At 44.6% G+C, this 141,612-nt stretch overlaps 7 protein-coding genes across 13 annotated transcripts in view; 4 read left to right on the plus strand and 3 right to left on the minus strand.

Annotated features, from left to right (window-relative positions):
* Positions 1-11,758: 11,758 nt before the first annotated feature.
* SARAF (store-operated calcium entry associated regulatory factor) lies at positions 11,759-22,477 on the minus strand. The gene is made up of 6 exons (XM_082205152.1): positions 22,233-22,477; positions 20,120-20,298; positions 18,303-18,717; positions 16,960-17,065; positions 14,402-14,526; positions 11,759-13,355 (listed from the first exon to the last, which is right to left on the minus strand). The coding sequence occupies exons 1-6, from the start codon at positions 22,318-22,320 to the stop codon at positions 13,330-13,332; spliced, it is 939 nt and encodes a 312-aa protein (XP_082061278.1). The 5' UTR covers positions 22,321-22,477; the 3' UTR covers positions 11,759-13,329.
* Positions 22,478-22,608: 131 nt separating this feature from the next.
* Positions 22,609-32,625, plus strand: LEPROTL1 (leptin receptor overlapping transcript like 1). Of its 3 annotated transcripts, none has more exons than XM_082205281.1 (4): positions 22,609-22,705; positions 27,939-28,014; positions 29,210-29,396; positions 29,818-32,625. In XM_082205281.1, the coding sequence occupies exons 1-4, from the start codon at positions 22,624-22,626 to the stop codon at positions 29,932-29,934; spliced, it is 462 nt and encodes a 153-aa protein (XP_082061407.1). In that variant the 5' UTR covers positions 22,609-22,623; the 3' UTR covers positions 29,935-32,625. The 3 variants fall into 3 exon arrangements, with proteins under 3 accessions (XP_082061407.1, XP_082061409.1, XP_082061408.1); XM_082205283.1 differs by lacking the exon at positions 22,609-22,705 and adding an exon at positions 24,908-25,055; XM_082205282.1 differs by lacking the exon at positions 22,609-22,705 and adding an exon at positions 25,226-25,555.
* A 1,644-nt stretch (positions 32,626-34,269) lies between these two features.
* On the plus strand, positions 34,270-55,443 carry SRP72 (signal recognition particle 72). The gene is made up of 19 exons (XM_082204846.1): positions 34,270-34,435; positions 36,720-36,840; positions 38,069-38,192; positions 38,785-38,928; positions 40,644-40,755; positions 41,823-41,854; positions 42,627-42,751; positions 42,851-42,908; positions 43,057-43,188; positions 43,341-43,469; positions 44,085-44,157; positions 44,811-44,875; positions 47,414-47,509; positions 48,696-48,799; positions 49,829-49,906; positions 50,927-51,064; positions 51,294-51,331; positions 53,171-53,330; positions 55,159-55,443. Exons 1-19 carry the CDS (start codon positions 34,303-34,305, stop codon positions 55,337-55,339), a joined length of 2,043 nt encoding a protein of 680 aa, XP_082060972.1. The 5' UTR covers positions 34,270-34,302; the 3' UTR covers positions 55,340-55,443.
* A 3,559-nt stretch (positions 55,444-59,002) lies between these two features.
* On the plus strand, positions 59,003-65,779 carry ARL9 (ARF like GTPase 9). The gene is made up of 4 exons (XM_082205624.1): positions 59,003-59,294; positions 62,588-62,756; positions 64,249-64,424; positions 65,598-65,779. The coding sequence occupies exons 1-4, from the start codon at positions 59,106-59,108 to the stop codon at positions 65,775-65,777; spliced, it is 714 nt and encodes a 237-aa protein (XP_082061750.1). The 5' UTR covers positions 59,003-59,105; the 3' UTR covers positions 65,778-65,779.
* A 7,887-nt stretch (positions 65,780-73,666) lies between these two features.
* SPMAP2L (sperm microtubule associated protein 2 like) lies at positions 73,667-100,716 on the plus strand. 3 transcript variants are annotated; one of them, XM_082205082.1, is made up of 10 exons: positions 73,794-73,906; positions 76,074-76,104; positions 77,724-77,788; positions 79,909-79,968; positions 81,993-82,118; positions 85,650-85,787; positions 92,862-92,982; positions 98,664-98,795; positions 99,484-99,659; positions 100,526-100,716. In XM_082205082.1, exons 3-10 carry the CDS (start codon positions 77,742-77,744, stop codon positions 100,638-100,640), a joined length of 915 nt encoding a protein of 304 aa, XP_082061208.1. In that variant the 5' UTR covers positions 73,794-73,906; positions 76,074-76,104; positions 77,724-77,741; the 3' UTR covers positions 100,641-100,716. The 3 variants fall into 3 exon arrangements, with proteins under 3 accessions (XP_082061210.1, XP_082061208.1, XP_082061209.1); XM_082205083.1 differs by lacking the exon at positions 73,794-73,906 and adding an exon at positions 73,951-74,052; XM_082205084.1 differs by lacking the exon at positions 76,074-76,104 and having other exon boundaries at positions 73,667-73,906.
* A 1,404-nt stretch (positions 100,717-102,120) lies between these two features.
* On the minus strand, positions 102,121-119,629 carry HOPX (HOP homeobox). Of its 3 annotated transcripts, none has more exons than XM_082205310.1 (4): positions 118,951-119,629; positions 112,199-112,238; positions 106,654-106,831; positions 102,121-103,191 (listed from the first exon to the last, which is right to left on the minus strand). In XM_082205310.1, exons 3-4 carry the CDS (start codon positions 106,795-106,797, stop codon positions 103,114-103,116), a joined length of 222 nt encoding a protein of 73 aa, XP_082061436.1. In that variant the 5' UTR covers positions 106,798-106,831; positions 112,199-112,238; positions 118,951-119,629; the 3' UTR covers positions 102,121-103,113. The 3 variants fall into 3 exon arrangements, with proteins under 3 accessions (XP_082061436.1, XP_082061435.1, XP_082061434.1); XM_082205309.1 differs by having other exon boundaries at positions 112,191-112,238; positions 118,951-119,627; XM_082205308.1 differs by lacking the exon at positions 112,199-112,238 and having other exon boundaries at positions 118,951-119,613.
* A 20,238-nt stretch (positions 119,630-139,867) lies between these two features.
* Positions 139,868-141,612, minus strand: part of SPINK2 (serine peptidase inhibitor Kazal type 2) — a 7,346-nt gene continuing 5,601 nt past the window's right edge. Inside the window, exon 4 of the mRNA XM_082205304.1 lies at positions 139,868-140,123. Coding sequence (XP_082061430.1) covers positions 140,075-140,123 — 49 coding nt within the window. The 3' untranslated portion in view covers positions 139,868-140,074. The remainder of the gene's footprint in view (positions 140,124-141,612) is intronic.

Here is a 141,612-nt window from a genome sequence, read left to right on the forward strand (position 1 = left end):
TGACTGTTCATGGACTTAGGGGACTCAGAGTCCCTTGGGAAGTTGGGCAGCAAAAGCCAACCCCCAATTTTTCTACAACAGTACTGTATACTTGCTTGTGCAAAATGCAACATTTTACAGAGATTAAAGTTACATGTTCGTAGAAGGTATTTTGGTGGAAAGACGTTCAGAGACAGCATACAAACAGCATAATTCCTGGTAGGGAACACAAAAGACATTGTACACAATCCTGCACAAGTTAACTGTGACTAAGGCCTAAGACAAATATAATGTTCTCCAACGTATCTCTTACCTGTGTTTAGAAGATTGGGAATGACCTGCAGGATTTCACAATGTTTTATCCCTTCCTTTTTTTGGAGGTCGTCATGGCACAGCAAAAACTGTGATAGTTTGGGCACTTGTATGGGGTAATTGGCCAGGGACAGGAGAAGGTGTATATGCCGTTGTATAGGCAAATGACCCACCAACCACAGCTCTATGTAAATAAATAAATATGCTTACTTTTGCTGAGGGAACCAACTCAGACTGTTAGGCCTTATTCTGTGTGTCAGTGGCTAAAGGGTCCCATGAGGATTTTTCAGTGGAGGAGGCACAAGCGTTCCAAGACCCAACACAAAACACACAGAGTTCAGGCCCCCTGGGCCAGTCCCATATCACATCCCTCCCTGCCTTCTCCTATCCACAAATGTTCTCCTTAATATACCCTCAGCCTGGTGTTCCTCTAGGTCCCCCCCCCCCGACCCCCGCCAAGGTCTGAATCAGATGTAAATCTAGAGGATTGGCCTGGGGTGGTTTTTCCAGGACATAATCAACAGGCATAGGAAGGTTTAAGATCCTTTTCCACCATAGCTAGTGTAGTAAACTGTGGTAAACTTAAAATACCTTGGCAAACACAGCTTTGGGAAATAAAGCATATAATTATGTTACAACTTTTAGCACAACTTTTTTGTAACATGACTTGGTAATGCAAAATATATTTTGATTAAAGTATTTTGATTAAATTAAATTAGTATAATTTTGTTTTGCTTGGTAAGTAAAATGTGTAAAATTGCATAAGAGTAATTTAAAAATTTGCCAAATACTTGCAGTTATATATTAACATTATTTTTATGTATTTATGTATTATTTAGCATTATCTGACATTTTCAGAAAGTAAAATTTAAATTCTTTGGTTTTCCGAGAGCAGTTTACATGCTTCTTCATCAAATGCATAATTACTAAGTGAAGTGCTGCCATTCACAAAAAATAAAATTTCTCACACCCAAAAATATATATTTCACTGAAGAAATTTGCAAAAATTAAGTTCCACCTCCAGAAATGACACACCCTGCTCTGACCTGCTAATCAGCAGAAAAACTGTTCTATCTTGATTCAAACAGTGGTTATATCCTTCTTTGAAAAACTCATAAATAGATCTGTGCTGGTAAATTATGCTTAAGAGTTTTCCAATAGACAGACAGGTCAAAATTTACATAACAGAAGAATTACTTGGCAACATTTGATCATTTCAAAACATGGGAGAATGTCCAGTGTTGTTTCTTTGTCCCAGCAGCTTCCTCCTGAAATCATTTTGCACTGAACAGCAACTAATCTAATTAACAACAAAGAGTCTTGTGGCACCTTAAAAGACAAACAAATTATTATGACATAAGTTCAAGTTCCATTCTTCAGATGCATGAAGCATTATCAGTTTGCAGGGTTATTCATTCACTTCTACACATGGTGAGCAGTTGTAAGCCGTGAACTCAGAGGGAGATGAAATGCAACAAGTGCAAGCAGTGGCAATTCATTCGGGGCTTGGAATATATGTAAAACAAGCATAATGTCCTTTCACAAACGATAACACAAATGATGTTAGAAACTCAGCAATGCTGAGTTAGTTAACTTCCGTAGTGGGACAGGAAACCATTGCCTGTATTCAGACTCAAATGAACAGAATAAAACTTATGACTATCCAGGATTTCCCCTTTGAGATTCCGTTGTTTTAGGACCAGTAGCAGATCAGCAACAGAATATCCTGGTAGAGAGAAATGGTCTCAGACTGTTTTCAAAATAGTGCCATCTGAAAGTACAATAGTAGGTGAATACTTCAACCAAGTAGGACATTGGTAAGGTAAGCTTGGAAGGCCCTAAAGAAATACGTCTTCCTTTTTTTTTTCAGATAAATTTTTATTAGTTTTCCAATAGAAAAGAATAGAATAGAAGATATACTTGACAAACAAAAAATAAGGAAAAAAACAATAATAACAAAGCAACCAACAAACACACCGTATATACAATAAAATATTATCACCTATCAGATTAACATTGTCGTCTCTTTCTGGACTTCCTTCAGCCCGCCCGTAAATCTTCCGCAATAAGTCTCTAAAATACACATTGCCTAGTTTGTATTGCCGTTGAACATTCTTCTACCTCTATTTTCCTTGAGCAATACCTCTTGGACTTTCACAGTGCTTCTCTAAGTCCCCTTAACGATATTTGACCTTTACTAATATATTCCAAGTAATCCACATACTTCCCCCAGTCCTTGATAAACTTTTGGTCTCTTAAATGTCTAATCTTTCCCGTTAATCTGTCCAAATCCGCGTAGTCTAGTACCTTCGCTCTCCACTCCTCTATTGTTGGCATTTCCTTTTTTTTCCACTTCTGAGCAAGGATTATCCTTGCTGCTGTAACTGCGTAGTAAACAAATTTATGGTCTTTCTTTTTTATTTCATTCCCTAACATCCCCAGCAAGAAAATTTCGGGTTTTTTAGCAAACGTATATTTTAACACCTTCTTTAATTCAATATATACTTCTTCCCAAAATTTTTTCACTCTCCCACACTCCCACCACATGTGGAAGAAAACACCCTCCTTCTCTTCGCATTTCCAACATTTACTGTCTACTTTGTACATTTTAGATAGTTTCACAGGTGTTATGTACCACCTGTAGAACATCTTCATGACGTTCTCTTTCACAGTCGTACACGCAGTGAAGTCCAGACCTTCTTTCCATAAGTTCTCCCACTCTTCAAACTGTATAGCATGACCCACATCACTAGCCCATCGAATCATCACTGTCTTAACTTCTTCATCTGCCAGGTTCCAATCCAGCAGCATCCTATACATTCTAGATATTATTTTCACCTCGTTATTTATAATTTCTGTCTGGAATTTTGATTCTTTGTCTGCATACCCTCTATCTTTGGTCTCTTTTCTAAACATCTCATTAACTTGGAAGTGGTGTAACCAGTCATAGACATACTCCTTAATCTGCTCATACGGTTTTAGTTTCCATTTACCATCCTCTTTCATTAACAGTTGTTCATAGGTTGCCCAATCACCTTCCATATTAATTTTCTTAATACTCATCACTTCGAGGGGTGAGAGCCAATGGGGAATTTTACGTTCTAGTATGTTCTTATATCTTTCCCATATTTCAATAAGTGGGCCTCTGAAGATATGATCTTCAAACCCCTTATGCGCTTTCCTCTTGCCGCACCAAAGATAGGCATGCCAACCAAACCTGTTGTTGAAGCCCTCTAAGTCAAGTAGTTCCTTATTCTCTAACTTAACCCAGTCTTTTATCCAGCAGAGGCTTACTGCCTCGTAGTAGAGTCCCAAATCCGGTAGGGCAAAGCCTCCCCTTTCCCTTCTATCTGTCAGCAATTTATATTTTATGCGGGGTTTTTTGCCCTGCCAGATGAATCTTGATAATACTCTCTGCCATTCTTTAAACGTTCGGTTCCCTTTAATTATGGGAATTGACTGAAATAAGAATAGTACCCTCGGCAATACATTCATCTTAATAGTATTAATCCTTCCCCAAAGGGATAGTTTCAATCCTCCCCATACTTCCAGGTCTTTTCTTATTTCTCTCCACACTGGCTCATAATTATTTTTAAATAAATCTATATTTTTAGGTGTGAGCCAGATACCCAAATACTTCACTTTCTTAACCACCTGTATCTGTGACTGATTTTGGATTGTTTCTATTGCATTTTGTTCCATATTCTTTGCCATCAACTTTGTTTTTCCTTTATTTAATTTAAAGCCTGCTATTTCTCCGAATTGGTCTATTTCCTTTAAAATTTCTTCTATTGTAGTTATTGGGTCTTCCGTCATTATGACTAGGTCGTCTGCAAATGCTTTGGTCTTGTAGGCATGTTGTCCAATTGTTATTCCTTTGATTTTCCCATTTTGTCTAATAGAATTCAACAGTACTTCCAATACTATTATGAACAGCAGCGGGGAGAGTGGGCATCCCTGTCTCGTGCCCTTCTGTATCTTTATTTCTTCTGTCGCGATATTATTTATGATAAGTTTAGCCTTTTGTTCTCTATATATTGCATTCACCCCGTTAAAGAAATGTCTACCCACTTCCAGATGTTCTAAATTCTTCATCATAAAGTCCCACGCCACATTATCAAACGCTTTTTCCGCGTCTACAAACATCATTATCGCCTGCTTGTCAATCTTGACCGATAGGAATTCTAGCATGTTGATTATATTTCTTATATTGTCCCTCATGTTCCTGCCTGGGAGAAACCCGGCTTGATCTTTATGAATAGTTTCTACCAATAGGGACTTCAGTCTTCTTGCCAGAACTCCCGCAAAGATTTTGTAGTCCGTGTTTAGCAACGAGATTGGCCTGTAATTTTTAACCTGGGTTAGATCTACGTCCTGTTTCGGGATTAGAGTAATAAACGCCTCTTTCCAGGTCTCCGGGATTTCCCCTTTTCTTAGAACATTATTCATTACTTCCTTCAGAGGGTTCAGAAGTACTGATTTCATCTCTTTATAATAGCTTGCTGTGAACCCATCAGGTCCCGGGGCCTTCCCTCTTTTTAGATCTTTAATTACCTCCTCAATCTCTTCTGTTTCAATTGACTTGTTTAGTTGTTGCTTCTTGTCGATTGGGATTTTCTGTACCATTTTATCTTTCAGATATCTCTCTATCTTCCTTAAGTTATTTCTGTCTTTCTTTTTATAAAGGCTTCGGTAATAATCTAAGAACTCTTTCCTGATTTCTTTTGGATCAGTGACCTCTTCTCCTTCTTTTATGATTCTATTTATTGTATTTTGTTCTTTTCTCTTCTTAATTTGCCACGCGAGCCACTTTCCGGATTTATTTGAAAACTCGAAGCTCTTTTGTCTTAACTTTTTGATATTCCATTCTATTTCTCTATTTAGTATTGCGGCAAATTGGGCTTGCAAAATTTTTATATTTTCTTTTGTTTTCTGACAATTAGGTTTCCGAATTAATTTTTGTTCACTGTCCATAATCTGCCTTAATATTTCCTCTTTTCCTTTTTCTCTGTTCTTATTCTTAATCGAATTCTGTTGGATAAAGTATCCTCTTATTACAGCTTTACTGGCATCCCATACTGTATTGATGTTTGTACCTTTGTCTCTATTATCCATGAAATATTCTGATAATTTTTTATGCGCATTTTCAACAATTCTCTGATCATTTAAGAGATAATCTTTTAATCTCCATCTAAAGGTTCTTCTCTCATAACTCTCCATTTCCCATTCTATCGAACTGTGATCGGAGATTATTCTCGGTTTTATTTCAACTTGTTTTACCCTAGGACAAAGTTCGCTTGATATCCAGACCTGTATTCAGACTCAAATGAACAGAATAAAACTTATGACTATCCAGGATTTCCCCTTTGAGATTCCGTTGTTTTAGGACCAGTAGCAGATCAGCAACAGAATATCCTGGTAGAGAGAAATGGTCTCAGACTGTTTTCAAAATAGTGCCATCTGAAAGTACAATAGTAGGTGAATACTTCAACCAAGTAGGACATTGGTAAGGTAAGCTTGGAAGGCCCTAAAGAAATACGTCTTCCAACCGGCTTATTTGTAAATCGTTACTGATATTTCATGGCCTGAATTGTGGTTTATTACTGTGAGAAGTGTTTTTCTTGGCCTGTTGAGTATTGCCTGTTTTCTCAAGGGGAAGGGGGCTTTCTAGTTCTTGTATTGCTGATACTTTGACATTTCTATTATAAAGGTAGAAAAAATAAAGGTAAAGAACTCCTGGATAGTTAAGTCCAGTCAAACTTGACTATGGGGTGCGGCACTCATCTCCGCTTGCAGGCCAAGGGAGCCAGCATTTGTCTGCAGACAGCTTCCACAGGTCATGTGGCCAGCATGATTAAACTGCTTCTGGCGCACTGAGCACCATGATGAGTGCCAGAGTGCATGGAAATGCCGTTTACCTTCCTGCAGCAGCACCCACTATACTCTCTCAAAATTAAACATGTGCCCACTGGTCCATTCCCTGCTTTTCAGCCTTGGTTCTTTCCTATCTTTCTTACTTTGCACATTTCCCAACTCTGAAATCCTTTCAAGGCGAGCCAAGCAGAATCAGCCAGCCAGCCAGTCGACAGATCCTATCCTGCCTTTCCACCCTGTAGATCTGCAAGGTGGCTTACAAGCAGCTTTGCATACGTTTGTTTTGCACATGTAGATCTTCCGCCTTAGTGCAAGCCAACAGAATTCCTCACTTGGCATGTGATGTCTGCTGCGGAGGGCCAGTACCCTCAGGCGCTGCCTGTAGGAAGATAAACAGCTAGTCCTCCCCCAAAGCACCTGCCAATCTGAGAGTAGATAATAGTGTTAAGGTCAGGGCCTCCTCGCAAGCAGAAACTTGAAACAACTGTAATTGCTATTCCAGATGTGTCAGTATAATCAGTTTCTGCAAAGGGAAAGGCGTTAAGATAATGGCTGTTTTATTTTCAATCCTCTTCCTAACAATCCCAAATATTACATTTGTCTTTTTCACCATCACTGAGTTGAGGCTCTCATTGTGCTAACCCCAAGACAAGCACGTAGCCCTGCTACTAGATCAAATGAAAGGTGGCCTGCCAGAAGCTTCTGGAAACCCCACATGGCAACAGCCCTTACCCCAGGCTTCCTCAACCTCAGCCCTCCAGATATTTTTGGCCTACACTCCCTTGATCCCTAGCTAGCAGGACCAGTGGTCAGGGATGCTGGGAATTGTAGTCTCAAAACATCTGGAGGGCTGAGGTTGAGGAAGCCTGCCTTACCCCATATTTGCTCCCCAGGTCTTGGAGTGACCGGGAAACAATACGCATATGAAAGCATCAAAACATACAGTTCCCCACTTCAGCCTTCAAAAAGGGACAGGAAGGGCACTGCTCCTACCTATGTTTTCCCATCAAAAGGGATGACAGGTTTTCCTCCTGCCAGAGAAAATAGGAAGGAAGAGAACCATACATACCACCTTGGGAATCTTGGAAAGCAAGTGGAACATAACTGTCAGAAATAAATGATAATAAATAAACTCCCTACCCTAGAATGTGACAGAATGCTGTGACTTATTTATATAGATTATATAGAATAGGGTAGACCTAGGGATCTGTTGGAATTTGCATGATTTCATACCTGACAATTTGGAAGTGTTTGCTGATTTTCAAAATCTGGTTGATTGAATCCTGGTTTGACTGGTTTGGCTTCACTTTAAGTGGAGTAAGTAAGGAATGACTCAGAAAAGATTAGCATTTCAAAGCCCTGCTGGGGGAAAAGAAAGAAAATTCTTTGTGGTAATGTTTAAATTTTACAAGGTGGGTGTTTCACATTGCACATGCCCGAAGAGTGTGTGTGATATCTTCAGTGGCAACAGGGAAACAGGTGCTGGAGCTGCTAGAATGTTATAGCAGTGGTTAGTTTTGGTCTTGGAGCAGGCAGATCCAGATTCCCCTCTCAGGTATGGATGATACTAGATGGCCTTGGGCTAATCATTGTCTCTTAGCCTAAACTGTGTTGCAAGGTTGTTGTGAAGCTAAAATAGAGGGGGAGGGGAGAGCCATGTGTCTTGTCCCCAGTTCCTTGGTAGGATGTATAATAATTTCATTTTAAGCCTATTAGAGTGCTAGGACTTACACAGTGTATGTTGATTCTGATATTAAGTGTCTCACTGTATGGAACTTGTCACCTCATGTGAGAGATTTGATGAGTTTTGATAATCAGGTGCTCAGATTATTTGCTTCTGGCATTTTACGAATTTAAAATTGCGACACACACTTCACTTTTACACTCCCAAGCTACTCCTTGCATACTGACAGCAAATACTAGAAATGTACATTGCAAATTTATTATTTTGTTTAAAAAAATTGTCAAAGAGCTTCATATATGTTACTAGTGAGGAATGCCCAATGCTGCCTGGGTATTTTTTGAAACAAAAAAAAATGTGATTTTAAAATGAATAGTGCAATTTGAGAATTTGGACCCATCAAACCCAATATTGGGTAAAATCAATCCAAAGTCATGTTTTGGTATGCCGTATTGATTGATTGATTATTGGGACGCGGGTGGCGCTGTGGGCTAAAGCCTCAACGCCTAGGGCTTGCCGATCGAAAGGTCGGCGGTTCGAATCCCCGCGGCGGGGTGCGCTCCCGCTGTTCGGTCCCAGCGCCTGCCAACCTAGCAGTTCGAAAGCACCCCCCGGGGGCAAGTAGATAAATAGGTACTGCTTACCAGCGGGAAGGTAAACGGCGTTCCGTGTGCGGCTCTGGCTCGCCAGAGCAGCGATGTCACGCTGGCCACGTGACCCGGAAGTGTCCCCGGACAGCGCTGGCCCCCGGCCAATAAATGTGAGATGGGCGCACAAACCCCACAGTCTGTCAAGACTGGCCCGTTCGGGCAGGGGTACCTTTACCTTTACCTTTATTGATTGAAAATTGTACCTGGCATCCAAACATGGATGAAAACCACTTCTCCCATCTGGGGAACCCTTATGCCAAGTTTGACCTCTCAAGAGATCATCTCCAAACTTGTTCCTGAGGTGGAAGTGGTGGGGCAGAAAACATCCACTTTCAAAAATATAGATTTCAGTATTCCTTACTGCCCTTGAAACTTGTCTAATACCATGAGCCTCATATTGTGGATGAGGGGCAGCTGCTGGGAGAAAATTGGCTCTCCCAAGGCCACCTAGTAGTGAGTTCATGGCAAGAAGAGGATTTGAACCAGGGACAATAGCACATGAAAGCAACCCTTAGGCTATTGCCTCAGGAAGGCAGGAGATCCTGTCAGGCAAGTTCCCAACTGAGCTGTACTTGCTTGAAGGAAGCAACTGATTTGCATCAGTGTGTGTGCTATATGGATGGCAATTACCATTTCGATGATGCATGCGAAGACAGGCTCCAGTGGATTGAGCAGGCAAAACCAATATTGTGTCCAATGGTCAGTAAGACAGTTTCTGCATGTGCTGTACCGAGAAGTGAGTAACAGATGGGGCTCATCAACCTAGGAAAGTAGCCTATCTAGAAGGAAAACTCTTATCCTAACCCTTCACTGACTTGCGGGATGTCTTCAGAAGAAAAGGCTAAGGAGTAAACCCTACACAAATCCAACATGGAGTCCCTAAGATGATTGGATGGTGCCTTGTATGCCTCCTTCTGGTAACTCCTGCAGCCAAGCTGGTGCTCTGCTTTCCTCTGGACCACATCAGTGAGGTATTGCAGCTTGGGCAGCCTGGGACCTCCGTACACACTGCCCCAGAGAGGTCACTTTATGCTGCTAACGCAGCAATTTGGCTTCACCCCTGGAGGCACACTCTGTAATTTCCTGGGACTTTGATTGTGCAACAGGTAGGGCTGGTTGGCAATACACTGGTGCCCTAGGCACAGATTCAACATAGTACAGTGGTGCCTCGCAAGACGAAATTAATTCGTTCTGCGAGTTTTTTCGTCTTGCAAATTTTTCGTCTTGCGAAGCACGGTCAAGTCGCAACTGCACCTCTTCAAGCGGTTTTAAGAAAAAGGAAACAAACTTGCAAGATGTTTCCGTCTTGCGAAGCAAGCCCATAGGGAAATTCGTCTTGCGAAGCAACTCAAAAAAACGAAAAACTCTTTCGTCTTGCGAGTTTTTCGTCTTCCGAGGCATTCGTCTTGCGAGGTACCACTGTATCCCATATATGAATTAACACAAGACCCAATTCACAAGAAGGTTCTCTTGCACAATCCCTATTTAAATAAATAGCTCGAATTGGGGACAATTCCACAGACTTTAGATGTGTGGGTGACTCCAGGAACAAGAAACTTTCCCCCAATGAACTTCCTTCCATTCAAGTATCTTAGGATCTAAACCATTGTATGTTTCAGCTAGACTGGTTTACCAGAATAGGGCTTAAATGTAGACCAGACCAAGGAAGAAGTGGAGAAAGAAGGCAGTCCTTGCATTCTCTTCCTCTTTTCTATATGTTAGAAATAAAGGATCTCAAATGCTAACTGTAGAACGATGCAGCTACTTTGGTACTAAGGTAAATCATAGCCACTGCAAAGAGAAACTTGAGAGTGGCCTCATCATGGTAAATACGAAAATATCTGTGAAGTTGCCTTTCATGGAGACAGACCAGAACTGTAAAAGGTAATTCGAGTATGGTCTCATAGAATTGTGTTTGGCTGGCATCCATCTGTCTCATGAGATAATGAAAGAGTGCACCTTCTGGGGAGAAGTCAAACCGTTGGAGAGTTACAGCGCCTGCTGTAGAGACTGATAGGGGAAAGACATGATTTCTTGCAGCTGAGGCATTAGAATAGTGCTAGTTTTCAATCCCTTTCCTAATGAACCCTAGCTTGGAATTCACCTTTTGCACATCTGCCACACCCTGGGTCAACATCTTAACAGAGGTATCTGCTAAAACCCCAATGTCTCATTCCATGTCAGTAACCACCAGTCTGGGCCCCATGAGTATGTGAAGATACACAGGACAGAAGCAAAAGGAGAGCCTGTGAGGGCCTGACTTCCTCAATAAAGCTCCAGGCCCTCTCCCCACATGTTCAAAATTCTGTAGTGAAAAAGTAATTATTTCCTTTACTCAGTTTTCGCTTTGCACATATTAACATTAGTTCTGCATTTTATTTCAACGTTTGCTGCTTATTATTTGTCAACTGTGCTTATTTACTGAGTTAAACATACAGCAAAAAGAGAGCATGGAAACTGCTGAATAAAAGGCAACAATACAGACGCAGAGTTCCAAACCCATTCTTTTTACTGTTACATGTTAGATGTCTGATCAATGGAAAAAATGCAGAGTGGATTAGATTATCAGTAATGCTAAACCCAACCATGGCTCAGTTCTGGGTAGTACAGCAACAGCAGGACCAGGGGAGAAGCAAATCGGCTGCATTTTTTTGCTGTGTACCTGCATGTTTGCTCATTCACACTAAGCCAACCTTTGACTTAACATTATGTGCAAAACAACCCAGTTCCACTATCTCCATTCAATACATTATTCTTTTCCATATAGGAAAGGAGTTTATAAACAACCATCCAGAAGATCACAACTATCAAATCTATACAGAAAGAATGGCTGTCAACTTAATGCAGGACACTGGATTTTTCAGTTAAATTAATCCACTTCTTATGATTTCATATACCTATTCCATTACCCATTGTCTCCAGTGTTAAAGGAGTTACTAAATGAAGAAATCAGTTACTTTGACACAGTCTTAAATCCAAAGTATGAAGATTTTTACAATGCAAACATTTGGGGTTTTTCTCCCCCTCACAGGAGAGGAGGGAGAACCAAGACAACAGTCACAACTGTACTCTCAATAAGTATAAAAGGTTGTGTACAAGGAACTAGTAACATATAACATTCAGCAGAATGAAGGGCATGAAGATATCAATGAACACATGTACAAAGTCTATTATGGCACCCAAATTCTACCATATGAAAAGATAGCCCTCTGATGCAGCAAGGGAGATAACGTAAAGGGAAGTTCTATTCTGCACAAGGACCTGATTTTTTAAAACTAGTTTTTATTAAAGTTTTTTTTTTTTTTTGGTTACAAAACAAACGGAAAAACAGGGAAAGGTACACCTATTGTCTCCACTTTGCATTCATAAGTCTTTTTCACAGTTCATTTGCCTTTAGTGAAATACATTTTTGTCATAGACATCTTGCGGTTGAGGGGAAAAGGGAGTGGGGGAGAGATTGTTCTTTCGTTCTGTTGTCTAGTCCTAGTGTAGGGCTTTGTGTCAGCATCGTGTGGGTAGGACAAGGACCTGATGTTGATGAAATCCACATTATGGTGCTCATTTTCGTGAATTGGCTGGATATGTCATTTGATGATATATTACTGTGTACAACTAATGAGATTCTTGCATTGCAGGGGGTTGGGCTAGATGACCCTTGGGACCTCTTCCAACTCTACAGTTCTGTGATTCTATGTACTAGTGGCCTATGACCAGAACTGGTTAGGGTCAAGGTCTGCAATTATATTTATACCCGGAAACAAGCTCCTGAACTCAATGGGTTGTAGCCAATTGAATCCACTGATTTCAATGGGTCTACTCAAACTATGACTAAGTTGAATGCAAACCAAATAAGACTGACTTACTTTTAAAACCCCATGCATGTCTATTCTTGTGTTTTCACCCCAAAATCAAATAAAAACAAGTTAAAGCAGTTTTTTCAAAGATGTAGATATGCCATTTCCTAGTTATTATCCCCATTGTTATTTCCATGTTATTATCCCCAGAAAGCAAACTCGAATTCTCAAACTTTCACTTCTGTTTTTTACTTATCAGGTATAAAGGTAACTATCCAGAAAGGTGCTTCTCTCTCTCACCCACCCTTCTCTATCCTCCCCCCCCCTACAGTGGGGGCTACTTTGAAATCTGTCCCTTGTTTCAAGGTTGACTGATGGGGGGTTCTGTTACAAGCTCGTCAAGAAATTCAGATGCTTCTGCAACTAAGAACTTTTGGTCCCACTAAAGTACATTTTTATTTGGAAGGAACGAATCTAAAAGATGTTTTTCCGTAAAATGATATAATTATAACAGCTAAAAATTGGGGAGGGGGAAAAGCATATCTCTTACTATATCTGAATGGATAGAGAAAATTTGGTACAATAGTTACTATGATTATGGTTTACGGGGAAATGGGTATTTTTTGTAACATTTTGGAACAAGTTTATTGAGAAGAGTCATCTTCATGCTGCTTTCAACCTGCTGTAATAGTATTTCTTCATGCTCTTTATTTTTATTTTTTGTTGTTTTTTTTTAAAAAATGTTGCCCATTGTAAATTATGGTTTACTCAGAAATGTACCATTGTTTTCCCGGGGACTTAATTCAGAAAGAATTTGTGTCCGCTTCTTGTTTTTCTATTCTAAGCAATTATCCAAAACAACTCCTGAAATCTAAAACTATATATTAAAGTTCAAACTTGAATACACATATGTGTAACTGAATCCAAAGATGAACTTTTACAAAGCCAAGCCTAAAACAGGTTTCAAAATTATTGGAAAGAATTTTAAAGAATTGCTGGAAAGTTGTTTTTATTCACACACTCAAGCAGATCAGGAACTTTATCTCCTTTTTGTGCCTCCAAAACCTAAGAGAGAAAGAGAAAGATGATCAGTCAATGGGAAATACTTTTGAGAATCGATTGAAGAAATAATTTTGTATTATATACATAAATTCTATTAATGTTTACTTGTTTTTAAATTATTCCCCACCACCACCCTTTGTTTTAACTGTTCTTATTTTATCTGTAAGTGGCCTTAAGTCACTGTCAGAGGAAAAAGGCAAGGAAAATATACACACACACACACACACACACACCAACCACCACCAATAAACAATTAAACATTACTACAAATGTGTTGTGTGGTGTGTGGGTGTATCCTCTCTCATTATTACAATGTTTAATAGAACTCCATTTGAGTAAATATTGTACACATAAGACAAGACCTTTTGAAAACAGGTGGAAAGCTGTTCTACTCGCATATTTTAATATACAAATTTTCTATATGCCTGATGCGAGGCAGTAATATGGGAGAGTATTAAATTATGTGTGCCTTCTCCTACATTATGTTGTACAGTCCATACAGGTTTATCAGCTTGGTGAAAACTAAGCCTAAATCCTATGAAAAGTGAGGCAGATGACTTGTCACTTATCTACCCCCAAAGATTTAAACAGGAATTATATTACAGAATGGGAATGTGTGGAAGAATATATGACAAAACATTGTTCCAAAACAAATTTATCGATATGCATTGACTAACTTTTGTAAAGCTAAAATATTGACAGACGTCTTATGGGGGAAACAGAAGCAATATACACAATACAAAAAGAAACAAAAACAAAAGAAGCTGTAAAGTGGTGGAGGGAAGTCACGGATAGGAATAAGGAAAATATATAAACATAGAGATTTACACATATAGTATTGAAAACAATAATTTGGAATGTATTGCTAAGAATGTTAAAATGTGTAACTGAATTTATAATGCAAATAAAATAAAAATATCATGAAAAAACAAAATTAAAATTAAACAGGAATTAAATGCAATCAATTTCTCTGGAGTGCAGTGAAGTGATTAAAGTCACCGCCCCTGAGGTGCACCAGGAAAATAAAGATAACATGGCTTATAACTTACCTGAGGTGGACTTTGTCCCTGAATAAGACGTTGAAGAGCTGTTTGAAGCACCAAATGTAGGAGGTGGAGCAGTTGGACCAGCCCACGTATTATGGTAAGGTGAATATCGGTTATACGTAGATGACCTGTGGTGGGGAGAAATCGATTAAACTATTTTAGTAAAAAATGTCATTTCCCCACCACATGCAATAGCAGTAGTAATATAAATGCTTGAAGAAACAGATAAGCTAGTATAGAAGTGTGAAGGTAAAATATTTTCACCCTATAGATTTTATTAAAGTTTGAAAGAAAATTATAAGGAGTCTGGTTTTTTTAAAAGTGGAAGGTCATATAATGTGAAACTCCTCACCAGCAACAAAGGCACTGTGAACCCAGAAACCACCCCTTTCTTTTAAAAAGGTCACTATAGGAAAAACACATTCATATATGCAAGTGGATATTCAGTAATTTTGGAAAGAGCCATAGCACAGTGGCAGATTCTATATCCAGCACCCCGAGGTAGGGCTGGGAGAGAACCCTGCCTCAAACCCTAGAGATATGCTACTTTTCAGTGTTGAGAATACAGAGGTAGGTCTGACATATAAAGCAGCTTTCTAGTTCCTAACAGCAACAGATTACAAGTAAACTTTCCTATGGTTCCATTAAAATAATACACTTCAATTTAACAAAGAACAAGATTGCCAAGGATGGTACTGAGCAATTTATTGTTAATTTTCAAACACAGGAAGTTGATGAACACCCCTAAATCCACCAATGTAACTCTTAATAAAAACTGTCCAAAGAAACAAACTTAGCTTCAGCTTAGAGGAACCTGTTGCCTGCACAGAACAGGGTTAATCTTGCCAGAAGACAGTAATTCCCATGAGTAGCTTTGGGATTTTATCTAGTCTCTTAACATGTTAATCAAGGCAGAACCACCACAATAGGTTGCAGAGATATAAACAACAGCATCAAATACTCAGAAGTCTTTTAGATTCAGTGCAAAACCAAGGTCACACAGCCAGTGTAAATAATAGTATTACCTAAGAGCCTAAGAAATAAAGTGTCTATACAAAAGCAGACTAGAAGGCTGTGCTCAGTGAGTTCTTGGCAAATACTAAAAATAACTAAACACTGCAGGAAAATGCCAAAACAAATTGTTGCAAACTCACTTAAGTAAGAATCTTAAGCCTTTTTTTTTTTTAAAGAAAGTCTTAACATGGTTACTGAGTTGTCATCAACTTCCTTTTTCCTCTGATTTACATGGGCTGGGATCTTGGCTGTGTTTTGCATTGATAACTGAACACTGATAAGCTGTTACTCTGGAATGTAAGATGAGCTAAGAGGAGCTGGAGATCAAATAAGTAATTAATAGAATTATACCTGGATCTGGTAATGGAAAGTAGCTAGTTCATAACAAACGAAGCCCAGTTCATAACAAACGAAACTGGAGAAACATTACTGTACAGTAGTTGTATATTGGAATAGGCAGGCCACAGGAATGCAAGACAAATATGTTAGAAAGAAGGAAGACCAGCTTAAATACGATTTATAGTAACTTGACCTTTGGATTATTTTATATTTATTTTAAAATCTCAGTCAGTCAGTTTTATTGCACATAGCCAAAGGCTCCCGCAATGTACACAGAATTTATTTTCAAATGTACACCTCTCCTTTTTGTTTTTTAGAACTCCCCAAAACAAAAGATAATATGCAAAAAACAATTTAAGAATTTTTAATATTTGAAATATTCTGTTATTTGAAAGCAAAGACCACCATTTAACACCTCAGTTCTCTTGAAGCGGCTGCTTTACTATAAACAGGCTAGCAGGAATTTCTTCACTGAATGACGCAATGTTATGCAACTGCAAAGCAAGGAGCCTAATTAAAAGAGCACTGTATGAAGGATAGCCGATTTCTGCATTCTCTGGTGGCCAATCTAGTTTCCAGGCTGTGGCCCTGAAGAATACTTTGCACACAACTTAACTCCTTCATGGCTACTATAATAAAGTCTCCAAGTGACTACAGGCTGGATCACTATGTACAGAGATGCAGCACTTCAAGTACGAGATAAATATTTCTCAGAACTTTAAAGCATTTTTCCCTTTTGAAGGTGTAGCATGCTTAATAAAATATTACAAACATTACAAATCGTATCATATCAAATGCTGGAAATGCAATATAAATACTGCAGATTTTATGCATCTCTGGAAAATATATATTCCAAATTGAATAAAAACAGATTCTGGAAGTTTTTAGCCTTACGTTAGGGATTAATTTTACTATAGATGTTAGGGCTCGTGATTGATTTTGAATATACTGATTGCAGCTATGATTGTTTTAGCTATACATCAGAAAGTTCCAGTTATTCCCCTAATTAAAGGATGGTTAATCAAAACTTTAAAAATTGAATGGATAAATTATTGGATGTTGCATGTAGAAGACAATCTCTCACTTTGGTTTCTTGTCCTTGGGAAAGCCAATTCCTTTCACCTCTCACACATTTTATGTAAATATATCACCCACCAGGCCTAGAAAGTATTGTTGCCAAGAGAAAACAAGGTAGTCTTAGAGCTTACCTTTGGTTGCCTGCCAGGTATCCCAGTAGCCCTCCAGCACCTAACCCAGTCCAAAATCCTGGCCCGGAGTTCGAATTTGAACCAGAATACGAGCCACCAGCATCACCTTAATCCAAATAAAATTATATGGATTTAGATTAAACAATCTTTGAAACAGAAGCAGTGCTGTTATGTTGAAGAAAAGATACCAGAGGGCTATTTGCTTTGGAAAGTCACTCAAGATCAAGGCATGCTCTTGAATGATTTCAGACGTTGAATCAAGGCCTGCTTAAAAACTCTGAAGGAATGAAGGGGAACTACACTAACAGTTCACACATGCACACTCAAATACTGTTACGTAATGCTTCCAGATTCACAATGGGTAATATGAAGGCAATTCATCTGATGTTAATTCATACATGCAAATCATTATGATGCTACAGTTAATAAGAGACTCCAAATAAAGAAAGAAAGCGCTGCTATGTCAGCCAACACTGGGTCCCCATTGCTAGAAACTGAAGGGTCTTTTAAAATTTCTAACAGCCTGATCTCAAATATGTTTATTTAAAAGTAGATCCGGAGATGCCACTGGGGGTTACTTCCTAATAAGCTGCTTTTAATGTTTGATGTTTTGGGGCAGCCCAGCCAGGTGGACAGGGTATTATTACTACTACTACTACTACTGTAGTACAATGGAACCTGCAATATTAGCAGAATAGGTACTACCAACAAGCTTCCCAGTTTGTTTAATGCCTTCTTTTTATTGATTCAGGATCTGCTAATAAAACCTTGTGTTTATTATTTCCAAGATGCAATGTAGTCATTCTTAATCATTCTTTGACCTTCTGAGGTTACTCTACTCCATTTCATTGACTTGAGATTTGAAAGACAGTACAGTGAAAACATAATATACCTGCATCACTACCAGCATTACATCTTGCCACAAATAGTTATAAATATAGAGGTAGTAACTAAGAGGGTATAGAAAAGTTTATCTACAGAAAGCAAACCACACCTACAAGCAATGAAGCATCCATGCTGATCTCCTTCTGCACTGCAGACTGGTAGAAGATGAGAGCTCAGGCCCACATGGGTGGCATACTCTATTTCATATCCTCTTACCCTCTCATGGGATTACTGTTTCCCACCCTTTTGGTTTAGAATAAAATGTCAAATCAAGAGTAGAAGGAACTGTCATAAGAATGAAGTTCTACAGAATATAATAATGTCTTTTACAGACCTTAGTGAGGACTGAGAACAAGAAATGAACAAAATTCTACAATGCAGTACTATTTACTGTCCAGCTTTGGACAAGATCTCTCAATGCCTGTGTTCCTATTGTCATATACAAGAGAGAACTTTACCTGTGAATTGGGATTTAAATCCTGGAGGAGGTGTAAAGTCCGATTTAAATCCTGGTGCAGGGGGAGTTTGATTATCCTGCCCATAGGTTCCTGGATAACCATCACCATGAGAGAAACCATGTTGTGGCCGGTTGTCACAGAGGAATAGCTTGTAGACGCCGTAAACAAGGCCAACAAATAATATTAAGAGGATCACTCCAGCACCTGAGCCTAATGAATCATGAGATGTTGTGGAATAGTAACTCCCACCAAAGGAATTTGCTTTCTGCTGTCCTTCCTTGGTTAATTCTAATGTGTACTCCAAGCCACATGATCCTTTTAATATGTAAGGGTCATCCGGGTAATCGTAGCCTTCACAGCTTACTTCGATTTTTCCAAAGCGATATGAAATATCCATGTGTGCTTTACACTCCCACTGAAAAAGGAAAAATCATTTGTTATTTTTGCTTCCTTTTAAGTAGAATAAAATAAACTACAGATACCAAATTGTGTCTGTCCACAAGTGGACTAGATATCCATGGACTCCCCCTCCCTGCCCCTTAAATGTATGCTAGATGACCTTATGGAGATCTGACTGAGCATACAGGGAGAGAAGGAGAAGTCCTGTCATATGAGAGGACTTCTGGTCACATGACCGTGGATCTCACCAATAATGTTATTTAAAAACAGTGTAACATACACAGCATTTCTGTTTCCTGCAGATTGGGAGCAAGTTCTCAAAAGGAATTTCACAAGAAAGTAACACTAAATAATTAATAAATTTGGACCACATTCCTTGTAATAAGACTTTAAACATGTATTCTCTGAGTTCTGTAGCTGTCAATGCCAACTGTTTGACTGCATATATATATAGTACTTTTTGTTTATCCCTAGGGATTTTAAAATTTAATAGGATGCATATATCCTCAAAAGATTAAAACAGCATGTCATTTTTATTATTTTTAATCTTTAAAGTTTTAAACAAAAGTTGGCAGAGGGAGTGTCAGAGTGAAGTAGCATGGATCTCAAACATTCTGTGTCAGCTTCTTCCCTGTCTGAGATAAAAAAAAGTGAGCCAGAAATGAATATGCCCTTTAGAAGTCACATCCCTTTGGTAAGGAACTACAATACGTCTCTATTTCCTAATGACTTGGCACAATGCATTGTCCAATTACAAAAAAAGAAAACAAAAACAGTAATTGACTTTATTATATGCAGTAACTACTGTATTTTTGGCCTAATGAGTTCAATCTTCCAGGATTAAAAATATAATTACTTTAAAGAATGCAATGCAATAAAGAATTATCCTTATGGAGTTTACTCATAAAACATTCAGATCAGAATCGTCAGTCTACTTGTTGTTGAAGACCGCAAAATATTCTACTAATTCATTCTTGTGACTGAGGAAGCAGGTTGGTCAACAATCTTGTTCAGGGAATTTTTATTACAATTCAGCTTTTCTAAAAGCTGGTATTTTCAGAGTCCCATTAATGAGGGAAACATGTCTTTACCCACTTAACAGGATTCACAAAGTGGCTTGGGGAAGACTGTCAAACAGAAGTACTCTTTAATAGCACCGGAACACTGACTGGGTCTCCAAATTTCTCTTGAAAGTAATATGGACCCACTTTGTAGAGGAGCTAGCTTCTCTCAATCTGTTTTTTACCTCCTACATCTGGCTGCAAATGGAAGCATCAATGGCTCATCCTCCCTAAGTCCTGTCCATTTTGCCCTATCAAGGGAATATTCCTTTGTATGCCTTATCAAGGGAACATACAGCATTTTCTCACCCCAACACCAGGATTAATTAATTTATACAGATTCCCAAGTAACTATACCTGTACATCGTAGCCATCCCAGCCTTTGTTGTAACACTGGACGACCTCTGGTGTGTACGCTGCACATCCAGCTGAGCCGCCAGTACAATGCAACTGGGGAACTGGAGATGTCCGTCGATAATTTGTAAACCTGCCTGGGTAGAGTGTCAGGGCTTGGATTTCTCGCAACAAAACTTTATCTGGAAGAATGTGTGAGTACAAAAATAGATTGAGAAACACTAGACAAAAATAGGAATGCACACTTTTCTGTTTTTTTTAAAAAAATCCAGGATAATCACTAAAAGCCAACAGATAACTTCTCAGTAGAATAATTCCTGTTACCATTTCCCCAATATTTTCCAGCTGTCTCTGACAATCCCAAATACTGAGTTAACAAATAATATTACAAAGCTCTCTAGTGTCTGAAAACTAAGCACAGAAAAAAGGATTTTCTTTTCTTATGCTCTACGTATATGCTGATGCATAATTACTGGAGGACAGGAAAGCACTGCCTTGTTGGATCAGGCCAATACCCCATATCTGCCTTTCCTCAAACTTGGGTCCCCAATTGTTGTCGGACTACCAACACCCATCATCCTGGACCACTTGTCCTGGTAACTAGGGGTGATGGGAGTTGTAGTCCAACAACATCTGGGGAACCAAGTTTGAGAAAGGTTCAACAACATCTGGGGAACCAAGTTTGAGAAAGGTTGTTCCATATTGTCAAGTATTTTGTTTCCAATATCCTTCAGCCAGGTGCTTCTGAAATCTCAGTAAGCAAGATACTGTATGTCTCTTATTTTCTATTTGCCCAGCATAATAATAATCAAATATATATAGTGTTTGGACATGGAGGTCCCATTTAATTTACAGTCCTATCTACAATTACATGCAAATAAAGCCCACCGAACTGCAGCACATTGGATCTGAAGTCCAAAGTCCATGAAATTCACAGCATTGGGCTGTTACATTGAGGTTCAATTAGCCCACTACCTTATTCATAAGATGCCTTTGAAGGCTACAGCTTCCCCCTGGCCTGACTAGTGATTAGTATGCGGAGAGATACTGCTGCTGAACAGAAGGTTTCCATGTTGTCACCACGATTACTGAGAATATGAAAAGACACTTGTTGGATCACACCAAATATTCACTTAGTGACCAGTCAGATGATTCTGGAACTCTTACAAAAAGACAACTGCTCTCCTGTTTATTTCTCTCTCCCACCCACACCCCAAAAACCCCAGTCATATTCAGAGACAAACTGCCTTGGAGCCTGCATCTTTCATTTATTAATTCATTAATTTATAGAATCACAGTACTGTTGAGTTGAAGGGGTTCTGTGGGCCATTTATTATTACTACTAAATTTGTATACTGCCCCATACCTACAGGACCCAAATATTTCACAAGATAAAACTGCAATATAAAAACATAAAATACATCATAAAAATAAAACGCAAACAACCCAATAACCCCCTAATTCAAAATAAAAAAATTCCTTCCAGTAGCACCTTAAAGACCAACTAAGTTAGTTCTTGGTATGAGCTTTCGTGTGCATGCACACTTCTTCAGATATGCATGCACACGGAAGCTCATACCAAGAACTAACTTAGTTGGTCTTTAAGGTGCTACTGGAAGGAATTTTTTTATTTTGCCTATGGCAGACCAACACGGCTACCTATCTGTAACTGGAACCCCTAATTCAACACATTGTAAAACGGCATCTGGTCCCAGCTCTCTGCAATCCAATGCATTTCTCAACAAAAGCAACACAGCCCATGCCTCAGGCTTACAACCACACCCTCCGCCAGTCACAGGAGGGAAAAGGGGATGGAGAGGCAAGCTCAGGCATCAAATTCAAATTATAAACGCCCGCTTAGGCGGAAAGGGGTGTCACCTTTGGACGCCCCGACATGCCAAGAAGAGACACCTTCGGCTGGCCGGCCCCACTTCTGCCTGCCAAGCAAGCAGGGCGCCGAGAGAGCCGCCCTCCCGCACCGAAAGCGTTTCTGAGGTAAACTGCTCCTGCACCTGGAGGCCCCATTTCCCTGTCAAGACCGACGACAGTAGCCTCTGACAGGATACTGTGGCCCTTCCCCCTTCCCCGCCTGCCCGCCGCTCCGGCCTGGCCTTACCCTGCTGGGCCCAGCCCCACGCCAGCCCGCTCCCCGTCAGCACCACCAACAGCGGCAGGAGCAGCGGCAGCCTCAGCGGCGCCACCATCGCGGCGCCTCCGCCGACGAGCCTTCTCTCTCAGCGGCTGTGGCGTCGGCGCTCTCCGCGTCTCTGATTGGTTCCCTCGCCGGCTGACGACTCCTGCCTTCTTCAAGGATCGAACCTTCTCGACGGCGCAACGGCGTTTTAACCGCCTCGCAGTCGGAGGAGGGGGCGGGGTTTTGTCGCCCGCCTTTCGCGACTGGAGGGTCGTCCGACAAGGCGATGGGATGATTGGCCATTCCGATCGTCGCCCGGCAATCCTATTCGCTGGATGGAGAAGCTCATCTCCTCTCATTGGCTCTGCTGGCTATGGGAGGCGGGTCAAAGCAAGCAGCAGCCGGGAACCAATGGGCTTGTGCTGGGTGTACATTAGAGTGTATCGTCTCTTCCGGTGAGTCAGTGTCAACAAAGGCCGCTTACAGGGTCCCCAACTGTTTTTGGACTACAACTCCCATGATCCCTTTCTAGCAGGACCAATCGTCACGAGTGATGGGTGTTGTAGTCCATCGACAGCCGGCGACCCAAGTTTGAGGAACAGGGGACCGGACACGGGAAAAGTTCCCCAGTAATAGTAGATTATTATTGTGGTTATTTGCTGGCAAGCAAGCTGGAGTCTTGTGGCACCTTACACACATTCAAGCACAATGTGTCTTGAGCTGTTGTAGGCAGGGCTATACTTGCACAAATCCATGAAGGAAGCACAACAGACATATATGATGCAATCTATTACTCAGCTGTGCAATGCACTATATGATTCAGTTAAGGTTGTGAACAGTGGAGGTTTTTTAAAAAGAACCTGACCTTTTAGCAGCAGCTTGATCTATGGGTAGTGTAACCCCTGGATGGTTAAGTCCAGTCAAAGGTGACTATGGGGTGTGGCACTCATCTCACTTCAGGCCAACGTTTCTCCACCTACCGCTTTCCGGGTCATGTGCCCAGCATGACTAAACTGCTTCTGGCACAATGGGACACCATGACGGAAATCAGAGCGCACGGAAACGCCGTTTACCTTCCTGCTACAGCGGTACATATTTATCTACTTCCACTGCTGTGCTTTTGAACTGCTAGGTTGGCAGGAGCAGGGACCGTCACCCCATCATGCGGATTTGAACCGCTGACCTTCTGATCAGCAAGTCCAAAAGGTTCAGTGTTTTATTAGCACAGCACCACCCTCTCCCTTCGACATTTACTTGACATTATAGTAAAAGTTGTTGGCTCCTTTATATTAAGTAATTGCAACAAAATGATTTTTCCAGTGCCATGGATATTTGACCTTTTATTCCCCACTCCCACACACATTCAATTGTATTAATCTGTGCAGATTTACAACACGCTATGCCTTCCATTTGCTTTATAGAGCATACACAGCGCCACCTTAAAAAAACCCCCACAATAATTATACACATATATTTGTTGAGAGCTGTTGTGAATGTCCTAGGCCAGGGAATCTCTGTATGCTTTCTGGACTTGGTGGATTGATCATTTACCTTGAATCATGGTGCGGTTTCCAAAAATAAGCTCAGACACTGGTACAATTTAAATGATTTTATCATTTGCATCTTGTTGCACACGCAACTATGAAATTGCAAAGTTAAGTGTTATACAAACAGTTTTAACGTGGTCTCACAGAAACCTGCGTAAACTATCAAATTAGTAAGAAGAACCAGCCTATGAGCATGTTGAATGGTGATGAAGGGAAGTAATGAGGTTGGAGGGAAAAGGTATAAAAAATAGGCAGGACAAAAGGTTGCATAAATTCCATTCCCTTTTGGTGTCTCTGTAGCAGGACTGCATCATTCCCTGCTCTTAAGAGATCCCTCCGTATCATCTTTACCTTTCAAATCATAAAGTTGTAGAGTTGGAAGGGACCCCAGGGGTCATCTAGTCCAACCCCCTGCAATGCAGGGATCTCAACTAAATCATACATGACAGAACAGTATTTCCCATGAGGTTCAAGGGTTGCCCACCTCCAAATACATTCAATCAAAGAAATAAGAATATAAGCAGGTGGGTAACATATTTTATTATCGGCGGGGGGGGAGGGGGGCGGGACTTCCAGGTTCATGGTCGAAGCCATTCAAAAAAACACATTACCCCAAGTGAAAGCTGCCTACGCAATAGACGAATCTAGAATATTCAAGTGTAATAGGTATTATTGGGCACAAACACCACCACCAACAATTGTAATAGGTATTATTGGGCACAAACACCACCTGTCAGGAGTTCACGCTGTTTCTAGCTCAGTTCTTATTTTACGTGAAAATTAACGCTACTTCAATTCTCTTATCTCTATATTACAAGGTGGATGGAGCTGCATTTGGGAGAGAGTGACTGTCCTCCGTTAATATTTTAAGAAGGAGACTGAGCTGAAGCCGGTTTAGATTTGCAATCAAAAGTCCCTTCTCCTCCTCTCTTTCATTCTCGCTTTCGTTGGATGAGCCGAAGTGCCACCCGATCCCATCTTGCCCTAAAATCCCTGTTCCTATAGACGTGTCTTATTTCCGCCCTGGAGGAAGCAGCAGGTCAAACGCCCTACAGAACCTGCAAGTTGCGCCCTGCGTGTCCATCTACCCATTTCAAAGTCTACGGTGCCATCCCGGCTTCTGCCCTCCCGAAGTCCTCCTCTGCTCTGAAAGAGCGGTCACTTCCGGGTTCCGTCTGGCCGTCTTCCTCCCGCTCTGTGGTTGGCTGGGAGCGGCCTGTGCGCGACAATAACAGCAGCATCATGGCCGGCATCAAAGGTAGCGCCGCTGTGGCGGTTCTGAGGGGTGGCATGGAAAGGGCCTGGGAGCAAGGCGGGGCGGGGGGGGGGGTCTTCCGTGCCAGGCCCGGGAAAGGACGTCGCCCCTCTGCCCTGGCGGTGACGTCTTCTGGCGAGGGGGGGGGGAGAAGAGGGACCGCGTTGTTTCCATGGCAACGTGCGCCTTCCCCGCCTGTGAGGATGCGCCGCTTGGCTAGAAAAGCGCGCAAACGGAGAGAGTGTCTCGTTTGTCTCTTTCTCTGCTGCCCCCAATCCCTGGACCCACATTTGGAGGCCTGTGTGGGGTTGGCGCTCCCCACCCGTCACGTCCGTTTCCGACATCCCTAGGCATGGGCCGGGTCGCAAGGCGAGCCCAGGGTTGTTGCCGGAAGCAAGGCCCGTCTCACAGGAGTTTTAACTTTTCGAGTTAGCGGGTGTAGGAGATGCAGCTCCAGAGCATGTGCAGAGATAGTATCCCCCCCCCACTTCCCCCAGAGCCAGGTACTGGGGAAGAACAGGGAAGGGATGACATCTTAATGTTACTGTTAATTGTTAAATTTGTATACTGCCCTTCTCATGCGTATGTTCACAACATAAAAGTGCAATATAAAAAAAACACAAAATTATTATTATTGTTACAGTGGTACCTCGGGTTACATACGCTTCAGGTTACAGACTCTGCTAACCCAGAAATAGTGCTTCAGGTTAAGAACTTTGCTTCATGATAAGAACAGAAATCGGGCTCCGGCGGCGCGGCAGCAACAGGAGGCCCCATTAGCTAAAGTGGTGCTTCAGGTTAAGAACGGACCTCCAGAACGAATTAAGTACTTAACCCGAGGTACCACTGTATTGCCCTTCTTGTCAGCTCTCCGAAGGTATCCCAGTTGCCATGCAAAATGAAATCCTGGGCTCTGCAAACCTTTGGACCGCAACCCGATGCACACTCGTGGGAATGGGCATGGCTAAACTCTTATCAGCCAAGCTTTGTGGTACCTTAAAATGCAATAAACATTGTGATCCTGTGCCTTTCCAGGCAGATGCAATGCCCCGCTGAGTGCAGTGGGGCTGCCAAATAAGTGCATGTAAGATTGCAGCTACACATTTATTGCAGCATAAACGATGAACCTGGTCTCTCCCACTAAAGATCCTGTCACAATGAATTGGTTAGTCTGAGGAGGGAAATGACTTTTTGATGGTTTTGTTGCATTAGACTATGCAGCTTCTTCTGGAATTCAGTACCATTTAGCTTGGAAGAATTTTCTGATTAAGTAACACACATAGGTTTGCCAATGTTTCTCAGACTCCTAGCTGTGGTTGGGCTACAACTCCCATCATCCCGGACCTGCAAGCTAGAGGTGATAGCTAGGGATGATAGGAGTTGTATACAACAACAGCTGGTTTGAGAAGCACTGAATCCATTCCAGTAAACTTGATCTTGCAACCTATTGAGTCTACAGTAAAAGTTACCAGATGCAAAGGAAGAAGATGAAGCTTCTGTGCATCGAAATAACTGTTTATTTGACACATTTCTTATTTGTCTCTCATCTTGAAGTGGTTCACAATGTTAATCTTACACCTTTAAATAGCAATATGCATACATACTTGGAAGGAGGCTGGGCTAAGTTTGGTAAATAGGAAGGAGATTTGGTACATTGCAAGCAAGAATAAAAGAAAGTGGAGTGGCTTTAAGAGAAATGTCACTGATTTGGTCAGTGATACTGGGGCAGAAGGGACGCGGGTGGCGCTGTGGGAAGAGGTAGACGCCACCGTGGGAGCAGGGCCGGGGCAGGAGAGTGCTAGAGTCCTGTCTAGTCAAATTGCGTGGGATCAATTCCAATCTGTTACCTCCGAGGATGTGGACAGGCTGCTTGGACGAGTGAAACCAGCCACCTATCTCCTTGATCCTTGCCCATCCTGGCTTATAAAAGCTAGCCGGGAAGGGCTGGGCGATGGCCACATGACCCGTACGCTGGCTCCCTCGGCCAATAAAGCGAGATGAGCGCCGCAACCCCAGAATCAGTCACGACTGGACCTAATGGTCAGGGGTCCCTTTACCTTTACCTTTACTGGGCCAGACAACAGGGAAGTGCTGATACCTTAATACACAAACTTATATAAATTAACACAAAAGTAAGCCTTTTTGAGTTCAAAAATGAGACTTCATCTTATGTAAGTACATAGGATTTTGCTTTTGTCTTGAACTTGCTGGGTATACTTAGGTAAGCTACTTTGTCTCCGTGTCAGTCCCAGTCTGAAGTATGGAGAAAATAATATTCATCTACCTTAAAGAGATGTTGTAGGAATGACAGATGTAATTTTTGCGAAGTGCTATGAACAGTCATAAAAGGCTATATAAATGCTAACACTTTTGCAGTCTTAACAGTTAAGTCAATATCATTTAGTAATTTATTTACTGATGTCCTTCCTTTCCGTGAAATCAGCAGCAACCCAGCATAAAATTGGGTTCTCACCAGCAGTACTTAAATACAACAGAACAGTCATGAGATCCCCAATTATCAGCATCAAATTTATAAAGTGTAAATATAACTGTTTTTCATCTCACATAATGCATTACTTGTATTATTTTCATAAAGAACGTTCTACCAGGAGCTGTCAAAGCAGTTCACAGCTTATATAGATGTAATTTTTGGAAAGGGGGCCGTCTACACTATTTTGTATTGCCCCCCTCTTACTTTTTTCCCAAGCTGGAGTTGCATCTTTGCTATTGTATGGTATATTCAAAGTGACTGAATGAGAAGGCTATTGATGAGAGGAATAGAAGCAGTACTCTGGTCTCCCTTCTGCCCGCAGTTCTTGTTAGTAGAGGGGAAAAACTGATCAAATATTTTGGAGGACTGATACAGTTTTATGTCTGTCTTTACAGCTTTGATTAGCCTGTCCTTTGGGGGAGCTGTTGGACTAATGTTCCTGATGCTTGGTTGTGCCCTTCCGCAGTACAAGTAATGCATTTTCAAAAGCATATTCTTGTTTGCTGTTGTCTTAGTTTCCTTTTTAATTTCTAACTCTCTTTTCTTACTTCATAGCTATTGGGTTTAAATAAGCAAACAAAACCAACACCAATTCTGGCAAATCACTAGCACCCCTGTTGATACTTTTGAGCAAGAAAAAGAAACAAGCTATGGTCTTATGTCAAATCAGACAATTAGTCTACAAAGTCAGTAACATCAGCATTAACTGCAGACTCTTTAGCGTTTCAGACTGTCTTCCAGACCTGTCTGTCAATGCCAGAGATTGAAACCAGGGTCTTCTGCCATAGCCCTTCCCAACATCTGCCAACTAAGCATAGACTCTAGCTATGTGATGAAATTCTAGTTGTAATTTGCAGCTACAAAGGTGCTCTGTTCATTGTAATCCATATTGGATAGTTCAGGGTTAGCCAATTTGACCTCCCGGCGCTGCCGGACTATCCCATTATTTCTGCCTTTTTGCCGTACTGGCTGGAGTTTATGGGAGTTGGAGTCCAGCAATATCTGAGGAGCACCACATTGACTTATCTCGGAATCGTGAATAGACTTGGAGATAGAAAGCCTCTCAGGTTGTAATCCAAAAAGTTTATTCTTCTGAAGAGTCCTAAAGCAATAAACAGAGTGACTTCACATCTTCAATCTGCCCTACAATATAGCTTTGGGTAACAGCCTGAACTATAAATTGAAACAAATGATATGACTTTCTATTCCACTCTCTTCAATGCATCAATTTTGTTACTTCAGTTGAATAGTTGCTTATATTCTTAATAAATTTGTTCTCCTTAAGGTGGAGATACCAATGTTAAGAGATTATTTCAAAAACTGTCATATTAGGTCTAAGCATCAAACACACCTGGGCTGATGTAAATCGGTAGTGCCTAAGCTTTCTTACCATGTATCTCATCTGGCCCTAAAAAAATGGTCCCTCCTATCCCAAAGGGCACCAAGCCTTCAATTAGATGTTTAGCTGGACTTGTATTTTCCCCAGCTGTCTTTGAACATGACTTTTATTTGCATTATCATGAATTATTACATTGCTTATATATGGGTGTGGCTGTTTTATTGTGTTTTGCTGTGTATTGTAAAGGCAGACTTACTTTATCTAAAGATACTCTGAGGACAAGAGGAAGAATACCTGTAAAATGTTATTTGCTTTCTTTTCTTGTAGCGAATATTGGCCACTCTTTGTCCTGTTCTTCTACACCCTTTCTCCAATTCCATACTGCATAGCAAGAAGAGTCGTCGAAGACACAGATGCTACAAGTAATGCCTGCAAGGAACTTGCCATATTTCTTACGACGGGCATTGTTGTCTCAGCATTTGGGCTCCCAATTGTGTTTGCCAGAGCACTACTGGTTAGTAATTCCTTCTTTTGAACATGTGTTTCACTGTGGTGTTCTGTTTGTTTAAAAAGTGAGAAGCATAGAACAGGTCAAAAGATTATTTGTAAGAGCATCTGGCAGATATAGAGCCCAGATTATGGTATCAGGCACATAAAACTGTTGAAACAAATAGGATTTGGCCCTAAACAGGATCTATTTGGGAAGCCACCTGGGAACCCTCTGGGCTCCTAGGAACAATGGGTTCCACATATAAGCAAATATTATAAATGTAAGAAGCGGCTTGCATCCAATGTAATCACTCTGTGAACGGAAGGAGCTTCTTCCATTCACAGAGTGATTACGTTGGTTGCAGCTCTATAGGTAGCATAATGTGTATGTGTTTGTTTGCTTCTTTGTATATGCCATGTAACACTCCTTTCCCCCTCGACCATAGATTCGCTGGGGAGCCTGTGCGCTTGTCCTCACAGGAAACACAGTCATCTTTGCTACCATCCTAGGGTTTTTCTTGGTATTTGGCAGCAACGACGACTTCAGCTGGCAACAGTGGTGAAAAGAGCTGGAAAGAGAACTATCGGCATCTTGTGTCATTCAGTGGCCATCCATCCAACAGCAAGAACGGGCAATAAAGCGAATGTACTCTTTCCACAGAGGGACTCTAGGTGTAGGATACTCTGTAGTCACTTTTCCTCTCCTTTCACGTTCAACTTCTAACGTCTTGCTTGATTTAAATGTTATTAATTGTTGATGCTGTTTTAGTTTAATGCTTTACTTTAATGTGGGGATCAGAATGCTTAAATGTGACGTTTAAATCTGTGTTTTTCTTTTTTTCTGTTTTTTTGAAGAACATAACTGCGTTTAAATATGAAATCGATCTTTTGACCATGAATTATTTTTAAGCTACAATGTACAATCGTGTAACCAAACTGGCAGCAAATGGAGGTCACAGTCCAGTCATATGGAAGTGTTTTTGAAGCCCTATCGTGCACAGGTATTTTTTGAAGTAAGTCCCACTGAGTTCAATAGGGCTTACTCCCGAGCAAGTGCGCATAGGATTGTTCACATGTCCTATTGAACTCAGTAGGAGTGAAGCATGTGCTCAACACTCACCCCCTTTTGAAATAAATAGAAAGTGCTTAGATATAGCTGGCATGTGCTGTTTATTAGCAAATGTGTACATGGATATGGGATTTTGGAAGTGAAGTATAAAGAGCTGAAGGGAGAAGCACTTAGCAGCTGATTAATGGGTTGCTTGTTTCCATAGACAGCTGAAAATGTGATAATGCCAATAGTATTGGGATAGCTTTTAATAAGGGGAACTTTTTTATTATTTTGGAAGTTTATGCTCATTGTACAAATATTTTGCAAGTTTTTATTGTTGACACTCCAAATGAGGAGGGGGAAACTTAATTTCTCAATGGGAAGTGGAAGACGTCTGACATTTAAAATCCACTTTTAAAAAAAATCCCATTTTGAAATCTTTCTGTTTATATGTATTATACACTTTGAAAAACTATGAAGTCAACTCTTTATATGTTTTACCAAAGGGGAGGTAAAAGGGACACCCATGTAACTACTGATTATGGGCACAACTCGGCCAGAAGATCTCCTGCACAGGCCACATAGAAATGAATGGTAGTGCTCTTGTCCAGCTCCCTTTCATTGTCACCGTGACAGGTACAGGAGAACTACTCAGTGGATTGCACCCACTATGTTTGCAAAGTATAAAAGGAGAATTTCTGCTTCCCTTTTTAATTTATTTTATACATGGTATAAAAAGGCTTTTCAAATGTAGATTGAAACTTTTCACTGTAGGTAATAACTTACCTAACAGATCAATTATTGTATTGATATACAGTCAAAGCTTGGCTACCTTGCAGATCTTTGACTATGAAGGTTTTATAGTGGTCCTGTCAATGTTCCGGTTTATGCATTAATAAATGTTAATCATAATTGTAGTTCTGTTAGAGTATATTACACGTACCATACAATATTTATATTTGTTGCATACCTCTTAATTGTCTTTTCCATTAACCATAAATAACCGTATTTTGTAGACCCAATTCTTTTGGAGTGGTGCTTTGCTGGTGACTCGTTAGTACGATACTCAGATGTCTCTGTCTGTGCTCTCACACTGTGCAGTCATGCAAACTAGCCAAGTCTAGCCAAGTGATATAGTCACCTGAACACCTTCATTCCACTCTTAATATAGCTTTCTGCTGGCACAACTCAGTGGAGCTTTCTTCTTTCCTTCCCTGACTGGTTCATAGACATGCATGCTCCACAGTGAACCCCTGCGTACGCATCTAGACATCACTCACCTCCCCAGCATCTTGGGAGGGTGAGGGGCATCTGGATAGAGATAAAGGCAGTGAGTATGTATTGGTCTCCCGCTGCAAGTAAGAGAGTTGAATGGAAGCTCTTTGCTGCATCTTTCTACTGAGAGAACTCTGGCCATTGGTAGGGAAGCTGCATCATGTCCTCCTTCATGTGCTGGCATCATAAAACAAAGGAGTTGACGAACAGATTGTAGTTATCAGGGCATCAGACTACAGAAGCATAGGCGATGAATGGGTTCTGTTTCTTAAAAATAATGTGATACCGACTTAAAATTTAAAACTAAGCCCGAGGGTGATCTTGACGGTTACATCCCTATTGTAACTTCAAAAGCATTTTTGTCCTGAGATTCAAGAGGAGAAGAGGGACATGTACAAAGTGATTGTGAAGTACTTGTGCCCAGTTATTTGAATCCTGGTCCAAGTTTTAAATGTCTGAACGTTTTTCCAGGTCTTTCAAGGATGTTGAAGCACGACTTCTGCATGACACAGATATTTATGCTCTCAAATCCCTGAAATTCCTTTGGAAATTCTTTACATTGACAGTGGAACAGTTGTAGCTGTCAAATAGATGACTCATTTAGTGATCCTTCCAATCATGTATTATAGCAAATGAGTTCTCTTCTCCCCTGTTGTACTGTTATTTTTCATTGTGAAATTACTGGCTACTCTTCAGTTGGGCGCCAACTCTGTTATATTTAATAGTAGTGTATTTTCTGTGTATTAATTGTGTGGACAGCATTGTGGTGGTGATCTTGCTTATTTTTAGACATAGTGCTGTCTCCTATTATCAGGTTAGACATTTGAGAGGTATGTCTTTCTTCATGTAATATGCACTGAGCAGCATTGCCATCCTTCTACAAAGAGAAATTTTGATGAGAAAACAATAAAAAATTTAAATATCAGAATGTTTTGGCTTTTTAATGAGCATCTTCTCTTAATAACCGGATAGAAAACCAGCTTCACTATAATGTGTGAAGTAGTTTTTCATGCTTGGAGAGCAGCAAGCCAATTATCTAATCCTGATATATAGACGTTAGTTGGTCTGATGAAATTGGCTCAGACAGTCAAATAGATCTATGGCTTGGCTCTCTTTAAGACTTGTGCCATCAGCTGAACATATAGACAGAGCTGTGTGTACTCCCCATCTAGAAAATAAAAAATCACTCCAAATTCTGTCTCCTCCACAAATTCACAAGTTGCAGGAACCCAGTTTAGCAAAAGTAAAAGTGATATTGATGTAAACGTTTACAAAATAGCCCAATGAACTACATATAATACAATAAGCTAAAAATAATACAATCCAAGGTCACTGAGTGTATACAAGCTAGTGCCACTATGTAAACCAAAGCTAGAGGAACAAGATTTTCCATTCATAGAAAAGGGGTAAAAATGGTTTACATCAATGGCACTTTTATTTTTGTTCCTGTGACTTGGTATCTCGTTACCTGCCATTGGGGACCCCTCCTGTGTTTTTCATCATGAATTCACAAGACGGTATTACTTACCTGCAGATTGTTGGGAGGCTGTGGAGCATTACAGGAAAAACTAGATTGGAGGGCAGCAATGCCGCAGGCGAAAGGATCTTGGCCTTTCTTGCTTATTGCTATATAACAACAAAAGAAGCATGTGGACCAAGGGAAAAATGCAGCAGTTTAGGGCCAAGATTAGCCCAGCTTTGAAGTTTCAGTTTGAGAGAGGAAAAGGGGATGAGGCTGGAGTTTTCTTGACCCTTTGCAGTGTTTTTCAAACTTTACAGACCCTCCATGTGTCCCAGGGACAATCCCGGATTTACAAAGGCCACCCTGGTTTCTGATTTGATTTCCTTAGGACGTCCTTATTTTAATCAGAGGGTATGGAGTTGTCTGACCCTGGAGCCGTCTGAAAGTAGCCCTGTATAGGGAAGGGGTTTTTTATTTATTTATAAAAAGTGTAATGTTTTATTATGTTTTTATATATGTTGGAACCTGCCCAGAATGGCTGGGGCATCTCAGTCAGATGGGCAGGGTATAATAAAATTAATGATAATGGAATAGGATGTCCCTATTTTCATCGGAGAAATGTTGGAGGGTATGAACTTAGGTCCCCAGCCGTTGTTGGACTACAACTCCCATCATCCCTGAGCTCTGGCCTTGCTAGCTAGGGGTGATGGGAGTTGTAGTTCAACAACATCTGGGGGCCCACAGGCTGAGAAAGGCTGGTTGAGGTAAAGGAATTCTGCCTGTGTCCAGAGGCTCCCAGATTTAGGTGGCAGGAAACGAGTAGGGAATAAGTGGGCTGGACTAGATGACCCTTGGGACACCCGCCAACTCTATGATTCTGAGCCAAACCAGTCTCAACGACTCACGCATGCGCCTTCGCTGCACGCCTGCTTGGGAGGCCCGAGCGCGTGGGCCCTGGAGACGCATGCGCATTTGGGCTCGCCGTTTTCCTAGAGAGGCGCGCTTTTTCTTTTGGTACACGACCAAGGCTTATAGTGCTACGTGGATGCACTTCCGGGTCGAAAGGCCATTGTCGGCGCCCCGCTTTCCCTGGCCTACCTATCCTGCTCCTCCGCCCTCCGCTGCTTCTCTCCCTCTGCCAAGATGGCGGCGGGCGCGGGTGGCGGAAGTGGTGCCGGCGCGGCCGGGGCTGCCTCGGTGGCCTCGCTGTGGAGCGAAGTGAACCGCTGCGGCCAGAACGGCGACTTCGGGCGCGCCCTCAAGTCGGTCAATAAAAGTGAGTGGAGGGCGACGGAAGTTGCACAGGGCGAGGGACGGGGCTTTGCGCCTGGCGTCGCCTCCTTTATTCTCTCTCTCCGGGGTGGGGGGCAGCCTGCAACTTTTTCTTAGTTAACCCCCCTTCTCTTTGCGCGGGAGGGAGCTTCGAAACACGTCCCCAAGCGCTTCGCGTGCATTAGCTTCGCTGGAACCTTCACAACAACCCTGCAGAGCGGGAAGAACGGCTTGCCTCAGATTTGATCGTGGCTGAGGGGTGGCTCATTCGCTCAGCCACCCCAGTAACACTCAGCGGTGACCCGGCGGCAGGCGGTGCTCCCGATATACGATATCTTTATTGTCATTGTCCCATGCAGAACAATTAAATTGAAAAAACTACATAAAACATTCAAAAACCCCTAAAAACTCTGAAACCCAGTTTTAAAATACACTACAGTGGTATCTCGGGTTACATACGCTCAGGTTACATACGCTTCAGGTTACATACTCCACTAACCTAGAAATAGTGCTTCAGGTTAAGAACTTTGCTTCAGGATAAGAACAGAAATCGGGCTCTGGCGGCGCAGCGGCAGCAGGTTAAGTGGTGCTTCAGGTTAAGAACAGTTTCAGGTTAAGTACAGACCTCCGGAACGAATTAAGTACTTAACCCGAGGTACCACTGTATACTATAGAGACCCCTTATGCTGCGTTTAGAACCAGAATTGCATTTGCGTACAAACTTTCTCAGGCGGCTAGTCCTGGCCTTTATAACCCTATACCTTCTTCCAGAAGGCAGAAGCTGAAGGAGATAATTTCCGGGGTGCATACTATCCTGCGCTATCTCTGCTGCTTTCTTATGGCACCTGACAGCATAGATTTGATCTAAGGTGGGAAGAGTGCACCCAATTATTCTCTTTGCAGTCTGTACAACCCTGGACAGCATTGTTTTTCCCCTGGCCATGCAGCTCCCAAACCACACACAGAGACCAAAAGTTAATACACTCTCCACAGTGCAATGGTAAAATGCCATCAACAGGTCCTTTGAGAGATTGTTTTTCCGGAGGATTCTCAGAAAATATAACCTCTCCCGTGCCCCTTTCGTGCTGATCCCTCATTAAGAAGGTCTCTCTTCTTGTTTGGATCTTCATGAGTGACAAGGCTTGGTTCACTCTTTTTTGTGGGTGATGCCAGGCAAGCCCCTAGTCCTTCAACTTTAGCACTTTTGCCCCGCTCCAGTAGGGGAATGATGATGATAATTTTATTATTTATACTGCGTCCATCCGGCTGGGTTTCCCCAGCTACTTTGGGCGACTTCCATCACATGTTAAAAACATAATAAAATGTCAAACGTTAAAAATGGTTAACGACAATATCGGCCTGGTTTCTAGGGTGTTTGTAAAGACCGCAGTGAGGTAACACAGGTGAAGTGTTTTGAATATTTTAAAGCATGCTGTAACTTGAGTATTAGTAACAGTGCAGTTCAATTCAGTGGATGTATGCCCAGGTAAGTGATGTAAGTGGCGTGCTCTGGTCCATGGGATCACAAAGAGTCGGACACGACTAAACGATAACAAGTGAGGTTAGGATTGCAGCCACTTATTCCTCGAAGTGCTCTGTGGCTTTAACAGTTGTGTGACAGGCAGAAATACACGATGTGGTCATTCATGTCACTGTACTTGCATGCTTGGGAAAGTCTTGGTTGCTGAATTGTTACTTGATTGTACAGGGGATGTGCTAGAGAAAAACCTGCCACGTATGTAAAGAGGAAGTGGGTTGTGCAGTTGTGCATCTGTAAAAGAAGTGAATTGCTATATTGAATTGAGTTAGGATGCTAATCTATGAAACTGTCACTTTGAAATAAGTCCTGCTATGTTCAGTGGGACTTAATGCCTAGAATGTGTCTTTAGGCTTGCAGCAAAGTAGTCCCTCCTGCAGCTACACATTGCCCTCTCACTGTTGATCTTCCCTAGCAATCTGTCTTTCTACCATTGTATCACAGACTTGTAGAGTTGGAAAGGAGCCCAAGGGTAATCTATTCCAACTGCAGGGCAGGGATCTCAGCTAAAGCATCCATGACAGTTGGTCATCCACGCTCTGCTTAAAAACCTCCCAAGGAAGGAAGAATATAATAAGTTTGCCTACCAAACTTCTCACTAAGGAGCCTTTAATAAGCTTCCAACTGGTATAATTTGGTTCCCTGGACCACAGTTGGAAAAGTGCTGTGATAATCTAAATTGGTTGTTTTCAAGATACAAATAACAGTGCCTGGGTTCTCATTGTTTAATTCCTTGCTTTGCTTTTCCTAGTACTGCAGATCAGCAAGGATGATGCAACTGCTCTTCACTGCAAAGTGGTATGCCTTATCCAAAACGGAAGTTTTAAGGAAGCTCTCAGTGTGATTAACACCCATACCAAAGTATTAACCAGGTGAGTGTTGAATATTAGCTGCTTATCAAACAACATGGCTTTCAGACGGTGCAAGAGTTCTTTCAGTTTTTCAAAATATGCAAACGGAAGCATTTACAAAATAAAGAAAAATACAGTTTCAAGAAAATTTTATTTCTTCTTAGTCAGTTAATTCTCAAAGTTTAGGCTAAAAAAGTTTACATTTTGAGTGTGGGGTGGTAAAAATTCTTGGTTGTTACAGGAGTTATCCAGTTGGGTTTCTATGTACATTACTGTAATGAGCATTCTTCCTAATTGGAAGGTCGGTAATTCCCCAACAAATTCACGTTGCAGCCTCTGCTAACGTCTCTAGAGTATTAGAGTAACCATATCACACCCATACAGAGAGACAACAGAATTAGCTTCCGCCAGTGAAAGCTAATTGGGAGCAGCCAAGACCATGCAGAGGTGCAACAGGCAGCCTCCAGTGTAAATGTGTGCTTTTTGGTGCACTAGAGCATTTTATTGAATGAGTTTCTTGGTACACTAGAAGTTCTTTTGCAGCACACTAATATGTCCCAGCATGCAGCTGCATAATTGCTGACCTAAATCCTGTGTGTCTGTATGTATCAAAAAAGGTTTCCTAGTTGCATTGTGGGAAAAGAAGCTACAAGACAAGTCATAGAATCATAGAAGTGTAGAGCTGGAAGGGAACCCAAGGGCCCTCTGGTCCAACCCCTGCAATGCAAGAATGTTAATATAGTGTTAATAAAAAAGCAGTTTATGGGATATCAAGAAAAATATCAATCCAGTAAGGATTGTATCAGTCAGTAAGCCAGCACTTTCAAAAGCAGTGTGGCGTGCAAAAGGAATGTGTATTCAATGCACAAAATACAGACACACTTCTTTGTCTTGTTAAGCAAATAAAAATTACTATTGTGAAGCCATTCTATCTTTGCTTTTTCTGTGTTGCAATATATGTTTCCTTAGAATATTGTTGCCATATTGGTCTGAGACAATGAGAAATTCATGAATATTAGCTCCTTTCTTGAAGCTTATCATATTATTTTACATAATTACAAACTTGACACATGTCAAAAAATATGTCTTTATGATTTCTAAAATATTAGTTCCCTTTTCTTGTGTTGTTTGGTTCAATATAATGTCAGTGTAGGATTCACTCTTCAGTAATGAGTCTTAGCAAACACAACTGTTTTTTGAAGAGTTGATAATGAGAAATCACATCCCACTTCTGGCTTATATGTTACAGTGATGTGATAGCCTTTGAGAAGGCTTACTGTGAATACAGGCTGAACAGGATTGAAAATGCTCTGAAGACCATTCAAGGAGCCAGTCAGCAGACAGACAAGCTAAAGGAGCTGTATGGACAAGTGGTAACTACTGCTTTGCAAACTCGTACTGCTTTTAATAACTGTATATAAGGCTTCAGGTGCTGTGGTGGAGGAGTTTTCTCAATCTAAATGTGTGCTCTTTTACAGCAGGTTAGCAATCTCCTAAATAGGTCAGCCACAGTACAGTCCTGCAGCAATGGATGCAGACAGTCTTATCAAGACTGTGTTGAATAATGAAAATAAAAAAATTCCTTCCAGTAGCACCTTAAAGACCAACTAAGTTAGTTCTTGGTATGAGCTTTCGTGTGCATGCACACTTCTTCAGATACACTGAAACAGAAGTTGCCAGATCCTTCTATATAGTGAGAAGGTGGGGAGGGGTATTACTCAGAAGGGTGGTGGGAATGGGAGATTGGCAGATAGCTGAGATACCATGCACACGAAAGCTCATACCAAGAACTAACTTAGTTGGTCTTTAAGGTGCTACTGGAAGGAATTTTTTTATTTTGACTATGGCAGACCAACACGGCTACCTATCTGTAACTGAGATATTATGGTTGCTATTTTATTTTGCAGACCTAGTTTTGACTGTTTTCTGGTCTGTTGAGCTGCTAATCCAGATTTTTCCTTCCAGCTGTACAGATTAGAACGTTATGACGACTGTTTAGCTGTGTACCGGGACCTCATACGCAACTCACAAGATGATTATGAAGAGGAACGGAAAACAAACCTCTCTGCAGTTATTGCTGCACAGAGCACATGGGAGAAAGTCGTGCCAGTAAGTAAGTTTGTGGCAGTGTGTATGTGTACATGCGAGAGAGAGAGAGACTTCCTCCTTCATCTATTCTTGCTGTAAGTGAACTGCAGGTGAACTGCATAAACGCCATAAAATACAGGGAAGTGTCTTATTGGAACATTGACGTATGAAGCTGAAATCTCTGTTATTCCCAAGTCTGGTAAAGACCAAACTATTCCAAGTTATAGGCCTATCACCTTAATTACTGTAGTCAGCAAGATAATAATAGGAACTAGACTGTGATGGCTATAATAGTACATTAATATTATTTGCCAAAGAGGGGGAGCAGATAATTTAAGGTTGGTAGGAAAAGGGGATGCTTCAAACAGTAAAAGAACTGATGTGGCTGCAGTTATTTCTCTAGATGCTGAAAAGGCTTTTGTCAGAGTACATTGACAGTTTATTTCTGTTACTTTGGGGGGGGGAGGAAAGGATTTCCTCAGGAAGTTATGGATTGGATTAGGATCTTATGCCTTTTCTCCCAATCACAGGTGAGGACAATTGGAATTTGGCACTTGAGGACATTCGTACACTTTTAAATTCCTGTAATGTGGGGACTGATAGACAAAAGTGGATTCTGCAGTATTTTAGAAGACACCTGACTTTTAGAAGACATTCCCTGTTTAGGGAAGCTTTTAATGTTTAATAGACTATTGTATTTTAATATTCTGTTGGAAGCCGGCCATAGTGGCTGGGGAAACCCAGCCAGATGGGCAGGGTATAAATAATAAATTATTATTATTATTTCAAGGCTGGAAGGATAAACACCCAGCTACTGCTCACTTGACTCCAGGCTGGTTGTACCACTGCTGCTTCCTGGGAGGTAGAGGGCAAGGTGCAAGGTCAGCACAGTGCAAATGCACCAGCAGGAGTACCAGATTAGCTCTGGCAGTGCATTTGCACTGTATTGACTTCACTGCTGCTTCTGCCTCTCGCATTCCCTAGCAAGCAGTAACACGACTGATCAGAGGTCAGATGCATGCCACAGCCCCATCGTGCCATCAGAGACTGGCCCTGCTACACACACACACCATGAGAAGATGGTGTGGAAGGTGGAAACACAGGATGGCCTCATCTGTGGTAGCTTTAAGACCATGGAGTGTCCCACCCAAGGAAGCTTTCTTGTATCCAGGGTTGCATATATTTAAGTGGGCAGTTCAAAAAAAACACCTTGCATTTTCCTACAATCTTCTTTAAATACAGTTTTTTAAATTCCCATTGCCTTTTTATATTGATATACCGGTTGAGTGTAAATGGTTACTTTTGCGTTTTTAATGTGGTTATTGTTTGTTGCCGTAAATGTATGCACAATCCTTTGTTTAGTAATTTACTTAACATCTGTTTATATGCAAAAGAATCTTTATGCTGCTACAACATATTGCCGCCAATGTGTGCTAAGGAATGAAAGAAACGCTTGATGAAAGGAGCCTGGGCTTCTAGAATCGTGCGATGATTTGCTTGCATATTGTTCTTTTGTGCCTCGTATATAATTAGAAAGAAGGGTGTTCATACAGCTTCCTGTTAGTATGTATCACCTGCTTATGGCTTTTGAATTTACTGCATGTTAATTTAAGAACCTTTCATGCTTTGGAAGAATTGTTTTGATCTGCGTCTAGCTGTCTGACCCAAAGTGTTCATTCAAACTGGTTCAGAACGAGGTATCCCTTCATTTACTTAGTTATTTTTGCTCTGTCCAGGAGGATCTTGGCCTTCAAGAAGCCACATATGAGCTGAGTTACAATGCTGCTTGTTCTTTAGTTGGGCAGGCCAAGTTGAACGAGGCAATGAAAAGCCTACAAAGAGCAGAAGGTAATGAATGATAAGATTAATTTGTCCTTTCCTTGTAACCCGTTGTGCTGCTTTTGTGGAAAAACGTCACAAGATCTAAATCCTTTCATAAATGAAATTGAGAAAATAGACATGGGGATTATTGTGTCCCTAAATTTATTCTCTGCATCTGCCAATGTATTCCAAGAATGCCTTTACAGCCACCAGTAACCGGTCGTTCGTATAGACTGCACAGGATTTCCTCCCTGCACTAATTTGCATTCATTTTGGTAAGCAAAATCAAGTTTTGAATAGCTAGATCCCAATCCTCCCACCCCCTGCCGCCCCGGCAGCAACTTGGAAAAACAAGCAAAGACCAAGCAAAATCGAACTGAAGAGAGATGTGGGGAGAACTCAAGATGGTTAAATTGATAGTACTACTAAGAAATCCATAATTGTATCATGTATCGACACGCAGTTGGAAACTTAGGATCTAGTATATTAAGGGCAGATTAGGAATTAAGAATGATTATAGGATGCTGTCAAATACAGTCATACCTCGTGTTACGTTTGCTTCACGTTGCGGCTTTCCAGGTTACGAACACGGCAAACCTGGAAGTGTTTACTTCCGGGCTTGCTGCATGCACAGAAGTAATCTGTGCGGTTTGCACAAGTGCAGAAGTGCTCTTTCGCACACTTGCAATAGCGGCACTCTACTTAGGGACTTTTCAGGGTGCGAACGGCACCCTGAAACGGATCGCGTTTGTAAATAGAGATACCACCGTATAGAGAAATATCAGCATCTTTGCACTTCTGTGATGCAAATGAAGTTTCTATAGGCAAGTGTTAATCAGTGGTGGAACCTTGATTGGTGGCTCATATCGATGGCAAAATGTGTGCTACCTCCACTGTCAGAGGCAATACGACTCTGAATGCCAGTTTTTGGGCAGCACAAGTGGGAAGAGTGCTGCTGCACTCCTGCCTATAGGCTTCCTGTATGCATCTGGTTCACCACTGTGAGAACAAGGGGCTGGAATGGATAGGCCTTCGGTCTGATCCAGCAGGGCTGCTCTTATGTCCAAAATTAATTTGTCACACTTTCCTTGTAGATCTGTGTCGCCAGTCTCTCTCAGAAGATTCGGTGAGTCACTATTGTCACACCGAGAATACTTTTTCCGCTCGGCAGGTTTTAATATTCTCAGTATGTGTGCATGTAAGCTAATTGCATAAATCTGCTTGGTTATGTGTTATCTGCCTGCTTTCCTTCATCACACTGGATTTAAAGTATTCTCCATCAGCACTTTTCTTTTTACTTCTGTGCCTTTAAATAGCAGTGTGCCTCTTTCACATGAATAGCTTCACTGAGAAGCGTTAACAGTGTAGAATTAAACTTTGTGAATTCTGTAGCAAGGGCCATTGCTGATAGTAACAATTTAAATATCCAGAGCTTCCATTATCCGCTGAAGCCATTAAAAAAAGTATTCTTAGTGAACACAATCATGGCAAAGTGAGGCAGTTTTATCTCCTGGTGATATCAGTGGATGAGATTTGCATGCTTGCGTGACTCACCCAATGAGAGAAATGGCACCAGGAGTGCAATCCAATGCATATTTTCTCTATTCAATGGGGCTTGCTCTCTAGCTGTGTTACTAGCAAGTTTGCTAGTTACCAATAGATATATTTGCAGGTTTGGGTGATACTAAATTCCAGCTTGCATAAATTGGATTTACCCTTTCTCTCCCCTTCCCCTCCCTGGCAACCCCATGAATACCTCCCCCCCAAAATCTGCTCTGGGGGATTGGGGTCCACTGACTTGACATTGTATTCCATCCATTGATCTGTGGATATTACATAACCGGTGCAAGGTTTCAAGGTTGTGTGTTAACTTTTTTTTTTTTACTGTTTCCTTTTAGGATGTTACCGAAGAAGACATTGAGGCTGAACTGGCTATTATTCACGGTCAGATGGCTTATATCTTGCAGCTGCAAGGTCACACAGAGGAAGCCCTGCAACTTTACAATCAGATAATCAAACTGAAGTAAGTGACTTCTGTAAAATGGTGGCATTGGTGGTCTTGGCATCTTTTTAAGAAATATTACATATTTACAAGTGCACATGTATGCTCTGTTCTCTGCAGGCCAACAGATGTCGGGTTGCTTGCTGTCATCGCCAACAACATCATCACCATTAACAAGGTATGGCATTATCCTAGTAATTCCTCAAGCATGTTTTGCAGAAGAAATCACACAAAAGGAGCGTGATGTGTCTTAATTGCAGCAAGCAACCTGGGAAACATCATGTTCCTGTTGACTGTTATGCATCTTGGGATGCTGTCTTTCACAGGACCAAAACGTCTTTGACTCAAAGAAAAAGGTGAAACTGACCAACGCTGAGGGTGTTGAGCATAAACTCTCGAAGAAACAGCTCCAAGCAATAGAATTCAATAAAGCTCTGCTGGCCATGTACACCAACCAGGTAATGTTATGCCACTTCAATTGCTTTGATGCATGGTCTGTTACCTAGGAGGGCAGGGAGCAGCTTTTTTGTTGTCTTACACTTCTAAATCCTGCCTTCTCTCTGTAGAATCCGCATTCCTAACCAGCCACTCTTTTCCTCTTGTTCCTTAGGCAGATCAGTGTCGCAAACTGGCATCAAGTTTACAGTCACAGAGTCCCGAACATCTCCTCCCTGTGCTAATCCAGGCAGCACAGTTGTGTCGAGAGAAACAGCATACCAAGGCAATAGAGCTGCTACAGGTAGGCTGTGGTTTGCTGCTTGAGGAAATATGTAGGAGATGACAAAGCTCTGAATCATTGTTCATCTAGATGAGGTTGAGGAGGAAGGGAATTCATGCTGGGCACTGGGAGTCATAGTTAGATTCGACAGCATTATTTTTGCACCAGCCCAAGCATTCAGTGAAACTATGGATTAGCTTGTTGAGCTAAGCCTTTTCCCAAGAAGTTAGGTATGGGAATACACTAGTGAGATCTGCTTGTCTGAGATCTGCAAGCAGTGAGAGATTTAGAGAGACAAGAGAACTGCCTTAAGTGTGGCTTGGTATAGGTGCAGTACATAAACGTGCCTGGTTGAAAACTATAGTTCTAAGGTGCACTGCAAATCATGGTTTTGACTTAAGCATATTTTAGGTAATGGCATAGCAAATGGGACCCTTTATTAACATATTGCTGTGTATCCCTGTCCCCTAATAGAAGAGCTTCTGTTCAAGGGACTCGGAGTTTGTTACAGGAGAGTCAAGAGACATAAGACTCCACAGTGCAAAACCTATTCATTGCAAGGTCCCTGTTCTGGAAATTCTGAAGCTGATTCTGTTTGAAAGCCTCCTGATTTGTGTTTCCATTTCTGACCTGTAGGAGTTTGCCGATCAGCACCCAGAGAAAGCAGCAGAGATTAAGCTGACGATGGCACAGTTGAAAGTTGCTCAAGGTACTGTAGCCTCACTTCCTTTGGAAAGAAGCTTCCTGAGCATTCAGCTACAGTTTCATACTGTTTCCACATACTACAATGAGCACTCTCATTCTTAACTCATTTTTCTCTCAAAGGGAGGCTGCTTTCTGGGGGAGCTTAGGTTAAAGGCAGGAAGGGGCAATACCTGAAGTCTTCACCATCTAGAAAGCTTGCAAGTTGAACAAATTTGTATGATTTTCTTACAGAGCAGTGATGATGATGATGATAGCATTTTTGCATAATTCAAGTTTTACTAATTAGGAAAAATATGGAGCCCTGAACCCTCTCAGCTGTGACCAGTGAAATTCTTATTTAAACATTGCTTTAGCTGTTGATACTTCAGTTATTTCCCACATGTTTTCATGCATATTTTTTGCAGTCATAAGGGCTAGCACCTTTCGCTCTTTAAATAAAAGGCTGAGTTTCTCATAAGCTGGCTTCTGCAGAATCGTGGCAAGCATGCAGCCCTGATTGATGGTTTCTATAATCGCTCCTTTTTATCTGTCTAATAAAAAGAGAGTTGCTTGATGGTAGAACAGATGTCCTAGCGCAGAGGACTGGAGCCAGTTGCCAATAACCACACTTTTTGTTCTCCTTCCCTTCCCCTTCCCCTTTCTCTCTCTCTCTCAAAGGCAGTGTCACGAAAGCATGTATCATCCTGAGGTCTATAGAAGAGTTAAGGCACAAACCAGGCATGGTAGGTTGCAGCTAAATCTAAACACATGCAGAGCTTTATGCATCCTATTGATACCCCCCATGTCATATTATTCTCCTAGCATGCCATTCTGACCTTAGCTTGGGTGGTTAGACTACTTCTTCTTTTTGACATCTGTCTGTCTCAAGAGACAATGGAGCATTTGTGGGTGGGGAGTCAAACCACTGTGTTAGCAGCACCGAAGTGACCTCCCCAGGGCACAAGCCAGGGCAGTGTTTTTGGAGGTCCTGGGCTGCCCAGATGACAAGACACCACTCTCGGCCTCGCTGATATGGTTCAAAGGAAAGCAGAGCAATGTGTTTGGCACCATCTTGGCTACAGGAGTTGCTGGAAGGAGGTATACAAGGCACCATCCAACCATTTTAGGGACTCCACGCTGGATTTGTGTAGGGTTTACTCCTTGGCCTTTTCTTCTCCTGAAGACATCCCACAAGGCAGTGGAGGTTTAGGATTAGAGCTTTCATTCTCCTGGATGGGCTGCCTTCCCAGGTTGACAAGTCCCATCATGGCTGGACTACAAGTTGCTCATTTGCCTCTTTATTTTGTATGCGTAAGTTCTGTTTGGACTCTTGATCAGTAATGTGTTTGGTCCACAGGACTTAGCAATTACAGACATCTTGATCTCTTCTGCCTCCTGTTGCTAGAGGTGTGTAACTCAACAACATGAATCTTTGGCTACTAATCTAGCAGCGATTGTGAACTTGGCCCTGAAGCAAGCTTGTAAATGTCCAAAATTTTGCGCCAAGATATCACATATGTTATGGTCTTATATAAATAGTTTCCATGACTTGCTTAATTTCTAAGTTGTGTGCTCTTCCAATATGGGAATGACAATATTTAAATCCTGCTTTCTGCTAAAAGAAGCATACAACACAAAACTACTCAATACAATTGAGCAAAAGTACAACTAATAGCCAATTTCTAAAAGCAGTAACAAATAGTAAATTAGGGTGTTACACATTAAAATCCTGCCAGAATAAAAGTTCATTCAGTTTTGGGTGAAATAATTTCATTTGGGAGAGTATTTCAAAGCTGCAGCACTACCACCAAAAAGGCCCTGTCTCTTGTTTGCTCACTAAATTTTCTAAGATGGCACTGCAAAACAATGCCTCCAACATGCATCTTAATCAAGGTTCTCCCAATATGGGAGCAAGCAGTGCAGAAAGTTTTGATATAGCTTACCTTAAAGGTAAAGGGACCCCTGACCATTAGGTCCAGTCGTGGCCGACTCTGGGCTTGCGGCGCTTATCTCGCTTTACTGGCCGAGGTAGCCGGCGTACAGCTTCCCTCTGAAAGGCAACACACACACACATTGTCATTGATATGACAACACTAGTGCTATATGCACACATTCAGTTGTAGCTGATATTTCTTGCCCCAAACAGGAATCTAGGGGGCAAGTCAAAGGCATGGAATATGCACTATATAAAGGTAAAGGGACCCCTGACCATTAGGTCCAGTCGTGGCCGACTCTGGGCTTGCGGCGCTTATCTCGCTTTACTGGCCGAGGTAGCCGGCGTACAGCTTCCCTCTGAAAGGCAACACACACACACACACATTGTCATTGATATGACAACACTAGTGCTATATGCACACATTCACTTGTAGCTGATATTTCTTGCCCCAAACAGGAATCTAGGGGGCAAGTCAAAGGCATGGAATATGCACTATATAAAGGTAAAGGGACCCCTGACCATTAGGTCCAGTCGTGGCCGACTCTGGGCTTGCGGCGCTTATCTCGCTTTACTGGCCGAGGTAGCCGGCGTACAGCTTCCCTCTGAAAGGCAACACACACACACATTGTCATTGATATGACAACACTAGTGCTATATGCACACATTCACTTGTAGCTGATATTTCTTGCCCCAAACAGGAATCTAGGGGGCAAGTCAAAGGCATGGAATATGCACTATATAAAGGTAAAGGGACCCCTGACCATTAGGTCCAGTCGTGGCCGACTCTGGGGTTGCAGCGCTCATCTCGCTTTACTAGCCGAGGGAGCCGGCGTACAGCTTCTGGGTCATGTGGCCAGCATGACTAAGCCGCTTCTGGCGAACCAGAGCAGCGCACGGAAATGCCGTTTACCTTCCACCTGAGCGGTACCTATTTATCTACTTGCACTTTGACGTGCTTTTGAACTGCATGGTGGCTATAAGGAATATTAACAAAATGTAAGTGAAATGCTGTGTAGATGCCATGTGTTGGAGAGAGCAAAGCACATAACAGCAAGGTTGATTCTTATTTAAGAAAACTTGCACTCTTTCTTGTCATATTAAGCCAAGGCTGCTTTATCCCTTGAGTGCTGTCACTTGACTCCACTACTTTTGAAGAAATGTAGTAAAAGAGAAGTAAATATTGCTTCAGTGTGTGTGCGCTTTCATGTGGTGACAGTATTCTACTTAATGAAATAATAAAGTTACATTTATAATTTTTAAAAAATGTGGCCCTGGCATACATTCCAGTACTTATTGCTCGCTAAAAATATTTCTGACTTTAATGTTGTGTTCTAAACTGTTACAGGTATCTGCATTAGTGACAATGTATAGCCATGAAGAAGATATTGATAGTGCTATAGAGGTTTTGGCTCAAGCAATTGAATGGTATCAAGAATTTCAGGCAAGTATTAGCCAGATGAGATGCCAACAGATAAGCTGCTCGGTATTTTGTGTTCAACTTGCATTACATCCCTGATAATGTAAAAAGACATTTATTATCTGAATTTGCTAGCCAGTTTTATTCGTAAGTGGTTTGTAACTGCTACTGTGCTGCAAGAAATAAATTAAATAATTCAAGTTTCCCATGAGCCCCAAATCTCAACTGCAGTGGAGAGGCTGCCTGTTGCCTCTCTGCATGATTGCCTGTTCTGTTCTTGTCTCCTTCACTGGAGCAGTTCTCCAGTTTATCTGTCAGTAGATGTCATTTGGATCATCCCAAAACTTCTGATGCAGAGTGCATGGAATTAACTGACCTGAAAGAGATGGATGCAAAAATTCAGGAGAGATCCCCTAGTGTGGGGTAGCTCTCACATTCACAAGTCAAGATTTGCTTAAGTCAAGCAGTGGCCTTCCCTGGCCCCTGTAGTGCCCACCCCTCCTCTGAAATCAGAATTGAAAGAGGAATTCTGTTGCAGCCATTAGAACAGATGCATTGTACATATGGTGCCTGTGACAGCTTCTCGGTTTGAAAATATGCTCAAGGCTCCAAAAGGTTAGCAGCTCCTGCTCTAAGTATAGACTTCTTTGTGTGCACAAGGTGAAATGCGCCCTCAGGTTTAATTGAGGGGAAGTGTGCTGTGCCTCAGCTGTTTCGAAGTCTGCAAAAAAATTGTTCTGTAGAATTTTCCTGATTTCATCCGTATTTTGTGGGAAGACTCGGTTACACATTGGAGTAGTTATAATTCCACAGCTGTTGAAAGTCAGTATTCTGAGCTTGATAGTGTGATTGCAGTCTTTCAGCTCATAACAGACAAATACACCATTGCAGTTGTATCCCATCAAAGTTGTCCTGTTCACACAAGGACTTCCAATGGCTCAGTGGAACTTCTTGCCCTTCTGTGTGTCCTCATCTGATATGGAGGGTGGAGGAGGAACCCAGAACAGATTCGAGGGTGCACAGGGGGAATTTCTTGTACGAATGATACACCTTTGTTACCTACAACCGCTGCTCTTAGGAGTCCCCTAAACTCTCATGGCTCCAAGCGTGAATCGGTCTCTTCAGTGGGTTAAAAAAGAGAGTGATCACTCATGTCATTGTTTTAGCTGTTTTCAAACTTAACTTTAAGCAAACATTTTTTCACCCCCAGCCAAAGTCTCCAGTTCATTTGTCGTTAATTAGGGAAGCTGTCAACTTCAAGCTAAAACACGGACGGAAGAAGGAAGCCATCAGCGATCTAGAGGAGCTGTGGAAGTAAGTCCCTTCCTGAGAGCTAGTAAGTGAGTTTTACTGCAAAAGACTCAGTGGCCCCACTAACTTTTGAAACAGAAGTTGACAGTTACTTCAGTAGTGTTAAAAATGTATTTATGCAGCAAATGAGATAAGGCATATTAAAAATGGGTTGTGCCCAGTGTTACATGAACAGCATCCCACTTGTGCAGTGGGACTTACCTTTCCAGTATACCTGAAGGAGCATCTCCACCCCCATCGTTCAGCCCGGACACTGAGGTCCAGTGCCGAGGGCCTTCTGGCATTTCCCTCACTGCGAGAAGCAAAGTTACAGGGAACCAGGCAGAAGGCCTTCTCGGTAGTGGCTGCCACCCTGTGGTATGCCCTCCCATCAGTTGTCAAAGGAATAAATAACTATCTGACGTTAAGAAGGCATCTGAAGGCAGCCCTGTTTCGGGAAGTTTTTAAATGACTGGTGTTTTAATGTATTTTTAATCTGTTGGAAGCCGCCTAGAGTGGCTGGGGAAACCCAGCCAGATGGGCGGGGTATAAGTAATAAATTATTATTATTATTATTCCTCTCCTCTCCCCACGTGCCCCCAAAATCTGCTTCAGTGGGTCCCTTTGGAGACTGTGCAGTGGGGGCTGCGTGAGAGAAGAGGGGAAAGTTGTGGTGTCTCTACCTGTGCTTTGGACACACTTTTTTCACCTTGCAATCACCTATATATGTGGGCACACCTGGTTTTTGGCAAGCTATTGAAGCGAATGGGTGTTGCCCCAATGAGCTGCTGGAACATCCACAGAGTGAGCAACCTCTTCAATCATTAGATTCTCTTTTGGTCCCTTTCCCTACTCCTGCCACCCATCTCTAAGATGCAGCTTTACCTGAGTCAGCGTGCACCTTGAAAATATTGTTTGTGGCTCCTATGGAAGGTGGAGGCAGGGTGCTTCATTTGCCTGCTTATATGAGGTGTCCTTCCTGTGGTGTGCAACACTGGGCTGACTGCTCTCTTTAGAACAGGCTAAAACTCTCGCACTTCTTTACTTTTGTAGGCAAAATCCAGATGATGTCCATACCCTGGCCCAGCTCATTTCTGCATACTCCCTGGTTGATGGTGAGAAAGCTAAAGTGTATCCTTCCTTGTGTGGCTGAGGGAGGTGAGACAAGGAGGCATTCTTTGACCACTTCCTCATATAAGAGTAATTGCTGCACTGATGCTTTTCAAAGTTTCCAGCTTTTGGAGTATGGTGCCATGTTCTCTGCCAAAGAAATCCTGTGTCTTCTGGAATTCCCCTGTGCGTGTTCTAAGACTTTCACATCTCACTGGCCTTTGAACCTCACTGTTGTCTCAGAGTGCATACAACACACACGTCCAACTAGGAAGTTCAGGTACAGCTGGGTTGGTGGTGGTGTTGTTTAGTCGTGTCCGACTCTTCATGACTCCATGGACCAGAGCACACCAGGCACTCCTGTCTTCCACTGCCTCCCGCAGTTTGGTCAAACTCATGCTGGTAGCTTCAAGAACACTGTCCCACCATCTCGTCCTCTGTCGTCCCCTTCTCCTTGTGCCCTCCATCTTTCCCAACATCAGGTTCTATTCCAGGGAGTCTTCTCTTCTCATGAGGTGGCCAAAGTCTTGGAGCCTCAGCTTCAGGATCTGTCCTTCCAGTGAGCACTCAGGGCTGATTTCCTTAAGAACGGATCGGTTGGATCTTTTTGCAGTCCATGGGACTCTCAAGAGTCTCCTCCAGCACCAGAATTCAAAAGCATCAATTCTTCAGCGATCAGCCTTCTTTATGGACCAGGCTGGGTTGGTAGTCTTTCCTTTTAACTCCAGGTTTTCATCAAGCAGAAGTACAAAAACACTATTCTACTGTTTTGATCCCCAAATGCCAAGCACCTCTGTTTCTTTTAGAAGCTCAGCCTCTCATGGTCACTCTGCCCATCCAGAAAGTAAAAAAGAAATTTGTTACCCCCATTATATAATGTTCCCTTCCTATGCAACAGAGAATTCTTCCCAGTCTCCTAGCTTAGTTTCTCTCTGTCGTTATTGTACCCACTAAACTGCCTTTGAGATCCTGAGAATGATTTTCTCTCTTACTTGCTTAATGTGTTCATATTGATATTCCTTAACCCCTCCTTCACAATAGACTTAGCAAACACTTGCCTTCTTCGGACACCATGTCTCTGAAAGTAGATGTGGATGCTCTTGAAAACTCGCATGGGGCTACATACATTCGGAAGAAAGGAGGGAAACCCGCGGTTGAGAACCAGCAGAAAGAACAAGGGTAAAGAAGCTTTTTAAGTAATCCTTGACATCCTGAGTCAGTGTTAATATGAAGAAGTCCAGCTCAGCGACCAAAATAAGTTTTCTGTCTTCCAGCTACAAGCTTGCCCTATTTCTTTCTCCTGTACAAAGCCATTAGATACGCTCCCCTTGGCATCCATTAGCTCTGTTCTTTCTGCTGCATCTCAAGCATGCTCATGTGTGTTCATGTGCTGTTGTTGTTTTTCCAGCCAAGGCGACGTCAAGAAGAAGAAGAAGAAAAAGAAGGGTGAGTGTTGTTAGCAATGGCTGTATAGCTGTTTGGAGTTCAAAAGTGCTTCTGGAGAAGTTGGCTAAAACTATCTAAGTCAGGAGTCGAGAACCTATGACCTTCCAGATGTTGTTGGACTTCGTCTCCCAGAAGGTTCAATCCCCAGTGTCTCCAAGTAGGTCTGGGAAGGACTTCTTTTGGAGACCTTAAAAGCAGCTGCTAATCAGTGTAGACAGTAATGAACTACATGGACCAATTGTTCTGAACCCCAGGCCCAAAGGAGGACTTGTGGGAGTGAGTGTTTGGGTGCAGGGATACCAAAAAAGGATGTCAAAACACCAGAGCGATCATTTCTAGTGCTTTATTAAAAGAAAGGTGTAGACTTACAGCAAATCAGCCTGCTGGATCTCCCAGCCTTTAGAGACGAGGAATGAGCACTGCAGCAAGAAGATATCTTGTCCGCGCCCAAGCAAACATTCATTCATTCTTTATACACAAAACAGCATATGGCACTTTGGCCAGGACTTTCCATCGCTCCACCTGACCAGATAAGGGCATAGGTGGCAAATACCCAAATCTCTCAGATAAGATTCCCCTTTTTGGGCTTAGAGCCCAGCACCCCACCCCACAGATAAGGATAGCATCAAAGCAAACCAACTAGCCTATGTCAAAGCAAGTGAATATATGTACTCATTGCTACAACAACTACCAATTAATTTTGGCGTTACCTTGACTACCAAGATGGCATTAGCAGAGCTTCTGGAACAGTCCACCTTTGGTTCAACACACCAAGGGACTAGCTCAGTGTAAGTCAGTTTCTTATGCGCCTGTTATTTATTAAAATATTTTAAATACATACTTTATTTATTAAAGTTAAATATTTATCAATTGTTAGGTATCTCTGCCCATTAGCAGTGCTGCCTAGGGCAGATTGGAGTTGGGAGTGCAACAGTATCTGCAGAGCTAAATGTTCCTCATCTAAACACCACTGTACTAGGGTGGAATTTTTAAAAAACGACTCAAGAAGCTAACTTCAAATTAAGTTGACTTTCAGCCAAAGTCAGGAAATTGCAGCAATTGTGCGACATTAATGGTAGCGTCCTGGACTTCTTGTTTCAAGACACCATACTTCTCAATACCAGTTGCAGGGATTAAAAGCAGGGATGGGCTGTTGCCATCATTTTCTGCACACAAACTTCCCTAAAGCATTTTGCAGGCCACTGTCAGAGACAAAAATAGATGGATATTTTGGGGACTGATCTAGGAGTGCTTTTCTAACATGAGCGTTTTGAGTACTGTAGATTCCGGCGTATTAGACGACCCTTCCAAATTAGCAGCTGCAATTTGGGGGTTTGTCTTATAAGCCCAGTCGCCTAATACGCTGGGCAGCTCCGTGCCAGGAGAAAGCCGCCGTAGCGGAGCCCGCCGCCGCTGCTGTTTCGGAGCCACTGTAGCGGGGGGCGCTACATACCCGGTGTGTAAGACGACCCCCGACTTATTAACCTCTTTTCCGGGGTTAAAAAGTCATCTTATACACTGAAATCTACGGTAGGTCTCCATGCTCTTACGTGAAGTCGGTTCTCCACAGTATTTAAAGTCTAGGTATGGCCTGCTAATTGCAACAACCCAATTTTTGTTGTTGCAATGAAAAGCTAAAACATGTCAGCATAAAGGTATTTGTGGTTTGCGCACAGTGAGAGCGTTGTCTGTCTCCGACCATGGAAGTGCTGTACAGCTTTGGCTGATAAGGCGTTTACCTGCAGTGCGGCTGTTTTTAAATCATGATGAGTCTCCCATGCTGAATACTCCTTAGTATTCAGAAAAGGAATATTCTTTTTTTTTTAACCTACTCCTTAGGAAAACTGCCAAAGAACTATGACCCTAAAGTTGCTCCTGACCCTGAGCGCTGGCTTCCAATGCGGGAGCGCTCCTACTATCGCGGGCGGAAGAAAGGCAAGAAGAAGGACCAGATTGGGAAAGGAACCCAAGGAGCAACAACAGCAGCTTCTTCTGAATTGTGAGTAACGGGACCCAGCCTTGCGAGCCTTGATTCTAGAGTCCTCTCAGTGTCCCAGGGCAAGGTGATCAGGTAATCAAAGAGAGCTACTCCCCTTGAAAGGAAGATCACTATTGCACACAATCTCCAAGAGTAGGTAGAGAATGAGAGTCACAGTAAGGGAGCGGAGAAGGGGACATCCCTGCCCTCTTTCTGCAGTTGCCATTCAGAAAAGGCTTAAAGAACTGGCTTTTTGGAACTGGCACTGATACTCAATGCGTGGGGGGGGGGGAGGTTAAAATTATTATTTTTGAATTTTGTAGATCTCATGGTAGTTCACAGCATAAAACCACAAGATAAAACCACAAAATTCATAATAAAAACAAGAACGAAACAAAGCAATAACCCCCCAACACATTTAAAAGGATATAGGCAGCCAAAGGCCTGGTTGAAGAGGAACGTTTTCGCCTGGTGCCTAAATGTGTATAATGAGGGCGCCAGGTGAACCTCCTTGGGGAGAGCACTCCACAAACAGGGAGTCACCACAGAAAAGGCCCGTTCTCATGTTGCCACCCTCCAGACCTCATGGAGGAGGCACACAAGGAAAGGCCTCAAATGATGATAGCAGTACAGTGGTACCTCAGGTTACAAATGCTTCAGGTTACAAACTCCGCTAACCCGGAGGTAGTACCTTGGGTTAAGAACTTTACCTCAGGATGAGAACAGAAATTGTGTGCTGGCGGCAGCGGGAGGCCCCATTAGCTAAAGTGGTACCTCAGGTTAAGAACAGTTTCAGGTTAAGAACAGACCTGTGGAATGAATCAAGTTCATAACCCAAGGTACCACTGTATCTGGGTGAGTTCATATGGAGAGAGGTAGACATCCTATAGGAGGATGCAAGAGTGCAGGAAGATGAGCAGGCTTTGTGGGCCGGGGAAAGATGAAGAGACGAAGGCAATAGAGTTGTCCGCAGCCTTTCTCAACCTTGGGTCCCCAGATGTTTTTGGCCTACAACTCCCATCATCCCTGACCACTGGTCCTGTGAGCTAGGGATCATGGGAGTTGTAGGCCAAAAGCATCAGGGGACCCAAGGTTGAGAACCACTGGCTCAAATCATCTGAAGGGCTGGAACTTAGGAACTCATTTGGTGACTGAATATCTCAATCTCTTTTGGCAGTCCTACAGGAATCAGGATTTTTTACTTGAATGTGTCTGTATGCAGGCATCCTAGAGGGAAAGTATCCAGCTCCTAGAAAAGAGTAACACCCCCCCAGCCACATGTTCTCCAAGAATAAAAAAATTATCCCAAAGCGTTATATATGAATGGCATGCTGATGCATATATTGTAGCACCTGCAGTATACAGTCGTACCTTGGAAGTCGGAACAGAATCCGTTCCAGAAGTCTGTTCGAATTCCAGAATGTTCGGAAACCAAATCATAGCTTCTGATTGGCTGCAGGAAGCTCCTGCAGCCAATCGGAAGCCCTGTCGGATGTTTGGGTTCCAAAGAACATTTGCAAACAGGAACACTCATTTCCGGGTTTGCAGTGTTCGTGAGCCAAAGTGTCTGAGGAGTACCAAGGCATTTGGGATCCAAGGTACAACTGTACTAGCTAGCAGTGGCTCAATTCTGCCCACAACTTATTGTAAAAAAAGGGGGGGCTACAATTTCTAAGTGGTTTTCTTTTATGTAAAGGAATGAATTCTTCACTGCAAGCAGCAATATATGACATGTACGTGAGGTTTAACCTGTTTGTTTTGTTTTTGCTGCTGACAGGCGGACAGAAGATATACAGTACATCTAAGCTCTGTGTGATAATAATCCCATTTGTCTCTTCCTTGTCTACAGGGATGCTAGCAAGACTGCAAGTAGTCCACCTACATCCCCAAGGCCTGGCACTGTAACAGCAGTTCCATCTGCATCAACAAGCAACATGATACCGCCGAGGCATCAAAAGCCTGTTGGCGCAGCTGCCACAAAGAAGAAACAGCAGCAGAAGAAAAAGAAAGGTGGGAAAGGAGGCTGGTGATCATGGCAAGCAGGCTGTTTAAATTGAAATTGCCTGTCTTCCTTTTATTTTCTTTTTTTCCAATTGCGAATGCCAAGAGCAGAATAAAGGTCAAACAAAAAGCAGGGTGGATATGTGTCTTTTTGTTCTCCTATATATATATCTCTATATTTGTTTTCTGTAGTAATATTGGAGACATTATTCCTCCTCGTACCAATATCTATGCATGGTGGCATTGTCATCATTTGTTCATTCCAGGCTTTAAGGAAATGGTTTTCTCATTTTGCATGGGTTGCCCTACATGAGGCCATCACTGAAGGGTGATCAGAAATTGCAGCTAATGCAAAACTGTCATCAAGTGTGTACTTTATGGAACCACAACATTAGTCTTACATCAACTACACTTGCTTGTTTTCAAGAACAATTCAGGGTGCTGGTTCTTACCTATAAAGCTCCGAATGCTTTGTGGCCAGGATATCTCTTCCTCCTGTATGAGCAGGCCCAAAAATTATTACCCTCATCAGAGGCCCTGTTGTATGTACCACTATACAGATATTCTAGTTTGGTGGATACCTTGGGTGGGGTCTTTTCTGTAGCATTGTGGAATTCCTCCCCTGGGAGGTCAGCTTGGCCCAGTCTTGCCTATTTTTTAAGGTGGGCTGTAAAAACTTGTTTTGTTCTGCCTGGCTTTTTGATGCATTTATAGTTCTGTGGTTTTGTTTTAATGATAGTCCTCTGCTGCTTTTAATTGGTGTTTTGATATGTATTGTTTGTACTTGCTCTCTGTTGCCTTGGGAACCCTTGTGGGCAAAAAAGCAATGCATAAATACTTTTAATAAATAATAACAGCTAAGATTTTTCTCCTGAGACCAAGGGTTGTTGTATCCATTAATCTGCAGACAAAGCGAACAGTTTGCTTACTGTCTCAGTGCATAGAAATGTCATGCTCAAGGTCTCCATCTGCAGGATCTGCTAGTAATTTATCGTTGCTAGACTTTTGCTAGGAGAGAAAAACAGCCTTTGTTTAGCAATGTCACACATTTCTCTTAGTTTAGCTTTCTGGACTGCTTTAGTGACCCGGATACTTAAATGGTGCAAACATCTCTGGTACCTAGTAATACATATTGGATAAGTGGAAGGTAAAGCTGAACCGAATTTTCACATATGCTCCATTTTATATTTTGACACCCATAATTTTAACTGTTAAATTCTTAGGTTTGGGTTTATAAGTGCCTCCAAACATGTGTGCTAGTAATACTCTTTTTTATAATTATTTGCATCTTCCCCACTGTAAGTTATCCAGAAAACTCCAGTTTTAGGATCACATATAAATGTCATAATCTCATTTTCTCAATTGACAAATAATAAATTCTGCCACATACTACTTCTCATACTGTCAGTGTTAAATTGAGATGGAAACTTGTTGGATGTCACAAGAATATTGACACCAAAATTCAAAGAACATGAGGAACAAATCTCTTTTAGCTCCAATCTTTACCATATCCATCTTCGCACAGGAATGATACTTTAAAGAAATATGTCCTAACTCTGTCTCCCTCAGTGTGCATCTTTGCCTTCTGTGAATTTTTTTATCAATTTCTATGCCACCACATTTATGTTCCTTTTCATGCAAAACTAACAATGAATTTCAATAGGGACAAATGTAAGGTTCTACACTTGGGCAGAAATAGCCAGATCAAAGGTCTGGAAATCAAGCCTTTTGATGGAGTTTGGCATGTTTAGCCTGGAAAGGGATCACATAGAAGATGGAGCAAGCCTGTTTTCTCCTACTCCGGAGGGTAGGACCTGAACTAGTGGAGTCAAGTTACAAGAGCCCAGGTGAACATCAAGAAGAACTTTTCCCAATACGTTATTCAAATTGGCACCCCTGTATGCCACCTTGGATTCCATTATAGGTGCAAGAATTTTAGCTGGGTAGCTCAATTCCTGCATTGCAGGGCGTTGGGCTACATCAGGGTTCCCCAAATTTGGGTCTCCCGCTGTTTTTGGACTACAAATCCCATCATCCCTGACCACTGATCCTGCTAGCTAGATATGATGGGAGTTGCAGCCCCCCAAAATAGCTGGAGACCTAAGTTTGGGAAACGCCTCAGGGTCCCTTCCAACGCTATGATTCTGTGACATCGGGTTCCGCTGCCCCTGTAGATCCTGCCACCTGAGGCAGTCACCTCACCTTGCCTCATGGGTGGGCTAGCCCATATTAACTTGGAAGGAAGTGAGCCTTCCCTCTGGCGCAGGGGTGCCCACTTGAATAAAATATATATTGGGGGGGGGGGAGAGATAAGCTCTGCCCCACACAACTGAGCACATGATGTGGCACACGCACACTATTTGAATGGCATTGCCCATCAACTTCGGAGGGGGAGGCACCCTCAAATATTTTATTGGATGGGGGGCAATGGGTGCTCGGCATCTACGAGTTGTCTCCTATGCTCTGATGGACTAAACTAGGCACCATCTGCTATAAAATATTTGAGGAGTGGAGCTCCCCCCCTCCGCACCCCCTCAATATTGAGGGAGATTCCCATTCAAATGGGGTGGGTGGGTGGCATGCAATCGGTTATACAAAGGGGGGCTTACATGCCCCTCCCCAGGGCCAGATTTAGGTTTGATAAGGCCCAAAGCTACTGAAGGTAATGGTGCCTTTTATATGTCCAGCTGTCCTTTGTCAACAACAAATTGCCACCGTTTTTTGTTGAATATGGTCATTTATGGACCTAATAGGTATCTCAAGCCATTTGCACATAACAAATAAGAGCCTCCCCAACACAAAACACTAGGTTTTATTTTGTTTTTTTATCTTATATTTTGGAAATGTACATCCAGTTCCCCCCCCCCTTTAAATTTCTTGGGGGCCTCCAAGAGAGTGGGGCCCTAAGCTAAAGCTTATTTACCTCATACGTAAATCTCCCCTGCCCCCACCCCCCAAATATTTTATTCAACTTGGCCCTCCTGGAAGAGTGGCAGACGCAATTGATGGACTATATGGAATTGGCCGAGATGACTGCCAGGATCTGAGATTTGGGAGAAGAAGCAACGGAGGAGGAATGGAAAAAATTCAAGGACTATTTACAAAAATTTTATAAGTTATATGAATCATAAGAATTCGCATGATTTGGAAAGACTAGCTCCAGTAACGAGACTGAATGGTATATGAAACTTAAGTTATACTAACGAAAGGATTAACGTTTAAAATAACATCATATTTGTTTTTAGAGTAAATTGATTATTAAGCAATTTAAACTTAAAAAATGCAAATATTGGAAAGTACAAAAGAATGCATGAAACAAGGTTCTAAATTTGCTGATATTGTCAAGAATGCACGGTGAGGGAGATGTGGGGGAAGTCCGGCAGGAGATTGGAAAAAAAGCTCTGAAATGTTGAATTTTTTTCTTTTTTTCTTTTGCTCTTGTTTCTTTGTATATCTGACTTTTGTGTTCTTATCTGGAAAAAATGTAATAAAAAATATTTAATAAAAAAAAAACAACAACTTGGCCCTCCTGGTAGCGAGGACGCCACGGTGGTGAGAGGGGAGCAATGCCGGGGGGGGGGCGGGAAGAGAGAGGGACCCCGACCCGGGGCGGAGCGGGGGGGGGAAGGCCGGCCTAGCCGCCTCGGAGGGAGCGCGAGAACGCGCAGGGCGGGTGCGCGCCCTCCCTCTCCCTCCTCCCTCCCCTTCGCTCCCTCCCTTGGCCTGGCCGACGATGCCTCCCGCCTCCCGGCAGGGGCGGCGCCCTGAGCCGCCGCCTCCTTCCTCCTCCTGACTATGGCGGGCAGCCTAAGGCAGGTCGCTCTGGTGGGGACGGCCGTTGCTGTCGCCGGCGGGGTCGCCTACGCGGTGTGGAGGAGCTATTTCCCCTCAGAAGCTGCTCAGGGGCCCGAGGAGCAACAGCAGCCCTTACTCAGCTCTCAGGAAAGGGCCGCCCTGGGCTGCGCAAGGGCCCCCGAGAGCCAGGTAAGCATATATAGCTAACCCGGTGGTCTCGGGTTTTTTTTTTTTAGGCCCGGTTCTCACGTGCAGCTAGCACGGAAGTTAGAATGCGTGTCTGGCCCTGCCTGCGCGCGTTTCAGGCTCGCCTGGGCGAAATAAATCCCAGCGCGCAGAAAGGGATGCGCAAGGGCCCCCGAGAGCCAGGTAAGCATATATATATAGCTAACCCGGTGGTCTCGGATTTTTTTTTTTAGGCCCGGTTCTCACGTGCAGCTAGCACGGAAGTTAGAACGCGTGTCTGGGCCCTGCCTGCGCGCGTTTCAGGCGAAATAAATCCCAGCGCGCAGAAAGGGAAAGGCAGCATTACTCTATATAGACTTCTGCTTAGGTTTCTGTCCTGTGAGACTCTCCATCCTACATTTCGGAAGAGGTGCGAGCCAGACGCGGGTTGGCCGCCTCCCGCGCGCGAGAATTACATTTGCCATCGTTGCACGGAATGCAGTCTAGACACTTGGGAGGTTTCACGCGCACACCCACGGGTTTCCTTTCATGGTCGTCGCTCCCCGTCCCCACCATAAAACTGCTGTTTTTGGGGCGGGGAAGAGCAGTCATAGTTTGGGAAGATCTGCTGCTACTGCTGCTAATATTGTACTTTGGAGGGTTTAATTCCGCTACATTGTCTGCTTCACCTAGCTGGGAAAGAGGAAATGCTAGGCGGCGTGCCTGTTTTTTGGAAGGAGGAGTGGCAAAAGTTGCAGGAACTGAAGATCGTTTTATCTGTTGAAGTTGAATGCACACTCCCACCTTCGAAATCCCGGCAATGTCCAGGATTTTCCCAGACATATGGCAGCCCTCATTTTACTGCTGTTCCGATGTGTTTTATTGTTAGATAGTTCGTTTTCCCATTGTTTTAATAGTGGATGCTCCTCTGAGGGCTTCAGCTGGAGGAGGGGCTATTGGATGCTTGAAATACATATATAAGCCAGCCTTAAGACAACTAGTTATCACTACGTGGTAAGTGGCCACCTACACACTAACATGCTTTCAGAATATTTTATGAAATCAGGCTCACAAGATGACACCTGCCAGCCAGTTTGTCTTTGCCCCACATTAGAATGGAGTGCTGATTACATGCACTAACTAACAATTTAACCTAGTGTCACAAACCTTCTTTAATTCAGTGAGATATACTTCTGAATGAATGTGAATCTGATCATCTACATTTATAACCCACTTTTTCTACAAGTAGCTTAAATTTTGCATCGTTTTGACTCGCTTTTATTCTCCCAGCAACCCTGTGGGGGGTAGGTTAGGTTGAAAGACAGTGGCAGGCCCAAGGTCACCCTATGAGCTTCACGAGGATTTGAACCCTGGTCTCCTAGGTCCTGATCCAGCGCTCTTAACAACTACACCAGATTGGCTCTCTTGCAACTTCTGCTAATAAAAAAAAAAAGACCTATCTTTCTGTATCTGCATGAGAGCTTTTGTAAAAAAATAACAAAATGACTACACAAATGTGCAAATCCCATGTGGAGATTGTCACGCCTCTCCCCCTTGCCGTTTTCCTGCAGTTTCCTACATGCAGATTTAACCCAAGCAAAGATCCAGTGGTATCAGTTGAAATGAGGTCATAAAGAGGGGTATTGTGGGAGCACAGAAGCTCATTTTATAAATTCAGCTTGTCAGCAGTCACTGGCTTGGGCCACAAAAAAACACATTTGCGGCGACCTAACTTGGGAGCTTTTGTAAACTGAAAGAGAGTTTGTTGTTTTCTGGCTATCAAAGTTACACAAATGTCTTAGCATAGCTACACAGGTGAGACCTGCAACACAATGTTGCAGTGCATCCTCCGCCCTTCCTGAATTGCTCCTTTTCAGCATGCCAGCCAAGCCCTTTTCCAGAATGCTATGAGCAGAAAATAGCTGAAGCAGAACATTCAATTCCCACTCCAGTTTTCTGCTTATTTTTCTGACACTCAGCATTCCATGACTACTGAGCATGCTCAGTCTTCAATGACTATCTGGGACTTTTGTCTACCTAAGGTTGTTTTGTTTGAAAAACAGCAACTTTTGCAAACCTCTGTATTTCCTCAATCAGCCTCGCACCTGATTCCCTGCATTGCTATTCCAGTTATATAGCTTTTGGTACACACTGCATCAGTTTGCTATTAGAGGCAGTGAGGGCAGGTGAGCTGGTAAAAAAATACCTGTTGATTGGTTTGGGGGGGGGGAGGGGAAGAACCTAGCATAAAATAAGGGGCTGACTTCAATTTCTGGAAACATTTGGTAGCTTTTATAGTTCTCTTCATCACTCTGATACTGAGGCATAAACATTGTGCTCTGCGGCCTTCAGCGATGCTTTGAGGCCAGGGTTGGATTACACTAAAACCAGCAAGGTGGAATCCTATTAATGTCGTAGAGAGGAAAGAGATTAGAATAGAAACCCCCCTGAGAGTGGCTCTTCCACCTTGGCAGGAATCAGTTAAGGCAGGCAGAGCTGACTTGGTGATGATTCATGTTCAGCGGTTGGGTTTTGTTATTTGCAAATTGCGTCTTCCCTCCTTCCCTTTTCTTCCTCTGTCAACTAATCTTCTTACCACCGGATTAAAGATCTGCTCCAATGAAATGAAGTCACAGAAGATTCTTAGTTTAGTAACTTGGGGGGCCAGGTTACCACTGCTGTTGTGTTACAATTTTTTAAATAAAAAACCCCCTCAAAAAGTTTCCATTCCACCTTACCGCCCTTCCAGATATTTTCCCCCCACAGCTAAATTTTACTAAATCATATACAGTGGTACCTCGGGTTAAGTACTTAATTCGTTCCGGAGGTCTGTTCTTAACCTGAAACTGTTCTTAAGCTGAAGCACTACTTTAGCTAAGAGCACGATTTCTGTTCTCATCCTGAAGCAAAGTTCTTAACCCGAGGTACTATTTCTGGGTTAGTAGAGTCTGTAACCTGAAGCGCATGTAACCTGAAGCGTATGTAACCCGAGGTACCACTGTACTGTAGTGACTTTCCCTTATTAACTTTGACAGTTTCTCTTTTTTATGAAAGTAAAATCTTACTGTTAGGTAGTTTGGTTGAAGAAATCAGGGCGGTTAAGGAAGCTCTGTTGCTATCTGTTGTCATCGACAGTTATGGAGCCAGAAGGCATTTTACTGTTGCCTAATGCAAAATTTCCTTCTCATTTCCCCCTCTTTTCTGCCACACACAACCCCACCCTTGATGACACCCCCCCCTCCGGAAACATACAGTGTGTATGTCCATCTGGCCGGTATGTATCTCTGGCATGATCTGTTGGTTGTTTTGCCTTGTAGGATGTCCCACCAAGTAAGCAAATCCTGGTTCTGGGTTTGGATGGAGCTGGAAAAACCAGTGTGCTGCACTCACTAGCAACTAACCAAGTGAAGCGCAGCACAGCTCCCACGGAGGGCTTCAATGCAGTGTGTGTCAGCACAGAAGAAATGAAGATGGAATTCCTAGAAAGTAAGCATAGGTATCTAATGAGAAACATTTTTTTGCATCCTTTATTATAACATTTTGCTTAAGGAGACTACTCATCCTGGTAACAGCTTTCTAAGATCTTGAGGAAGAGCCTTTTACAGTGCTGCCCCCTGAGATCCTTTTGGCCATGTTAGAATGTTAGATGTTGAATCTCAGAGTGTCTCCATGCAAATCGTATCCTTTTTTGGCCCAAAAAACACTCCGACGATTAAGTGCATCTGGAATTGATATAGTAAATAACCTTGACCCTTTCATCTCAGCTCTTTTTTGCATGGCAAATATACATAAAACACTATCAATGATTATGTCTCCCTTGGTTGTGGTTTTGCCTTTGAGGCTTGCAATGGTAACATGAAACACTGTCGTCTGTTGACCCCCTAGTCAGTTTCTACATTTTGGTTTGACAGCCTGTCCTCTAGTTATTAAAAGATTGTGCTCAGCAAAATGAAGCAGAACAGAAACAGAAGTGTTTATTTTTTAACATTTATGGCATTTGTTTGTGGAACTCTCTTCCCAGGGAAGGAGTTAGCAAAAATAGCACTTTATAAAAACAAATCCCAGACTTTTATCACCGTTAAATGACTATTTTATTGCTGGGTGTTTTTCTCCACTATTTTATGCTTTTTAAAAAATATTTTTATCTTACAATACTATTTAGGTGTTTATGAAATTTTAAACATTGTAAGCCAGCCTGAGTGGTGCTTTTGCAGCGGAAGAGCAAATGTTTTATGTTTATAAAGATAGGTGCTGGGTCAGGAATGCAAGAATGAAGAACTTATCAGAAAATGTCTGTTTGGTATAGTAACTGAATGGTTAATAAGTGAATGACAAAGGGAATGGATATGATCTGTCTTAAAGACTAATATGAGATACAAGACCCCAAAACTGTCCACTAAAAAGTCCCAAATTAATTGAGTGTCCTGGTTTGCACATGACACTAAGACATGCTTTGTTTATCAGATCATGAGCTAACCGCAAGTTGCCCCCCAGCCAATCAAACAAATAATGAAAGCTTGTCTTGTTTTTTAGTCTCATGCCTTTGTAGCTTAATAAGCATCTGGAATGGGGTGGTCAAACAAATCATAATTAAGGAAGAATGCTGGGTTCACAAACAATGCCAAACCATAGTGAAGACAAATCAAAATTCAAACGCTAACAGCAACCCCTGACTTCATATGGTAGTTATCTGGCAGTAAATTAACCATACTTAAGCTGCTAGGCAGGAGATCAGGCTTTCCTGCAGCTATATGTATTGTAAGAGATGACGGGTGGTGGTGGGAACTGTTCAGGGAATTTGTCTGCCATGGCTGCGTTCTCCCTTAAGTTTTTTTAATGAATTCCTGAGTTTCAAAAAAACCCAAAAAACATTTGAAAGCAGATGTTCCAGGAATACAGACAAGGTTTTGATGAACAATTGGGGGCTTTAGTTTGCAAGTTAGCTGATTCATTGTCTTCCTTCTCTGTTGACTCGCAGTTGGAGGCAGTGAGTCTTTACGGGACTATTGGAAGAAGTACTTGCCAAGAATCCTGCTACTAATCTATGTTGTGGACTCAGCAGATCATAAACGCTTGCCTGTTGCAAAGAAGCTTCTGCATCAGTTGGTCCAGAGTAACTCCACCTTACCTCTTATGATTCTAGCCAATAAGCAGGTAAATGTGAACTCTAGAACTTGGAGTTTCAATTTGTAGTTTTGTCTTTTGAAAGTGTGTCATTGTAGAATGTACATGGCTCCCCTGGGGGACAATTTCTAATCTGATCCATTGTGAGTTGTGCATCTCAGTTTCTGATAATAACAGAGTTTCACTTTGGTGTCTTGCACACAGAGACTGAGACTCTCTTGATTAGCAAGCTTCACCTTTCTTTCTATCCCTGCTTCCTTTTTTATTTTGTTGGTGGTTTGTGCTCCTTACTTTAATACCTTACTAGGATAGGTGGCGCTGTGGGTTAAACCACAGAGCCTAGGACTTGCCGATCAGAAGGTCAGGGGTTCGAATCCCTGCCACGGGTTGAGCTCCTGTTGCTCGGTCCCTGCTCCTGCCAACCTAGCTGTTCAAAAGCATGCAGTGCAAGTAGATAAATAGGTACCGCTCCAGCGGGAAGGTAAACGGCATTTCCGTGCACTGCTCTGGTTCGCCAGAAGCGGCTTAGTCATGCTGGCCACATGACCTGGAAGCTGTACGCCGGCTCCCTCGGCCAATAAAGCGAGATGAGCGCCGCAACCCCAGAGTCGGCCACGACTGGACCTAATGGTCAGGGATCCCCTTACCTTTTTAGGATAGCTTGTTTTTGTTGTAATCAATTTAAATCCTGCCCTTCCTCCCGAAGTTCAATGTGGCAAACCACATCCATTTTTTTAAAAAGTTTTTAAAAAATTCAGAAAGCAGTTACAATAAAAAATAGCATTCTAAAATCATTTTAAAACATTCTCTCATCCAGTCATCTCAGGGTTGTTAGCATTAGTGTCTTTCAGCCATCGAATGCCTGGGTATGCCTCAGCATATTTTCAAATTATTTGTAAAAGTTAATAATAAGGGAGATAGGCACACCTTGTCAGAGAGAGCATTCTAGAAACAGGGAACCACCACTGAAAAGGCCCTGTCATGGGTCACGGCAAGCTGGGTAGTGGGAGCACCACTAACAATGTCTCACTTGCCAATTGCAGGGTCCAGGATTGTTGATGTTGCTAGCATTCCAAATGTGCCATTTTTTAATGGGGTCACAATGTGCTCTTTGTTCTGCAGTTCTCCATGTAGCAGGTGTTACTTTGAGGGAAACACGGATAGGTAGATTAAGGTATAACCTTTTCCATTTCTCTTGGACAGGATATTGAAGGTGCATACTGTATCACAGACATTCATGATGCTTTGGCATTATCTGAAATTGGAGATGAGAGAAAGATGTTCCTGATCGGTACTCATGTGGCAGAAGATGGCTTCGAGATCTCTTCCAGCTTGAAAGACACACGGGAACTGATTGCACAGCTGGTGTCAGAAGTTGTGTGATGGAAACTGGGATAGGGTACCATGTTAGGACCTAGAGTATTCCTGTCTTGCCAGCTTGCAGCCATAAATAGAGCTATTTTAAATTCGGATCTTAAGGTGGTGATGGTGGTGGTGGTGATTCCTTGGGTATGGAATTGCAATGAAGATGATTTCAAAGTCGTGAGGAACCTTGTGGTTTAAGTTGTAAAAGTAGAGTATGTGTGTCTTTGAAAAACCACCCTGTTTTAAACACGTGGAAAGAAAATGGGATTATTGGACACTCCCAAGTTAAGACGCCAAATACTGTATAGACAACTGCTGTTGCCATCAGTTGAGGCTCTGTTGTGTGGTGGTTTATACTGAATGAGAGGCTGACTTATGGAAAAGCAGCACAAATTTACATAGGGAGGTGATTTTGCTCAGAACGTAGATCTACAATCCAAAGAACTAGTTGTGTGTACCCTGACACAGGGAGGCACTGGGCTTGACGTTTCTGAAGAACTTCATGTATGTTTTCTCTTAGGCTCACTTTCTTAATCAGAAGGATTTTTTAAAAATCAGTGTAAGAGATTTTCCTATTCTTTTGATTCTGCAACACTCTCCCTATTCTTTTTCTTCTTTCTGATATGTAGATTGAGAGTATTATAGCCTCTTTTTAAGGAGGGTTTTGACGTAAAATTGTTCGTTCAGAGAACGATGAGACTTCCCAGTTCACTCACCTGTTTTCTTTGCCATGATGAAGGGAGTGAGAGAGAGGGAGATCCCACAACCCCTTCATGGTCTCTCTGCAGAATAATCCCAGGGAGGAACACTATTTAACAGAGGTAAAGGTAAAGGTAAAGGTACCCCTGCCCGAACGGGCCAGTCTTGACAGACTCTGGGGTTTGTGCGCCCATCTCACATCTATTGGCCGGGGGCCAGCGCTGTCCGAAGACACTTCCGGGTCACGTGGCCAGCGTGACAACGCTGCTCTGGCGAGCCAGAGCTGCACACGGAACGCCGTTTACCTTCCCGCTGGTAAGCGGTACCTATTTATCTACTTGCCCCCGAGGGTGCTTTCGAACTGCTAGGTTGGCAGGCGCTGGGACCGAGCAGCGGGAGCGCACCCCGCCGCGGGGATTCGAACCGCCGACCTTTCGATCGGCAAGCCCTAGGTGTTGAGGCTTTAGCCCACAGCGCCACCCGCGTCCCTTGCGCCACCCGCGTCCCTTGCGCCACCCGCGTCCCTTGCGCCACCCGCGTCCCTTCGCCACCCGCGTCCCTTATTTAACAGAACCACTGCCCTTAACCCTTAGTATTTTCCTGCTTTTGTTAACTAGTAGTACTGGGGAAATCTAGACAAAGACAGAATGAATTGTTGGACTTTTCTTGTAGTCTACATACTTTAGTGTGGCCCTTTTGGCCAGTTGATCTGAGTGGAGCTGGTGAGTCAGTTAATTAGCTAACTGGCCATTTTTCTCTGCACTGATAAACAGAAGGGAGGGCATTCTTGCTTTTTGATTGAGACTCAGGGGAGGACTTTTTACAAGGATTTCTAATTCTTTGCCAGCTCTGTGGCAAGAGGACAGGAAGAGCCATTTCAGGGAGAGAGAGCAGAGACAGTGGCAAAGGGATACTCTTTCCTCTGTTGAGAGCTCCAGGGGATGAGAATGGAGGAAGCAGAATTGCCAGCCCAGCTTGCTTGACCTCTCAATTTATTCTGGGCTGCATTGGGCAGGGGACATCATGCCACTTTTATTTACTAATCAGGGCTCAATGAACTTTTGTTTGAAATCTTGGATCTGCTGCCATCACATATAATTTCACCCTGAAAATGGTAGCTTCCCTCCTCATAGGTCCAAAACAGTGTTATCAGGTGCCAGGATTAGTAAAACAAAATTCATGTCTCCCTCCCCCTCCCCCTGCTTAATACATTTCTCAGGTGATGTTAATTCAGACCAACCTGTATTGACAGTGACAAGATAAGGAAAACTACTTAAATACTGCACCTCTTATTACACTGAAGGAAATACTGTGTGTACATAGATCCTTATTGCTATAGATGCCTTTCAGTGTTTTTGTTAACAGTAGAAATTGTACAGATGTTTTCTAGCAATGTCTCTCCTCCAGTTGTATGCTGAAGCACTTCCGTTATATAAAGACAGAATATTTTTATTCTACTTTGCTGTCTTGGCTTAATTAACATTGTCGTGGTGTTTGCGATGCCCCTTCTGATCACCTGTAGTTCCCCTTCCCCACTAAGATGAGAGAGAGAGGTGTGCCCTCAAAAGTTAGGGGAAGAGGAAATTATTGGTATGACTTTTGCACCTGTTGGTGGATCTCGGAGTTCTAGTTGAGGGGGGAAATCCCACAAACCTGAAGTCTGCCCATTCATGGAGTGCAATATATGATCATTACGCTACTTTTACTGGTAACCAACAGGGTTGTTCTTATTCAATCACAAGCAGAAAACACTGCTCCAGATTCTTCAGTGCCACATTTCTCTGTAAACATAGGCAAAGGTAAAGGGACCCCTGACCATTAGGTCCAGTCGTGACCATCTCTGGGGCTGCGGTGCTCATCTCGCTTTACTGGCCAAGGGAGCCGGCGTACAGCTTCCGGGTCATGTGGCTAGCATGACTAAGCCGCTTCTGGCGAACCAGAGCAGCGCACGGAAACGCCGTTTACCTTCCCGCCGGAGTGGTACCTATTTATCTACTTGCACTTTGACGTGCTTTCAAACTGCTAGGTTGGCAGGAGCAGGGACCGAGCCACGGGAGCTCACCCCGCCGCAGGGATTCGAACTGCCAACCTTCTGATCGGCAAGTCCTAGGCTCTGTGGTTTAACCCACAGCGCCACCCGTGTCCCTTCTGTAAACAGAACTGCCATCAAAAGTTTGTGAGCTCACAGGTCTCTGTAAGACAGGGTGGTTTTGGGTTTTTTTTAGTGGTGGTGATCAGTGTTGTATTCTTTGAACTCAACAAAACGTACATCCACTTGCCTAAGGTGTCCCCTGCAGTATGTAGAAACCTTTTCCTTATTTTTGGGTAGCCCCATTTTGCTTCCAAACTGATAGGCACCCAGCCACCTGAGTTAGATGATGTTGTTGAACCGTGAAAACAAAATGTTATAGTGTACCCTCCCTCCTACAAGGTGCTCCTATTTAGGGTTCCAGACCATTTCCTCAAGAGCATTCCTACATGCACACACCATTTCTCCCTTTCCCAGCTGTTACTGCACATTCTACACCTACCCTAAATCAGTATTTTTGGTTAACCGCTACCTTTAGGTGTTTTTTTGTTTTATTAAAATACGTTTGCTGTTCCTGCAAACTTCGAGGTTACCCTAAATATGCCGATACCTCCCCCTTGTTTCTCTCTGCCTCCTTGTTGACTCCAGTCCTGTCAACATTCATCACCTGCGTTTGCTGTCAAGTTTCATCAGCTTTTGATGGAATGGAGATGACAGATTTGTATCACTACATGTGTTAATCATCTTATCAGTGCTGTGTCAGCATATTAATCCCCACTGCAATTATATATTTTTATGTAATTACCACTACCTCTCTTTTTTGCATTTTGTTTCCCTCTGACCTGCTTATTTTTTGCCCAACCCCTTCACAACTATGTGTGTGTATATATGCCTGTCAATTTAGGATTACATTTCATGCATCTGATGTTCTGGACTCCATTCCACAACAGCTTATGCCGTAATAAATTCCATAGCCTTCAAGGTATCACAAGACCATTTATTGTTCTTGTCTCCAATATCATTTCTCGTCCCCTATGATCCCATCTGTACTATATCCTATCACTTTATTTTTTTTAAAAAAAATAATATTTATTACTTTTCCAACAATTTAAACACTACAAAAACAATACAATACAATACAAAAACGCTACATAACACTAACACATTAAACAAAACAAAACAAAAACAGTTAAACACATCAAACAATTTCAATATCTTATCTTTCATTCACTTATTTCCACAACCTCCTCACACCTCCCTTTTCGTATTCCACTTCTGTTAATTGTTTCAGCAATTCCTTTCCATCTTCCTCTGTTTTCTATCCTATAATTATCTTAACACATTCTAACCTTATTTTTTCCTTTAATACTCTATTAATCTATTTATACTTAATTCCTTATAACATATCCCATCTGTACTATATCCTATCACTTTAAACTGTTGTGGCTTCCCCCACAAAATCCTGGGCAGTGTGGGTTGTTAAGGGTGCTGAGAGTTTGTTAGGAGACTCCCATTTCCCTCAGAGAGCTACAGTTTCCGGAGCAGTTTAGCAGTCAATCTCTCTTCCTAGGAAACTGGGAATTGTAACTCTTTGCGAGGAACAGGGGCCTCCTAGCAACTCTTAAAAAGTAGAGACATCACCTTGCCAACAAAGGTCCGTATAGTAAAAGCTATGGTTTTCCCAGTAGTGATGTATGGAAGTGAAAGCTGGACCATAAAGAAGGCTGATTGCCGAAGAATTGATGCTTTTGAATTATGGTGCTGGAGGAGACTCTTGAGAGTCCCATGGACTGCAAGATGATCAAACCTCTCCATTCTGAAGGAAATCAGCCCTGAGTGCTCACTGGAAGGACAGATCCTGAAGCTGAGGCTCCAATACTTTGGCCACCTCATGAGAAGAGAAGACTCCCTGGAAAAGACCCTGATGTTGGGAAAGATGGAGGGCACAAGGAGAAGGGGACGACAGAGAACGAGATGGTTGGACAGTGTTCTCGAAGCTACCAGCATGAGTTTGACCAAACTGCGGGAGGCAGTGGAAGACAGAAGTGCCTGGCGTGCTCTGATCCATGGGGTCATGAAGAGTTGGACACGACTAAACAACAACAACAAGCAACTCTCAGGCGACTTAGCACACAGTACTTCCCAGAACTCTTTGGAGGGGAAGCCATGGCAGTTTAAGTGGTATGAAAGTGCTTTAAATGTCTAGTGCATACGGGGCCTATTTATATGGCTATTTATACACTCTCATTTACTCAGTATCCAGTGTGCCCCCCCCCCCCCCTGTTTCGGGAAGCATCAGAAAACATCCATCAACCCCTTTATAATATTCAACACAAAGTCATGTAACAGCAGCAGCACACAGTTGCAGACGAAATAGGAAGTGGGGAGGGCTTTATAGAGATACCATTGGAGGACAAAGATGGCAACATTACTTAGCCAGTTGATTCACCCGTCTCTCCTGACTCATTTGAACCGGTTCCTGTCTCCTTGGGCGCAGCCCACCAGCACCTTTTCTCTTCTTGAGCAGCTTGCATTTATTTCAATGAAACACGTGACGGAGACAACGCTGGTGCGGCCTTTGCCAAAGCAGTACCAGTTGTAGCCCAAAACATCTGGTGGGCACTCAAGTTGGGAAGGCCTGCCCTTGTGGATTGTACCGATTGTTCCCTCCCAGAACATGGGAGCAAAATCAAGGCGTAGGGGTCATTGAAACTGAATTGAAAGCCTGCACAGGGTGGAGAAAAATCTCTTATTGAATAAAGCCCAAAAGCTATACAGTGGTACCTCGGGTTAAGTACTTAATTCATTCCGGAGGTCCATTCTTAACCTGAAACTCTTCTTAACCTGAAGCACCATTTTAGCTAATGGGGCCTCCTGCTGCCGCCGCGCCGCTGGAGCACGATTTCTGTTCTCATCCTGAAGCAAAGTTCTTAACCCGAGGTACTATTTCTGGGTTAGTGGAGTCTGTAACCTGAAGCGTATGTAACCTGAAGTGTATGTAACCCGTGGTACCACTGTAATGTCAGGGAAAAGGGTCCAGCCTAGTGATTCTCCTCTCATACCATTTTATGTGCAGGAAGGTTTATCTGTGAGGAAGGAAGCATTCCCACATGCACCTTCATATTAACATACACGCAAGCAACACTACAGTTGACAATAATTTGGTCGATATAAAATCAAGAGCATCTTCCACCCAGTATCCTGCTTGTGCTCAAACCTTCAACGTAGCATGCAAATCTAGCTGGCCAAATACAGTGCTATGCACAAGGTCAACATATGTCCCCAATTGGACCAGGCTGAGCAACGTTGCTACTGAGTGGTGGTGGAGAGTAGAGCAGTAATGGCTCTAGGTTTTGGGGGGGCATTCAGCAAGATGACTTTAGTTGGTGAAGGGGGGGCTATTCCTGCGTGCTTCCCTTTCGCCCTGGGCCCAGCATCCACAACTGCCAAAGGGTCAGTTTCCATTGCAACATCTCTCCTTCAAAGAACATGTGAACAGGAAGTGGGAGCCAGGATGAGGTGCAAGGTCAGGAGACTCTAGTGGTCTACCGTGTCTGATGCTGAACCTTGAAGCAAGCATCATATTCACTCAAAAGTTAATAGGTGCTGGCATGCTGTGCAAGAGACTTGCCCTCCCAATATGGTTACAGTTGGCCGGATTTAGGTTTGATGAGACCCTAAGCTACTGAAGGTAAAGGTAAAGGGACCCCTGACCGTTAGGTCCAGTCGTGAACGACTCTGGGGTTGCGGCACTCATCTCGCTTTATTGGCCGAGGGAGCCAGCGTACAGCTTCCAGGTCATGTGGCCAGCATGACTAAGTCGCTTCTGGCAAACCAGAGCAGCGCACGGAAACACCGTTTACCTTCCCACCGGAACAGTACCTATTTATCTACTTGCACTTTGACGTGCTTTCAAACTGCTAGGTTGGCAGGAGCAGGGACCGAGCCACAGCCACGGGAGCTCACCCCGTGGCGGGGATTCGAACCACCGACCTTCTGATCGGCAAGTCCTAGGCTCTGTGGTTTAACCCACAGCGCCACCCGCATCCCACTACTGAAGGTAATGGGGCCCTTTATGTGTCCAGCTGTCCTTTGTCAACAACAAATTGTCGCTGTTTTTTGTATTGAATATATGCTATATGGTCATTTATGGACTGAATAGGTATCTAAAGCCATTTGTCCATGCAGAATGTAGGCACCCTATAGAAATGAGCAAACCAGTGATATTTTAGGGAGCAGGCTAGCAGGTGGGGCCCATTACTTGCACCACAGGAGCCTACACAACACAAAACACTGTTGCTGTGTGTAGGTTTTATTTGTTTTTTATCTTATATTTTGGAAATGTACATCCAGTTTTTTCCCCTTTAAATTTTTTTGGGGGCCCCAAGAGAGTGGGGCCCTAAGCTATCGCTTGTTTAGTTTATAGTAAATGCAGGCACTGGTTACAGTACGTGTTTTAAGTTGAAGGCAAGTCCTGCTCACTTCAGTGAGGCTTCCTTGGGAGGTTTTTAAGGAGAGGTTGGATGGCCATCTGTCATGGATGCTTTAGCTGAGATTCCTTTATGGGAAAGATGGAGGGCGCAAGGAGAAGGGGACGACAGAGGACGAGATGGCTGGCTAGTGTTCTCGAAGCTACCAGCATGAGTTTGACCAAACTGCGGGAGGCAGTGGAAGGGTCCCTTCCAACTCTTTTTCTGATTCTATGTGTAAGGTCATAACTTTTATATGCCTGTTGTCTTTGCCCATGGAGTTTTCTTGGCAGGGATACTGGAGTGGCTTGCCGGTATGGAAGTGAAGGCTGATCGCCGAAGAATTGATGCTTTTGAATTCTGGTGCTGGAGGAGACTCTTGAGAGTCCCATGGACTGCAAGAAGATCAAGCCTATCCATTCTTAAGGAAATCAGCCCTGAGTGCTCACTGGAAGGACAGATCCTGAAGCTGAGGCTCCAATACTTTGGCCACCTTATGAGAAGACTCCCTGGAAAAGACCCTGATGTTGGGAAAGATGGAGGGCACAAGGAGAAGGGGATGACAGAGGAGGAGATGGTTGGACAGTGTTCTCGAAGCTACCAGCATGAGTTTGACCAAACTGCGGGAGGCAGTGGAAGACAGGAGTGCCTGGCGTGCTCTGGTCCATGGGGTCACGAAGAGGCGGACACGACTAAACAACAACATTTGTAAGGTAATCAGAGAAGATAAAGCAGTCGGAGCGCCCTCTGGCGGCTGGCTAAGCGCATGGCGGCCATTGCAGAAGGCCCGGAGGGAGCGAGGGCTAGAAGCGCGTGAGTCGCTGGTTACCCGGGCAACCGAAACAAACAGGGGCGCGCCGGCAGAGCGCGTGCGTGTCTTTTCTCTCTTTTTTGCAGCGGGGAGATCTAGAAGAGGCGCCTTCAGTGCAGGATGGTGCAGGCCGAGGAAGGTGCGTGAAAAGAAGACTCCGCAGAGCCGCAGTTCCTTCCGGGAGAAAATTCTGGCACCTGGAGGAGTTTGCCTCTGCGCATATGCAGAGTGCATATCCTCTTTTAAGAGTGCAACGTTGTTGTTTGGGGGAAAAAACGGCTTAAAGGGTTTGTGATTTCTGAGCATGTGCAGAGCGCTCTCCTTTTCCGACGGGAAGCAACTTTCTCAGCCAATCGCTCCGAGCAGGAGCAGAAAGCTCCCTTCTCTTTTTGGAAAAAAATCCGTTTTATCGGAAGGAAAGAAGAAGAGTACAACGGAAACAATATGGGAATGAAAGAGACCACCCCTATTGAAAAGTGGTCTTCCCCGCAGAAGGCCATCTGGTGTCCAGCAAACCTGGCTTCTGTAAACCTGCAGTTTTAGGGGGAAAGTGGGGCAGATTGGCGCTAGCAGGCTGGTGTTTGTAGAGGAGGCGATGAGATACCTTTCCCTTTCTTTCCACTTCTGTCCAGGATGCTACTGAGAGCGAGCGCCAGGGTAGTGGCCAGATACAAAAGAGGACAATGTCCTTGTAATACTTGTGCAGAAGTAATAATAATAATAATAAGGTGCAAGTCAGGGACGCAGGTGGCACCACAGAGCCTAGGACTTGCTGATCAGAAGATCGGCGGTTCGAATCCCCGTGACGGGGTGAGCTCCCGTTGCTCGGTCCCTGCTCCTGCCCACCTAGCAGTTCGAAAGCACGTCAAAGTGCAAGTAGATAAATAGGTACCGCTCCGGCGGAAAGGTAAACGGCGTTTCCCTGCGCTGCTCTGGTTCGCCAGAAGCAGCTTAGTCATGCCACATGACCCGGAAGCTGTACGCCGGCTCCCTCGGCCAGTAAAGCGAGATGAGCGCCGCAACCCCAGAGTTGGCCACGAATGGACCTAATGGTCAGGGGTGCCTTTACCTTTACCTTTAAGGTGCAAGTCACGCAATCCAAATCCTGTCCCATGAAAGTTGTCACTTCTCATTGTATAGAATTTCTAAAATAAAACAGCAGCCTCATCCCAGTATACCTGAAGGAGCACCTCCACCCCATCACTTAGCCCAGACACTGAGGTGTACCTTCGATGGTCTTCTGGCAGTTCCCTCACTGTAAAATGTGAAGTTACAGGGAACCAGGCAGAGGGCCTTCTCGGTAGTGGCTCCCACCCTGTGGAACACCCTTCAGATGTCAAGGAGATGAAGAACTACATAACCTTTAAAAGACATCTGAGAGCAACCCTGTATTGTGAAGTTTTTAATGTATGATGTTTTATTATATTTATTATGGGTTATTGGGTTGTTTTCATTTTGATGATATATTTTGTGGTTTTGTGTTCTGGTTTTGTTCTGTGAGCCGCCCTGAGACGTCCGGGTATAGGGTGGTACAGTCATACCTCGGGTTACAGACGCTTCGGGTTGCGCAATTTTGGGTTACGCACCGCGCCGAACCCGGAAGTACTGGAATGGATTACTTCCGGGTTTCGGAGCCTGCGCATGTGCAGAAGCACCGAATTGCGACCCGCGCATGTGCAGACGCAGCACTGCGGGTTGCGAACGTGCTTCCCGCACGGATCATGTTCGCAATCCGGGCGTCCACTGTATATAAATTCAATAAATAAATAATAAGTAATAATAATATATATGCTTTAAGTGGCCCAGTGTGGCTGGAGAAAGCCAGCCAGATGACCTGGGTATAAGTAATAAAATTATTTATTTATTTATTTATTTATTTATTTATTTATATGCTCCCTATCTGACGGGGTTGCCCCAGCCACTCTGGGCAGCTCCCAACAGAATATTAAAAACACAACAAAACCTCAAACATTCAAAACCTCCTGATTTCAGCTGGTGTAGGTGTATCTGGGGCCGTGTGCGAATTCAAAAGGTAGAATTGCGTTCTGACAGTGTAGCCTGGTTCTCATTCCGATACCCTGATATTCAAGGGAGATGCCGGGTTGCCAGCAGTCGCAACACGCAAAATGCCAAAGCCATCGCTTTGCTGGAACAAAGTAACCTTTAATTAGGTGGGAAAACTCCTTGTTAGTTAAAAGTCAGTGCACAGGGAGCATTTGTTCTGCATGTAATTGCTGGTAATTTGAGGTTTGAGTGCGCAGGTTGCAGACATTAAAACCCACCTGCTCTTTCTGCTTCCTTTGCAGTTTCTCTCCCTGGTTTTCAATCAGGTGAAAGGTAAGAGAGAACTTCCAGGGCCTCTGTGGTTATTTGCTCCAAATTCTGTAACCATCGCTCGCTTTTTCCTTGACTGCAGCTTCTTAGACAGGCTTTCTGCTGAGTGTGATTTTAATTGTTGCTTGGGACATGCATTTTACAATACCTGGCCTGCAAGATATTTCAGCAACCCTAGAAAACAAAAATGAGAGGAGAGCAGAACTCACGCATTATAACGCCACCTGTAACTTCTACATATTAATGACGTTGGGCAAAGTATATGAATAATGATTTCACTTTTTCTCTTTCCCAACAAAATCTAACTCAATGCCTGTTATTAGGAATATATTGTTTTTGAAGTTGAGCCCTCCTGATCTACTGTTGCACCAGCCACAAAACTTGTGGCAGCTTTTTAAAGCATTTATTTACATTTGTATTCCATCTCTCCTCCATAGAGCTGAAAGCAGAGTATGTGCTTCTCTTTTCCCATTTTATTCTCAGCACAATCTGAAGGGAAGAGTAGGCTGAGTAGACACAAAGTCAGTCAGCTCTCTTCGTGGCTGAGAGGGTCTTTCCCAGTCCTATTATTCTGTGCTAATCTGTGTTTTTAAGAGACGTGAGTGCCGCTGTGGGTTAAACCACAGAGCCTAGGACTTGCCGATCAGAAGGTCGGCAGTTCGAATCCCCACGACGGGGTGAGCTCCCATTGCTCGGTCCCTGCTCCTGCCAACCTAGTAGTTCGAAAGCACGTCAAAGTGCAAGTAGATAAATAGGTACCGCTCCGGCGGGAAGGTAAATGGCGTTTCCGTGCGCTGCTCTGGTTCACCAGAAGCAGCTTAGTCATGCTGGCCACATGACCCGGAAGCTGTACGCCGGCTCCCTCAGCCAGTAAAGCGAGATGAGCGCCACAACCCCAGAGTCGTCCGCGACTGGACCTAATGGTCAGGGGTCCCTTTACCCTTTATCTTTAATCTGTGTTTATCTCTCCTGTAGCAGCCGATTGTCCATGGAGGTGGGAGGAGGGACAAAGGCAGGTGATGATACTGGCTATGATACTAGATTTTCATTGGGGTGTAGTCCTGGGGAAGAATGCATATGACAAATAGCAAATAAACCCGGGAGGGCTTCCTGTATCAAGCAAGAAAAGGGTGTGTCTGAATTCTTCTGTCAAAGTAATTATTTGGCAGTATGTTTAGGTTTGGCTCTTTTCTAATGCACTAAATTCATCCCTCCCCATTTACACTGTCCCGCATAAGAAAACAAGAACGTCTGCAGAGAAGTTCAGTGGGGCTCACTCCCGGTTTAGTAGGCATATTGCAGCTTTACTTTCTCTATTATGTATGTCAGGCTGATAGCTCAGTCGGAACCATAGCTGTCAACTTTTCCCTTTTCTTGCGAGGAATCCTATTCGGAATAAGGGAATTTCCCTTAGAAAATGGAAAAGTTGACAGCTATGGTCGGAACAGTTTGAGACTCTTAGTCTGAGGATTGTGGATTCGAGCCCCACCTTGCTGGGTGCTGCTCCTCCTCGAACCCACAACCCTACAATTCTGTGATTCTATACTCCTTAGTAACATTCTAGGACCGCCTGTGCACCTCAGCCCAGTCACAAAAACTGTTTTATATCTTTCAACTTCTAGGTGTTGGATTTTACAGCAATGATGGAAGCAAACCTGGAAGCAAATCAGGAAGGAATAGGAAAAAGGTATCTGTTTACGTACAGAGTTTTGGAGCTACCTTGGCCAGTTTCATGGTTCTAGATTATGCCAGTCTGTCATTACTAGCACGTCAACAATCTGTGCCGGGATCGCCACACAGTTTCTGCCTGACTGGGCTAAGTACAGCCAAATATCTGGCTAGAGGGCAGCCAGCAAAATAGGAGCCTGGTCACCTGCAAATCCTTTGGAGAAAGTTGACTGTAGGAAGGGTATTTTTTAAAAAAATTGCCGGGATCTGTTGGAAATAGAACCACAAAACTCATCCATAGCTGGGCCTTAGTCTCTAGTTGGGGCTGCCTGTACTTTTGCCTTGTGTGCTTGTTGTTGTTGTTGTTTAGTCGTTTAGTCGTGTCCGCCTCTTCGTGACCCCATGGATCAGAGCACGCCAGGCACTCCTGTCTTCCACTGCCTCCCACAGTTTGCTCAAGCTCATGCTGGTAGCTTCGAGAACACTGTCCAACCATCTCGTCCTCTGTCGTCCCCTTCTCCTTGTGCCCTCCATCTTTCCCAACATCAGGGTCTTTTCCAGGGAGTCTTCTCTTCTCATGAGGTGGCCAAAGTATTGGAGCCTCAGCTTCAGGATCTGTCCTTCCAGTGAGCACTCAGGGTTGATTTCCTTAAGAATGGATAGGTTTGATTTTCTTGCATGGGACTCTCAAGAGTCTCCTCCAGCACCATAATTCAAAAGCATCAATTCTTCGGCGATCAGCCTGCCCTGTGTGCTACAGATGTGCAATATCAGCCTCTGTGATTGATAGACGGTCTCAATTACAAGGAAATCCTAGATACTTGATCTCCCCACCTTGCCAGGTCAATAGCTACTCTCAGCAAGACTGTGGGATGGAGAACGCCCCACCCACACCAGGTCTGGCCCCTGTCTGCGCTGTACTTAACTTCCCTGCCTTTTTAACAAACTGCTGAAAAGGGAGGGAACGCAGAGCTCTCTCATTCTCTCTTCCTCTCTTGGTATTTACTCTCCTGCCCCTGTCTGTCAAGAAAACATCATCATAAGCCCTTCTTGGTTGGGAGGCTGTTTGCTTATAAAAAGTGCCTTGGCTTGTCCTGGCTTGAAGAAAAGGCCTATCGCCTCAGGTGCAAAGGTGTCTCTCAATGAAGCCTTTGCCTAGGAGCAAGTTTTGTACATGACGGAATGCCTTTGGAGTTCAAATGTAATTAGCTAAGTCCATTATCGGGTGGTTTTGTTTGTTTTTTGCATCAAATCAACATAATAACCTGTCATCTTCTTGTCAGTTTTCTGTAAGCGTTCTCAAGGCAGAGCAGTAGGAACAGGGAAGTAGGAATACAGGAACCCCAAGACTCCAGCCTCCTGGAAATGCAAATAATAAAAATAAAACAGAATAAGCTCTTTGACTGTAATTCTAATAAGAACATTTTGCATAGACTGTCTGGTGTTCTGATCCCAAACATTTGCACTGGTATAATATGCTTGCAGGTGATGCGGGTGGCGCTGTGGTCTAAACCACTGAGCCTCTTGGCTTGCTGATCAGAAGGTCGGCGGTTTGAATCCCTGTGACGGGGTGAGCTCCCGTTGCTCGGTCCCAGCTGCTGCCAACCTAGCAATTCAAAAGCATGCCAAAAAGTGCAAGTAGATAAATAGGTACCTCTCTGGTGGGAAGGTAAATAGTGTTTCCGTGCGCTGCTCTGGTTTCGGTGTTGTGTTGCACCAGAAGCAGCTTAGTCATGCTGGCCTCATGACCCAGAAAAACTGCAGACAAACGCCGGCTCCCTCGCCTGTAAAGTGAGATGAGCAGCACAACCCCAGAGTCATCTGCAACTGGACTTAACTGTAAGGGGTCCTTTACATTTTTAAAATATGCTTGCAGTCTTGCTTGCCTGGGTAGAGGTCTCTGTGTGTGGAAATGCCTGGTTTTTGCCTAGTTAGAATGTGAGCAATTGTACAAAGGTAAGAGTCACATTGTTCACCACACCGACTTTGGTTTCTGGCCACACTTGTTATGTGGCGCCCCAGAAAGAGAATGCGGAAAAGAAAGGTTTCTTAGCCCTGGAAGGGAACTTACACTTTATGCACGGTGGTTTTATCCCCCTATGTGTTTCTTGTTTGTTTTGCAACTGTACAAGTTTTCAGTTCCAGGTTGGAAGAGCTTGCAAAACCAAAGGAGATCAAAGACGTGTGGAACTTTTTCCGGTAAGATTGTGTGGCTTCATAAAGGATGTGAATCACAATAAGAATTATTCGCATTTGGCACCTTAACATGCTCATTGTCATAGGCCTCATCCGCATTATGCATTTAAAGTGGTTTCATACCACTTCTATTCCCTCAAAGAATTCTGGGAACTGTGGTTTGGCCTCACAGAGTCCCCTGGGAAGAGGGATTGAGCATTAAGACTTGTTCTTCAAAGTGAGGGGAATGTGAGGAGAATATGGGTCTCCTAACTTCTCTCAGCACTCTTAAGAAACCAGTTCCCAGGATTCTTTGGGGGAAGCCATGACGGTTGAAAGTGGTATGATAGTGCTTAAAATATATAGTGCAGATGGAGCCATAGCTGTCACAATTATCTTATGACAGACTTGTACTAAAGACCCATATTATCAGCTCCATATTTTACATCATTAGAGGTTGAGAGCAAGGATAGGCTTGTGGAGTAGAGGTCCCGAATATTTTTATTTCTGTATATTCTGGATGGGTAATGAATTTTGGAGAAAATTAGATTGGAGGAGGTGATCTTGTTTATTGGGTAGAATATTTTTATTATTACGTGATCTAGAGATAATTTGGGGGGAGGCAATTGAAGGAGAACCAAACTGATTTGGACCAGGATCTGTTGAGAATTGAATTGGGGGGTAAATGAATTGATTAGGTGATTTGGAGTATGGTGCAAATTAATTGAATAATTTATATGGGCTGATTTGAAAGGCAAATTAGCCTGCCTCCTTTGACATTTAAAACCTAAATCTGCATTTACACTTATTTATTTATTACATCGATATCCCGCCTTTCTCCTTCATGGAACTGAAAGTGCAAGGATGTTGCCCCAGAGACCTTCAAACTGTGCCCTTCAAATTTTTAACAGTTATATAGCCTGGTGTATTCTGGGTAGCTTGAAAACCATCAGAAGATGGATCACGGGTTATTTGGAAAGATATTTAGTGGTCCTTTTGACTATATTTGAAAGTGCTGGTCACCATGGTTTCAGCATTTCGGCATTTTGCTTTGGAGTGACTCTACCCTTATTGGTGCATTTCAAGCGCACTTCGGTTGGATTGCTCCAAAGTAAGTACAATCGTGTAGGGACACGGGTGGTGCTGTGGGTTAAACCACAGAGCCTAGGACTTGCCGATCAGAAGATCGGCGGTTTGAATCCCCGCGACGAGGTGAGCTCCCATTGCTCAGTCCCTGCTCCTGCCAACCTAGCAGTTCGAAAGCACATCAAAGTGCAAGTAGATAAATAGGTACCACTCCAGTGGGTAGGTAAACGGCGTTTCCGTGCGCTGCTCTGGTTCACCAGAAGTGGCTTAGTCATGCTGGCCACATGACCAGAAGCTGTACGCCGGCTCCCTTGGCCAGTAAAGCGAGATGAGCGCCGCAACCCCAGAGTCGGCCACGACTGGACCTAATGGTCAGGAGTCCCTTTACCTTTACGTACAGTGGTACCTCAGATTACATACGCTTCAGGTTACAGACACTTCAGGTTACAGACTCCGCTAACCCAGAAATAGTACCTCGGGTTAAGAACTTTGCCCCAGGACGAGAACAGAAATTGTGCAGCGGCAGTGGGAGGCTCCATAACTAAAGTGGTACCTCAGGTTAAGAACAGTTTCGGGTTAAGAACGGACCTCTGGAACAAATTAAGTACTTAACCCAAGGTACCACTGTATTGCTTTTATTTCCTGCTCTTAGCTGTCTCAAAGATCTTGTAAGGTGGACAGAAAGTGTGGGATATATGTATAAATTAGTGGTAGCCAGCCAAATCAGTGAACCACAGCCATCAAATGAGTGACCTCCTGTTGTAAAATCACCGTTAATCAGTTTGCTCCCAGAAAGTCACAGATCTTTATAGATGATTTCGGGTGAGAACAACTATAACAGCATACGTGTGTGACAGTGATTTGCGTAATATAAGAATAGATGCTTAATACGATAACCTATGGTTGTGTGCAGGAGTTTCTAACCATGGTTTGAGTGGCACTTTTGTTTTTATTCGTAACAGTAAGTTAGTCTGGGGAAACCAAGATACGATATGGCCCCTTTCCTCACGTGCTCTGATGTGTCGGCCAACTTCAAGAGTCTTAGGCCTGGCAAAACCCAAGAAACTAGATGCAAATCTCCCACGCAGGTTTGTCATTCTTACTCTCCCTCATTTAAAAGCATACAGGAGCCGAGTGGGTTCAGGCCAAAATCAAGAATTGTCCTCCTGATTCCCTGCGGAGCTTTGGATTTGTGCTTCCTGAACAGCAGCTTCCCATGCTGTTCATGGCAAGCCTCTTTTGAAACCAAGCAGAAAGGTTTGGGAGGAATAATATATCATAAACATAAACATAAACATAATAATTTATTATTTATACCCCGCCCACCTGGCTGGGGTTCCTCAGCAACTCTGGGCGGCTCCCAACCGAATATTAAAAACACAATACAGAATTAAACATTAAAAGCTTCCCTAAACAGAGATGTCTTTTGAAAGTAAGATAGTTGCTTATTGCCCTGACATCTGGTGGGAGGGTGTTCCACAGGGCGGGTGCCACTACCGAGAAGGCCCTCTGCCTGGTCCCCTGTAACCTCACTTCTCACAGTGAGGGAATCACCAGAAGGCCCTCGGAGCTGCCCCTCAGTGGAAGGATGGGATATGAATTGTTGTTGTTGTTGTTGTTATACCGTATTTTTTGCACTATAGGACGCACTTTTTCCCCTCCAAAAATGAAGGGGAAATGTGTGTGCGTCCTATGGTGCGAATGCAGGCTTTCGCTGAAGCCTGGAGAGCCCCACCGCCAGCCCCACAAGCTCAGGGGGCAGCGGGAGAGGCGCAGCGCGCCCTTCCCGCTGTCCCCCGACTTGGCTAGAAGGCTGGCGGGGGGAGAAGCCTGCTCCTCCCCGTCGCCAGCCCGCAAACTCGGGAGACAGCGGCAGGGGCGCAGTGCGCCCTTCCCGCTGTCCCCCGACTTGGTTAGAAGGCTGGCGGGGGGGGGGGGAGCCTGGTTTTCCGGGAGGCGGGGGAATCCCCCCGCCTCCCAGGAAAGCCAGGAGAAGCGGTGCAGCCCTTTTAAAAGGCGCGCGGCTTCTGCCGGTTTTGCGGGAGGTGGGGGAATCCCCCCACCTCCCAGTAAAGCCAGGAGAAGCCGCTATCTCTTTAAAGGGTTTGCACAGCTTCTGCGGGCTTTTGGGAGAGGTGAGGGAATCCCCCCACCTCCCAGTAAAGCCAGGAAAGCCCTGTGCAGCCCCTCCGCCAAGGAGAGGCTGCACGGGGCTAAAGGGGAAGCCAAAACAGCGAGTGGGATCCATCCCGCTCGCTGCCTTGGCTTCCTCCATAGCTGCGCGCAACCCCTCCGCCAAGGAGAGGCTGCACGGGGCTATGGATTATTTAGCCCCACGCAGCCTCTCCCGGGCTGCACGGGGCTAGGGGAAGCCAAAACAGCGAGCGGGATCCATCCCGCTCGCTGCCTTGGCTTGATCCATAGCTGCACGCAACCCCTCCGGCAGGGAGAGGTTGTGTGCAGCCTGTACGCTGCTCTTTGGGGCTGCGGGGGGAAAAAAGATTTTTTTTCTTGAATTCCCCCCCTAAAAACTGGGTGCGCCCTATGGTCCGGTGCGCCCTATGGTGCGAAAAATACGGCAATTTACCTTGCTATATGGCATATTAGACTGCTCAGCAAAGAAGCAAAGCTATACGTTTAAGGTAGATGTGGGGAAACGTGGGACCACAGCTGAACTACAAGTCCCATCTGCCCCAACAAATATAGTCAATGGCCAGGGATGATGGGATTTGTAGTTCAGCACTGTCTGGAACACCAAAGGTTCCCCACACACGATTTAATGGCTTCCATTTGGGACTGTGCATACTTTGAAATGCGTATTATTATTATTATTATTATTACCGTCTTCATGACAATGTCCTCTTGCCAGTGCCTTAGAATTCCCAGAATTCTTTTGGGGAAGTCCTAACAGTGATAGAACCTTCCCAATATATATTTTGTAATGAAGACATGCCCAAAATTGGCCATTGCTTTCCCCAAGTGTTGGCCTCCTATTAATATCACCTTACGGCGCTGCAAAGGTGAAGTGAAGAAAGTCCGGCATGAATAATTATTCACGGCGTAAGTAATAATAAGGGCATTCAATATTAATTTTGGTTCTCCGTCAACAACTGGCAGGCAGAAGGGAGAGATCGTGAAAAGGGTGTCGCCATTATTCTCGGTTGCCAAGAGATCTGACTCACCAAGCAAGCAGCTGTTTGTGCTGGAATTGCAGGATGTTTTAATTTGAATTCCAGGCCCAACATTGGGGCACTTTTGACTGCCAGCTCCTCAGGCAGAGTGGAACAATTCATGGAATGATTTAAGCACAGTCTATATAGTGCTGTGGGTTAAACCACAGAGCCTAGGACTTGCCGATCAGAAGGTTGGCAGTTCAAATCCCTGTGACGGGGTGAGCTCTGGTTGCTCGGTCCCTGCTCCTGCCAACCTAGGAGTTCGAAACCACGTCAAAGTGCAAGTAGATAAAAAGGTACCGCTCCGGCGGGAAGGTAAACGGCGTTTCCGTGCGCTGCTCTGGTTTGCCAGGAGCGGCTTAGTCCTGCTGGGCACATGACCCGGAAGCTGTACGCTGGCTACCTCGGCTAGTAAAGCGAGATGAGCGCCACAACCCCAGAGTCGTCCACGACTGGACCTAACCGTCAGGGGTCCCTTTACCTTTATATAGTGGATATTCAATGCCTTTGACTTGCCCCCTAGATTCCTGTTTGGGGCAAGAAATATCAGCTACAAGTGAATGTGTGCATATAGCACTAGTGTTGTCATATCAATGACAATGTGTGTGTTGCCTTTCAGAGGGATACAGAAGTAGTGCGGAATACGCTGATGGCACAGAATTCAGCTTCCTAATAATCTCACTTTCCCCCCCAAGAAAATTTCTAGCCAAGATAGCTATATGATTTTTCAATGCGTAGGACAGTGATGGGGAAGCTGTTCCACTCTGGAGGTTGCAAAGTAAGGGTTTTGGGGAGTTTGCAGGCAGGCACAGACCATACAATACCTGTTTGGATGAAATGACAAATAATGGGTTGCTGCAAACCAGAACTGGAGTTAGGAAATCACTGCAATGAGAGGAAGAAGGAGAATGAGGGAACACAGAAGTCCAAAGTCCCTTGTGGCTTCTTAATACAGTGCCAGCCAGTTTGGCACTATATTTGAGCAGAGGTCCCTAGAAAAGCAGCCTTTAATAAATTGCCACGATTCCCTTTTAAGAGGTTGTGTGTCTTTAATACATCTGTATTAAACTTGGATATTCTTTTAAATCAATACACTTTTTGTAAAAAGTGGAATTTTGTTTGTTTGTTAAAATAACCATTTAAACTCCCCCCCCCCAAAAAAAATTATTTTTTAAAAAATCTACAATGATGGAATGGAGAAGGCTAGCCTAGAACCCTTCTCTTTCTGGATGGTGCAGTTGTTCATATTAATCATATGAAGAAGCCCTGGGCTCCTTTGGGGGGAGAGGGGAAGTGGGATATAAATATAATAAAGAAATAAAATAAAGAAACCACGACGTAGAACCAGGATGAATAAAATAAGGTGGAACTCACACTTTTGACTTGCTGTTTGAATTAATGCCAAGCTCTGCCTCACCTCCACTGACGCCTTGCGGTTTTTCCAAGGTCCATCCATTTGTATAGTTGCGGCCGTTCGTCTGAGATCTGGCACCGCCCTCCTGGATTATATTCTATAATCCCGAGCCAACGGATATTACACCTGGCAGAACCTAGAAGATGTGCAGAAATCTACCTGAAACAAAGGTGAGAGACTCGTGCTGCCAGCTCTGTTGATTGCTGGGCTGCCTGTAGGTTTCCAAAACTGAACTTGCCGAGGATCAGCTTTCCAAGGAAGGGGGAACGGTTTTCTTAAAGTGTGTGCTGAGATTCGAAAACAAAGCCAATTCGCACTAGCCACCACAGAAATGTGGGGGTTGCCTTCAGGATGGTGTGGTCCCACAACACACCTGCAGAGTGTTTAGGAGGGAACCGCGTTGGAGAGGCCATTGATCTGGTTGCTCCTCACACGAATTGCAGACTTCTTCCCAGGCAGGCAGTGTTTACATGGAACTATATAAATGCCCCATTTACACCACAGTAGTAGCTGCCATGACGTCCGTGGAAGGTTGATCTGTGCCTGGAGAGCTAGTCTTCCTAGCTGTTCTAACTTGCTGTCAGTTCCCAGGCATCAGAAGCCCATATGCACAGCCTTCGTAGCACCTCAAGAGCTGCAGCTCTCAAAGAAAACATCATGTGTCTGAAAATGGGTAGAGGAAGGGCTATATTTTCACTGATCCCGACTCACAGTATGTTGACGTTAGCTGCTCATCTCTCCCTGCTGCACTTCAAACTTCAGTCGTTCAGTGTTGTTCACATCAGAGAAAGGGCAAGGATGCAGCGGCGGAACAAGCCAATCGGGCACCTGGGGTGGTGCGCATGCCCTGCACCCAAGGGCAGGGCCAGCTGCCTGTGGGGTGGTGTGAGCCGGGGCTGGACTCTTCGCGGGGTCTCTGAGGAAATCGTGCTCTGGTGGCACGGCACCAGCAGGAGGTCCCATTAGCTAAAGTGGTGCTTCAGGTTAAGAAGAGTTTCAGGTTAAGAACGGACCTCTGGAACGAATTAAGTACTTAACCCGAGGTACCACTGTACAGTGATACCTCAGGTTGCATACGCTTCAGGTTACATACGCTTCAGGTTACAGACTCCGCTAACCCAGAAATAGTGCTTCAGGTTAAGAACTTTGTTTCAGGATGAGAACAGAAATTGTGCTCCGGCCGAGGGGCAGCAGTAGGAGGCCCCATTAGCTAAAGTGGTGCTTCAGGTTAAGAACAGTTTCAGGTTAAGAACAGACCTCCGGAACAAATTAAGTTCTTAACCCGAGGTACCACTGTATAGGGAAGTTTAAAAAATGTTTTATTATGTTTTTATATATGTTGGAAGTTGCCCAGAGTGCTTGGGGCAACCCAGTCAGATAGGCAGGGTATAAAATAATAAAATTATTATTATGGAATGGGGTGTCCCTATTTTCATCGGAGAAAAGTTGGAGGGTATGCAATCTTCTCCCATTTTTCAACTGCACTTTCCCACAATTGCAAGTAAAAGTTGAGGGAGAAGTAGACGCGTAGAAAGAGGTGATGTCATGGAGAAAAACTGAAAGGGGAAAAGGATCCAAGCAGATGGAAATATGAAAATCTATAAATGGAAACCTGCAGTTCCCTCTTCAGCGCGCACACACACACACAACTATGGCCTGAATCCTGAACTGACCCAAATCCCTTTCAGAATCTCTATGCCATCTTTACAATAGCAAGAAGCAACTGATATTTTGGAGGGGTGCACTTTTCATTTGAAACTAGTAAAATGCCCATGGTTAAGATAGGAGCGGTGGTCTCATGAAAGAATGACATTTATATTGGAGAGACACCTCAGGAAGTTGACACCAGTCAAGCTGCCAAACTTAATTTCATTTTCTATCGCACATGCGCACAAGCAGAACATTAGTTGTGATCTGCACTTCTAGCTGCAGGAACAGCAGCTGGTTATCATCACCCACTAACTGTTTGTATCATGTGATACAGAAGCCTAATTATGTTCACTTCTTCACTTGATAAGCAACTCAATAACATCTGGACCCTATCCATTTTGTCGGCTTGCTTTTTGGCCAGAATCACAGGCTGCCATAATTTTTTGCCATCATTTCTCTGTACAAACGCTTCAGTCGTTCATCATATACACAATAGTTCTCCCTCCTCACGTGTTTGGACCTTTTTTCGCTGATCTGCTGCCAGTTGAACGAGACGGTTGTCTACTTCCCTGTTCCCACCAGCTATAAAACTTGAGGGTGAGGCATGAAAAAGAAAGCAGCTTAGCAGAAGCAGTGGGGAAATTGGAAAGACCAGAGAAGAGGCCTAGGGATGGGAAGAGAACTGCTGCTAAACTGTCTTCATACACAGAGATCTCGGCCTCTTGGTCTTCGTCTTTAAAAGAAAGAAGGAAACGCTTTGGTGAGGGGGTAACCCGTCCCTGGACTGTATGAATTGGAGGGTGCTCACATGACTGAATGGGTGATAATGGAGAGAGAAATCCCTGCACGTAGAAAACAAGCATGTCAGGGTTGCTACATCCCTTCTCTTTAGCATCTGGTTTTCTGTGTGTAAGGAATTTTGTATGGAGGAGCATTCAAGTTGCAAGGGCCCCAAATATCATACCCTCCAATGTTTCTCCAATAAAAATAGGAAGGTCCTAAAGAAGGAGGAGGAGGTTATGGTGGTGGTAAAGGATCCTTGGGTGGTTAAGTCCAGTCAAAGTCAACTATGGGGTGCAGTGCTCATCTCACTTCAGGCCAAGGGAGCTGGCATTTGTCCACAAACAGCTTTCTGGGTCATATGGCCAGTATGACTAAACCACTTCTGGTGCAACGGGACACTATGACGGAAGCCAGAGTGCACGCAAATGCCATTTATCTCCCTGCTGAAGTGGTACCTATTTATCTACTTGCATTGGTGTGCTTTTGAACTGCTAGGTTGGCAGGAGCTGGGACCGAACAATGGGAGCTCACACCGTCATGTGGATTCAAACCACCAACCTTCCGATCGACAAGCCCAAGAGGCTCAGTGGTTTAGGATACAGTACCACCCATTGTTGTTGTTGTTATACTTATACCCCACACATCTGACTCGGCATCTTCTAACATATATAAAAACATAATAAAACATTAAAACTTTCCTATACAGAGCTGCCTTCGGATGACTTCTAAATGTTGTATAGTTTCTTATCTCCTTGGCTCAGGAGTCACATAACTCCATACCCTCCAACACTTCTCTGATGAAAATAGGGCTATCCAAAGGGAAAGAAGCTACAAACATGAGCCTGACCAAACTGCGGGAGGCAGTGGAAGACAGGAGTGCCTGGCGTGCTCTGGTCCATGGGGTCACGAAGAGTCGGACACGACTAAACGACTAAACAACAACAACAAAGGGAAAGAAGGACATTGGCAAGCTGGAACATGTGCAGAGGAGGGCAACCAAGATGATCAAGGGTCTGGAAACAAAGCCTTATGAGGAACGGCTGAGGGAGCTGGGTGTGTTAAGCCTGGTAAAGAGGAGACTGAGACTAAACGACTAAACAACAACAACAAAGGGAAAGAAGGACATTCTGGGATCAAATCAGAAACTGGGATGGCTTCTGTAAATCCAAGTCTGTTCCTAGAAAATAGGGGTACTTGGATGGTCCAAAATAGCAGCATTAAGTGATGGCAACCAGAAGGCAACACTGCTCTGTCAAGCATTACACAGTGAATGCTCGCTTGAACGGTGGGGCAGAAAAAGCCGCAGAGGCAGATGAAGCAACGGTAAATCAAAAACATTTTCAGAAACTTTAACATGCGGTTGAGACTTGTATGATTTTTCTTGCCTGTGTGTCCTTCCAGTCACCCCATGGCAGGGGTGGGGAACATTTTCCAGCCCAAAAGCCACCCTCCCTTCTGGGCAGCCTTCCAGGGCCAACGTGCTGAAGGCAAGAGAGGTTGGAGTGCTGAATGCGAGTCTTAGCTCTGCACCCGGGGCGGCTACCTTCATGCTCGCACAAGGCGCTCTCTATCCTCCTTCAGCCAGGCAAGCACAAAGCATGGGCAGAGTTAATGGGCACATTCCAGTCAGGCAAAAACGCCCAAGGAGGGCGCATGGCTGGGACAGTGAAGGCGTGTGACTCTGGCCACATGTGACACCTGAGCATGAAGTTATCCTGCCCTGTGGGGTAGGGGGCAATGTTGTGTAGTGGTGAGTTTATATTGTGGTTGGCAGTCGCAGAATCATAGAATTGGAAGGGACCCCGGAGGCCTGGGCAGGCCGGGTCGTCCTCTTATATACCTGCTGGGATTTACAAGGCATCTGACCCTCACCTGAATCTCATAGCTCTCCTGTAGCTGCCTCTGATTAGTTATCATTTAACTGTTTGTTGTTGTTTAGTCGTGTCCGCCTTTTCGTGACCCCATGGACCAGAGCACGCCAGGCACTCCTGTCTTCCACTGCCTCCCGCAGTTTGGTCAAACTCATGCTGGTAGCTTCAATAACACTGTCCAACCATCTCGTCCTCTGTCGTCCCCTTCTCCTTGTGCCCTCCATCTTTCCCAACATCAGGGAGTCTTCTCTTCTCATGAGGTGGCCAAAGTATTGGAGCCTCAGCTTCAGGATCTGTCCTTCCAGTGAGCACTCAGGGCTCATTTCCTTAAGAATGGAGAGGTTTGATCTTCTTGCAGTCCATGGGACTCTCAAGAGTCTCCTCCAGCACCATAAATCAAAAGCATCAATTCTTCGGCGATCAGCCTTCTTTATGGTCCAGGGGGAAATAATTAGCATCACATGTCATGTGCATGGAAGTTGAGAATTCCGTTCCACCTTAAGGAACAGGCATGTGGAATTGCAGCATGTCACATGTCTGTTTACATTCCAGCACAGGTTGCTGGGAACTTCTGTTTGTGTATAGCTTTTGCTTTTGCTGTTCTCTCCGAGACAACATGAGAGAGACGACATGTTTCTTTGTTCTGATTTATGTTTAATAAATCTGTCTCTGTAGCATGACTTACGTCTCATGCCTACTTCTGTGTGCGCAGTACACTCTGCTAATTGCGTGCCCTGGCTTTTGAAGTTCGGGTCGCTGATTTGCATCTGAGCATAGGCCGATGGAAGGAGACGTCTGAGCTGGGCTTGCCAGCTGGCCTCCCTGCCCCTCTGCATGTCGACACCCCCTGCAATACAGGAATCTTAACTAAAGCATCCAGGACATCTAACCTCCGAGGAAGGAGAGCCCTCCACCCTCCAAGAGAGACCGTTCCACCATTTAACAGCTATTACCGTTCTTCCTGATGTTCAGAATCTCCTTTCTTGTAACTTGAAGCCATTGGTTCAGGTCTTAGCTTCCAGAGCAGGAGGAAAAAAGCTTGCTCCATCCTCCATGTGGCAGCCCTTTAGATATTTGAAGATGGCTGTCATATCTCCTCTCAGTCTCCTCTTTACCAGGCTTAACATACCCAGCTCCCTCAGCCGTTCCTCATAAGGCTTTGTTTCCAGACCCTTGATCATCTTGGTTGCCCTCCTCTACACATGTTCCAGCTTGTCAATGTCCTTCTTTAATTGTGGTGTCTAGTACTGGACACAGTACTCCAGTATGGTCTGACCAAGGCAGAATAGAGTAGGACTATTACTCCTCTTGATCGGGGTACAATACTTCTGTTGATGCACCCTAGAATATCATCCGTCTGTTATATCTGTCTGTTATTATTATTGTTATAACTGTCTCAGGAGATAATGGAGTGTGCTTCCGAGAGTGAAATCAAAGCACTGCATTAGCACCTTCCTGGGTTGCAAGCCTGGGCAGTGGGTATGGAGATCCTGGGCTGCCCAGATATCAAGACCCACCTCTCAGCTTCACTGATGTGATCCAGAGGAAAGCAGAGCAATACATTTGGCACCAGCTTGGCTGTAGGAGTTGATGGAAAGAGGTGTACAAGGCGTCATCCAACCGTCTTAGGGACTCTGCTCTAGATTTGTGAAGGGTTTACTCCTTAGCCTTTTCTTCTCCTGAAGATATTCTGCAAGGCAGCGGAGGTTTAGGATCAGAGTTTTATTTTTCCTAGATGGGCTATCTTCCCAGGTTGATGAGCCCCATCTGCCCCACCCTTCCCTCTACACATGCAGAAACCTTATTCTATGGTCTCATCTGCTCCATCCACCAGAGCCTGTCTTCGCATGCAGGGGAAGCCCTTAACTCACCCAGGGTGGGGAGACCCATCAGCTTTCCTCACCTGGTTTAGCCAGCCAGTCAAAGTCGTTCCTGGGGTGTGGCCTAAGAGACTGCGATCTACTCACAGAATAAAAAAACTGGCAGTGATGTACCCCTTTTGGGGAGATCATGGAGGGCAGGGCGAGGGGGCGGGGCCCGATTCTGATTTACCACCACTGAGGAGAGGGAACCAGCGATTGACTGTGATCTACCAAAACCTCGCAGGGATATACCAGTAGATTGCGATCGACCTGTTGGACATCCCTGTCATAAAGGATCACACACTTGAAGTACCAACACCCCAATACACCCCTGATTTTATATTAGGTGTAAAGGTAAAGGGACCCCCCAACTCTGGGGATACGGCGCTCATCTCGCTTTATTGGCTGAGGGAGCCAGCGTACAGCTTCCGGGTCATGTGGCCAGCATGACTAAGCCACTTCTGGCAAACCAGAGCAGTGCTCGGAAACGCGGTTTACCTTCCCACCGGAGTGGTACCTATTTATCTACTTGCACTTTGACGTGCTTTCGAACTGCTAGGTTGGCAGGAGCAGGGACCGAGCAATGGGAGCTCACCCCGTCGCGGGGATTCGAACCACCGACTTTTTGATCGGCAAGTCCTAGGCTCAGTGGTTTAACCCACAGCGCCACCCGCGCCCCTATATTAGGTGTAGCCAGTGCTATTTATTATTATTATTATTATATTAGGTGTAGCCAGTGCTATTTTTGTAGAAAAATAGGTTCTGGAACTCACCATGAATACCTACCTTGTCCTCTTATAATGCCAATGGCGCCCACTTGAGAGGTGTCGGAACTGAGTTCCGGCGAGTTCCTGCTAGAAAAAGCCCTGGGTGTCGCATATAAAAGAGCATTTTCAATACACACATCACTATAGACATTATATAAACATTATGCTTGCCACTTGCATCTATGAGTTGCAGTTCTGTCAGGTAGCTATAGAACTCGCATCTATCTACACGCTGGTGGGGGGTGGGTTGTGGGGGCAGTGAGGAATCACCAGGCAGTTGCTAATGGCCCCCTGTTTGTGTTTGCTTGCAGGCCCCGCAGTTCCCCACAGTGGCCTGTCAGTAGCGCAGCACTTTGCTGGGAAGCTTCCCCAAGGATTTTGAACCTCTCACATCCGCGAAGCCTGCACTCATCCTTCTCCTTTCCAAAAGAGGTAGCGTATTTTTCGCTCTATAACATGCACCCGACCATAACACGCACATAGTTCTTAGAGGAGGAAAATCCGTAGGCATGCCACCCGTAGGCATTTCCTCCATAACACGCACAGACATTTCCCCTTACTTTCTAGGAGGAAAAAAGTGAGTGTTATGGTGCCAAAAATACGGTAATCAATGATGATGCTGAACCAGAGAACACCATCAACAATGACAATTTCAACAAGCGTTTCCATACACAGGCTCTGCCTGTCCTGTGAAGTCTTCTGTGCTTCTCTCCGCACTACAAAGGAGGCCCCAGGGTTCTGCCACTGCTTTGGGGGAAAGTTGCCCACAGCTTGCCCTCCTTGCTACAGCTGAACTGTTTTCAAAGAGCTGAGCCCAGCAAGTGGGCTTGGTGTTTTTGGTTGCTCCCATTCCTCTGAGTTTGTAAGACCAGCTTAATCCAAACAGTCAGGAGCACTGACTTGGGCCCCAGTTTATGGGTGCCCAATGGCGCCACGACATAACGTGTCATTGTGATGTTGTGATGTCTGTGGCACCGCTGCAGCGCTTCGTTTAAAGGGGTGCATAGGCGCCGACTCCATGGGGCTTGAGGGGGCTTGAGCCCCCTCAAAAATTTTTTTGGGGGGGCTCAGCCCCCCCAATAATCTCGGGCGCCGCCGCCGTCCCCCGCCTCCTCCCCACCTGCTCCCTCGCCAGCCAGCCAGCCAGCCAGCCGCGCGCCCTAGCCGGAGAGCCCCGGCCGTCCCCCACGAGATTAGGGAATCCCCGGGGGCGGGGGCTCCTGCCTCTAGCCCCAGGTTTCCCGCCTATCAGCTGTTCCGGAGCTGATTAATAGGCAGCAGCACGCTCTCCCCTATTCGCTCACGAGGGGGCGGCGCCACTTTATTTCCATATTCATGAGCTTATTTGCATATTCATGAGCTTATTTACATTTCACGAGCTTTCCCGGGCCCCCCCAATATTTTTTATAAGTCCGCGTCCCTGAAGGGGTGTAAAGTTTAAAGGGGGATTTTTGTGTGCCTGTTTCCTTTCCTCACTCCGATTGCTAGCAAAATTAAAAGGGAGCCAGTGGGGTGTAGTGGTTAAGAGCGGTAGTCTTGTAATCTGGTGAACCGGGTTCGCTTCCCTGCTCCTCCACATGCAGCTGCTGGGTGACCTTGGGCTAGTCACACTTCTCTGAAGTCTCTCAGCCCCACTCACCTCACAGAGTGTTTGTTGTGGGGGAGGAAGGGAAAGGAGAATGTTAGCCGCTTTGAGACTCCTTAAAGGGAGTGAAAGGCGGGATATCAAATCCAAACTCTTCCAAGGCCTTGCAAGACCTCCGATGCAACTTTCAGTTTATACCGGAAGTCGCGTTCAGAGGCCTGGCATGTCCTTGAATGTTGCCGAGGAGGTTGTGTCAGGACTCTGACATGACTTCCGGTCAAATCCGGAAGTCGTGTCGGAGCCCCACAGTGTGGGCGCCCTGGCACCCGGGGCCCCCTGGAGTTGGTGCCTCTGCGAACAGTGAAGTATAACCAACCAGCTACAAAAAAACAAAAAAAAACTTCTGGTTTGGGGCTACATGCCCTCTGATAAAGTGGTCCAGGATAATGGGAAGCCTCTGTTGTTAGGTAATGTGGAAATATGGAGGCTGATGTTGGCTGAACTTTCAGCCCATGCAAGAGGAATGAAGGAGGAGGAGACTGAAAATGGTGGCAGTCTTGAGTGCTGTTGCCTGGGGCATCTAATTTTGCCAGAAGCCTCTTAACTCTGTCTTGGATTCAGTTTCCTCCAGATGACAAGTTCTAGCTGAGTCGGGAACTTTTAACTTTCATTGTTACGGGGGCTTTCCATCCCTGACCTTTTTTTTAATTATTATTTTAAGCAAGCCTCTTTGCGATGTGGACAGGCATTGTGATTTTTTAATGTGGAAAATAATGTTCTTAGAAGTATTGTCTGGAACCACCATTCTAGGGACCCCTCCAGATGTCCCGTTATTTTATTGTACATTCATGACCATTTTTGCTCATGGCCATCTTGCTTACAATCCTACTAGGGCCTATAACCCTTTTGTGGCTGTCATACGTCTTCATGTCCCGTCAGCGCGTATCCTGTCACTTCCAGCTGAAACCTCTTAACTTTACCCAGTGCCTTTTTTCTTTAAAAAATGTTTAGGAGTACTCTCATTTTCCTCCTCATATTGAAATATTGCCCCTCAGTGAGGCTAAACTTAGATTCACAAAATGTTTAGGGGTATGCATACCCCTGTGTACCCCCAGAAAAAAGCACTGACTTTACCACAAATGTCCTCTGTTTATTTTTGTCCCCCTTATGTTGTGCTGTAGCATCTGCAGACAGCAATAAAGAGGTTGCGCTGGGGAAGTATCACAGAACAAACTAATGCAGAATAAGTCCACAACTAGCACACTATTAGGGACGTGGGTAGCGTTGTGGGTTAAACCACAGAGCCTAGGACTTGCCAATCAGAAGGTCGGTGGTTCGGATCCCCGTGACGGGGTGAGCGCCCGTTGCTCGGTCCCTGCTCCTGCCAACTTAGCAGTTCAAAAGCACGTCAAAGTGCAAGTAGATAAATAGGTACCGCTCCAGCGGGAAGGTAAACGGCGTTTCTGTGCACTGCTCTGGTTTGCCAGAAGCGGCTTAGTCATGCTGGCCACATGACCTGGAAACTGCACGCCGGCTCCCTCAGCCAATAAAGCGAGATGAGCGCCGCAACCCCAGAGTTGGCCACGACTGGACCTAATGGTCAGGGGTCCCTTTTACTTTACCTTTTAGCACACTATTATTGTGCCCCCCCCAAAAAAGTCACAGAAGACACTCACAATAGAACAGCGGTATGCAGAGGTGCCAGATTGAACAAAATATTGCAGGGGCCCAGGTAAGCCCCGTCCCCATAATCAATCACATGACACGATGCACGCACACCATTTGAATGGCAATGCCCATCAACTTTGTGGTGCCCGGCCCTTTCAGATGTTTTATTGCGGGTGCCAAAGCTCCCACGGCCCCTAGGAGTTTGCTCCTATGCTGGTATAGTATGGCCTTTATTCCATATCCAGCAAGCTGATTGCAGAATTGAAATGATTCAGGGCCTTTCTATGTAAGCAGCACGTACCCAACCATCATAAAAACACCTCATTTCATTCTCCGACTCATCCTTCTTTCCCCTTCCTTTCTTGATGCAACGCACTCCCACTCTGTTCAGCTAAAATGGGTGGCCAGCCTTCCTGTTACGTAAGATTTCTTATGCCGGGGTGACATTACGCAGCCACACATAGACTATTCCTTTTAGTACTGCGTAAAATGGGATTAAAAAATACTACAGAGCGGACTGCCAAGGCTCTTCCCTTTTTTGCAGATGTGGGCAGAAGCAGCTCTCCGTTATAGCGGTTTCCACCCATAAAGGGCAAGGAAGCTGAAGAGAATGTGGAAGAAGCCATATGTGTTTTTTGTGTGTGTGTGTGTACGTAAAAGGGACAGTTTCTGAGGCACTAACCTGTTCCCAGCCAGCTATTGCCTCTTCCACAACAGGGAACAAGCCATCTCCCATTGACACTTCCTTTGCACATCCCCCCCCTCCGCCCCATGGCTGGGCAAGGTAGGCCCCTGAGGTACAAGCCAACTGTCAAAATGGCTTCTCTCCCTCTCCTCGCATGTTGTGAGGCTGAATATGCCAGCCCTTATTTCAAACGGGTGGACAGACGTCCCTACTCTTTCTTGCCCCATGCAGGGAAGAAACAGGCTAAGAAGGCACATTGGTTGGCGCAGCCTCCATGTGGCTTTAACAGCCCCCCCCCCAATAAAAATAAAAGGCTAGTCATGAAGCAATCAAAAGACCCCCCTGAATCCAAATTACATGTGCAAAGAGGAAGAGGAATATCTGGACTGGATCATAGTGGGGCTAAAAGGGTAAAAGCCCTGATCCAAATTGGGCTCCCCATGTAATTTTTTTTAAAAAAACTGCACTTTAAAGGCACACCTGCATAACAACAATGGAGTGCTGTCCTGAGCTGTCAAGGAAGGTACCCCATCAAAGGAAGGTACCCAAAAGATAGGTAAAGGTAAAGGTACCCCTGCCTGTATGGGCCAGTCGTGTCCGACTCTAGGGTTGTGCGCCCATCTCACTTAAGAGGCCGGCAGCCAGCGCTGTCCGAAGACACTTCCAGGTCACGTGGCCAGCGTGACGAAGCTGTTCTGGTGAGCCAGTGCAGCACACGGAAACGCCGTTTACCTTCCTGCTATAAAGCGGTACCTATTTATCTACTTGCACTTAGGGGTGCTTTCGAACATCTAGGTGGGCAGGAGCTGGGACCGAAAGACGGGAGCTCACCCTGCCGCGGGGATTCGAATCGCCGACCATACGATCGGCAAGTCCTAGGCACTGAGGTTTTACCCACAGCGCCACCAAGATAGTTAACACTTTATTGTCAAAGATAACACACCCAAGCTAGCATCTAGGCAGCTTTCCCAGGTCCACACTTTATGGAGCAGTTGCAGCAACAGGGGAGCACTCGCCCTTTACCAGTTTATGTACCTTCCCCCGATGGGCTGTCAACACGCAGCCGGAGACTGTGCCTGCATAGAAACATCCTCTGCTCTTCCCTTTTCAGCCCCCTCCTGGTTCTGGGAGACAGTGGGGCAGGAGAGGGTGGGGAACCACCTGGCCCTTCACTTGCATGATATGCCTCTTCCTCTGACCCATCCTGTGCTCCACCCTCCAGCTCAGAAGCTTCCCATGCCTCTTGCCTCTTGCCTCCTGGCTGGTACAGTTCCCCGCAGATCACTGACCCCCTCTCCCAAATCAGACTCCAGCTCCACTTCTCCCGGCGCACATTCGACCCTGTTCAGCAAGCCCCTGACCTGAGAAGTTGTTTGTGCATTACGGTGTATGAAATAATGTGTTTGAGGTTGTTTTGGAAAAATCTAGGTGCGAGGCTGCTCAGTCACCCAGCTCGTCGGGCAGAGCCTGCGGGTCCCTGCGGAATAAAGGAAGGATTCCAGCCAACCGGAGCAAATAGCTGTAGACCAAAGTTTATTGCGCAATAGGTTCAAAGAGCAAATTTGAACCCCGAGGATGGAGCGACAAAGACTTTTAAAACTTTCTCACCATATCCCAGAATACAGTTCGTACAGCATCATTGCTACATCACTGACATGTCACAAAAGGGGAAGGGTTAACCTTGGCAAACATGTTCAGACAAGTCCTTGGTACAAGATTAGCAAAAGCAGACATGGCAGGGCAAGACTCAGGTATAAGATTAGCATAGACAAATATGTCTTAAGTACCCACCACCCAAAACTACAATAGAAGTTCCTTTGCATGTCTGGAGCCTGAGGCAAGTCAGGTCATGAGATTTGGCTTCCCTTGGCTAAAAATGAGCCCAGCAATTGTCACCTCTGGGAACTTCCTGGAGTCCTTTTTCAAGGGGAAAATAGCTTTGGAATGGAGGAAACTGGGAAAGGAGATGATTTCATATCATTTTTAAAGCTAGGTAACTTCCCTGAGCTGTCAAGTTGAAAGGATACATTTAGGCATAATATTTGTAATATTTAATTTAAAGATGTGCCCCCCCCGGTAATTTCCGTAATAGAGGTGTTTTGTCTTTGCTCTTGTTTGTAACATCTGTTTTAAAATTAAAAGACTCCTGTTTTCTGCTTTTTTTGCTCTGTGTAGCCTGAAACGCGTGTTAGCAGGTCTGCAATGCATGCTTCGGCATCCGCAAGAATCATAAGCATTTCCCGACCGGTACAGAAGAGAGAAATCTTGTGCTATGACAGCAGATACAAAGAGGCTCCGATCCGACACGTAATTCTGTTACTTTGGTTCTTTGGGATTTGAACTTCAGCCCCTGCCTTGTTTTTCAGGATTGCTTTTGGGAGAAGGGGAGGGCGGGGTGGGGAGGAGTAAAGGCACCCTAAATCTTTGATGAAGCACCTGTCTATTCTCCTAGTTTTGTTAGGAATATACAGTGCTACTTTGGTTCTCAAACTTAGTCTGTTCCGGAAGTCCGGTCCAAAAACAAAGCTTTCCAAAACCAAGGCATGCTTTCGCATAGAAAGTAATGCAAAACGGATTAATCCTTTCCAGACTTTTAAAAACAACCCCTAGAACAGAAATTAAACATGAATTTTATTGTCCAACGAGACCATTGATCCATAAAATGAAAGCAATAAACAATGTACTGCAGTCACACAATCAATCAATCGGTAGCTGAACTGGGTTCCACCAAGTCACAAAAACAAAATAAAAAGAGCCGCAAAAACAAAAACGCAAAATAAATAGCAAAAACAGACAGACCTCGGCGTAACACTCAAAACGGAAGTGTAACTCTCAAAACGGAGCATGTTCAGCTTCCAAAAAAAGTTTGCAAACCGAAACACTTCCGGGTTTGCAGTGTTTGGGTTCCAAGTTGTTTGAGTACCAAGGGACCACTGTACTGAATATAATCAGTTGTGTGGTGTTCAGCAACAAACGCTCCTCCTTTGTTCCACAGGTGACCCGGGCTGCCTTGAATGCGGTGGCAAGTCCGAGGATAATGGAGCTTGCGAGAGCGAAAGCGCTGGCTCCGGGGAGTGCCCCTGACCGTCCCCCTAAGTGGCCTGTCTCAGCAGCGGCAAAACATGCTGTGGCTTCGCCTAGACTTGGTGAACTCGCTCAGCCTGTCGCAAGGTGGGACTTCCTGGGATGACGCGATGAATATGTTTTGCTTGCGCTCAAAGTCTGGTTGATTCTCAGATTTGAGGCGGCGGGGGGGGGGGGTCAGGAAAGAAGGGATCTGTTACCATCTTCTTCTGAGGTGCATGCAGAAACTCCAGTGGGTGCAGAATGCCGCGGCGAGACTCCTTACGGGGTCCCCGCCGCGGGATCACATTTACCCAGTGCTTTTCCAGCTGCACTGGCTCCTGATGGAGTCCAGGATCAGGTTTAAGGTGCTGGTTTTAACCTTTAAAGCCCTATATGGCCTAGGACCCTGGTACCTACGGGACCGCCTCTTCTGGTATGCCCCACAGAGGACCTTACGGTCTGCAAATAACAACACCCTGAAGATCCCAGGCCCCAAGGAAAGTAGACTGGCCTTGACCAGAGCCAGGGCCTTTTCGGCTCTGTCCCTACCCCCACCTCCCACAAAAGCCAGGGATAGCCACTAAGGCAGAAGCTAAAACAGCTAGAGGGAGCCCTGCTCCTGCCAACCTAGCAGTTCAAAAGCACATCAGACTGCAAGTAGATAAATAGGTACCACTCTGGCGGGAAGGTAAACGGCGTTTCCGTGCGCTGCTCTGGTTTGCCAGAAGTGTCTTAGTCATGCTGGCCACATGACCCGGAAGCTGTACGCCGGCTCTCTTGGCCAGTAAAGCGAGATGAGCGACGCAACCCCAGAGTCGGTCACGACTGGACCTAATGGTCAGGGGTCCCTTTACCTTTACCTATCCCCGCCCAGCAGGTATAACTTCAGGGTGGGATTGTTCTGTTACTACTTCAGATCCATTTTGTATCGCAGATCACTGTTTAGACTGACGACTACCTTCCCCCCGCAGGGCTGCGACCCAAATTGTCCAGTTTAACCCAGAAGCCTTTGTGGTGAAGGAGACTGCTAAAAAGGCATACTGCTCAGAAAGGGTCAAGGAGCTAGCGAAGCCAACCCAGCGCTGAGCTAATTCATCAAATGTACCTACCTCTCTCTACCTCCCAGGACCTAATTTTAAAGAAATTAGGAGAATAACTGTGATTGCCTTCCTCTCTTTCTTTCCGCCACTATTTTGGGCGCACCGGCATACCCTCCAGCATTTCTCCAATGAAAATAGCAATGTCCTATTCCAAACCTTCCAACATTTCTCCGGTGAAAAGAGGGATAGTCCTAAGGAAAAGCGGTACATTTCGGGAGCAAATCAGAAACTGAAACCGCTTCTGTAAATCCTGGACTGTCCCTGGAAAATAGGGACACTTCAAGGGTCTGAAATGGTGCTCAACTATTTAACAGCACACAATAATTCCGTTAAATGTGTCTTTTCTTCCACTATTTATTCAGTCTGCGCACACACTGCATTTTAAAGCGCATTCTGCATGCTGTACGCGCTGATCTTGACGCATCATCCTTATCCCAAACACATCCCACACCCTTTTCAACTAAATGTGTTTTTTCTTGTTCTCAGTTAAGTGCAAAAGTGTAATGCTGTATACATTTGTATTGCTCCCTTGTGAGAATGACAAGGAGTACATCTAGAGAGGATTTGTTTTGTGCGCGGGGAAATTTTTAATGTTAGATGTTTTATCGCTATATCATTATCATTATCATTATCATTATCATTATCATCATTATCATTATCATTATTATTATCATCATCATCATCATCATTATTCTGTTGGGAGCCACCCAGAGTGGCTGGAAAAACCCAGCCAGGTGGACAGGGTATAAATAAATTATTATTACTATTATTATTATTATTACTACTACTGCTGCTGCTACTGCTCAGGGGCATAGCTAGGTGCTCCAGCACCCAGAGCGGTCGGGACGGGGCGATTCGCCCACGGGGGTGGGGCGATTTGCACATGGGTGCGCCGCAATGATCCGTCCAGGGGGGTGCCACGGCAAGCTGCCCACGGAGTCTGCCTAGCGGACTCAAACCCCACGCTGCCATTTCGGGCAGCACAGGGCCCTGAGACATGCGTCACTCCCAGGCGATACGCGTGGCTCAGGCGTGCTGCAGGCCAGGCCCTGCGGTAAGTCCCCCCCCCCCCGTGGTGTGCCATTTTGTCACCCCCTCAGGGATGACATCCAGAGTAGATCGCACACCCTAAACCCCCCTTCCTACACTCCTGCTACCACTACTACTACTACTACTGTCACCAGTTTAGGACATAATGGCGACGTCCCTGTTGGATGTTCCCAAAGGTGATTCCTCCCTAAGTCCTTTACTATGCATGACATTGCAACCAGCATACATTTTGCTTCCAGCAAGCTGAGTTTGTGGTCATGCCTTTTGCTGTTCCCATGCATTGAGGAAGGAAATGGCAGAAGTTTCCAACAATGCTCCCACTGGCTTGTTTCTTGGTCATACGAGATCACCAGGGGTGGACTTTTCGATGATAAACTGACAGGCTGACCATATCAACCAGAAGCATGCATATCCAGTCTGATTTAACTTCCATTTTTATTCGCACATCTGGAGGGAAATACTCCTTTTAATTTAGAGGGCACGCCTTTCGGAAGACAATAAAATAAATGCGGCAACGGCGTAAGCATGCACAGGTTTTCATTCATTAACGCTGGCATCGAATGAACTATGGGCACGATCCAATCCTGATACTGGGCAGCATAGGCGCTCATACCTGCATGCTAGGCACTTTACACCAAACCATCCAAGGTTAGTGGACTAACGTCGAACAAATTAAAGCCAGGGATCTGGGGAGTGGGGCGGAAGAATCTGGCTGCACTGACCAATAGTGAATCCAGATGCATTGATATCAATTTTCAGTTTACACCTGTCTGGGGCTAGTGAGGCTAAATGTCCTGCTGCAGGGATTTTCCCTAGTGTGCCATAGTGGAGGGTGTCTTCATGGTGCCCAGGGCATGTGGGCACAGCCCAACCCTCGCTGCCGACGCAACGCCCAATGTTCAGTTTGGTTTACTGGAAGCTATCTCTCTACATTCATCATTGCCTACACACTGAAATCACACCCCAACTTTTTGTCAATGCAGTTGGTTTTCTCGATGCTGTTTTCCTTCGCTCCGCAAGTGAGCTCATTTTTTGAGATCCGGTGGCAGGCGATGGACAGACCATTTCCCCCTGCTAAGTCTTCTCGTTCATATTATTAGCTTTGCCACAAATCAAGGGGAATATTACATTAATCCTAAACTACTCCATGCCACTTTGAAAGGAGCTGCAGCCAGCGGCAGTTGCAGGTCTTCCTTTATAATTTCTATACAAGAATACATTACAACTTGCATATATATATCTATATGGTTTTATATAATTATTTATCCCCCCCAGGTTATGTACATTTAAATAAGGCAGCAGGTTAAATAACAGACACAATTAGTTTTGATAGTAACATGTTCCGCAGCATGAATTAATAGTTGGACGCCATCAGCTTTCTAGGATTGTCTCTGGAAGGAGAGTTCAAGTCAGTCTCGGACAGACCCACACTCCGAAGGCAGCCCTTCTGACCTCCTCCACTCCGCAAGGCGCTTCTTGAACCATTTCTGGGGAAACAAAAGAGACATGGCAAGATGAAAACAGAGAAACTGAGCTGGCACAATAAATGTAGATATAGCATATAGTAATTTCACTGAGGGTGAGCTGCTGGGAGTGCAGAATGCACAGGAAGAAGAATGCTGAGTCAGGTATGGTCTAGTTCGGTGAAATATACTCGGAGTCAAGAGTGGATTTCATGCTCTTTATTCAGCTCATAGTGGTGAGGAGGAGTGGATGTTCCCCCACAATATCTGCTTTATATACATTATTTACACAATGGGCTGCACGTGATTGGCTAATTCCGGAATTCTCCTGTAGGCCAATCAGGTTGTGGATTCACTTCCAGCTGGAGCTGGATTGGGTGGCTCCTGCGGACCAATCATACTGCTGCATTGTTCTAGGACCAATTAGACTGCTGCATTCTGAATTCTATTGTTCTAGGACCAATCAGACTGCTGCATTTTGGATCCTATTGTTCTAGGACCAATCAGACTGCTGCATTTTAGATCCTATTCAACTCAGTACATAACATTCAGGGTTTCCCAAACTGTTCTTCAACTACAATTCCCATCATCCTTAGCTAGGAGGTCCAGTGGTCAGGGATGATAGGAATTGTAGTCCAAAAACAGCTGGAGACCCAACTTTGGGAAACACTGGTCTAGATACACAGCAGAATGTGATGGTAGATCCGGGGGACGGGACAGTGAGTGGACTGTACCACTTCCACTTCATACTGCAGGGGGGTATTATATATTTTAGAATGTCCCTTTAAAAAAAAAAAGAGTTCCTGCACATCAGAGAGAAAGGTTGCTGCACAATCCACTTCCTGCTAGCTTTCTACATGCAGAGAGGGTCCTCATCCCAGGACAAGAGAAATTTTAAAAATATGGTCCTCCACTTGCAGCTCGAAGTGGTACAGTCCATTCTAGAACCGCAAGACTCCACCACTCCATTCCTACTTCCTTCTGCTGCATTGTAGATTAGGAGCCAAACCTAAACTACATTGCACCTGTGCCTTAAAAATTACACTTACAAATTGCAATTCTCGCGGGATAATCTAGACTGGGACTACAATGCGTCAGCGAGAGAGTTTAATCCTTCCTCTTTGTGCCTATTTTCCTCTCGTCTGTTATTTGCTGCAAATTGGGCTGTCAAAGGTAGAAGGGAACATTGCTCAGTAGTTATGAATTTCTGTCCCGTGCGGCTGCAGGCTGTTGTTTTTGGACAATAAATATAATCAGACTAAATAGGAAGCAGTGACTTATTTAGAACATGGAGGAAACAAGACATTCTCAGGAAAGGAAAAAGAGCAGAGCCAGAATAGCAGACTAGGGGCTGCTATCTCAAAACCCATATGGTGTATACTTTAGATTTTCATACATTTTATACTGCAATGGTTTGGGGAAAAACAAACCTTGAGTTTCAGTGCTGAAAAGCCTAATTTGGGCTTCAGCTGAGTGACGTAGATCTGAAATATGTGACTCAAGGGAAGGCAGACTCACCTTGGGCCTGACTTGAGCCAGCGAGAGACCTAGAGATTTTGCTCATCACAACGGGGATCTCATGTTTGTATCAAGTTTCCCACTCACAATCCTGGCCAAATCATGACAGTGATGAAGTAACCCCAACTCCTTGTTAATGGCGGGTGCCGTTGGCATTAGAAGTGTTATGTACTGAAGTGCTCACCCTGGGCCAGCAGGGGGATACTGTAGATAGTTATGCAAATGAAGGATGGAAAGTGACGTTCAGTGATTGGATAGTTTTAGAAAGTTGTTACAGTTACGTTGTTCTGGAGCTCTATATAAGCAGGCTGACTGAGCTCCTCAGTTAGTTCTGTTCCAGCTTACAAATAAAGAGCTGCTTTGGAAGAATCGCTGTGTCGTCTGATATGTTCGCCCACAACTTAACAAGAAGTATGAAATTCACCACATGGTGGGCAGGATAAACCACTAGCAACATGGTTGAAGGTACCCCAGAGAGGTACTAAAACCCTGTTAGGCCAGCTCTGTGTCACTTGATTGCTCAAAAAGTTGATGATTCATAGCTGAATGTGTGAATGGTCCCTAATGGAATGAAAACCACTAAGGGCCATATTAGATCCACCTTTAAAAAAAAAATTAAAATGACATGCCTATCTTGTTCATTAATAGGCTTGTTGGGGTGGAAGTCTAATTTTAATTAGAGACAGGGGCTGGATCTTCCCGCCAAAGCTGCTTTTCCTTCTTTCAACCCATCACTACAGACACATCATGCTGGGAGGAAAAGCACAATCGGGGAAGTAAGGAGAAAGTTTTTCTATTTATTGTGATTCAGCAACCATGGCTGGTCTTGTCACACACACACACCCATTCACCACTTCTAGTTTGGCCCTGAGGTAATGTGAGGTGGGGACATAGAGGCCCTGTCCGTGGTTCTGCTGACCAGTTCACAGGTCCAAGTCACCACTTGCTGTTGCAAATGTTGAGAAAGGCAAACATCTTTTTTGGGAGAGAATCATAGAAATGTAGAGTTGGGAGGATCATCTAGGTAAAGGGTAAAGGGACGCCTGACCGTTAGGTTCAGTTGCGGACGACTCTGGGGTTGAAGCGCTCATCTCGCTTTACTGGCCGAGGGAGCCAGCGTACAGCTTCCGGTTCATGTGGCCAGCATGACTAAGCTGCTTCTGGTGAACCAGAGCAGTGCACAGAAACGCCGTTTACCTTCCCACCGGAGCGGTACCTATTTATCTACTTGCACTCTGAAGTACTTTTGAACTGCTAGGTTGGCAGGAGCAGGGACCGAGCAACGGGAGCTCACCCCATTGCGGGGATTCGAACCGCCGACCTTCTGATTGGCAAGTCCTAGGCTCTGTGGTTTAACCCACAGCGCCACCCGCGTCCCTGAGGATCATCTAGTCCAGAGCTTTTCAAACTTTTCATGTTGGTGACACACTTTTTGGACACATATCATTTCATGACACATTAATTCAGTTTCAATAGCAAACCGGAGGCTAAACTAACCCCTTTCCAGCCCTGGGAGCATTCACACAAAACACTTACACGCTGCAGCCGACACACTAACGTGTCGCCACACACAGTTTGGAAAACTTTGATCTAGTCGAACCCCCAGCAATGCAAGACTATATAGCTGTCCCATTTTTAATGAATCTTTTTTTGATGTTTGATGTTTTATTATGTGTTTATATGTGTTGGAAGCTGCCCGCCAGAGTGGCTGGGGCAACCCAGCCAGAATGGGCAAGGTATAAATAATAAAATTATTGTGATGATGATTATGATTATATGGAGATCAAACCTGCAACCTTGGCGTTATCAGCACCACACTCTAACCAACTGAGCTATCTGCAGCCAGGGGGAGGCTGTGGTTAGGAAGACACTTTGAAAGCACTGAGACCAAGGGAGAGGATGTGGTCCCTACAGGCCTGGATCCTGGGGTCAGAGCTGGCCTTTGCGTTCTGCGGCTCAGTCACTCACCAGAGTCTCTTCCTCAGACAGTCCTGCCTCAGCAGCTATGAGGCAAAGGGTGGCTGGGTCTGGGTGCTTGTTGACTTTGTTGAAGTTATACTCCAGAATCTCTATCTGTTCCTCTGTGGGGCTGGTTGCCGTTTCGGTGGACATCTTCTCTTGGCACAAGTTTGCCTGCAACAGTGAGCTGCGGAGAAAGGCATAGGGACAGTGGAGTCAGACCCTGCATGTAGTTAATCACCCAATCACCCTCTTTGCTGCAACTGAAACAATTTTTGTGGGGACACATTTTTTTGGGGGGAGCTGCCTTACTGAGTTCTACTGTTGGTCCATCTAGTTCACAATTGTCTACACTAGTGTTCTTCAATCTTTGGTTCCCCCAGACTTTGTTGGACTACAACTACCATCATCCTTGATTATTGGCTAAGATGTCTGAGGATGGTGGGAGATGTAGTCCAACATCTGGGGACCCAATGTTGAAGAGCACTGGTCTACACTGACTGCCAGTGACTCTTCATGGGTTCAGATAGGAGTCTTGCCTGCCAATGCCAGACAGGGAATCTGGGACCTTCTACATACCAAGCAGACGGTCTACCACTGAGCTAAGACCCTTCTCAAAAATTGTCCAATCTTGCCATTCATCATTTAAACGTGAAATGCTGAATTTGTAATCTGCATGTACGATCGCCCTGTGTAAAATCCAAAGCACGGGTGCTTCACCGTTAATGACAACTTCAGCTCGTTTGTGGTGAAACTATCAACTGAGAAACAAGTAGCTCTGAAGGCTGGATTCTGCTCACGATTCGCAAGACCATTTTATTTGGCATTTCCCACTTTGTGTTTAGAATGAAGAAGAGATCAAGCTCCTTGCTGAGAGGACCTGGGCAGGCCAATCCGATGGTTTCTGCTCATAGCTGTCAACGTTTCCCTTTCTTTAAGGGAAATTCCCTTATACTGAATAGGATTCCTTGCAAGAAAAGGGAAAAGTTGACAGCTATGCTTCTGCTACACCAGCCGCTGCAAGCTGCAGTTTAAGTCACAGTCCTCTGCACACCTTGACAGCAAAATACAAAGCACGGGAAGAGTTGTGGTGTTGATGCAGTGCAGCCACACCGACAACTCTTCCTGCAGAATCTCTGGAAGTTCCTTCAAGTCACTCGCCACCCACACAACATGCCCAATGCATAGCACAAAAGCAACATGTGGCAACGACCAGACATCACCATGACGTCAATGAACCCAAAGGCCTGCTCCTTCATATATTGTGTGCATTTGTGCAGAAAGACGTCTTGTGAGCACATGCACAAGCACTCAGACATCCCATTCTGTCCCTGTCAAGGTCACCCACTTTTTGAGGTGGTGTTAAAGCGAGACGGAATACCCAGAATTGGCTGTTCTGTTTATAAATAGCGTGTTGGTTTTATGCATCTGAAACCGAACCCATTTCCTCATTTCTCAAAAAAGGACTCTCCTGAATTAGGAATGGGTAACTCAGTAAATAATTCAGCAGACAAGGAAAGAATTATATTGTTAGGGTTGCTGTGGCTCATGATTCCCTAATGGACTGCAATTTCTCCTGCTTGGTGGCTGGTGTGGTTTTCCCCCCAGTTTTAGAAATTCAAATGTGTAGGACTTAACAGCATATTATTCGCAAGAACTTTCAACACAGTCTTTAAAAAAAGAAAAAAGAAAGAACAGAAGAACAGCCTCAGCGGGGGGAAATTTGGAGCTGAGAAGCAGCTCCAAAAGTTTAGGGGGGTGATGTTTAACCTATAGCTTTGCCACCCCCAAATCACCTTCCTAGCTGCTGTTCAGAACTGATATTTGACCTTATTTTGACTTCAACAACTGAAAGGGAAAAAAAATCACTGGAGGTAATTGAGAGTGGAGAATCTAGTAGGCAAGCTTTGGCCTTTCATATAGGACTTCTTCCAGGGTTATAGCTACAAGGTGGAGGGAGGGTCTAGCCAGGGTTTTTGCCCCAGGTGAAGCCTCCAGAGCGGTGTCATTAAGGCTGTGTGTGTGTGAGTGAATGTGCATGGGGGCACCAAATTGGGTCTTTGACCTGGGTGAAATAAAGCCTACTTTGGCCACTGCTTCTTCAGGGATGACTACCAGGGACGACTGAGATCTATACCATGCATTTAAAGCACATCCAACACACATTTAAAACACGTAACTTCCCCCAAAGAATCATGAGAACTCTGGTTTCCCCCTCACAGAGCTACAATTCCCAGCATCCTCAACAAGCCACAGTTCCCAGGATTCCTTGGGAGACGTCATGTGCTTTAAATGTATGTTGGATGTGCTTTAAACATATGGTTAGATCTGCCCACAGAAATACACAAATTCATGGAGGAAAAATGCTATCAGTGACTCCAGGATCAGAGGCAGCCTGTTGTTCTTGCCTGCCTAGAACATCCTTAGAGTTCTGGTTAACTCAGTCCCTAGTACCATTTTTCAATATCAAACTGCTCTGTGCTGGCATTATTTGGAAACACAGTAAAACTGCTAAAATGTAGTAAAACTGGTACTGACTCTCAGTCATCCTCCCCAGGCTTTTCAGCTGTTCCTTCCCACCTTCAGAGGTTTCAACCACAACCCTTGAAGGCTTTATGGGGGAAAGCAGGAAAGCAGTTTTGGGGATGTTGATGCAGACACTGGTATCAGCATTTCAGAAGCAGCAAAACTGAGATGCAGAATGGCAAAGAAACTTCACCAAGGTTAACAGAGAAGCACAAAGCCACAGAAGGAAATTGATTACATCTCCTGTCTCCAGATCTATCTAAACCACCGGACGTGATGCTCTTTGGCAAAATTTAAGCCTCTGCAGAGAGATACAAAAATAACACCAAGATATCCTTTGTATCCTTTGAAAGTGATTTTCCTTTACCATTATATGACTTTGATGCTGTTGATGGATCTTCTTTGAAGTAAACACAACAAAGAGCCTTGAAGATTAACGAACTGTTGCACAAACTTTGGTGGACTAATGTCCACTTCATCAGATGTGTGAAGGTTAATCCTGAGCATGCATGTACACAGTACACATGTTCAGAAGGCACTGGAATCCCAAAAGTACAAACAGTCAGCTCTTTCAGACGCCCTCCTTATTGCGCATTCATCAGGATTTGCACTCACAATGGTATTGAGGCAATCATCCGTGATCCTGCTTTTAATATTATTTGCACCTGCAAAAAAATTTTGGGGAGCTCATACCCCTTCATTTCCATTCAGTGCATATTGTGCAGCTTTATTCAAAATCCTATAGCTTTTCATGCCACTAATGTCTGTGAGTCTCACTTCTTTTTTGCACCACAGGCCTTCCAGATAGCAATAATGTGGTAACAATGGAGAAGCATGTGTATAAAAGAAGGTGCAGAGAAAGGTTTCCAGGGAGATGGGAAATGCTACAGCCCAAGTCCTGCCCATGTTCTGTCACTGCCCATCCTGCTAACAAAAGGGATAAAGCAGCAAAGTATCGGACCTGTAAAAGGGATGGCGAAAACTGATAGTGATAAAACCAGCAAGACTTGCACACTAAAGCCTCTCCTCCCGGAGGGGAGGGGTTGTGAGTGGGAGCAGTGGCGTAGCGTGGGTTGTCAGCACCCGGGGCAGGGCAAGTAATTTGCGCCCCCTAACCCGTGGATTTGCGCCCCCTAACCCGTGGATTTGCGCCCCCTAACCCTATCTCCCAGATGTTGCACCCGGTGCGGCCGGCCCCCCCTGCACCCCCCACACTACGCCACTGAGCGGGAGCCGATCCCTGCATCATGCAGGGGGCGTTCTGCCCCCTGCCCTCTCATCATCGCTGGCGCGCCACGCCTCCCAGTTGGGCACCCAATTGGGTGACACCGCGGGGGCGTGGTTTAGCCACTCAAATGCGGCCGCGTCAGCTCTCCCTGCCATTGCGCTACTGATTTTCACGAGCCACCACTCCCTTTAGTGCGTAGCTTCTCGCTTGACCTTGCTATGGACCCATGGTTGGTCGCCCTGGTTTCCTAGGGGGCCTGGTAGGAGTTTTTTTCCCAATTGGCGAATTGGCATTGGCCTCTTGGTTTTTTCCCGCCTACCTTGTAGCAATCACCACAACTTTCTTGGTATTTGGTGGTTAGGCATTGGAATGTGTTGTTGGTGTGTGGAAGGGCAAGGTGTGGCCATTGCCTACCCCTTCACTTTTGGGTATTCCATTAAAGGAATCCGGCGGTCATGGATCCTGTCTGATGCCCTGTGTGGCGGGGGGGGGGGCATGGCACGACCCCCGGTGACATCAGGGGAATGCTTATAGTTGTATTTGCATCAACAGGCTCCCCTTACTGGTGGTTAACCCCTCCTCAGACTCACCCCTCTCCGAGTGGGTGGAGTCAAATTTGGAGTTGTCCAATGCCTAAGCCAATACCTTCTCACCTGCTGTAATCAATAAAGTTGTGGCCTTTTCTTGCCCATTAACCTAATATACTGTGTCCACGTGTCTTTATTATTCTCAAGCGAGGGACGGGTCCTCGAATCACAAGCCTCCTGCCTTGAAACACCCTAATAAAGCAAAACAAATGCACCACAAATGCTCTATGACACGAACAGGTACTATATGTTGCAGAATACACCTGCAGTAAACATCGGTCTGGAGAGGCCCAATGATTGTTACCTTATTAACCGTGATTGTTCACAAAAGAGGCTTTTGTAACAGATAGTGCTGAGAACCCGATAAGTCAACTAACACAAGTACTTTAGTGATAAAAAATCCACTGGGCAGAGACTGTTCCTTGAAGCGACTTGCCTAATTCATTCCCCCGGAGAGCCAGTGTGGCCTAATGGTTAGAGCGTTGGACTCAAACCCGGGAGAGAAGGGTTTGAATCTCCCCCCAGCCACGAAGCTCACTGGGCATCCTTGGGCCAGTCGCAATCTCATAGCCTGTAAACCAGGGTTCCTGTGAGGATGAAATGGGGAGGAGGAGAACAACCATCTACACCACCTCGGGGTCCCTGGAAGATAAAGGTGGTGTATCAATTAATTATAATTAATTAATTAAATACCCTGAACATGGCAGCTCCCATCCTCTGATTCTCCCAGGTTTAAAAGTGAACTGGGGATTTAAATCAGGGATTTAAAGTAAGGTTAAAAAAAAAGGAAAAGGACCCCGGATGGTTAAGTCCAGTGAAAGGCGACTCTGGGGTTGCGGCGCTCATCTCGCTTTCAGGCCGAGGGAACCGGCGTTTCTCCACAGACAGCTTTCCGGGTCATGTGGCCAGCATGACTAAACCGCTTCTGGCGCAACAGAACACCGTGACGGAAACCAGAGAGCACGGAAATGTCGTTTACCTTCCCGCCAGAGTGGTACCTATCTATCTACTTGCACTGGTGTGCTTTCGAAGTGCTAGGTTGGCAGGAGCTGGGACTGAGCAACGGGAGCCCACCCTGTTGTGGGGATTCGAACCGCCGACCTTCTGATCGGCAAGCCCTAGGCTCAGTGGTTTAGACCACAGCGCCACCCTCGTCCCATTTTTAAAGTGTGCCATGGTTGGGTGGGTTGGGAAAGATGACTTACTTTTTTACCTGAAACTGATGGTTCCTGCAGAGTTTCGTTCTCTCCTTCCTAAAGAAAGCAAAACGAAACAAAACAAAATGCACAGTCAGCTGATCTGTGCTCATGGGGAAAGACTGAAGTTGCTCCTCATATCCAAATTCAAGTCCTTGTGGGTGTGAACTATTCTGGTCTAATGTGAAGCAAAGGAAATTGGATAATGCTAACTAATGCTCCAAGGTGGACCAGCCCGGTATTTCTAGGGTTGAAGACTTAATCCTGCACACGAGCAGATTGGCACCCCACCACCACCACAACGCGTTCCATAAATAGAACCTGCAAGAATCATTTCGGAAGTCAGTGAAGCAAACAACTCTGTAGGCAGGAAGCCTATTGAAAGAGGAATACTGTATCTTAGACATCCTTCATGCTACTAAGGTGTTTACACTTAAACTGCAGGTTTGTTTATTTTATGAAGATGGCATCATCTGTGTGGGTCTGATAATTATCAGGAGCATAGTAGGAGTTGGTAGGGAAATTTAACCCTTTCCTCCCCATCTTGTGGCCCCAAAGGGCAGCCCTCCTCTGACCTGCTACTTGCATTAAGAAGAAACCCCCCATTGATCTCTCCTGGGGATTTTCAAAGCAAATACTAGCTTCAGAAGAGGGATCTTCCTCAGGTCTGTGGCAAGATTAATTTTCCTGCCCTTACCTGCTGAAGTCCAGAAAATTAATAGCACCACAGCTGATGCTATTTGCATTTTTTTTAAGCCACACACAACTGCACCTTACATGCAAAGAGCTACTTAATGCATAATTTTGTTTCCCCCTCAAGCCGTATCTACCGTGCTGACAGAGCGCTTAGCAAACTCGCATTTTAAAATATGAAATCCGTGTTTTGCCTAACAAATGCGAACAGGAATGTTGAGGACTGTAGGAAGCACGTGCAAGCTTGGTGATGCCCCCTTCAATTCTGTCTGAACAGCCTTTACTCAAATACAGCTTTATATAACTCCTGCATTCGCCCCAACGATCATTAGCTACCTGCTAACAGCAACCGGCTGACCTGGCACTCCCAAGGATGGAGCCGTAGAGCACACTGGGCTCATTCACCAAAGGTTGTTTTGGGATTGTTCTGTCCCCAGTTTGAATATAAACTTAATCCCAGACCAGCCTGTCTTCCAGGAAGCACAGCTTTGTTGCTCGCTCTTCCCTGCCCTTGTCGACACTGGGCTCACTCAGCAACCCTTTGGCAGCTCTTGGGTCCCGAGGAGAGAATAGCTGTGCTGTGGTGCTCAGCCCCCCTGCTAAAAGCACGAGTAGGCCAAGGTTGGCTCTGCATATTAATTTGCTGAGCGGTGCCAGCAAAGAGCCGTGGCAATGTGTCAAGTGCCACAGTGTCTTCTTCCAGTGAAACCAAATCAGCGAGAATAGATTGGAGAGTTAGGGCTCTTCCGGACAATTCTGTTTATCGTGCACTCATGATTATTTCATACCCCTCAACTGCCACAATTAAATCGGGACATCCTGGTTTGGGGCACCATGCACAGTGCACAGTGCACAAAAACACGCAGGATCGTGAATCATGTGACTCGCACGGGAGCGGGGCCAGGAAGACACGAATCCTGGTTTTGAGCATCAACATGCTGGAGGGGGTGCTATTAGTGCTCATGATATATTATTGGGGTGGTTATACATGATCCCACTTTCAATGTCCGTTTGAACATACTGAGTCATTTCCAACCCAAGAGTTCAGTGCATCATCATTTATTGGTCATTTATTGGTTTTTAATGGTCTTACATTGGCTTGTGTGTGGTCTATCGTCTTGCTGTATTTTTAGGGAAAGTGTGGTCTGTAAACATTTAAATAAATAATTTATACTGATGTTTTTATTGACTTTGTTGTCATTTTGAGCACCGCATACTGCCTTCCTGCATTTTTACAAAAAAGTGTGATCTATACATATTTTAAATAAATACATAAATAAATTTATAATGCCTGAATGGGGATGAAACTAATATAGAGATTTATGTGGAATGTCAATTGGCAGAGGGTTGGCGGGGTGTGGGGGTTATGGTCTGGCTGACTACTCCTCTCTCTTTATTTTTATTAAATTTCTTGCATTTCTATACTACCCAATAACCAAAGTTTTCTGGACTGTTTAAACTAAAAATAATTAAATCATGATGCACAATGCACATGACATCTGAGATAGAGCACAGTATAGAGTCAAAACGTACAACAGAAGAGACAGCTGTGCAAATGATCTCAAATGCACTTTGTGAAAGGCCTGAAAGGACAATACAAAAGGGCTTCACCTGGCGCTGACAATACTACAATGTGGGCCTTAACAGAGCCTCCCTGGAGATGGTATTCCACAACTGAGGCACCACCCCTGAAAAAGCCCTATTCCCATTAGTCATCTGTCACCCCTCATTATATAGGTATAGCTGGAGAAGGGCCTTACGGTCCAGAAAGGTGTGGATGTGCGTATCCTCCAGGTCACATGGCCTCAAGCCACTTCTAGCTTTAAAAGTAAACATGAGAATTTTGAACTGGGTCTCCTGGAAACAGACTAGTAGCCAGTTCTGACAGCATAGTGTCAGCATAATCTATATTGGCCAGTCCCAGTGAATAGCGTGGTGGCGCTAATTTGGACAAACACAGGTTCCTGTGCCCTTTTGAAAGGCAGCTCCATGTAGTGGCCTAGCATGGGTTGCCAGGGCCCAGGGCCATGCAGTTGGGTGTGGGAAATGGACAGAGTACACATGCGCCTAGCAGGGCCCGCCTCACCCAGGACGAAATGTTGGCAGGTATGATGGAGTCATGAGGCCCCAGAGCCAGGGAGATAAGTAACTATACAACCTTCAGAAGGCAGCCCTGTATAGGGAAGATTTTTTTAAAAAATGTTTGATGTTTTATTATGTTTTTATGCAAGTAGGAAGCCGCCCAGAGTAGCTGGGCAACCCAGTCAGATGGGCGGGGTATAAATAGTAAAATTATTATCCTTATTATTATGGAATAAAGGTAAAGGGACCCCTGACCATTAGGTCCAGTTGTGACCGACTCTGGGGTTGCGGCGCTCATCTCACTTTATTGGCCAAGGGAGCCGGCGTACAACTTCCGGGTCATGTGGCGAACCAGAGCAGTGCACGGAAACGCCGTTTACCTTCCTGCTGGAGCAGTACCTATTTATCTACTTGCACTTTGATGTGCTTTCAAACTGCTAGGTTGGCAGGAGCAGGGACCGAGCAATGGGAACTCACCCTGTCGTGGGGATTCAAACCGCCAACCTTCTGATCGGCAAGTCCTAGGCTCTGTGGTTTAACCCACAGCGCCACCCGCGTCCCAATATTATGGAATAGGACATACCTATTTTTATCAGAGAAATGTTGAAGGGTATGGTGCACGTGTGTGCACCAACTCTGACACACACACCCCCAACTGGATTTTTAGTCTGGCTGTGAATCTTCCACAGCTGGCTGCTGGCCCAAACAGTAAAATTCTGGTCAGGCCAGTAAAATCCCTAAGCAAGTGGCACTTCTTAATTGGCAGTTGAGTTGCCAACACAGTGTGAGCTAGCCCTGCATGCAGCAGGAAGCCATTACCATCAGGCCCGGGTTGCTTCCAATGTAAGTCCTACTCAGACAAGACCCACTGAAATTAATAGATAAGGCTCTCTTAGCTCCATCATTTTCAGTAGCTAAACCCTGAGTATAGGTGAGCTGGAGACAGTCATCTGTGGGCAGAGAGCAACTAATGTCTTAAGATGTTGCTCAGGCAATACCTTGGCAAACATGTCTCCATCCCATGTTTCCTAAGATATTGCAGGGGTGGAGGCTGCAAGAGGGTTGGGAAAGTGGGAGGAAGGAAGATCTGGCCACTGGGATGCCTGCCAATCCTCCTCTGCAAATGCCATTGCCTGTGGTTGTCCACCCCTCTCCCCAGGCAGATCACGTCCATGTTTGGAGTCTAGTTGGGGTAGATGTTTGAAGGAAGATAACTGTCCGTCTAGTTAAAGCTATGGTTTTCCCAGTAGTGATGTATGGAAGTGAGAGCTGGACCATAAAGAAGGCTGATCACTGAAGAATTGATGCTTTTGAATTATGGTGCTGGAGGAGACTCTTGAGAGTCCCATGGACTGCAAGAGGATCAAACCTATCCATTCTGAAGGAAATCAGCCCTGAGTGCTCACTGGAAGGACAGATCGTGAAGCTGAGGCTCCAATACTTTGGCCACCTCATGAGAAGAGAAGACTCCCTGGAAAAGACCCTGATGTTGGGAAAGATGGAGGGCATAGGGAGAAAGGGACGACAGGATGAGCTGGTTGGACAGTGTTCTCGAAGCTACCAGCCTGAGTTTGACCAAACTGCGGGAGGCAGTGGAAGACAGGAGTGCCTGGTGTGCTCTGGTCCATGGGGTCACGAAGAGGCAGACACGACTAAACGACTAAACAGCAACAACAACAAGCTGCAGCAGGGGAGAACTGGCCTGTAGGGAAATATTGAAGCAGCCTTCTCTTACCCATTGCACCAGTCCTTCAACTGCACCCCCAATCTCCACATTTGAATTACCCCCCCCCCAAAAAAAGGTAGGGAAACAAAGGGGTTCAACTTTCCACCAGCATCCACATCTGCCCTGAGCCACAACTGTACTATTAACAAGGAAATGGATTGATGTTACAGGTACACATGTCAGAAGCACACAACTCTTTTTGAAAAAAGATGGTTCGTTGACCCCACTTGATAATCTTGCAATGACAAGCTAGCACCAAGCAACCACTACAAATGCTCTTCCAAAACACTCTTTGTGTGTGTGTGTGTGCTTTTTTGCAATTTAATCTTAACGATCTTCAGGAGCAGGCCTTCGAACCTTGCCAAGTACCTTGCCCCACCCCAACTGAAAGGTGAAAAAGCTTCCGGGAGCGTTAATATGACAGAGATTGGCACTTCTGAAACTGGGCACCTGATGCATTCAGCTGAGTCCTCAAATGTCACCCTGGCCACCTGCCTCAGTGACCTGTCCCTGGAATTATTTTTGCTGAGGAACCTAGGGAACAGGTGCAAGAGCATCAAACAAATATTGCTTATCAAACAGCTTGTTTGAATAGCAGGTATTTGGCCGGCGGTTGTCTTCCAAGAACAAACAGCAGGCTTCTCATTCCGCCGGAAAGAGAAACCGCTCTGTTAACATGCTCTTTTCTTCCTAGCTCTGTCATAATTTGACAAGTGTACACCTGAATAATGCATGTTTCTGGAGCCCTGCAGCACTCAGCACAGCCTTTCAATGGTCCCTGGGTCTTGCTGAAAGCCATTGCTCAAGTTGCTATTCTTAGCCTCTGTTTATTTCTCACTCCTTCCATCCTCCTCAGAACAAACTGTTGGCAAGCGCTATCCTCATGGAAAGGGCCATAGGCTATCTCTATAGGGAAACACATACATTCCATGGTTTTTCTACCAAACTCTGGTTTTCTCAGTTTGCTGAGCTTACAAGGGACCACAGCAGAGTGAACAAGGCGAACAGGGGCTGCATATACCCCGTGCATTTCAAGCACATGGTTTCTCCCAAAGAATCCTGGGAAGTGTAGTTTTCCCCTTCACAGAGCTTCAACTCTCAGCAGCCTTAATAAACTACAGTTCCCAGGATTCTCTGGAGGACCTCATGTGCTTTAGATGTGCTGGAGTTTGGCAAACAATAAGCAAAACTCCACAGTCACAAAGCATTATTTCACACATGATTTTTCTATATACAATATGACCGCCTCTCGAGGATTTTGCATAGTTTGTTGACTTTTGATGGCTGGCGGCTACTAGCTGGTAAAATTTGCATCCATTAAAAAAAGTTAGAATCTCGACAGTTTGAGAAAACAAGTCTGACTTTCGCAGTTGATTTGAAAGAAGCCGCTTTGCGGATACGAAGGGGAAACTTTTGCCTTTGAAGACACGCCAAACGCAAAAAGATCCTTATTGCCTGCTTCCCCTGGCTGAGCTGGTACATTGTAAATGAGCAGTTTCCTACAAAAGGTACCATAGATGTCCAATACATTTTTGCACAAGGCAGGATCATGGAGCCAAAGCGAATACTTGCAAATATTTGAAGTCTGGCACACATGTGGAAAGTTATGTTTTGAATTCAGCATTCAAATTGCCTTTTTGAAATGTAACATTTCCCTTTCCAAATTTGAGTACTTTGGACTTGTCGGCATCTTTTGGGTGTTCTGTCACTGTCACATCATAAAACACCGTTTCACGCCAACTGTCTAACGCTATTAGATGCTAAAACCAATGACATGTCAAGAGGTACCATAGAAATATTAAGGTAATCTTTATCAAGGCAACATGCTCATATCAGTACACCTATGAAAATGTCCACAAAAGTGAGCTGGCCATTATCTCTCCCCCACCTCTGTTATTTGTTCTTTTTGACTCTTCCTTCCCTATACTGTCAAAAATGCAGATTGTAAATGCATCTTTCCTTTTCCTCTTCTGCTGTTGCTCTGCGAGTGGCACACACTCGGCAGTGCTTTATAAAACAGCATCCAAAAACCTACAAGCAGCAGCAGCAGCAAAGATGCAGGAAGAATGCTCTCTCTCTGCAGCATGTAGTTTGGAAGCAAATGACATTCCTCTCCCCTGGGTCTTCTTTCCTAAAGCTGCCCCGGCTTCGTTGCAAATTCCTGACCCCTTTTTTTGCCTTCCATCAGAGAAGAAGCATCAATGTACCATTAACTTCAGCCTGGGCTCTCAGGTCAGATCAATGCGTTCTGCTCAGTTTTGCACTTACCTGGGGAAGGACCGGATCTTCTTTAAGCAGCCGAGATCCTCCAAGAATGTTTAAGTACCTGTGCAGGCGGTAACCTCAAACAGCTCCTTTCTGCATGTGTGTGTGTGCGCGCGCGTATGAATGAGAGAAGGAGTGTGTGACAGGCAGGGTGTGTGTGTGTGTGTGTGTGTGTGTGTGTGTGTGTGTGTGTGTGACTTGAAAAACCTGCACCACAGGCAGACTGAAACTCAACAGCAGCTGCCTTAGCTGTTCAGCCACTCTCGCTGCTGCAATTCAGGTTTGGCAGTCAGCTTGCTTATGCAGGAGTGTGTGTGTGTTTGTGTGCGTGTGTCCTCTCCAAATATATTTGCTAAACTCTTCTGCGTTGCAATTCCACCCCCCTCTTCCCATATAACAAAAGCAGGATTCCTTAGGAGCGGAGGAAAGCAGGAGCGAGAACAGAAGGGTGCGGATCCTTGGCTTGTTTCTGCGGAGTGCGGCGCGTTATGGAGTGCAAGGGAAAGATGCCGCAGCCGGGCCAAGCAGCCCTCGCCCCCTCCGAGGAAGTCGTTTTCATGAGTTCTGCTGGACTTCTGCCACTGCGAGTGTCATCCTGCCAGTTGCCTAATTAACCTCAAGTTGTTTCCCTTTGGGGGATGGAATGTACGTATAGACCAAACAGAAAAGGGAGGCAGGTCTCTGTTGCAACTTCCAGCTCCTCCACAAAAGCCGTGCGCTGAGTTTGGTGTGGGCACACCCTGGCATCTGAGCAGGGCACACCGGAACCGAGAGAGAGAGGAGAGAGAGAGAGAGAGAGAGAGAGAATATGCTGTGTGCATGTGCCCAGCGCATGAATGCCGTCACATGTTGCGCAGGGGGAAACATGTGCGAGGATGACTTACCTGCTTGGTACTCGGGAAATGTAGCTACATGTGGGAGGAAAGGACCACTCCCTCCACATCGCCATGGAAGAGGCATGAAGCTGTACCCCAGAGTGTTTAATTCAATCTTGTCCAAATTTCCATTTCTCTTTTTATTTCTTCCCATTTTTTAAAATACTTATCTTCAAACAAATTTATAATTTTCATTGTTATTTGAATTCCTAAATATTTCACTTTAGGGAGCTGTGGTGAGAGGGGGCAGGACTATATTTGTTTTTTGGGGGGGAATTAAATGAATGAATTCCTATGCCCCACAAATAACCCAGAGATGCATTTTAAATAAACGGACACATTCTACTCATGTAAAAACACACTGATTCCTGGACCGTCTGCGGGCCAAATTGAGAAGGTGATTGGGCCTGATCCAGCCCCTGGGCCTTAGTTTGCCTACCCATGCACTATACCTTTAAAGCACAGTCAAATCCTGGATATCTCACTTGGTTAGAGCGTGCGGCTGCTAATGTCAAGCTTGCAGGTTCAATTTCTGTATGGGACATTTTCCTGCATTGCAGGGGGTTGGACTAAATGACCCACAGGCTCTCTTCCAACTCTACAGTGCTATGATTCTATGAAAGCATATCCCCCTGCTCAAAGGATTATGGGTACTGTAGTTTGCCCCCCACAGAATAATCATTTCCAGAAACCCTTAACAAACTATAGTGCCCAGAATTCTTTGAGGGGCTGAGGAATGTGCTTCAAGTGTGCTTTAAAGGTAACATAATGCTTTTCAAAGAGCCATTGAAATCTGGAGTCTGGGAATCTGGAAAATTAATCTATTTTCTCCAGATTATATTTCCAGTAAGGGACGCGGGTGGCGCTGTGGGTTAAACCACAGAGCCTAGGACTTGCCAATCAGAAGTCGGCGGTTCGAATCCCCGCGACGGGGTGAGCTCCCGTTGCTCGGTCCCTGCTGCTGCCCACCTAGCAGTTCAAAAGCACGTCAAAGTGCAAGTAGATAAATAGGTACCACTCCAGTGGGAAGGTAAACGGTGTTTCCGTGTGCTGCTCTGGTTCACCAGAAGCGGCTTAGTCATGCTGGCCACATGACCCGTAAGCTGTACGCCGGCTCCCTTGGCCAATAAAGCGAGATGAGCACCGCAACCCCAGAGTCGGTCACGACTGGACCTAATTGTCAGGGGTCCCTTTACCTTTACCTTACATTTTCAGTAGGGTCATAGGAAGCTGCCTTATGCCATCTGTACCTCACAATCACTTACTGGTAGCATCTGTCCAGGATTCCTGATCCAAATCTTCCCCCATCTGCACCTGGGGATTGAACCTAAGACCTTTCATAGGCAATGTATGTGCCTCTCTGCCACTGAACTACAGCCCAGTTAAGGTTGTGCTGAATATTTATAATAGGCTGATCAATGGCACAAAGTCCATAATGCCCTTGTGTAAGTGAACAGTGTTCTCAGTTCACCCTGACGCTCTCCAGCAGTGATAAGGAGAGTATGGGTCCCTTCCTCCCCAGTTCTGCAGAAGTGAGAGTCACACCAACCCACCCACATTCACCAGTTTGGGAAGCAGCTGCCCTCTGCCTTGTCTCTCACTTCTCTGCCTTCCCAGTTAAGCTGCATCATGGCCCATAGCGAAGCAGAAGGTGCCATCACCACTGCAGGCAGACCTGAAGAGGAACATAAGAGGCTTCAGGAGGAAGCAGAAAGCAAGCACGCAGAAGCTGTCATCACCGTGAGTCAAGCTGCAAGGGCTGTTGCACCCAGTCACCCTCGTGGATGACTTATGTCATGGAACGTATGTGCAACTCCGTTGACCCTACTAGACCTCTCAGCAGCTTTCAATGTCATCAGCTTTGGCATCCTTTTGGGCCGACTGGCTGGTTTAGAGCTTGAGAGCATGACGTTACGGTGGCTGGGAAAAGCAGAGTGCCATGGATGCAGAGAAACGGTGGGAGCAACCAGCTGGGGAACCACCAAGAGAAGAAGGCTCAGAGCCCAGGGATTAGTGGTAATGGTGGTGGGGAACAACAATGAGTGGCCAGAGGGAGAAGACGAGGAAGAGTTGGTGTTGGAAGCTGAGGAGGTAGCAAGTTTTAGTGAGCTGGGAGAGTCTGAGGCAGAGAGAAGTCCAGAATCAGGACAGAAGATGAAGCAGAAGAGCAGGGAAAGGGAGGCCAAGAGGCAGAGGTGAGCCAGGCTAGTGTAGAGTCACAAGTTCCCCTCCTCTCCACTTTTGACTCCCAGAAGCAGAAGAGGGGTGAAACAGGCGGAGCAAAGGCAAACTGCTTGAAGACATAGGCTCCGATTGCTTGGGAAAAGGAGGAAGGGACATAGATAGCTGTGGAGAGGCAGGGGCTTTCAGTCTTGCCAACTGATTTCATGGGGCAAGACCACCAGAAATGAGCTGCTGTCATAGGAGTCAACTCCTGGGAGCCAAGGGGTCTTTCTCTCCCCCCCCCCAAGCTATAGCAATGGATCCAGAAGTAGCCCCTAGCTATGTAAAGGGCAACCAAAGCAGTTTCTCTGCCAGATCTGGGCCTAAACCCTGATTGAAACAGATCTAGAAGGTCAGCTTTCTCCAAAAGCATCAGGATCTTATCCGCAACAGAGATGTTTTAAATTTAATTTTTTTAATTTAATTTAAATTTTTTAAATTTAAATTTATTATTTCTACCCTGCCCATCTGGCTGGGTCTCCCCAGCCACTCTGGGCGGCTTCCAACTGAAGGTTAAAAATACATTAAAACATCAGTTATTAATTAACTTCCCTAATGAGGGCCACCTTCAGATGTCTTAAATTTAGATGTCTTAAATGTAGCAAATAAATGTTTGCTACACTCCCCTACTGACACAGCTGGTTAGATCAAATGTAGCATTTTAATCCTGAATCTGGTCTGTCTGTTTTCAACACCCTGGCCACTTTTGCATTTGCTCAAGAAGCGAAGTTGAGGAAGCTTGGCCGAAAATCAGGAGATGCTTTTAAGTTCAGCTGTGCATGCGTTAAAATCTTTAGTTTAAGAATGGTTTAGGGCAGCTGTGCCCAACCTGGTGCCCTCTGAATGCTTTAGACAGCAACTCCCATCAGAATTATAGTCCAAACAGATCAGGAGGTCCTAGGATGGGGGAGGCGGGTTTAAGATACAGGAAGACTTTTGCTCTTCGTGCAGAGTTCTGATGGATGTGGTTTTCTCTGGTCTTTCTGTGCTGTAGTTTTAGATTCTTATAAACGCCCACATACTCTCTCCCAAGCAGTGTGAAAAACAGCAATTTGGGTGGATGTTCTGCAGATACGAAGCAAAAACCCTCCTGTCAAGGCATAGCTCAGATTTGCCGTTGCAGCTGATCTGGGGCCAGCTGCGGTGCTATTTTAGCCGGTCCCTGGCAGCCAAATGGATTCAGGGTCTTTTAGCAGCAAGAGAAAAAGTGTGCAGTAAATGTCAGGGAAATGCTAAAGTCTCTTTTCCCAGCCTCCCCCGATTCCTTCCCGATTGAGATCTGACCCTTGGGAATGAAGCGATTTGGAGACGGATTTAACAGGCTGGACTAGACTTGCGTCTGGTTTTGATTACTGCACATTTCACTTGGTCCCAAGAATTGTGTCACTGCTTGGCAATGTTTTGCAGCCGAATTTCCAGGGAACTGTACCTGGGAGCAGACCTGGAGCAGGGGCTTGTGTCTTCTTGGTAGTGAAAGGAAACAAGCAAATCTCACCACTTCTGTTTGCAGGGGTCCTTACAGAAGCATTTTTCATTCTACTCCCCTCGTTAAGACCCTAATATGCAATGCTAGCTTTCTCCATGCCCAAGGAGAGTGCATTTTTAAAGTCTGGACTGTTAGAAAATTCTACATAGCTCAGTAATGTAAAAGGAACGATAATGCCAGAAATGTCTTGCATTCATCTGTTTCCTTGGGAAGGGACTTGCTTTCTGGGTCTGCAAAAGACCTTAAGAATCACCGGTGTACAGCTTCCGGGTCATGTGGCCAGCATGACTAAGCCACTTCTGGCGAACCAGAGCAGCTCACGGAAACGCCGTTTACCTTCCCGCCGGAGCGGTACCTATTTATCTACTTGCACTTTGAAGTGCTTTTGAACTGCTAGATTGGCAGGAGCAGGGACCGAGCAACGGGAGCTCACCCCTTTGCGGGGATTCGAACCACCGACCTTCTGATCTGCAAGTCCTAGGCTCTGTGGTTTAACCCACAGCGCCACCCCCACCCCTGGCAGTGGCTAAATGTGAGTAATAAACTCAAGCAGACAATGACCTGGCTTAGAAATGGGCACAAGTTTATTGATTACAGATACAGGTGAATTTTTGGCTCAGGCTTTGGATGTATATCCATTCCAACCTCCCCTCACAAAAAAATCAATTATTTAATTATTATTATTTTTAAAAAAACAACAACCCTGAGAATCACCTTTATGGATGAGAGAGGTCCAACGGGACCGCAAGGCACAAACGGGACACAAATGTAATGACGCTCCCCCCCCCCGGAGCTGTAGTTTGTTCCCTGAGCTATACTGCCCCTGTACATGGAGGTTCCACTTAGCTAATTCGGCTAAAAGCTGCTGAAGTTTTCTGTTCTCCACAAATTTAAACGCATTGTTGAATGCAAGCATCTACTCTGTATGACAGCCAGGGGTGCCGTCCTTCCTAATATTACATTTGGAAAGCCGCTGATGACAGGGCCTTGTGCCTCCATGCCTTGGTAGGGAACATGGGGTGCAGTCCCATGGCGAAATTCGAACCCCATGACTCCCATTTAGAAAGAAATGATAAACAACTGGGGCAAAGTCTCCTCCCTGTACTGACATTTTATGGCGAAGCTACCCAATTGCTGCAAGAAGCATCACAACGCAGGCAAGGGTGCCTGAGGTAAGATCTGTTCCTATGGTTTAATTCTGTGGAAAGAAAATTCAAATGATCCAGGTGTTTTCGTTTGGCTGCTTTCGACTTTTAAAGGTGTTATGTACTGAGTTGAATAGGATCCAAACTGCAGCAGTCTGATTGGTCCTAGAACAATAGGATTCAGAATGCAGCAGTCTGATTGGTCCTAGAACAATGCAGCAGTATGATTGGTTGGCAGGAACCACCCAATCCTGCTCCAGATAGAAGTGAATCCACAACCTGATTGGCTTACAGTAGAATTTCGGAATTAGCCAATCATGTGCAGCCCATTGTGTAAATAATGTATATAAAGCAGATACTGTGAGGGGACTTTCATTCATTCCTCCTCACCACTATGAGCTGAATAAAGAGCATGAAATCACTTTGCGACTCTGAGTATATTTCAAAAGGGGAGGGTGGGAGCCCACAGTCCTGGAGGCCAAATGTGCTTCTCCAGGCCTTGATCTGGGCCTCAGCACTCTTTCCAGGCCATGTCCCACATTTGCTCTGCTCCAAATATTTTGGTTTGGCCGTAATGTGTCCTGGAAATGTGCTAAGGCCTCTTGCTTCTCTGGCTGGATGATGGAGAGGGTCTGGATTTATGTTGCGAGTACGGAGAACCTTCTGATTTCTGCATGGCAGGAATGGGGCTTCCTGTATGTACGGTAGTCTGAAATACACTCAGAGTCGAGAGTGGATTTCATGCTCTTTAATCAGCTCATAGCGGTGAGGAGGAATGGAAGTTCCCCCAGAATGTCTGCTTTATATACATTATTTACACAATGGGCCCCACGTGATTGGCTAATTCCCGGATTCACCTGTAGGCCAATCAGGGATTCACTTGTAGGCCAACCTGGAGCTGGATTGGGTGGCTCCTGTGGACCAATCAGACTGCTGCATTCTGGACCCTATTGTTCTAGGACCAATCAGACTGCTGCATTCTGAATCCTATTGTTCTAGGACCAATCAGACTGCTGCATTCTGAATCCTATTGTTCTAGGACCAATCAGACTGCTGCATTCTGAATCCTATAGTTCTAGGACCAATCAGACTGCTGCATTCTGAATCCTATTGTTCTAGGACCAATCAGACTGCTGCATTCTGGACCCTATTGTTCTAGGACCAATCAGACTGCTGCATTCTGAAACCTATTGTTCTAGGACCAATCAGACTGCTGCCTTTTGGATCCTATTCAACTCAGTACATAACACAGTCACTGCAGCAGCAGAGACGGGTTGACAAGGGCATTGCGCCCACCCGCCACCTCTGGTCCATCGGTGAAATGCCTCCCCCACACACGAGGGTTCCACTCCACGAAGGTCCCGCTGCTATGTAATAACCTGCCATTTCCTAAGAGTATCTATTTAAAGTAGATAATTAGATGAGTAAATTAAATGAATCTGGATATGCAGAAGCTAATTAAAGAATAAATTTAAGGAACCACAGAAAGAGGGGGAAGGAAGTCAAAATTTTGAAATGTTAAATTGACTGTAAAACTAATGATATGTATAAACTTGAAAAGTATAAATAAAATAAAAACTTTTTTAGAAAAAGTCTCTGCTGCTAAGTGCAAGCGCTAGTTGCAAGCAGTGGCTCCTTCTCCTCCCATCTCAGTGCTGGAGAGGGAAAACGGGACATTCCTGGATGAAATCAGAAGCCAGGGTTGCTTGTGTAATTCCGTGAACGCCCCGGGGAATTAGGGATGCTTGGAGGGTATGCTTTAGCCTTTTACTACAATTGCCTCTGGCCTTGAATCCCGCTGGCATCCTGCAGCCCTTGGAAGGTGCTATGGGAGGGAATGTAGGCCGTAATCCCCAGCCAGCTTAGCCAACGGTCAATGGCACAATGGGAGTTGTAGTCCAACGACATCTGAGGACCAAATTTGAAGACCACTGCTCTAGATCCATCTACCTCTTTGTTCCAGGCAAACCTATTAGAGTTTTCTTCTTTAAAACCTCAGTGACCAGTCTTTTAGGTGCATTGGTAGGAACAAAGTAGGTAGCTGCCAGGAAACAGTAAGAGCATTAAAGGCAAATAAAAAATATGGACCCAAGGCAGGCACCACTGCCCTGGTAGTGGAGGGTGACAGGTGCCCTGACTAGGGTTGGGCAAAATCTGGTTTTCAACATCGCAGTTTATCACCAGCTAAACATTGTGATATACTGTTAGGTCATAACAGTGCTTTTATCTAAAAAATGTTTAGGGGTACTCTCATTTTGACGATTCACCATGCTAGAGAAGAAACTAAAAATGTTAAAAAAATTAGTTTCTTCTCCCGTTAGATTCAAAAAATGTTTAGGGGTACGCGTACCCCTGCATCCCCCCAGAAAAACGCACTGGACCATGATGTCTGAAATAAGGATGGAGCTATGTTGAGGCATGTTGAGGGTTTTCCCAGAGCCCGCTCTTGTGATTGGCTGCCTTCTGCATGAGGCAGGGGGGTGTTGAGACAGCAGAGTTAATAGGGGCTGCAGGAATCAAGAGACGCATTGGCTTAATGGTTTCCCCCATGTTGTGATTTTTGCATAGCACACACACACACACACACACACACACACACACACACACACACACATCATGATTTGCGATATATTGCCAGGTCAAAAATTATGGAACTGATATCACAATATAGACTTCAAACCGGTTTGGACAATATATAGATGTATCGTCCTGACCACATATATCCTGCTAACCACCTTGCCATGATGATGATGATGATGATGATGATGATGATGATGAAGAAGAATTATTTGTACCCCACCCATCTGGCTGGGTTTCCGCAGCCACTCTGGGCGGCTTCCACAAAGACCAAAAATACACTAAGATATCACACATGAAAAACTTCCCTGAACAGGGCTGCCTTCAGATGTCTTTTAAAGAGAAGACAGCTGCTTTTTTCCTTCACATCTGAAGGGAGGGCGTTCCACAGGGCGGGCGCCACTACCGAGAAGGCCCTGTGCCTGGTTCCCTGTAGCTTTGCTTCTCGCAGTGAGGGAACCGCCAGAAGGCCCTCGGCGCTGGACCTCAGCGTCCGGGCAGAATGATGGGGGTGGAGACGCTCCTTCAGGTATGCTTCAGGTATACATGAGTAGAATATGTGCCGTGAAGATCGCAGCAAAATGGAAGAGTAAGGAAATCCCCTCTATACAAGATTGGATCCAAAAGCTGACAGAATATGCCGAATTAGATGGTTTATCAGAAAAAATAAAGAATAAATCAAAACAAGAATTTGTCTCTAAATGGGAGGTTTTCAAAGAATATCTGAAAAATAAATATAGTAGTTTAAATTCTGTTGCAGCATTCGAGGAACTTCAGTGATAGTTGCTAGGTAGATAGAAGAAATTAGATTTATTGAGAATAAGTTTAATTATGAAAAAAAATGTGTATTGGCAATACGTAATATGAATTTGAAATATGGAATAGACGGGAAGTTGGGTCTTTAGTGTTAAGACCAATAGATGTTTTATTGTTTGCCAAGAAAATTATGTGTCTATGGTTATTTTTGTAATTTGTGTGTAATTTGGTATTTGTGTTTTTCGGTGTGTGTTTTTTTCTTGTTGTATGTATAAATAAATAAAATTATCTTAAAAAAAAATATATAGAATATGTGCCGTGAAACGTGGCAGAAGCGGCCCATCTTAGAAAACTGGCCAGCAACAGCCCAGATGCACACAGGTGAGAAGCAGGTGGGTGGAGACAGCAACATTTTCCAGAGCATCAGCCAAGCCGCCCAGCTCATGCGTTTCATCGGTGGGAACGAAACCCTGGGCTGGATGAAGCTTGCCTAGGCCTGACCCAGCAGAAATGCTCTTCACACCTTCCTTTTAAAAATACCATTTTTTGTGTGGTGGTGTGTGTGTGTTTTCTTTGCAGTGACTCCCTGCCACAGCTGTAAAAAGGCAAGGTTACAGCTTTATGCGCACATCAAAGGCTCGCAGAAGCCTCCTGCCTTTGCCTCTGGCCACTGTGAGACGGATGCAATTCTCCCTCGACCTCTTCGCTACCTTCTATGGTAACAAGAAGGAACCTTCTGCGAGGAGGAAATTCCTTACGAGGGAACCAAACCTCTTCACAGTAGCGGCAGATATGGATGTTTGTACCTTGTGTACAAGCAGCTCCAACAAGGAAAAACAACAAGGACTGTGTAGCAGTCACAGTAGTAGATACAATAAGCAGAAATAAGTAGTAAAACTTTGTGAGTTTCTATCACTTCAGCTGCTGGCTGAAGTTATATATCTGAATATTTTCCTTCACCCAACACTGGATGAAACGTCATTTTTTAGCATCTCAGAGAGGATGGCTTCATTTTGCTACCTTTCTGTCTGGAGGGGTATCTTCCCATGAGGGACTGTTTAAGGGTGTGGTTCCCCCACCTCCAGCATCTTAAATTTGTCCAAGAGGAAGTACCGTATTTTTTGCTCTATAACACGGACCCTACCATAACACGCACATAGTTTTTAGAGGAGGAAAACAAGAAAACAAATATTCTAAACGAAACAGTGGATGTATGATTTTTGTGGTTCATGCTGTGGCCACAGACATGTGATCTGACAGTGAGTTTGGGGTAGCCCAATGCAAAAATCCTGAGGATCCATGTGGATCCATGCTTTGTAACCACGTTTTTGCACCACTGCGGCCCCAGGCAACAGTAGGTGCATGATTTTTTTGGTGCAAGCTGTAGCCATGGACATGCTATGTGATCTGATGGTGAATTTGGGGTGACCCAGTGCTAAAATCCTGAGGATCCATGTGGATCCGTGCTTTGTAACCAGGCTCTTTGTCCCTCTCTTCTCCCCACTAAGCAGCTCTTCTCCCGCTTTGCTGTTTCAAAGCAAGCCACGGAGGAGGGAAGGAAGGGGAACCATGGATCCTCTGCTCACGACTGCAGCAGTCCCCCCCCCCGCCACCCGTAGGCATTCGCTCCATAACATGCACAGACATTTCCCCTTACTTTCTAGGAGGAAAAAAGTGAGTGTTATGGAGCAAAAAATATGGTAAGTCCTAATAAATTCCAGTGAGGCAAGTGAGGTTAGGGTTCCTGCTTGCAGCTGCTTTTCTTCTCCATCCTCCTCCCTTTTTCTTTTTGTGCTGTCTTTTACATTGGAAGCTTGAGGGCAGGTGCTGCCTAGTTTTTCATTGATCTTACGTAAGCGGCTGAGGGAGTCTTTTCAGCCTCAAAGGAAGACACAAGCAAGCAAACACACATCTCATTCCTGTACTGCAGAAAGGGACAGAAAATCTTAGGGTGAGAAATCTTTCCCAACTATTACATTGCTATCCTGCCCTTCTTTTATGGAACTGTAATATGCATAGTTTTATCCTCACCACATCCCCATGCCAGGGCCAGCCCAAGACATTTCGGGCCCCTGAAGCGAACCACAAAATGGCGCCCCCTCTCCCCACCAGGGATGAAGGTGTGAGTGAAGATCTACATCAGTAACAAAGGGGGGGGGAGATCTTCTTTGGGACTGCTGTCTCTGGATCCTGCCGCCTGAGGCAATTGCCTCACCTTGCCTCATGGGTGGGCCGTGCAGTAGGTCGAGCTGAGAGATAGTGGCTGGTGCAAGGGGGCACAGCGAGCATCATGGCTGACACCGACCACCGTCTTCAGGGACAAACGGGCTGAGATTTGAACCCAGGTGTCCTAGCTCAAAGCTCAATTTCTTTACTGGTTCTCTCCCCTCCACTAGGACAATCTTGTCCTTCTTTGAAATGCTGGGATCCCCACACCTACAGCCTCCTCCCCACCTCACACCCCCTAGAGGCTTTAAAGGTGCCATCCTGATTTCCAGGGCATGCCAAAGAGCTGAGAGCAACAAACATCTATACAGACATACCTCAGGTTACAGACGCTTCAGGTTGCTTTTTTTGGGTTACAGACACACCGAAACCCGGAAGTACAGTGGTACCTCAGGTTAAGTACTTAATTCGTTCTGGCGGTCCGTACTTAACCTGAAACTGTTCTTAACCTGAAGCACCACTTTAGCTAATGGGGCCTCCTGCTGCCGCCACTCCGCCAGAGCACAATTTCTGTTCTCATTCTGAAGCAAAGTTCTTAACCTGAAGCACTATTTCTGGGTTAGCGGAGTCTGTAACCTGAAGCGTATGTAACCTGAAGCGTATGTAACCTGAGGTACCACTGTACTGGAAGGTTTTGGAAGTCGTGCATGCGCAGAAGTGCTAAATCGTGCATTGCTCATGCGCAGAAGTGCCGAATCGCAACCCACGCATGCGCACACCCGGTGCTGCAGATTTTGTAAACGCTGAGGGTTGTGAACATGCTTCCTGCACAGATCACATTCGCAACCCGAGTGTCCACTGTACACTTCTGGCAAACAAAGCACTAGCAAACCAAGACCGGCATTTTTTGCGCTGAAATACACAGCCTCCCCCAGGAAGCAGGTCAGAGCTGAGAGCCAGTCCCTCCAAAAGGACAATGCACCAGCGCTGACCTCGGCCTTCCGTTCAGAGCGCCAGAACTCTGACATCTCTCTAATCCTCTCTCTTAGCAGCACACCAAACACAGCAGAGCAAACAATCCTTCGCAAAACCACAAACCAAACACGCTCTGCTACCAATGCAAGTCTTGTGCTGACCCAGACACTCCTTGTTGTTGATGTCATCACCTGAGAACAAGCCAATTGCGGTGGGTAGCAGAAAAATTATTGAGGTAATGGAAGGCAGCCAGGTAACATGAGTGGAGACCTTGCTCCCCTCACCTGCACACTCAGTTTAAAACGAAAATACACACGGCTATCTGGTCATGTCTAGTTGGGCCTTCCAGAATCTGTTCATCTCCAAAACAAGAAGCAGGTCTGTTAGCATCTTATCCGAGATGAACAAGATATGGGCATGTGGCGACATTCCCATCTACTTCATCACCTGCATCTTAGATGTAGGGTCGGTGGAGCTGCTGCTCTCCAACGCAAGCCACTCGCAGTCATGAAAGAAGATACAAACCACAAAAGGAAGGGTGGAATTGCAAGCTAGGACACTAATATCAGAGGCCAGGAAGGTTAGCCTGGTTCCTTCCCACGCCATTCTCATAACATAGGAATTGGGTCTTGCAGTAAGCATGGAAAATGGATGAGAGGCCTTTTCACAACCATCTGAGTAATGCCTTGATGAGCAACGACTGAGCCCTTCTGCCCCGTCGCTACATAAAACATGGAGCTGACTTCTTTGCCAGCCTGCTCAGCAATTTTAGAACAGTGAAGTATTTCCATCAGGCTTCAGAAGTTGGCTTCAGAGCTGCCCCACCCAAGCTGCCCTGGGGCAATGAGGACCAGTTTGTCAAGTGGACTTTGAAGACCACATCACTGATATTAAAATAGTGGCAGAGCCACACAGCACACGTGACTTCACCCAAAGAATCCCTCATGGCAGAGCAATATTTCCAGCTCCCTTAAAAAACTACAATTCCCAGGATTTTGTGATGTACTTCAAGTGTCTGGTGTGTACTCAGTCTACACATGACATCTGTGCAGAGGACAGAGAATACTCCCATTCCTAGCATTCCTGGTGCAGTATGAACCTAAGTGTGTGTGGAAAAGGGTATCCATTCAGGGATGGGTTGTGGCTTCTGATTTTTATTTTTATTTTCTGTTCTGGTGTGAGGGTTTTTCCCCATTCCCTTTTACTCGGGTAACTGATTTTATTTTGGATTACCGTGCACCGAATTCCTTGTAAAAAAAAAGTGACTCATAAATTCATACAAAAATGAATTGTTAAACCCTGAAAAGTAGATGAGCACCATTGTTGTTGTTTTTTGCTGAGTGCACATACTGTTGCAGAGAAAGGAAGGAATATTTAGGGCAGGGATGTCCAAAGTCCGGCTGCTGCTCCACTTGCAGAGCAGATTGTGCAGTAAGTGGAGACAGGAGGGGGTGGTGCCCTTTGCAGAAAGGGAACTCTGCTCACAGGTCCTTGGACTGTTGCAGCAGCTTCTCATTGAATGAATGAATTTATTAATACGGTCACAGACCAGCATCAACACACACAATATCACAGATCATAAAAATATCAGAAATACAAAGGACAATATGAGTATAACAAGGATTTAAATATAAAAATTAAAATTAATTATTAGCGTGCTCCCTGTAGTTAACATTTGGGGGTTTGGTCATTATGGGATACCACGTGCTTCCTGCGATTGATTGCAGACACACAGAATTTGGCTACATTTAAAGTAGTCTTGGGATTCTTATCCTCTAGTAGTAGTTTTAAGCTATGGAGTTCCAATTCTTTCCTGGACTTTTGCAAAACAGGTGTAATAAAAGTCAAACGTATATTCTCATAAAGACGACAACGTAATAGTACATGTAGAGCAGTTTCAACTTCCAACGAGCCACAAGGGCAGACCCGTGCTGTATATGGTTTACCTTCAAATCTGCCCACAGCTTCTCGTTCGCTTTGTGCCTGTAGCCTAACACAGCAAAGCCTACCCAGCTATATCAGAGAGTAGCATCCAGCAGTGTTTTTGTGCAATAGCTTCTGGGCAGGAGCTGTCCACCTAAGCAGTGAAGACTTGAGATTTCAGCAGCCATAATCCTGACAGATTCACAGAGATTTTTAACTATTAATTCACCTCAGTGGCACTTCTTAGAATTGTAGAGTTGGAAGGGACCACGACGGGTCATCTAGTCCAACCCTCTGCAATGCAAGAATCTTTTTGCCCAACACAGAGCTCAAACCCACAACCTAGAGATTGAAAGTCTCTTGCTCTACCGACTGAGCTATCCTGCAGAAGGAGATGCAGGGCTGAGAGCTTGCCCTATGGGTAGAAGTGGCAGGTTATGGTGCTGAAGGGAATTCCTGAGCGAGATTCTGCCCATCTTTTCCTAGAAGGGCATGTGCCCACAAGCCAAAGCAGTCTGACAAAAATGCATTCAGGTGCTAAACCCAGTCAGCCCCCCCAAAACAGCTCCGTCTTTAGTAAGGACATAACCAGAAGCAAGCTTTAGTTTCACAGCCTGGTTTGTTTGTTTTTTAAATACTAGTTCTCAGGGAGGGACATGTTGTATTTCTCAGTGGAGCATATTTCAGGGTGCTCACAAGAGCACACCCAACAAGGAACTGGAGCTAATCAGAGATATCTGATTCATATACCTGCATGACACGTTTTCAAGTATGCATTTGTTCTAATTCACATAGCAGCTGTATGCTTATATATATATATAAGCATACTGAATATGTATTATTTATTGTTGTTGCAGCTGCTACAATATTTATTATATTTATATTGTATTTTATTGCCTACACTTCACCCTAAGGTCCGAGGGCGGGTTACAAAAAATTAGTGCAATGTGTGAACTGTGCCTCTGAGATGCTGTGGGAAGTTGCTGCGGATGCATAGCTGACGAGTTGATTTCTGTCCATTCTTTACTGCCCTTGCAAACCTTTTACTGCCTGCACAGTGCATGATAAGCTGGTACCCATAATTGCAGCTCCCACTCTGCCCCCTGGTGCTCTTAACATGATCTGTGTCGGTCGCCGTGAGAGGCAAGCAGAAAGCGAAGTTTGCAGTTAGTTCAAGAGGAAGATTTGTTATCGACAGAGCACACTGGGAAAGTACTGGTGGGCTAGCACATCCTGGTTTAGCTTGGAAATATTGATGGCCAGATTAAGTAGGGAATTAATCTTATCCACAGTGCTGTAGCAGAACTATTTAGCATGCAAGAAAAGATTTAGAAGCATATACAGGAGGGGAGGTAATCTACAGAGGAATGAAAAAGCAACATCTGGGTTTTCCCATTAGGCAGAATGGAGCCAGCTACCATTCCATTCTACCCAGTGCAGTCAACTGAGTTTATAGATCAGTAAAGGAACTTAAGTCTGAGACAGTGAGAGGATGCAAAAGCTAGCTTGCCATCCAGAAATGGGGTCATTTGGTGCATGGGACAGATTTATGCCCCCTAACCTAATGGTGTTGTTGAGTGCTCCCTTTTTAAACTCTCACATGTTATCAATGGGGCGTGGGTGGCGCTGTAGGTTAAACCACTGAGCCTAGGACTTGCCGATCAGAAGGTCAGTGGTTCGAATCCCGACGGGGTGAGCTCCCGTTGCTCAGTCCCTGATCCTGCCAACCTAGCAGTTCGAAAGCACGTCAAAGTGCAAGTAGATAAATAGGTACCACTCCGGCGGGAAGGTTAACGGTGTTTCCGTGCGCTGCTCTGGTTCGCCAGAAGCGGCTTAGTCATGCTGGCCGCATGACCCGGAAGCTGTACGTTGGCTCCCTTGGCCAATAAAGCGAGATGAGCGCCGCAACTCCAGAGTCGGCCACGACTGGACCTAATGGTCAGGGGTCCCTTTACCTTCATGTTATCAGTGATTCCCAGGATGACACAGATCTCCATGGGAAGAAGATCCTGTTATGCGAAATGCAAAGAGATGTTCTACACCCTCGGATGCCCTACGCACATGCAGGCCCTCCCCACATGCCACAATGAGGAGCATTTTGCTAGCTAGACAGAAATGCTGGAAGAAGACAGGACACGGCAGTCAATAGGTGAGATTTTTGGCAGCTGGGTCCCAAAACAAAGGTAAGATTATTAGTGCAATCCTGCCCTCGGAAATAAGGTTCGCCAAGTTTGGTGGCACTTGCTTCCAAAGTAAGTGTGTACACTTTGCATCCTAAATCAATGACGGAGCAAAGAGTTTTGGAGCCACGGAGCCAAGTGTAGGAAGGTTCACCCAGATCTTATCTGCCCAGCGCATTTCCTTTGTCTCCTGGAGGCAAGGCTTGGGCTCCGCGCTGCACAGTTGTCAGGTGGGAGTTCACTTCCTCGCGGAATGTCGAAAAGCAACTTTCCTCGCGCAGCTCAAGAAACAGCTTCCAAATTGCGGTGAAGGAGGGCGGCTTAGCATATCCCGCTGCTGTCAGCATAGTGGCGCTGCATGCTCTAGGGTCTGGGGCAGGGCTTCCTGGCGCCTTTCCATGGGTGTACACAATAAAGGTTTTGCTGTGGGTTCTGTGAACATCCATCAAGTTCTGGTATTGATGGTTTCTGTCAGACCTGTTTTGAGAGGCCGGCAGGCACCGTCACAATGGAATGAACAAGGTAAATAAATATGCTCTGCGGAGGCCGCAATATAACATTGCTGTAGATATTTTGCTTTGAACAGCCCAGTGTGTAACACATTTTGATAATGACCTGTTGTAAATACAGCTGGTGGCATCAGAAGAACTTCCTTTTTGAGCAAAAACGAGGACAATGCTACAGTTCTGGGAGACTGATTGTGTGGGCCTCTTCCCACATAGCAAGATGGAAGACAAGTAGTACCTGGTCCTTGTCAAACTGTAAACAGGACACACCCAGTTTTCCTGAGAAGGCAGGGTGATATCAGAAGGGTGCTACCCAATCATTGCTCTTTGGCTGTAAGCAACAAGCAGAATTGCAATTGACTCTTAGGAGTAATAATAATAATAATAAATAAATTTTATTTATATCCCGCCCTCCCCAGCCGAAGCCGGGCTCAGGGCGGCTAACAACACTAAAATAGTGCAACATTCTAAAAACATTATAAAAATTAATTAAAATCAAAATTAATGGCAACCATACTAAAGTTCTGTAAAGATTGCCAGAGGAGTGAGTCAGGCTGCGCCCTGACCAAAGGGCTGGTGGAACAGCTCTGTCTTGCAGGCCCTGCGGAAAGATGTCAAGTCCTGCAGGGCCCTTGTCTCTTGTGACCCGCCTCGATCCAGCTGCCTGCGGAGATCATCTGTTAGGGCGACCAGAGCCGTCTCAGTCCCATGACCAGCGCGGAAGCCGGACTGGAATGGATCCAGAGCCGATGTTTCATCCAGAAACCCACCAAGCTGTTCAGCAACCGCTCTCTCAATCACCTTACCCAGGAATGGAAGATTCGAAACCGGGCGGTAATTGGATATTGGATATTGGTAATTAGATCTAAGGGATCTAATGATGTTTTATTTAAGAGCGGGCACACCACTGCCTCCTTTAGTTCCCCTGGGAATGTCCCGGTGCCAAGGGACAAATTGATGAAATCCCCCAGGGGGGCCCGCACCTCGTCTGGACACGCTGTAATCAGCCAAGACGGGCACGGGTCGAGAAGACAAGTGGTGGGCTTTCCAGCTCGGAGGAGTCTGTCCACATCGGCTGGGGATATCCGGTCGAAGTGGTCCAATACTGGACCCGAGGACAGTCAAGGGGCCTCCAGTTCCTTTATTGTATCCAAATTGGCAGGGAGGTCATGGCGGAGCAACAGGACCTTCTCCGCAAAAAAGCTCGCAAATGCCTCACAGCTGTGTGTCAAATTGTTATTTGTTATTTAAATTTGGCTGTCCTTCAAGGGACGTTAAAGACCGAAGGAGTACAGCTCTTTCCCTATGCATATATTCCATTATGCTCCACCAATACTAGTGGACGTGATACAACTGCTGTGGGTGGGCCATATCAACCTCAGCACACATTCATTATAACACTTGCTGTGGTTTTGATATGAGCTGTGACATGAGAGATGAACCCAGCACACTATCATTCCAACGTTTGTGGCAGGCGCCATTTTATGACTCAATAAAATGCTCAAAATTTTAATTATATCTGAAATGCTTTTCCAGCTTTCTTTTCTTTAATGACATAGAAAGCATCACATTACAACACCATAATTCTATGACGTTCATTTCTGTATTATGTCTTATGGGACTATCGATTCCGTTTTTCCCTTTTAGCACTATAGAAACCTGTTTGGTGCTTGGTTCATTTTGGTGGCCTGATATCGTGCAATTGGGATTGTTTGGTGGCAAAGGACTTACAACCCCATGAAATAGCTCTACACCTTAGGTGAACAGATTGGTTTGGCTATATCTGCCTCTTGGAGGTTATCCAAATTTACTTCTTGCCTTTTGCCTCACTCTTTCCAGGCAGAGGTCCACAATTTATGTCTGAGCTTTGTTGTTGCTGCTTCTGGGGCTGGGCAATATCTGGTTTTCAACATCATGTTGTATCACTAGCTAAACATTGTGATATACTGATATATCATGATGTCTGAAATAAGGAGGTAAGGAACAGCTGAGCCGGCAGAGTTAACAGGGGCTGCAAGAATCGGGAGAAGTATTGGCTGGTTTCACAGTTTTCCTTGCATTGTGATTTTTGCATAGCACACACACACCGTGATTCGTGATAAATTGCCAGGTCAAAAATTAAGAAACCGCTATCACGATATGGACATCAAACCCATTTTGGATGATACATTGATATATCGCCCAGCCCTAGTTGTTGCCCTGAGCTTTCCCTGAAAAACCCACTCTTTAACGCTGAATCGAAGCCCACATCAATATGGGTTTTCTGCAGATTGACGTTTGTTCCGACTGAGTGTTAAAGAGCAGGTTTTCGCAGTGAAAGCTCCGGAGCAAAAAAGCACAAAAAACGGTGATTGGACATGGAGCTTTAAACTGCAGGGTGTACCTGGAAAGAGCGGAGGAAAGGTAAGTGTGGATAAACCCTTGAAATTATGCATATATCATTTAAAAAACAAGGGTTAGAAACCCTATGCAAATTGCTTCCCATTTTCCCTGTTCAGCGTCAGGTCCATCTTTCTTTCATGGCCACACTAGTGCCCTGCATGTATATTGTGCCGTGGAATCTTTCAGTAATAGTTCTATTAAGAGAATGACATGGCTGTGCCTGGGCAGGGGGCTTTGAAAGAGCCAGGCTGCTTGTATCTGGGTGTAAGTTGCTTCTGCCTTAGCTACCCTCTTCTTGACTTTTAGAAGGGGCGAGCGCCCCCTTGTGATTAAGCTCCATAAGTAATACTGAACAGCACAAGGGGCTCATTTCACTTTGACCCATGTTACGCTGGGTGTTTCAGAGCATGTTTTTATCTTCACCAAAATTTATTGTCTCTAAAAACTGGCTTCGCTGAAAATTAGATAGTCTAGTGAAGATGGACCGCACCAGCCTAGAATGCAGTAAGTGCTTTCTGTATATGTAAAGCACTCTCAATAAATTAGGGTTATAAGCAAGTTGGGCTATAGAAACGAGACAACTTGCAAAATGCAATATACATGAGTTACAACTCGACAGTATTATCAGCAGCAGTCTCTCTCTCTCTCTCTCTCATTTAGTCTATTCTACTGTACAATATGCTTTCTGCTGAATAGACATGCCCAAAAATGGGCTGTAAAGCCCATTGCATGTGATAGAATTGCAGCCTTATAGGACGAGTAATAAGCTGGAGACACAGCCACAAGACCAATAATAACAAACTATTGGCTTACTCCATAATCATGAACAAAAGTTTGTTTGCAAGTTTGCTAATAAATTATTACTGTTTTGTGCATCCCCTGTTTTATTCAAATGTGTAATTATTGCAGCAGAACAAGAACGGGAAGAAAGCCATTTGGAATTTGAATGTACGTTTTATGTTTTCATTTGAACTGAAGCAAGTGAAAACACCCAGAGACTATCAAATTGGGAACAGCTTTAAATATGAAAATGCAAAGTCCAGTGCGACTTTTGAATAAAGTTGTGTTTTTAGAAAAGATACAGCTTAACCTTTTATGGTGGCCCAAAATAGGAAGAGAGTAACAATTAACCCCAGTAAGAGCCAGATTTGACATGGCTCTTCTCCACCCCTTAGGAGGTTAAAAAATAAAAATAAGGTCAGGAGACTGTTCACAGACTTCCCCTGTTGAATTTCACTTAAGGGTGGCACAATGTAAGTCAAGTAAATGGATTTATGTGGAGTTCAGTATGTGTTTACAGAGTTTGGGTACACTTGGGAGTGGGGTGGAAAAAATGCTTCAGACCAGAGGGTTACAGAACTACCACTACTTGCCCTTCAGACAGTCTTTCAAGACAGAGCTAGTCCCTCCCAAGATTCCTTCTTGGCCTTCCTCGCTTCCTTTGGCAGCTGACGAAGCCATGCTAGCAGCACACGTTCTTATCCTCTCCCTGAAGCCCTGTGAGTTCATGCATTCTTTGCTCAAGAAGGAACCACCCCTTAACCAGCGAATGATGTTGGCAGTCCCAAGTGGGCTCTTCCCACTGCCGCCACCCACCTGCATGTTCTACAACAGCTTCAAGTAGCCATGTGATTCCTGGGTGTTCAGCTTGCAACTCACCCCATGCTTATATGTAGAAGCTAAAATCACCGGGACATGGAACACAATAAAGAGAAGATGCAGAATCTCCAAAGATTGTAATTTATGGCTGCATCGCAGCACACACACACACGAAGCAACACACCTGTTTGTTCAACAGAACACCTGTATTAAGCAAATTCAAAAGTTGGGTAGAGCAAACGAGTTTGTTTCTGTTGCAGCAGTTGGAAGGCACTTTTAAAATACGGTTTCAGTTACTAAGCAGGCTACAGAGGTCTCTTTCTTGAAGCTTATCTCATGAACACGAAGTCTTATAGGCAATTTCTACACTTTTTTCATGTTCTCTGTAAGAGAATGCAGATAAAGGGAATGGCAAAGCATTAGTCATCTGCACTAAGCTACCTATAGAACTGTAATTGACTTGTCGTGTGTTTGTGTACAGGGGGGCGGAGAACAGCACTTAGCGTATTCCTCCTGCTACGTTTCATCTGCACTAGAGCGCATGAAAGATATTTGGGCTGGAAAGGGACAATTTTGAGCATGTAATTTCTCCAATTTTGTAAATCAGTTATCAGCATGTAAAGTGCTTTGTACTTAGGAGATTTTACCCAATAATTGCTACAAAGTGTTTTATAACTAAGCAATTCGTTTACAAAAAAATAAAATAAATCAGTTTGGTGTGCTAATCTGGTGACTGGAAAGGCAGTGTATTTTTTAAAAAGTAAATTTAAAGTGCTATTAATATTTATATAAAAAATGTGTGAAAAAGCATTTTAGAGCAAATGAAAAAAATATATTTTTAACAACCACAATGACAAAATGGCACTAACAGAAAAAGTAGTTTCGTTGTATACTGTGTTGGTATTATTTTAATGAGAAATAGTAAATACGTATATTGAATAAATAAATAATAATGAAGGTTTACAAAAGCAAATGCATAGTAATAAGCTCAATGACCCAATGTGTCACTGCAGTCATCAAATGGCATGTCTTTTTTCAAAAAGGAAAGCAGCCTTAAAGAGATCTAAACCTCTTGGAGACAGTGCTTCTTTCCCATTTTTCCAAAACCAAGCCCAATTTTCTAAAATCTGAAAAGAGACCCAAGAACCGGGGGTGGGGTGGAGAGACACAAGAGAATAACTGTTTGATTACAACATTATGTAGATGCTTCATAAACAGGGATTGAATAAAATCCTAGCTATTCCATGGAATGTACCTAGTGTGGAAACAGCCAGACTCCCATCTCAAGAGAAAAAAACATTTTTTGCAAGGATCCTCATCCAGGTATTATTGTAGTAGTGTTATAGGCCTCATAAGGAAACAAGGGAATGTTGAGGGATAAAAACTCACTTCCTCAAGGAAATGAAACAGTAGAAAGATGATGGAACATTTTAAGTGCAGCGAAGGTGGCAGAAAAGCACCTGTTTTCCTATAGAGCCCATTCTGCTAACGTGTAGCTGAGGTTAAGTTCTATAAGCCTCACACTCTGCTGACATTAGGACCCGAGACAAGGGTGAGGCGAACGGCAATTGCAGCCTCTTGCTGCTCCCCTCTGCCACATCCCCCTCTGTACCACTTAATGGGTGGGCCTGCTCTGGCCAGAGACATACTTATGGTGCAGCTAGAAGCCATGGTATGGAGGTGAACACAATCAAGTTTCCTCTGGGATGACTCCACATCTGGATCCACTGGCTGACATACTTGGAATAGAAAATTAATGACTTGGGGGCTCAAAGACCTACTACTTCCTTCCCAACGAAGAACTTTTATGCTAGCAAGACAAAACGCTTTCCCCTCCTCAGTGACCACAGGTGACCACTTGCAAATTCCTTA

This window comes from Podarcis vaucheri, assembly GCF_965113315.1.
Source record: "Podarcis vaucheri genome assembly, chromosome: 17".
Lineage (NCBI taxonomy): Eukaryota > Metazoa > Chordata > Lepidosauria > Squamata > Lacertidae > Podarcis > Podarcis vaucheri.

Bases quoted from the DNA above. Each gene is read 5' to 3' on its own strand.
- SRP72 (XM_082204846.1), top strand. From the start codon at position 34,303: ATGGCGGCGGGCGCGGGTGGCGGAAGTGGTGCCGGCGCGGCCGGGGCT. The intron at 36,841-38,068 runs GTGAGTGTTGAA...TATATGTTACAG, and splicing joins CATACCAAAGTATTAACCAG to TGATGTGATAGCCTTTGAGA. The intron at 49,907-50,926 runs GTATCCTTCCTT...CCTTCACAATAG, and splicing joins GATGGTGAGAAAGCTAAAGT to ACTTAGCAAACACTTGCCTT.
- SPMAP2L (XM_082205084.1), top strand. From the start codon at position 77,742: ATGATGGAAGCAAACCTGGAAGCAAATCAGGAAGGAATAGGAAAAAG. The intron at 85,788-92,861 runs GTGAGAGACTCG...GTTTGCTTGCAG, and splicing joins GAAATCTACCTGAAACAAAG to GCCCCGCAGTTCCCCACAGT. The intron at 92,983-98,663 runs GTAGCGTATTTT...TGCTCTGTGTAG, and splicing joins CCTTCTCCTTTCCAAAAGAG to CCTGAAACGCGTGTTAGCAG.
- LEPROTL1 (XM_082205281.1), top strand. From the start codon at position 22,624: ATGGGAGGCGGGTCAAAGCAAGCAGCAGCCGGGAACCAATGGGCTTGT. The intron at 22,706-27,938 runs GTGAGTCAGTGT...CTGTCTTTACAG, and splicing joins AGAGTGTATCGTCTCTTCCG to CTTTGATTAGCCTGTCCTTT. The intron at 29,397-29,817 runs GTTAGTAATTCC...CCTCGACCATAG, and splicing joins TGTTTGCCAGAGCACTACTG to ATTCGCTGGGGAGCCTGTGC.
- HOPX (XM_082205310.1), bottom strand. From the start codon at position 106,797: ATGTCCACCGAAACGGCAACCAGCCCCACAGAGGAACAGATAGAGATT. The intron at 103,192-106,653 runs GTGAGTGACTGA...TTGTTTCCCCAG, and splicing joins TGTCTGAGGAAGAGACTCTG to AAATGGTTCAAGAAGCGCCT.
- ARL9 (XM_082205624.1), top strand. From the start codon at position 59,106: ATGGCGGGCAGCCTAAGGCAGGTCGCTCTGGTGGGGACGGCCGTTGCT. The intron at 59,295-62,587 runs GTAAGCATATAT...TTTGCCTTGTAG, and splicing joins CAAGGGCCCCCGAGAGCCAG to GATGTCCCACCAAGTAAGCA. The intron at 62,757-64,248 runs GTAAGCATAGGT...GTTGACTCGCAG, and splicing joins GAAGATGGAATTCCTAGAAA to TTGGAGGCAGTGAGTCTTTA.
- SARAF (XM_082205152.1), bottom strand. From the start codon at position 22,320: ATGGTGGCGCCGCTGAGGCTGCCGCTGCTCCTGCCGCTGTTGGTGGTG. The intron at 17,066-18,302 runs GTAAAGTTCTCT...ATTTGGATTAAG, and splicing joins ATTTAAATCCCAATTCACAG to GTGATGCTGGTGGCTCGTAT. The intron at 13,356-14,401 runs GTAAGTTATAAG...TTTCTCTCTTAG, and splicing joins AGGGACAAAGTCCACCTCAG to GTTTTGGAGGCACAAAAAGG.